Source organism: Helianthus annuus, chromosome 15, assembly GCF_002127325.2.
Source record: "Helianthus annuus cultivar XRQ/B chromosome 15, HanXRQr2.0-SUNRISE, whole genome shotgun sequence".
In the NCBI taxonomy this organism is placed as follows: domain Eukaryota; kingdom Viridiplantae; phylum Streptophyta; class Magnoliopsida; order Asterales; family Asteraceae; genus Helianthus; species Helianthus annuus.
The window spans coordinates 14,417,124-14,535,404 of NC_035447.2; the positions used below are offsets into that span (position 1 = coordinate 14,417,124).

General features: G+C 35.3%; 7 protein-coding genes, 3 long non-coding RNA genes and 1 pseudogene across 25 annotated transcripts; 5 read left to right on the plus strand and 6 right to left on the minus strand.

Moving 5' to 3' along the window:
- Nucleotides 1–15,073: 15,073 nt before the first annotated feature.
- On the plus strand, nt 15,074–15,924 carry LOC110910801 (PLAT domain-containing protein 3). The gene is made up of 2 exons (XM_022155392.2): nt 15,074–15,233; nt 15,316–15,924. Exons 1-2 carry the CDS (start codon nt 15,159–15,161, stop codon nt 15,775–15,777), a joined length of 537 nt encoding a protein of 178 aa, XP_022011084.1. The 5' UTR covers nt 15,074–15,158; the 3' UTR covers nt 15,778–15,924.
- Nucleotides 15,925–17,950: 2,026 nt separating this feature from the next.
- LOC110910800 lies at nt 17,951–20,145 on the plus strand (annotated as a pseudogene).
- On the minus strand, nt 20,018–23,900 carry LOC110910799 (L-ascorbate oxidase homolog). The gene is made up of 7 exons (XM_022155391.2): nt 23,626–23,900; nt 23,422–23,531; nt 22,076–22,346; nt 21,738–21,840; nt 21,120–21,465; nt 20,516–20,960; nt 20,018–20,449 (listed from the first exon to the last, which is right to left on the minus strand). The coding sequence occupies exons 1-7, from the start codon at nt 23,761–23,763 to the stop codon at nt 20,237–20,239; spliced, it is 1,626 nt and encodes a 541-aa protein (XP_022011083.1). The 5' UTR covers nt 23,764–23,900; the 3' UTR covers nt 20,018–20,236.
- Nucleotides 23,901–34,241: 10,341 nt separating this feature from the next.
- On the minus strand, nt 34,242–36,803 carry LOC110910798 (5'-adenylylsulfate reductase 3, chloroplastic). Its single transcript, XM_022155390.2, has 4 exons — nt 36,645–36,803; nt 36,117–36,275; nt 35,876–36,005; nt 34,242–35,542 (listed from the first exon to the last, which is right to left on the minus strand). The coding sequence occupies exons 1-4, from the start codon at nt 36,709–36,711 to the stop codon at nt 34,513–34,515; spliced, it is 1,386 nt and encodes a 461-aa protein (XP_022011082.1). The 5' UTR covers nt 36,712–36,803; the 3' UTR covers nt 34,242–34,512.
- Nucleotides 36,804–53,506: 16,703 nt separating this feature from the next.
- Nucleotides 53,507–55,011, minus strand: LOC110914821. 4 transcript variants are annotated; one of them, XM_035984186.1, is made up of 6 exons: nt 54,651–55,011; nt 54,436–54,516; nt 54,270–54,316; nt 54,070–54,123; nt 53,795–53,941; nt 53,507–53,706 (listed from the first exon to the last, which is right to left on the minus strand). In XM_035984186.1, the coding sequence occupies exons 1-5, from the start codon at nt 54,695–54,697 to the stop codon at nt 53,874–53,876; spliced, it is 297 nt and encodes a 98-aa protein (XP_035840079.1). In that variant the 5' UTR covers nt 54,698–55,011; the 3' UTR covers nt 53,507–53,706; nt 53,795–53,873. The 4 variants fall into 4 exon arrangements, 3 of the variants coding, with proteins under 3 accessions (XP_035840079.1, XP_035840080.1, XP_035840078.1); XM_035984187.1 differs by having other exon boundaries at nt 54,080–54,123; nt 54,270–54,352; XM_035984185.1 differs by having other exon boundaries at nt 54,270–54,352.
- Nucleotides 55,012–55,155: 144 nt separating this feature from the next.
- Nucleotides 55,156–58,395, plus strand: LOC110914820. 2 transcript variants are annotated; one of them, XR_002578623.2, is made up of 7 exons: nt 55,156–55,565; nt 55,631–55,779; nt 55,866–55,962; nt 56,426–56,512; nt 56,771–56,853; nt 58,020–58,098; nt 58,173–58,395. It is a non-coding gene; the product is annotated as an uncharacterized LOC110914820 (long non-coding RNA). The 2 variants fall into 2 exon arrangements; XR_002578622.2 differs by having other exon boundaries at nt 55,156–55,422.
- Nucleotides 58,396–58,776: 381 nt separating this feature from the next.
- Nucleotides 58,777–65,174, plus strand: LOC110910795. Of its 8 annotated transcripts, none has more exons than XR_002576474.2 (15): nt 58,796–59,151; nt 59,356–59,506; nt 59,753–59,890; nt 60,541–60,737; nt 61,228–61,329; nt 61,436–62,237; nt 62,335–62,485; nt 62,575–62,602; nt 62,701–62,884; nt 62,964–63,027; nt 63,136–63,149; nt 63,234–63,318; nt 63,652–63,829; nt 64,689–64,851; nt 65,015–65,174. It is a non-coding gene; the product is annotated as an uncharacterized LOC110910795 (long non-coding RNA). The 8 variants fall into 8 exon arrangements; XR_002576475.2 differs by having other exon boundaries at nt 59,366–59,506; XR_004881700.1 differs by having other exon boundaries at nt 58,777–59,506; nt 60,634–60,737.
- A 9,558-nt stretch (nt 65,175–74,732) lies between these two features.
- Nucleotides 74,733–76,287, minus strand: LOC110914819. Its single transcript, XM_022159518.2, has 2 exons — nt 75,577–76,287; nt 74,733–75,403 (listed from the first exon to the last, which is right to left on the minus strand). The coding sequence occupies exon 2, from the start codon at nt 75,392–75,394 to the stop codon at nt 74,918–74,920; it is 477 nt and encodes a 158-aa protein (XP_022015210.1). The 5' UTR covers nt 75,395–75,403; nt 75,577–76,287; the 3' UTR covers nt 74,733–74,917.
- Nucleotides 76,288–81,473: 5,186 nt separating this feature from the next.
- LOC110914818 (probable inactive receptor kinase At5g67200) lies at nt 81,474–97,146 on the plus strand. Of its 5 annotated transcripts, XR_004881707.1 has the most exons (4): nt 87,354–87,475; nt 88,030–88,111; nt 95,732–96,010; nt 96,910–97,146. XR_004881707.1 is itself a non-coding variant. In XM_035984190.1 (2 exons), exons 1-2 carry the CDS (start codon nt 81,479–81,481, stop codon nt 88,595–88,597), a joined length of 717 nt encoding a protein of 238 aa, XP_035840083.1. In that variant the 5' UTR covers nt 81,474–81,478; the 3' UTR covers nt 88,598–88,706. The 5 variants fall into 5 exon arrangements, 3 of the variants coding, with proteins under 3 accessions (XP_035840083.1, XP_035840082.1, XP_035840081.1); XR_004881706.1 differs by lacking the exons at nt 87,354–87,475; nt 95,732–96,010; nt 96,910–97,146 and adding exons at nt 81,474–82,190; nt 88,593–88,708; XM_035984190.1 differs by lacking the exons at nt 87,354–87,475; nt 88,030–88,111; nt 95,732–96,010; nt 96,910–97,146 and adding exons at nt 81,474–82,190; nt 88,593–88,706.
- Nucleotides 97,147–102,987: 5,841 nt separating this feature from the next.
- Nucleotides 102,988–104,916, minus strand: LOC110914815. Its single transcript, XR_002578619.2, has 3 exons — nt 104,815–104,916; nt 103,328–103,394; nt 102,988–103,167 (listed from the first exon to the last, which is right to left on the minus strand). It is a non-coding gene; the product is annotated as an uncharacterized LOC110914815 (long non-coding RNA).
- Nucleotides 104,917–110,019: 5,103 nt separating this feature from the next.
- Nucleotides 110,020–114,804, minus strand: LOC110913330. Its single transcript, XM_022158167.1, has 2 exons — nt 114,410–114,804; nt 110,020–110,137 (listed from the first exon to the last, which is right to left on the minus strand). Exons 1-2 carry the CDS (start codon nt 114,802–114,804, stop codon nt 110,020–110,022), a joined length of 513 nt encoding a protein of 170 aa, XP_022013859.1.
- Between the last annotated feature and the right edge of the window lie 3,477 nt (nt 114,805–118,281).

Sequence of the window (118,281 nt, forward strand, 5' to 3'; positions counted from 1 at the left end):
TGTAGGGTGATAGTATTATATCGTGTTTTTTAAATTTAGAACTTGAATTCGCGAGTAAAAAGAGCTAAAATATATCTAAAAAAATATATACACACCGCACCACGTCAGTCGTTTTCCCATAGCCTTCTTTCAGTAACCTTATTTCAACAAAATATCAATAATGTATGCCCAATGCAAGAAGTCAAATATATAAGATCAGGGGCTATTTCAACTCATTTGTGTAAAAATTCAGGTTTTGTTGTCTTGCTAAGAGCATTTAGGGTTTAGGTCAAATGGGACAATTTTATCTCAAACTGGTCAAATATAAAACATTAGCTATAATCAGACAGGTCAAATGGGTCCAATGGGATTGAAGTTTACCAAAGCCTATTTTAGACCTCCTAAATCAAATTATTCAAAGATTTATATTGTTGTAATACTTTTGCTTTTATAATCACCGTGCCTACCTTACCACCTTTATGTTAAAAGACTGAACAAAAAAGTGTTTGCCCCACCTGTTTTGAGCCGACTTCATTTTGACATGTAACCCAACATGCCCAACCATCTTGTCATCACAGCATTAAATAATCTTAGAAGAGGAACAAAAAAGTGTTTGCTGGTCAACTCAACCCATTTTAACCTGTTACCCAAATGACCCGACCTATCCATCTTGTCAACTCCATATTAAATGATCTTACCAAGGCCTTCTTCTTAGGAAAAACATGACATTGTATTACAAAAGCACATCTAACTGCTAAGTTTAAAAATTGATGCTTCAAATCTTCCTCCAAAGTATAGGTTAAAGTCTTCTCATCGATGATCAACGCCAATGCATCATGCAGATCCCTTTTAACTTTTATCATTTGATATGAACTCATTCGTTGAATTTTAACAACTTTTATCATTTGATATGAAACAAGCAATTGTAGTTTATGCTTTGTAACTAGTACTTATGTTTTATTATACATATAACAAATCTTGAATGATGCTATGAATAATGTTCTTTTTATTTCTTTTCCTTTTTTGTTGTCTTTATATGGTTTTTTTGACCTTAGTGGCTTTTTTATTTTGTTTTTCTAAATGGAATAAGAAGTGTTATTAGTAAATTTGATTTTATTTGTTAGAATAACGTTCGGGATTTGGTTGAATTACCTAAGGGTGTTCATCACTAAACAAAATCTGAATGCAAACGTTAAGACGCTAAAAGTATGACTGATTGTTAAAGGTTATGCTTAGAAGAGAATTATTTATCAAAGAATCATCTTACCATTTTTACAAAATGTTTCTTTGAGGATCATTGTTGTTCTAGTGGCTTATAATCATTTAGAGCTTCCTTAAATAAAGACTTGCATGTTCATAAAACAACCTGAACGTTCTAAACTGAAGGTCAAGAACACTTACTTTGTATGTCAGTAACTTTCATCTATGGGTTGAAGCAAGTATCAAAATATGATGAAATATTAGTGCAATTCTTTTCATCAAGAGTTAAATGTATTTATGTACCTACCTCAAGATGTGTGGGAGCAACTAATGTAAACTTGTCCTTATATAGATGGCACTCTTTGGATAAGTATATATTACACAAGTCAAATAATTTCTCACACATATTTTGATATAATGAATCTCGGAGATACCACTTACGTGAGAGATATCAAAATATATCGAGATGGACCCAACGGGACATTAGTTTCGTCCCATAAGCTTTACTATAAAGCGGGCTTTTACATGTGTAACAAACAATATTGCTCTTATTTAGAGGATAAAATGATAAATGAGATTACTTCATTATGCTTCGTTAATTAGAAGCCTTACGAAGGTTCAAGTCTATACTCGTTTAGATATTGCTCACATTGATGAACATTAGACCACTCTAGATTATTGTGAAGCATCTTACAATATCTTTAAGAAACGATAAAGACTATAAGAAGAAGTTGATTACTCTTTCCTCGATTTTGTAATATTTAAAAGAAGCTAAAAATCAATTTGGGATAATCCTTATGTCTGCGGACAAATCTTACTCATGGAGGAGTCATAAGAAACTGTTAACAACAACCTAAATTATAATGACATAATATGTTGTTAACTAACAACGCAATTGTCACTAAATGTTGTTGAAAACTTATCAGTGGATTCAAAAACTTATTAACTCCATATATATACTATATTGAAGACCTAGTGTGAAAAGTCAGCTACCTTGTTTCCTCAAACAGTAACAGTTCGATAGATGCTCCATTAAACTTCGATACAAAATTATTGTTCGCTTATGAACAAGAAGAGGAAACTAAATATTTGTATCGAATACATTTACATTCATGATATGATTGTGGATCCGATAACTACGGTCTACACCCAAAGTCTTTTTAAGAGCTCATAATAAAAACGGGTTTTACTAAAGGCCTTACATAATAGCATATCGTACATATGAATGATTTGTTTTTACTTCCTCAATTATACAATTTGGTTGTCGATAAATACGTATGTGCACGTAATGACGTATAGACAAGAATTATACAAATTATTTTTAAAGGGCTTACCTCTGTCATTTTGGTCTTAAATTTAAGTATGTTTTGATTTGGGGTTGTAACATGATTAATGGTGGTCTTGAGTTGAGAATAACTCAATGACTGTATTTTTCTGTTACAGTTTCAATTTGAAACATTGATTAATGTTTTAACTTGGCCAAACTTATTTACGCTATCACAAATGATCACTCAGCCAAGTGGGAGAATGTTAGAAATAACATGTTGATGTGGCCTTACAGATCATTTTAGTAATGTTATCAATATGACATAACTGGTCCCCGACAGTTACTTGATGGTAGTAATTGTAAATACTGAATAGTTTAAGGGGGTAATTAAGATTTCCCTTTAGGTACCTTTTAATAAGAGAATATATAGAGTTTTCCATAACCTACCATCACTTATGATCATTATATTTTGATCATTGGTATTGATAAAAATGTATGAAAAATTCCTTAAGAACACCTTGATCAATTCTCTCTAATATCATATTCATGATTGAATAAACATGATTAGGTTTTTATATTTGACCCATGTATAAGGATATAATCAACAAAAAACTACACCTGCACAAAGTCTGCCATTTCTGTCATCACGACGTCAATTTAATTATCGAATTTTCTTGCAGATCACAAAATGAGGAAAACCAAAATTGTGAATTATATATACATGACGGATAAACTCGCAGTATAAAAGTCTAACAGATGATAAATTAGCTATTTCATGGGGCAGGTCAACTTGCTACGATGGACATTGGAAGCGGTGACAATTTCAAATAGTGACGGCTATTTTGGTTCAATGGTGGCAATTGAAATTGTAACGATAAAGAGCGACATTAACGATGAACAAAGGGGAAAGAAAGGGGTGAGGTATTAAAATAAATTTGCCAAAACATAATCATATCAGGATTATGACCCGTATACATGTTAAACTCACTTTTAACATGGCGATCCTTTGGTGGATGTTCGGCATGATTCGTAGCTTTAACAATGGCAATGTCCAAATGTTTCGGTTGAATCATGTTACCACAAAAAAAAAAGATCTATAAATACTACAATCAAGTAATGAAAATTCAGTATATATATTATATTAGCATTAGAACAAACCTTGAATTCTCAAAATATTCATACCTGTTATGAATATATTTATTATTAATGTGGTTATCAACACCTAAAATAGATTAGGCTTGTTACACAACTTTTCCTCAATTATATATAGTCTTTTGTATCTCTTGTAATATACATCTCAATCAATGAAATATCAGTCTCTTTCTCCCTACATCTATTTCTCTTATTGTTTGCTATTAGGCTATTAGGTCGTTGTTTCACAACACGTTATCAGCACGACCACTGGAATCATGAGCACGACTATCTGTTGATCACGGTGGGATTATAAGGGATGAGATCAAAACTGATCATCTGATCTAACTCCAATCGCAAATCAGGTAATTAATACATGCCTTTTTCTTTATGATCATATATCCATAAAATACAAAGAACAATGTGAAGGTATGCTTACATAATCTCCGTAAATCCTTAACTTTAATTTTATTTTATTCTTTCATTCAAAACCCAACTTGGTTCATTTGCATAACTGGGTTATGTTATAAGTTTATTATAGCTATTATCGATAATCATCGATCAAATCTTTAGGAGTATAATACTTAATATATTATATTATATTGTTTATGATCATAACAAAATATATGAGATTAAAATTGTTACATGCATGACTAGTAATCTAATAAATATGAATTAGATTTGATTTATAAGTTTTGTAATGAATATTATATTTTAATTGAAAATTTATTACAAACATTTATACTCTCCTCGAAACTTTCGGTATACCAAATTCGATTTCCTCCTTATATTAATTCTTTGTATTTAATTTATAGTTTATTTATTTCACAGAATACAAATATTAATTTACATAAACAGAATTTTTGTGTTAGTGACTATCATTGTAATTATTTATTATATTATTAAATAAATTAATATAGTACTATGCATTTACGGGATAAATCAAGATGTGTAATTAAGGATACCAATTTGACGATCATATACCGGATTCATCATACTCTATCTTGTAATAATTTATGTTTAAGTAATAGGTTTCTTTATTTCGTATTGAATATATTTTATAGATGTTTCTATTTTTCATGTGAGAACAACAAATATTTTATATAAGATATGCATGTGATTGGTTATGACATGATAGGTTAATACATAATTTATATATTTTGCTTGAATGTGATGACATATTATTATTTTATAAGGTTTTATTATAACCTTGTTTTATTTGATAACATGTTATAATGTTATGTATTGCTTGATTTAACTTTGTAGTATATGTCATCTATATGTTATATATTGTTTGATAAATTAAGCAAATGAAAAACCAAAATTGTGGTTTATCATTACTCTCATAAAATATTATAAATATGTTCAGGTGTGACATTCAATGTGTGTCATACTCTCTAAAAGGTCATCATATATTGACCAATAAATCTTATACGAGTCGGTCATGTAAGGTTTTTCTCAAATTATATTTTAATGAGAAGAGAAGATTATTTTTAAGGAAAAACAAGATAAAGTTTTCCGTTGGTCAAACATGAGATATACTCTTGAAGTAGCAACATCAAATGAAAAGTTTGAAATGATTTCATATAATGAAAAGCTGTGAAGCATTTTTTGGCTTTCCTTCATTCTTCGAAGTGAATGTGACTATATATTGATTATTATGATCATGCACATAACTAAAAAATTGGTATGATGATCAGATTAATAATGAAATCGATTATAAAAAAGTGTAATTATGGTCATGTTAATAACGAGATAGACCACCAAAAGAGGCGAATAAAGAGAGTGATCATATGAGAATAAAGTATTGAAAGTTTGAGTTGCTAATACGACGTTGTCTCGTATTTTATATGTTTAGTATACAAACAATGTGCACATAAAACATAGTGCAAGTGATACATATTTGATCATATGCTCATAAAGTAGCAATATTATTAAAGAATATTCAGGGTTATTACTAGAATAAAAGTTGTGCGCAGATATCCAGTTCCTAAAGTGAATATAATGATATAACGATTAGTGAAAGGTCACAATCATGTAATAACTAAGGAAATTGTAATGATGCCACCATGAATGTTGTATGATTATTCCTTGAACAAAATGTGATGATATAATAATTAGTACAAAGATCGTGATCATGGTAATTGAGAAAATGATGCTCATGTAATTAGACCAACCATGTTTATATTGAAATCGACCACAAGAAGTGGCAATATAAGGGAGTGATTATACGAGAATAAAACATGGGAAGCATGTTATAATATGAATGATTGAAATAATAATTGTTATTCTCTTGTATTTTCTATTTATGTATTGAACAAACATGAGTGCAACTAAAAGCATATATGATGATCACAAACCCGAAGTTTATGGTTCATAATCATTTAATGATTGACATGACCGGTTAGACCATACCGAGTCTAGATGATGTGAAAAATATCAAAGAACTAGAAGATTTTTCATGGTACTTACACATGCAATATCTGCTCTAAAGGGAAGTTAATGATATACCAACTAAAGTATGGTTTAGATCTCTAAATATTTTGGAAATAATAAGGGAATATGTGTATCCCGACATGATACCATTTAGTGTTCTGAAATCGATGCATCGTCTAAATGGTTATCAAATCCACAACCTGAAGTTTGTGTGATTGTGGGTTAGCTAATGTGATAGCAAGCATATTAATCTAGATTGGTATATTTATTTTGGTAATAATGGTGAATTCAATTCCCAAGTTATTATGATATTGGAATAAATGTTGAACTTCATATAGCTTATGTTTATACAAGAATTGTTTTGTTGAGACGATCACTAAATGTTCATAATTGATTGCAAAGCCAATGATCATAAGAGCAAGAGTTCATATTTGTATTTGGGTACATATGATTTTACATGTACACCATTAATTCACATCAAGTCAATATGTCATCATACTTCCCCCGTTATAGTTGGTTTTTGGTCAGGAACCAAATACATCCCTTCTAAGAATTTAGTTGTGCGGTATATATAATATTGATCCACCACTAGCACAATGTTGTGACCTCTAAAAGGGTTGAGAATATATGTTGGGTAAAAAATTAATTGTCTATAATTAAATACTTTAAGCCGTTGGTGAGAGACTTGCTTACGGCTCATTCCTTTTCACTTTAGTGAATGAATGTTCCCAACATTAGGGGGAGATAACAAGCAGTTGGAAAGTGAAAAGTGGAATGAATTATCATGCCATCTTGATACTCAGACTATAAACGGTAAACCGGAAGTGTAAAGGATAATTCATTTACCAATATTAAAGAATAAATTACCAGACAAGCTCACTGACCTAAATACAGTGACTAAGTAAGTCACATAATCAACTCCTTATGCACCAGTTATATATGTGTCCCGAGAGGACAACCACATATTTCGTAATGAGTCAATTGCACGCCTAAAGCATGGTAGACTAGTTGATTCCAATAATAAAGTTCCTCGAAAATTGGAGCAACTAATTAAGATGGTAAAGTCGAGATTATATTAAAAAGTTCTCTTGAAGAGACATTAGACATGATGGTTCCAGAAGAACCTCAGGTACTTGAAATTAAAGAGATCTCATTAATTTGTATCATGTCTAAATATATATGGAATCGAATTGAAATCGACGTCGTTATACATTTGTATATAAAATAGCGCTTGAAATGATAAAATGATAAGGATCAAAATTTAATATATGCCTATGAGAAATGATTGGCCAAAAGTGAAAAGACGCGAATAAGGCAGAGTTGAATTCTCTAATGAAATAGAAAGTTTTCAGACAACAGTCCATACAACTAAAGTTGTGAAATATGTTGGATATAAACGGGTCTTTTATGCGAATTATGTGAAAATCAAATTGAGTGATACAAGGAAAAATTGATGGCATAAGAATTTTCGCAAAGACCTATGATTGATTATGAGGAGACGTATTCTCCAGTGGTGGATGCATTGACTTTCTAATATTTTATTAGTCTGGTAATATAAAGAGAGAATTGATATGCGTCTTATGAATGTTATGTATCACTTGATACTAAAAGTTTACATGAAAGTCCCTCAACGATTTGAATTATCAAAAATCATGTAAAATGAGTTCTCAAGAACGATATGATCGTTGTCTACATATTCATATTTGAATACGTTGAATATAACTGGAACTCCTGATGAGTATCGTAAAGCATTCAAGTGCTTATAAGGTTAGTTGAAACATCTTAAGGATGTAATTCTTGTGCACTAATAACTATACATAGAAAACTTGTACCTGGTTATTATGGCATCTTAATGTACAATGTATAAGCATGGTACAATATGGATTAAATATTCAAGACATCCTTGCATATGATATAGAAATCAATGAGGAGGTATACGTAATAGAACTCCTAAAGAGTGAATGCACCATACATTGTTTTTCAAAGTTGAAAGAAGTATGTATATGATTGCAAATGCCTGAAGCATTGATTTCAAGTCCTTACGAATGTATCTTTATAAAGTTAAAGATAGTATGAACTAAAATAGTCAAGTTGAGTGGTGTACAACTCATGATATATTCTGATAAAGAGCAATATAAGTTTGATAATATTATCCATCTTTATCAAATGTTCTTTATTAAAAGTTCACTATAATCGCAATTTACAGTGATGATGTCTGAGCATCATCAAGAGAAACTGGCGAGCTTTTAGAAGGGGAATTTTTATTGACCCTAGCACAGTCTAATTATTACTCGACTTGCAGTTCGAGTATATTTGTAATCATACTTTTATTCATCTATCAAACTACAGCTAGAAGATGTTGGTGAGACATTTTAGTATGTAGAGAGCTCAACCTTATAGTATGTTAAAGGTTGTTCAGACACTTTTTATAAGAAATGATTATTATCATCTCCTACCAAAGTAGAGATTCTCATTTCAAAAGTACCATGGCTAAAGTGCAATTGTGCATTAACTTGACTTTCTAGCTATGCATGATAATATATATTTTTTATTTGAATTTATCAACATGATATAGCATATGTCCAATGAGGAGACATTTGAATGGTAAAGCAGATATGTCGATACCCTAAAGGTAAGAATGATATGTGTCTATAGTTTACTAACCCATGAAAGCTAGTTCTGTTAGTCTTGTAGATATAAAGAATGTAACACAAATAGTCTTGAATCTTATGGTATTTGTTCGCAAGAGGAAGCACTAGAAGTCTCACAAGAAGATTTTACAACATTACTCAATATAAAGGATTGCACTTCAAGGCATCAAACGATAAATCATTCTACAAAAGTTTTGAGCAACTTTCGAGGATGATGGACACACTTTACTTAAAGGATACATATTATAATGAGGGGGGGATTTATTCAAGTTGCACTCTTTTTCCCTTAACTAAGTTTTATCTCAATGGGTTTTCTTAGTAAGGTTTTTAATGAGGCAACATACCTGATCCAGAAGTATCAGGGGGAGATAATGCGCATTACACGCTGCACTCTTTTTCCCTTAGCTATAGTTTTGTCCCACCGGGTTTTCCTAGCAAGGTTTTTAACGAGGCAGCATCAAGCGTATTATGTTGATAACCAAGAGGGAGTGTTATGAATATATTTATTATTAATGTTGTTATCAACACCTAAAATAGATTAGGCTTGTTACACAACTTTTCCTCAATTATATATAGTCTTTGTATCTCTTGTAATATACATCTCAATCAATAAAATATCAGTCTCTTTCTCCCTACATCTATTTCTCTTATTGTTTGCTATTAGGCTATTAGGTCGTTGTTTCACAACAATACCTTCAATTATAGATTACTTGGCATGATTGGGACTTTCACGTTAGAAACAATATATATAAACCGTTTTTATTTCCAATGGGTATAAACTGTTTTTTTTTTTTCAACTCCAATCCCGAACTGGTTCAGGTTTGCTATGCGATATCATAACTCTATCATAAACTGGTTACAAACCGTCATGCTGGGTTGGCCCAAACCGGTTTTTTGGGCCTTTTTTACACTTCTGCTTGGCTCATGCTGATTGTTTTATATGTACTTTTTAAGTTATTGGGCTTACGAGCCAAACATCATATTGGGCTAACAACTATAATATAAATCACATCTGCCCTAGAGCTGGAAAATATAAATCACATCTACCCAAAAGGAAAAATTACAAGTTTTGTCTTTTATCTTTATATCACTTTTCACACAGTGTCATTTTTAACAAATGTTGACAGGCGGTGTCCTTTACTAGGTATTTTGTTGCAAGTTTAGTCCTTTACACCAAACCCAGTTAAAAAAACCCTGCTAATTGTTGGGTGTAAAGGACTAAACTTGCAACAAAATACCTAGTAAAGGACACCGCCTGTCAACAATTAACAAGGTTTTTTAACTGAATTGGGTGTAAAGGACTAAACTTGCAACAAAATACCTAGTAAAAGACACCGCCTGTCAACAGGGCCGGATTTGGGCCTGTGCGAGAGGTGCAACCGCACAGGGCCCAAAAGATCAAGAGGCCCAAAGTTGTTTTAAAGATGTAGAGTTTTATATATAAAGGTATCGTAGAAAAATTTATTCAGATTCCCCCTCTGCCTCAATGGGTGTTGAACTTATTATGTAACTGATTGTTCCATGTTCGACTCTCACATCCGGTTGTTTTGTTTTTGGTATCCTCTCTGTTTTGTATTGGGCCTATGGACTTATTCACTATTCGGTTGTTGTTTTTTTTTTTTGTTCGGTATCCTCTTTTTTATTCTTTAAAGAGTTAATTACACAAATGGGTCCTGTGGTTTATACATAATTTCGCCTTTGGGTACTAACTTATTTTTTTAACAGGTTTAGGTTCTATGGTTTCAATTTTGTAACACCTTTGGGTACTAACACCAAAATTAGTTAATTAATCACTAAAATACCTTGCATTTTTTTAAGTTTATCAATGTAACACATTTGGGTACTAACACCTAATTTTATTTAAGTTTAAATCAATTTTACAAAATCTATTTATTTTTTTATTTTCATTATTTTATTATATCTCTTAATTAACATAAACTCTATTTATTTTTTTTATTTTCATATTTTTATTAAATTTCTTATTTAACATAAAATCTACTTGTTACACCAGTATTTTTTTTAAATAGATTTTTTAAATAAAATCTACTAGCTATATAGTTTTATGTAAATTAAACTTTAATTTTCAGTTTTGGATTGAAATGATTGATAATAATAAATATCTTTCATGTAAAAAAAATTAAGCCATTTTAACTCGTTTTTTGTTCATTTACATTTTACTATTTTAGAAAATATTTAATTACATAAAATCTACTAGTTGCATCAGTAAAATTTACTAGCTATATAGTTTTATGTAAATTAGAAATCTATTTTACAAAAAAAACGTGTTAAAAAAAGGCTTAAATTTTTTTAGTTTTATCTAAAATACCTAGCTATATAGTTTTATCTAAAATACATAGCTATATAGTTTTATCTAAAATACCTAGCTATATAGTTTTATGTAAATTAAATATCTTTCTAAAATAGTAAAATGTAAATGAACAAAAAAACGAGTTAAAAAAAGGCTTAATTTTTTTTACATGAAAGATATTTATTATTATCAATCATTTCAATCCAAAATTGAAAATGAAAATTTAATTTACATAAAACTATATAGCTAGTAGATTTTATTTAAAAAATCTATTTAAAAAAATACTGGTGTAACAAGTAGATTTTATGTTAAATAAGAAATTTAATAAAAATACGAAAATAAAAAAAATAAATAGAGTTTATGTTAATTAAGAGATATAATAAAATAATGAAAATAAAAAAATAAATAGATTTTGTAAAATTGATTTAAACTTAAATAAAATTAGGTGTTAGTACCCAAATGTGTTACATTGATAAACTTAAAAAAAATGCAAGGGTATTTTAGTCATTAATTAACTAATTTTGGTGTTAGTACCCAAAGGTGTTACAAAATTGAAACCATAGAACCTAAACCTATTAAAAAAAATAAGTTAGTACCCTAAGGCGAAATTATGTATAAACCACAGGACCCATTTGTGTAATTAACTCTTCTTTAAATTTAATTTTTCACATTTTAGTCTTTAAATTTATTTTTTCACATTTTAGTCTTTAAATTTGATTTTTCACATATAAATTTAGGCATCCATGTATTTGTAAGTTATTTTTTTTTCTCATTTAACTATTTACATAAAAAACTTTATATTTTCTTGCTTTAATTTGTAAGTTTTTGTTTATTATTTCTTATTTAACCATTTACAATATAAATCTAGTAGAACTCAATTTCTAGTTCTATTTATTTTATTTGTATAAAAATGTTCGTGTTGCGAAACCAATTTGGATATGCTTACATATATTTAGAGTTCTTTTTACCGAAAGGATTTAAGTGTTAGTTATTTTTGTTTGTTTGAAGGGTGTTGAAACTAATGCTAGATGTATTAATTTATTTGTACCATAAAACTAGGATTTATTATTTTTAATAGCTACTTATTTGAGTTGTGTAGTCACTTTATATATGAAATGGATAATTGTGATATATTGAAATATAGAGAAGAATATGTATGGACTATAAATACTTGAACGAGAGCATTACTTCCAAATTTTTTAGTGCGAATAGGGCCCAAGTTTTTTATCTCGCACGGGGCCAAATTTTTTTTTGTGATTTTCAGAGACGGCCCTGCCTGTCAACATTCGTTAAAAAGGACACCGCCTGAAATGGTATAAAGATAAAGCACAAAACTTGTAATTTAAAAAAAAAAAAAAAAAAAGGCGTGAGTGATCTTTCGTCATCATCCGGTGAGTGACTTTTGTTCATCGTTTATATGATTGACTGATTTATTTATTCAAATTCACTGTTTACATTTACTTTTTCAAGTATTGGTAGCCTTAGTTTATATACTCTTCTATCTGGTATGGGTAAGATGGTTTTTTTAGAACATGAAGGAGAAATCATTAATTATAATTTGGTTGTTATGTTATTCATTTAGGTTTGAATTAGAGAATCACATACATAATGTTGTGCGATCTATGCGAAGAGCTGATAATTGAAATCTTCACGAGACTCCCGGTTAAATCCCTTCTCCGATTTAGATCAGTCTCCAAATCATTATGTGCTTGTATCGGTAGCCCCGATTTCATACTCTTCTATCTCGGGAAAAAGTTATGATTGTACAGTACACCGGGTTTGTAGTAAAGGACCACGCTATATGTATACATTACATTCGAGAGGCTAACTGTCACGTGATCCTTACATCGGTGATCCTTATATAGGTGTAAGAGCTCCCGAATATCCGTTTAGAGAATTTAGCATTGTTGGTTCATCTAATGGAATTATCTGTCTTCATGAATATGGAAACGGGATTAATCTATGGAACCCATCAATTAGACGCAAAGTGACCGTGCATGATCGCCCTTTTTGAGTGATTGTGACCGCGATCGGATTCCTTTTGGGTTTGGTTTTGACCCAGTCGTTGATGATTACAAGATTCTGGCAAGTAGCGGTCGCATAACTGAAAAGGGATTTGTATCAAGTACATTTGTTTACACGATGAAGACAGACACTTGGCGCCAGTGGCGGATCTAGAAAATCCGTCAAGCCGTAACGTTTTATAAATAAGCGGTAACGAAATCGAAAAAACGTCAAATTTTTCAAAAATTTACACTGATTTTACACTACCGCCGGAGCGCCAAGCCGTAACGGAGGTTGCCCCTACTTACACTGTATGTCCGCCACTGCTTGGCGCGAGATTGCTTCCCCTAATACTCCTTATTCTCATACTCTGTCATATCAGTGTCATTCCAGCGGAGCATTGCATTGGGTAGTAAAAAGGTATTCAACTGATGTTAGATATGGGGACTTCATGTGAACAAGGGACCAGCAACAATAAAAGACTCGGAACAAGTAAGATTTGATTATTCTACTTTGAGTTATTAATTTTGGTTGGTTGAAAGTTGGTTATGTATATGTTCCTCACTCTTGCGTGAACCGAACTGAAATCATGTTTTTGTTTCATAGATTGTTGGTTAATTTACCACAATTTTTTTCTTGTAATGTAGGGCTGATCAAAAAGCTCGTGGTTTGAGGCTCGCTCGAAAAAAAGCTCGACATGGCTCAGTTATAAAGCGAGTCTAGCTCAGCTTAGTTCGTAACGACCCAGTTTGGCTCAGATTATTTTACTTTTAATATATTCTATCTTTATTATAAAAAATAGTTATTATTTGCGGGTATTTAGGTGTATCTATGGCATATTTGGGAGTTGATTAGTATGCTAATGAACTTATATTGTATTTCCTTGGAAATTTGAAACTTTTTTTGTATTTAGTTGAACTTGGTTATGTTTTGTAATGTATAGGTCGAACGTGTTATAGATGTGTTATTTTGAAGTATTAAATGAAATTTTAGATCACCGATTTAGGCAAATAGTACTGCAACCTACAAATTAGTTAGACAACTAAAATGTCTCAGCCACAATTTTATAAACTGGATGAAATGTATAACAATTTGAAACCCAAAATTGAACTTTAAATAAACTAATAACTTGGTCTGCTATGAGCTATCAACAATGTATATTTAAGATTTTACATTAATCGTAACAATTGTTGGTCAAAAGTTCAGGCCTTGACAAAAGCCAATATGTCTCTTCCTGCTTTTCTTTGCACCATTGTAAACATGGGAATTTTGTAAAATGTTGTTATTGGTGTTTACATAAGACATTCAATACTTTTTCAGCGGTTTTAAGGTTGCAACATGTGTGGTCAAGTTTTAAGTAATCGAACCGGCACTGAGCGAGTGTCCTTTGTGGCTGTTTATGAGCCGAGCCGAACCAAATGGACCTTTGCTCGTGCTTGGCTCGTTTACAACCGAACGTAATCTGAACGAGCATATTCGAGCGTGCAATTTTTCGAGCGAGAAGCGAGCGACGAGTGATTTGGACGGTCATAGATTTAGAACGTTTCCTTCGAGGTTTCCGTTATCAGGCCACGACTAAAGTCCAACTGTCTGAGGATGACACTAAGATTGAGGTCGAACCATTCAAGGACGAGGCTCTGATCGAGGCAGGTGCGGCGCTGATAAACATATAGCAAAGAACAATTGTCGGCATATGGTGAGAGCGAGAGATGATTGACGACTGTGATTGATGAGAGAAAGAAGTCAAATACTTACGCTTTATGACTTAGAGTTTTAGTTTTAAATTTAAGTGTTAAAATTTTATTGGTTTGATGAGGCTAGTATGTATAAATTATATATTTGCATAATGTGGGCCAAAATCTAATAGAGTGGTATCTATAAAAATGGAATATGAACATACATGTAATTTGCGTGTGCATATATAATATATAATTATATATATACTAAATTAATAAAAATTAATTCAACCCGAACCGAGCCGAGCGAACCTTTCCTCATGCGAGGCTGATTTGCAAACTGAACCAAACCAAACGAACATATCCAAGCATTTTCCGAGTGAGGGACAAGCGTTTTGAACAGAAAATATCACGTGACTCTCACGGACCCTCAATTATGAATCATATCCTCATCTTCATCTATATATCCTCTTCTTCACAGTCATCACAGATCTACAATCATCACCATGGCCCCAAAAGTCAACCATCTCCTGTTGACTCTCCTCTCCGTCATCGTCTTCATCGCCGCCGGCGTCAGATCCGTAAGCTCTTCTTCACCTTCCTTCCATCATTTCAATCAAATTTACTGTTAACATAAATATAATATAAAATAAAATAATGCAGGCTGATCCAGATTGTGTATACACCGTATATGTTCGAACAGGATCCATCATAAAAGCCGGAACCGATTCCAATATGACGTTGACACTGTACGACGCCGGCGGTTACGGCATAAGGATCAATAATCTAGAGGCATGGGGCGGTCTGATGGGCCCCGGGTACAACTATTTCGAGAGGGGTAATTTGGACATTTTCAGTGGCAGAGGTCCTTGTTTGACCGGACCACCGTGTGAGATGAACATCACCTCCGATGGCACCGGAGCTCACCACGGTTGGTACTGCAACTACATCGAGGTCACCACTACCGGTGCTCACATTCCTTGCGCACAACAGACGTTTACTGTGGAACAGTGGCTTGCTACCGATACGTCGCCTTATGAGCTTACTGCCATCAGGAACTACTGTGGATCATCCGATGCTGCTGTCTCCGGTCACCGGATTTCTTCATCGGTTTCTGATGTGTGAGGGAGATATGGTTTGGTTCATTCAGGGTCTGTTTTGTAATTTTTGAGCATGTGCGTGTTTGTTTGGTTCAAAGGCATAACATTGAGGGTCTGTTTTGTAATTTTTGAGCGCGTGATTCCCACAATAAAATCATTTACTTTGCATGTGCGTGTTGGGTGAAAATTTATTAATAAAATGTTATTGCTAAAAATGCTTCTACTTGTAACAAATAGTGGAACCCCTCGACCCCTTCCAAATCGATTTGGTTCGAGCCCCAAACCAGTTCCAAAACCATTTTTTTAAATTAAACCATATAATTTAAAACAAATACAAATAATTAAAAATACTTGCTCAAAAATTTGTACCGAATTTATCCCTTGTACCCTCTGCGTGTAAGTCTAAGGTCCTAACATGTACAAAAACAAGACCGAAGACGTACTCCTCGTCTTCATTCCAAACGGATCCCCTTCGATTAAAAAAAATCATTTTTTTTTTCAATACCAGGCCCAAACCAGCTCTAAAATTTAAATAGATTCCCTCACGCCCCACCATCAAGCGGCAAACTTAAACGTCATAGACTATTCGACTTCGAGCGTTGATAGATACAGGTAGACCTGGCAAACGGGTCGGTTCGGGTCATGGGTCAAAATGGGTTCGGGTCAAAACGGGTTAGGGTCAAAATGGGTTAATTACAAAAAAGGGTTGTTTTGGTTCGGGTCGGAACGGGTTCGGGTCAGGACGGGTTCGGGTCAGAACGGGTTTCGGGTCGGGTTGGTTAAAAATTGATTTCTTTAAAAAAAGAGAGATTGAAACCAATCCGTAACAAAACCGAAAACTGAAAGGATTGAAACGAAACAAAAAAACTGAAAGGATTGAAACGAAACAAAAAAACTGAAAGGATTGAAACCGATCCGAAACGAAACCGAAAAAAACCATCAAAACGAAACAAAAAACCAAAACCGAACTAAAACGGAACCGAATAAACGACCAAACAGAAACCAAAAAACCGAAACGAAACGAAACACAAAACAACTGAAAAGATCGAAACCGAAACGCTTCATGTCCTGGCATGCTATCTAAGCGTTAGTGTTCAGTTCTTATGTTTCAAGTACAATTATCGAAAATAATATGAAACAATCCAACGAAGAAGCATTTGATTAATGTAACTAATAACAACATCAACAGTAGTTAATGAAACATGCAACTGGCATTAAAAAAAGCAGCAATGACTCAGATTAAGTGTCAATACAGATTAAAGAAGCCCTACTAATTCAAAATTCAAAGAAAACTTTTACCATTCAATGAAGTAATTTCAGTAAAAGAAGAGCTCATATTCTAGATTCAAAATCAAAGAAAACGTCTACTAATCCGTCAAGTAATTTCAAAAGTAAAGCAAATGAACACATATAATTTGCATACACATAAAGCAGAGCAATGCAATGGCTCTGCTACATGAAATACAAAATTCAAAAAAAAACTTAGCTTTACAAGACTTGGAAAATTAAAAAATTCTACTAATTCGTGAAGTAATTAAAAGAACACCAAACAAGATAATCTGATTACAGAGAATCGTTGATAAACAACTCACATTGCACTAAACGAGATTATCTGATTACAGAGAATCGTTGATAAACAAGTTGGCGTTTTTATTATAACCCGTTGAAGAAAACCTCAAGTGATTTCAATAGATGATGAACGAGAATCGAACTTAGTGATTTCAACAGATGATGAACCTCAATAACCCGTTGAAGAAAACCTCAAGTGATTACAGAGAAATCAGAGAATCCTTTGAAGAAAACCTCAAGTGATTTCAACAGATGATGAACGAGAGAAATCAGAGAATGAACTCAGAGAATGAAATCAGAGAATCCTTTGAAGAAAACCCTAAACGCAACCCGCCTCTTTTCTATTATAACCCGTTCTGACCCGTTTCTTTTTACATCCCAAACCCAGCTAACCCGTAAAAACATTTCAAAATTTATGGAATGACCCAACTAGACCCGCTAATCACTAAAAGGAAGCCCAAACTAACCCAATGAAATTTAGAAAAGACCCAAAATGACCCAAATATAATAGTTTGGGTCAGAATTGCCCCCCCTAGATACAGGTGTTGACAACTTGACATTCGTTCCAGATTCCACCCTATACATACAATTGATCTCAGTTTAGTTGAAGCAAGCTTGTGATTTTTGAGATGGGTGTGGTTGGTTTTGATATTGGGAATGAGACTTGTGTCATTGCCGCTGCAAAGCTTGGTGGGGTTGATGTATTTTTGAATGATGAAGAATCAAGGCGTGAGACACCTGCAGTGGTGTCATTTGGTAAGAAGCAAAGGTTTTTGGGTTCTGCAGGGGCTGCATTTGCTAATGCTTATCCAAAATCAACGATTTCTCAGATTAAGAGATTGATCGGAAAGGTGTATAAGGAGGTTGAGGATGAGCTTAAGCTGCTACCTTTTGTTACTAGTGAGGGCCCTCGCGATGGTATTTTGATCGAGTTAGACTACTTGAAAAACAAATGGAGTTTTACACCAGTGGAGATTTTGGGGATGTTTAAACATTTGAAACAAATAGCCGAGAAGAATCTTGATTCCGGTGTGGTTGACTGTGTGATTGGGATCCCGTCGTATTTTACAGACTTGCAAAGGCGTCTGTACCTCGATGCTGCACATATTGCCGGTTTAATACCTTTGAGTTTGTTGCATGATGGTACGGCCATTGCGTTAGGTTATGGTATGTACAAGACTGATTTCTCTAACTCCGGACCAACTAATGTCATGTTTGTCGACATTGGGCACTCAGGTGACAGTTGCCGCTTTTGAACAAGGGGAGATGAAAGTACTGTGCCATTCTTTTGTTCAGAACTTGGGAGGTAGAGATTTCGACGAAGTTTTATTCAAACATTTTGCAGCACACTTTAATGAAAAATACAAAATCGATGTTTATTCCAATGCGTCTGCTTTCGTAAGGCTTAGGATATCATGTGAGAAGGTGAAGAAAGTTCTCAGTGCAAATGCAGAAGCACCACTTAGTATCGAGTGTCTGATTGGGGACACGGATGTGAGAGGAATCATAACAAGAGACGAGTTTGAGAATCTGTCATCCAAGCTGTTAGAAAGGGTTACTGTTCCTTGCAGTATGGCTTTAAAGGACTCTGGCTTAACTGTTGATGAGTTATATACTATTGAGCTCGTTGGGTCTGGGTCCCATATACCAGCTCTAACGAGAAAGTTAACTTCGTTTTTGAAGAAAGAACCGACAAGAACACTAACAGCTATAACGATGAGCTACATGAAGCCAGAGAGAGAAAATATGTTGGCAGAACAAGATATAAAGGGCCAAAGAAACGCCCTCGTGTTTTTCGTCCATGACACTCGTTTCAAGGTATCTGTTTTATTGGAATAACCGTATAAAGTTTCCATTTGATTCCTTAGATCGCATTGCAATATTTGACAGAATTTGTGTATTTTAGCTTTGTGGCACCTACAAGAGCTTTGTCACAGATACTGAGAAGGAGGAAATCACCAACAATCTGCAAATAACCGAAAATTGGCTAAATGAAGACAGTGATAACGAATCTGAACAAGACTATACCGGAACACTCAAAGATCTTAAAAGGGTGTCTGGAATATGCTACTTTTAATATGTTAAATCTTCTTGTGTAAATCATGTATGCACACTTCTAATCATGTTTGTTTTCGTAGTTATTAGAACCAATTGAAAATAGATACATGGAAGAAAATGCTATCGCAAAAGCAACAAAAGCTTTGCAAACTTGTATAGCAAAACATCATGCGCGTGCAGATTCACTGCCATCTGACAAGAAACAGAAGGTATAGTCTCGCTCTTTTGTTCTTACGTTACTAAATGTATATAATCATCGTTCATTGCCACTAGTCGTAACTGTTGTGAAAACTTCTGTGAACCTTCTCTAAGAAAACGTCTGCATACCAACAGTATATCACCAACCTGTGGACTCTAAGAAATGCTAGGACAAAAGCAACAAAACGTCTGCATACCCAGTGGCGAAGCTTGACGTTTTCGACGGGGGGGTCGGAAAACGTATGTACCCAAAATTTCTATAGAATCGGGGGGTCGAAAACGTATATACCCAAAAATTTTCGGGGGGTCGGGCGCCCCTCCCGGCCCCTTCAAAGCTTCGCCAATGTGCATACCAACAGTATATCACCAACGTATGCGAGCTCACACAAACTCATCTTGTGAACCTCCTCTTGATCAAAATTTGAAGAAAACGATACACATTAGTCAAATATTTTTTTTCATTTATTCATGATCAGGTTCATTCTGTTGGCCATCAACTGCCATTCAAGACTAACTCAGACTGTTATTTTACAACATGACCATCTTCAAACGGCAAGCAACTTTCAAGAAAAATGAACTCAACAAGTGGAACAAGAAGTTCCAAAACAAGACTCCAATTGTCACAATCGGGGTAAATCCAAACCAGTCGCTATCTCCGCTTATAGCGGCCTCGTGTGCCGCCCTCTAGCCCGGCCACAAAGCAGCGCGTTCTTTGGGATTGGCAACTCATCCCTCCACGAATGCGTTGGTGAGTACACCCGAAGATAAAACTGCTGCCCCAAATACTGCCTCACCCAATTCTCCGACCGTATGTTCCACATCCCCATGTTGTCCAAGGCTATATAGATTGCGGTCCACGCCTTGGGGTACACCTGTAAAGCACCATCTCGGTTTTAGTGTCAAATAACTACATTCCTTTGATTGGACAAAAGTTTTACCTGAACAGTACTACGAGCAACCGTATCTCTCAAATTGTAGCGCGATCTACTAGCCGAGGTCCATTGGCCGCCATCCATCCCAACTACAAAGAACGAGTAGCCGTCAATATGCCACGATTGAACGCTATCCTCCCAGTTTTGAAACACGATCTCAGCGAAAGACCGAAAATCAGCATGCATAACGGAGGTTGCTAGATACGCGTTGCCGTTGGACGATTTGTCCGGAATGCTTCCAACGCTAAAGACTCCACCAATATTGAAGTAATCAGCTAGTTTCAAAGGAGTGTCTCCGGGAACAAACGACACGCCGTTGACCGCATATCTTTGTTTTCCGTTGATCCAAGGAGCCGAGTTGGATAGAATAATCATGCGGCTCGGCTTGATCAGCCCGTAATGGTACGAGCCTTGTGGGTTCGGCCTGGGTCCACTCGCGGTCAGGTTCCATCTGGTACGAACCAAAACCTTTTAGTAGGTGGTAATTATAAGGTTCTCCCTCTACTTGTAACAAATAGCGGGTCCAACTCATGTTTTTTTCTTTTTAAAGAAACTCAGATTTTATATATAAAAATTAAAAATCAAACAAATTCTGGTGACAATGAATTACCTAATGCTTCGGGCCTGCATGACGGACCAAGCAATTTGGGTGGTTGGGCCGCCAGGGGGAGGCCCAGAGACCCCGATCCTCGAGTTCTTATAGTGGAGGACAGCTGTGGTCGTGAGCACACGACGAGTGAACCGTGAAGACACGACAACATAGTAATCTCTCGCGGGCTTGTTGGCGGTGACCAATACCGAAGCTGACTGTCCGAGATGTAGGTCTAGCGACTCGTAGGTGTTCTGGAGTGTGTGTGATCCTTCAACCTCTACAAGTTTCATGGTATGATCTTGAATTCTGAAGTTGATAGATGTTGTCAACCCCACATTTGATATTCTGAATCTGTATGTTTTCCCTGTAGATAAATGTACAATCATTAATGCACTAGGTATAGTACACCGGTGACATTATCGGTCAACTGGTCAAACTGGTTTCAAAAACCGGCTAGGTGATAATTTTTTTTTAAATACGTATATAACTAATTTAAAATAAAATAAAATATGAAATTATTTTATCTTTTGGTGTGATTTTACGGGTTAACATGATATTGAGCCTTATGAACAATTCAAATAGATTCAACCAGACTGGTTATGTGGCTGATTCCCGAAAACTCATTAAGGAACACACCTTGTTCGACTTCGAATGTGTAACCATTCCAGCCACGCCCGTTGATGACAAGTCCGTCAGGAGAAGAAATGCTTCGACCCATGTCCAATATGTGTCTTAGTCTCTACAAATACCAAACAAATGTTTACATACTTTGACTTTCCAAGTCAAACTCACTAATTTCAATTTCAAATTCATCCTACAAATTTGATCAACAACTTTCATTTCTATATACACATAAAAAAGATCCACATGTTTAGTTCATTTTAAAGGACATTACCTTATGTTTTGAGTTTAAAAAGCAATATATAAGGTTGACTATAAAAGTCAACGCATAAGGTTTTGACTTCTGAGCTAACCTGGTGGCCTTTTTTGTACCAATCACCAGCAAGAACAGTGTGATCTCCAGCAGGGAAAGGAAATGGGACCGGAATCCGAGGGCGGCTGTAGATTTTGATGCCGCCATAGCCACCGGCGGCCTTTTGAAGACCAAGTGATGGGAAGTAGAAGAAGCTACCGATTTGATCCTTGGCTTGAAGCATGTATGTGAAATTCTTGCCTGGTGGGATCGGACAAGTTGTACCATAAGTACCATCTTGCCATGAGTTTCTTCTGTGTTGTAACCCGTTCCTGAAAATAATAAGTTTCAGGCCAGGTCAGGTTACCTTTTTTAAACCAGATAACTCATACACCCTCTAAAGTCTAAATCTGTCTTTAAATCTATACAAATGTACATCAACACTTAAGAATAAACATCTTAATACATACTTTGATCCTGCTGGACTACAAGCCCTTCGGTGGTCCGGAATATGTATTGGTGGATTCTACATTCTTGATAAGAAAATTAAGTTTTGGTTGTAAATTAATGACTTGTACATTCTAAATACACTTGGTGAGAAAGTTGAGTTTTGGTCCTTAGTGATGCATGGTGACTTGTACATTCCTAAACTATAACATGACATATAGAGAAACACAATGTCACACATTTTTTAATATTCCCAAGATCTAAGATGCAAAGCACTATGAAATATTGCATGGGACCATCCATTTACTACACACAACAACTGCCAGCTTTTTACTAATAAATTTTACCAAATGATTGCATTTAACATACCATGTTCATAAAAGTAATAAAATATATATAAAAAAATTAAAATTGTCAGAGATCCAATAAACAATATCAATTGACAGAAAATAACAAAATAACATGAATTTATTATTTTTAAATCGATTTAAACCGAATATATTCGATTTCAAATTATATTGGACGAACTTTGAAGTTACAGTAAGGTTATTGTCATGTGACTTGAAGGTTACAGATTTGGGTCGTGGAAATAGTCTCTTGCAGAAATGCAAAGAATGCATGCATTATGCCTAAATTGACCAGACTACACTGGACCCCGCGCATGCGAGAAAGCCTTGTTATTGGGTTACCCGTAATTCGTATGTATTTGAGTTAACTTGAATTTGAATCAGTTTTTCAAATTCAAATTCACTTAAAAAAATAAAAATTCGAATAACCCGAATTACTAGAAAACCGATTCAATTACACCAAAGAACATATTAAACAAATCCTCATGAACTCAAAATATTAATCAATAGAACACTAAAAGTTCAACTTTTGAAATCAAATCTTGAATTTCAAACACATTCAAAACAAATAAACAAATAAATAAATAAATAAATATATAAACAAGAACTTTACCAAGAAAGAAGAAATGGCTCATTCAAGTAATTATAGACACTAATAATCAAGTTATCATTAGTGACACAATTAATTTGAGGTCCTGGAAACTGCCCATTTATCAATATCCCCTGCAAAATAACACAAATATTCATAAAATGAATAAAAAACATAGCATATGATATGATTTGTATCATTTATAAAGAAAATAGATAAAAGTTATACCTGTTGCTTAACACCCATTGGATAAATGTCACCATAAGTGACTTTCCAAGTGAAAAACCTATAAGGGTCTTCACCATTGATGCTACTTATGACCAAAAACAGAGCACAAATGAGAACTAGAATTCTTTTTTCCACCATTGTTAGAAGATCTGTTAGAAAACCTCTAGATACACTATTTTTGTATGTATATGTGTAGCATCTACAAATACTGGAGGGAAGAATAAGAGAGATGAAGGGGGATGGGGGAGTTAACAGAGGCTCGTGAGTTGTCAGTAGTTGAAAATATATAGAGAAATATTGACGAATCTGAGATGGTGTTTTATTTGTTTTAACAAAAGTATTTTGCTTTATGCTATAAATAAGTTATTTTTTTAACAAGATTTAGAGTTAAATGATCTGGGACAAGTAATGAAGGTGCTAGAAGTGTCAAAGTGTCTATAAATTAGGGCTGTTTAAAAAGCTTGTGGTTCGAAACTCGCTCGTAACTCGTTCAGATTTAGCTCGGAAAAAGCTCGGTTTAAAAGTTAAAACTAAGCCAAGCCGGCTCGGCTTAGTTAGAAAGTGAGTCTAGCTCGACTCGGCTCGTAGCGAGCCAGATAGGCTCGGTTTGGCTCGCTTGATAACTTGGCTCGGCTTAGCTCGTTTTATTATACTTATAATATATTTTATTTTTATATACATTATAATATATTGTAATATTGCAGAAAATTGATTATTAATTACATGTATTTAAAAGTGCAATTTGATGTCTATGACATATTTAAAGGTTTATTACCATGCTAATAAACTAGTTTTTCGTTGAAATTTAAAAACTTATTTAGTATTCTTAAACTTGATTTTGGCTTGTAAAATGTATTAGACTGAACTTATTTTAGATATGTTCTTTTGAACTATTGAATAACATTTTAGACTTGTGAATTTTGAGAGCAATGTATTAGATTTTTTTTTAAATCGAGCTGAACCGAGCCAGTTCTGTTTAAAACCAAGCTGAGCTCGAGCTTAGATTTTCAACTCGGTTTATAATCGAGCCCTATCTTGGCTCAGCTTGGCTCGTGAAAAACCCTACTATAAGCTATGAAATCGTTTAAATTGAAGCAAGTCAATAGGTTTGATTGGTTTGAGGTCAAAAGGGTTTGGTTAATGGTTTAATTTTAATAATTTATCAGTTTTAAAGATTTTGCCAGGCTTGAAACCGGTTGTGTAATCAGACTTTTAACTTCCATAATATATATATATTTTTTTTCAGTTTTAAGAGGTAGTTATATTAGGGGGAAGGGGTGGTCATCACTTGCAAAAATTCTATCATTCACAACACCCAATCAAGTTCTGCATGTCATCAACTATTTTTCCATCACTTACAACATTTTTTAGTGGCAATGGTCATCACTCACAACACACAACAATAAACCCTCACACTCCCTCATATCCATTTATCACTCACAAGCCCATAACGCGTTGATTTTATCACGGAATGGATTCCATCACTCGTTGTTATAATCAAACACCAAAGAAATCTCAATCGCACAAAGAATAAACTCACAATTCAACTCAAATCTTACTGATTACTTTATTGAATACAAAATCAACATACAAACGAATTGAAAGAAAGAAATTGAAAGTGAAAATACAGAGGAATCGAACTAACTAAATGAGATCAGTAGATCTGCTTATAAAGCCCCAAATCTTCTAACCCTAACCGCCATTAACAACCACTGTTTGTTTTTAGCAACTTCAGTCCCTGACTTTCCACCACTTATTCACTTGTAAACAAAAGACTTATTTAACTTTAGAGAAATGACCAGAAGGCCCCTCTAACTTCCCTGCACCAGCTTATAAGACACTTATGACTTTATATTTCAACAATCTCCACCTTAAAGTCATATGTGACTTTAAAGTAAGCCCAGCATCTTTATAAAGCTATCAAATTTAACCCCTGCAATTGGCTTTGTCATCATATCAGCAGGATTTTCTTGTGTTTCAATCCACTTGACCATAACTTCTTTTGAGTTGATTATTTCTCTAATAAAGAACAATTTTACCCTTATGTGTTTGGTCCTTTCATGGAATACACTGTTTTTAGACAGTTGTATAGCTCCAGTGTTATCACAAAACACTTCAACCTCATCCAAATTAACTCCCAAATCAGACACCAGCCCTTTCAGCCACAATGACTCTTTTACCCCTTCAGTCAATGCAATAAACTCTGCCTCTGTGGATGATAAAGCAACTACATGTTGCAGCTGAGCTTTCCAACTCACTAAATTCCCCAACACAAGAAATGAATAACCTGTTATGGACCTTCCTTTATCCAGATCTTTAGCATGATCTGCATCAACATAACCAGTGACCCTTTTGCCCTTTTCACTTATTTTATCCCCAAACATCAGACCAATACCTTGTGTACCTTTCAAATATCTGAGAATCCACTTCACAGCAGCCCAATGCTCTTTTCCAGGATTAGCCATGAATCTGCTTACTACACTGACAGCATAAGCAAGATCTGGCCTTGTGCATATCATCAAATACATCAAACTGCCAACTGTATTAGCATATGGCACCTTCTCCATATAGAATTTTTCTTCTTCTGTTTTAGGAGAGTCTTCATTTGATAACTTGAAATGTGCAGCAAGAGGAACTTTAACTGCTTTGCAACTATCCATACAGAAATTACTTAAGACTTTCTTCACATATGAACTTTGACTTAACTTGAGCTGTTTCAACTTTCTATCTCTTTTAATCTCCATACCAAGTATCTTCTTTGCTTCTCTCAGCTCTTTCATGTCAAATTCCTTCATAAGTAACCTCTTTGTAGCTTCTATTTCCTCTTTATCTTTACAGGCCAGCAGCATATCATCAACATACAGCAGTAAATAGACATAATTACCCCTGCTGTATTCCCTATGATAAACACAACTATCATAGCTGCTTCTGTTAAATCCACTGCTGATCATATAGTCATCAAACCGTTTATACCATTGCCTGGGTGACTGTTTCAACCCATACAATGACCTTTTCAACAAACAGACCTTCTCTTCTTGACCCTTTAATTCATAACCCTTTGGTTGGGCCATATAGATCTGCTCTTCTAAGTTTCCATGCAGGAAAGCTGTTTTAACATCAAGCTGTTCCAACTCCAGATCAAGAGCAGCTACTAAAGACAAAATTACCCTTATGGAAGTGTGTTTGACTACAGGTGAGAAAATCTCATTGTAGTCAATGCCAGCCTTCTGTGTAAAGCCTTTAGCCACTAGCCTGGCTTTATATCTTGGATTTTCACCCTCTTTGATACCCTCTTTGAGCTTATAAATCCATTTACAGGACACTAGCTTCTTATCCTTTGGCTTGTCAGTCAGCTGCCAGGTCTCATTCTTGTATAAAGAGTTCATCTCTTCATCCATAGCCTTCTTCCATTTATCACTTTCTTTTGTCTTGATAGCCTCCTCATAAGTGAGAGGTTCATTAATACTCTCATTTTCTGCAGCAAGAAACACCACAGCAGAGATATTTTCATTCTCTCTGAACTTCAAAGGTTTTACAATCTGTCTTCTGGTTCTATCTCTGGCCAAACAATAGTCTTGTTGACTTGAACTTTGATCACCTTCATTTCCAGAGGTGTTACCCTCATCTTCAACAGATTGTGGACTTTCTTGTTGGTCATGTTGGTCTTCCATAGGCTCCACCTCAATTAGAATACTATGATCAACATATTTAGTTTTTACAGCTCTTTCACCAACCAAGTCTTTATACACTATATCCTCTTTGAATGCAACAATATCTCTGCTTACAAACACTTTTGGACCATCACCATCCATTTTCCATACTCTATACCCTTTTGTGCCATCGGGATACCCCAAAACAACACATTTTATAGCCCTTGGTTCTAATTTACCTTGACTTATATGAGCATAAGCCAATGAACCAAATATTTTTAGATTTCCATAGTCTGACTTCTCACCTGTCCAGACTTCCATAGGTGCTTTATTCCCTGTGGCAACTGAGGGTGATCTGTTTATCAAATAAGCTGCTGTAGTCACAGCTTCTGCCCAAAATTTCTTTGGCATTCCAGCACTGATCAGCATACACCTCACCTTGTTTAACAAGGTTCTATTCATCCTCTCAACCAACCCATTTTGTTGAGGTGTTCCTGGTACAGTTAAATGCCTACCAATACCATTCTTTCTGCAGTATTCATTGAATTCTTTTGAACAAAATTCAAGCCCATTGTCTGTTCTTAGTCTTTTAATTTTCTTCCCAGCATGATTTTCAACCAGACTCTTCCAATCTTGAAAACTTTTAAATGCTTCATGTTTATGCTTCAATACATAGACCCACACCCTTCTTGAAAAATCATCTACCAAAGAGAGAAAATACCTTGCACCACCAAGCGATTGATTTTTAGTTGGACCCCACAAATCTGCATGAACATAGTCAAGAATACCCTTTGTCTTGTGTTTGCCTTTAGTGAACTTAACCCTGTGAGCCTTTCCCATTATGCAATTTTCACAAAAAACTGCTCCCTTGTCATTGAAACTAATGACCTGTTATTTTTTCAATTCTTGCAGCCCTTGATCACTAATGTGACCAAGTCTTCTGTGCCATAATGTTGCTTCACTCAGTTCATTATGTTCAATACTGCAATTATCACCTCTTATGACAGTTCCATCCAGAATATAGATGTTATTATCCTTTCTTGAACCAGATAATACCACCATAGATCCCATCACTACTCTTGCTTTGCCATTCTTTAGACTAACATGATAACCTTCTTTCTCAAAAGTTCCCAAAGACAACAAGCTTATTTTCAACTCAGGAATATACCTTACCCCTTTGAGTTCAAACTCCATTCCATTTGCCATCTTGAACACTACTGTCCCAATACCTTTAATGACACATGGCCTGTCATCTCCCAACTTTACAGAACCATATTCACCATAATCAATGGTCTTGAAGAATTGCTTAACAGGAGTCATATGGAATGATCCACCAGAGTCCATGACCCATTTTCCCGTGATTCCATCACATGACATGACTGTCAAGACATCTGCACTGTCATAGCCATCTGATGAATAAGCCTCTTCTTGAGCAATATTACTGTTTTGCCCTTTTGTGCCATTAAACTCTTGTTTCTTTTTCTTCCATTCAGGACAGTCCCTTTTAAAATGACTTTCAGAATTACATACAAAACACCTTCTCTTGAACCTGGACTTTGATCTTGATGAGCTTCTTGATTGCTTCTTGAATCTTTTTTCTGATCTTCCTCTTACTATTAACCCTTCTCTACCTTCTTCCTTATGATCAGATCTCTTCTTCAACTCTTTAGAGTTTAAGGCAGCTAACACTTCTTCCATAGACAATGTATCTCTACCATACATTAAAGTGCCTACAAAGTGTTCAAAGGATGGAGGTAGAGACGTCAAGAAAATGATGGCCTGGTCTTCATCATCAACCTTCACTTCAATGTTCTCAAGATCCAGAATGAGTTTATTGAACTCATCTGTATGATCTGCAATCATGCTTCCTGAACCCATCTGGAATGTATACAACTTCTTCTTCAAGTATAGCCTGTTGGCTAGGGACTTAGTCATATACAGACTTTCCAGTTTTGACCACACACCTGCAGCAGTTGTTTCTTTTGAGACTTCTCTCAGCACTCGATCACCAAGGCTTAGAATGATAGCACTATGTGCTTTCTCCATCATCTCCTTCTTTTCTTTATCTGTAAGACCAGTAGGAAGATTCTCTTCCCCCTTCAAAGCATCCACCACTCCATTGTGAACCAACAGAGCTCTCATCTTCAGCCTCCATAGACTAAAATCATTCTTTCCATCAAACTTTTCCAATTCGAATTTTGTTAACACCATGATTGTCTTCCTTCTTGAATCACGATCTTGATTGAATCAACCGACTTCTTTGAATCGAGCCAGAACCAGGCTCTGATACCAATTGTTATAATCAAACACCAAAGAAATCTCAATCGCACAAAGAATAAACTCACAATTCAACTCAAATCTTACTGATTACTTTATTGAATACAAAATCAACATACAAACGAATTGAAAGAAAGAAATTGAAAGTGAAAATACAGAGGAATCGAACTAACTAAATGAGATCAGTAGATCTGCTTATAAAGCCCCAAATCTTCTAACCCTAACCGCCATTAACAACCACTGTTTGTTTTTAGCAACTTCAGTCCCTGACTTTCCACCACTTATTCACTTGTAAACAAAAGACTTATTTAACTTTAGAGAAATGACCAGAAGGCCCTTCTAACTTCCCTGCACCAGCTTATAAGACACTTATGACTTTATATTTCAACAATCGTTAAATAGTTGGTGGCGGTGGGCATTTCAGCAAGTTCCACGCGTGGAACTTTTTATCACGCACAAAAAATTTAACCACCCCGCCTCCCCTTATAATCATGAATCTTTTTATCATTTTAATAGCTTGAATGCAAGGAAATGATTTTTTAATGAGTTTAAGCCCTAAAAAAGTTCAAATACTTCTTTCTGTAACGGAAATCTCAATACTAGAATGATGATTAACATTACCCTACTTTCGAAAGTGGAATGTAGAATCAATCAGTAGATACGATTACGACTATATTTTATAGAAATATATTGTACACCACTCAAAAAGGGTATGAGATACCATGTTTTTTTAGTCAATATATTTAGCATTAAAAAAAAAGCTTTTTATTCATCTATGTAAAGTACAAAAATTATCACTTGGTTTTCTTGTATTTACTTCAATCACATGGTGATTTATGGAAAATGGGATATCATTTCAATCCATGAATTAGTAAAAGAAACATGACCCAGGCTTATCCTTAATAACAAAATGTATACAATGATGTTGAAATTATATTATATAATACATAATATTATAAGTTGTGAAAAACAAAAGTATATGTTAATTAAAATGAGAAAAAATAAATAAAGAACAATAGTATTATGTCATGGTCACTTGATGGATCAAAAAGATGTATTAGTGCTTTTCAAAAAGAAAAAAATATATATTAGTAATTATTTGGTCACTTCATGTGATGGTGTTGATAGTCGAAAGACAAGGGAGTACATGCACTAATTGGTCTTTGTCTTAATTGCCGAGTATATGTTAATTGGTCTATATGTCTATAGACTGTAGTGAATGATATACAGTATATTTAATAAGAAAACCTTTTAAAAAAGTGTTTGTTTGGTAGAATTTTTTTGGATTTAGTCAAAAATCAAAGTGAATTAACATGAGCCATGACGACAAACTAAGGGAAAATAGCATGGTTGCAAAAGTCGTTAGGCGCTCCCTAGTCGGATTCGGGAGTACTCGGGAAGTACTCGGCTTAGGCGGAGATTACTCGGGGAGTAATTGGTCTGGGAGAACAGTACTCGTGCCTCGGAAGCCTGCTACAAGACCCGGGGAATACTCGAAGCCTAGGCGAGACTTTTACAACCATGGAAAATAGTAGTCGTATAGACACAATAATATCTCAAAGAATGTGTTACTATTACAAAACCAAGATAGAGGGACTATAAGTGTTAATAAAGAATAATTTATGGCTATATATGAAATTTTACTAAGTCAACTATATCTTGGAATCCTAGCATGTTTTGGATCAATTCCACCAGGTTATTGTAGGCTTGTTGCCTCACTGATCACTTTCAAGTTTCAAGTTTCAACCAAAGTGCATGTGATACTTTGAATTTGACCATATTGCCCTTAGCAATAAAAATAATTTTAATATCATAATTAAAATAAAACCATCCATATGTTATAATTCAACTTTGAATTAAACCAAATTGTGCTGACCATTCAAGGGAGGACATAATATGTATGTATTATAAAATTAAAACTTGTATTTATAACGGTATTAGGTTTTATTACATAAAATTTATCCTATCTAACCAAAAGACAAAATCATGACATTCTCTAAAAGAATATTAATATGTATTTTACATCGATCAAAAATCATATAACGGATATCGATACCGATGTTATTCGGTCCGTATATGTACGGTTCAAATGTTCGGTATAGTTTACTATACCAAAAAAATACTTGGATAGAGTTAACGCCAGAGAGCTTACTGGAAAAAAAATAACTAACAACATGACGCAAAAGATTATTTTTAAACTACTGAAATAAATGATTTTTTTAGCAAAAATAATGTAAAGTTTGAAAGTATAGAAGGATATTAACATGTGATTATTTCCTAAATTTAATACCTAATTTTTAAAGTTAAAATCACTTTAGGTTGTTCGGTTCCGTTCAGTTCAGTTTGTAACCATAACCAAATTAGGTTTTCGATTATTCAGTTCCAACCTTCCGTTTTGGTTCTAGTCAGTGGCTGATCTATAGCCCAAAAATTCAGGGGCACCCCAAAAAGTTAGTGATATCCTTTGTATAAAACAAAAAAAAAAAAAAAAAATTAGACTACTAGACAGAGTTGATGGGTATTTTTACACTACGGAGACAAAGTTGAAGGGATAGCAGGGGCTACCCCTGCTTATACACTATCTCCGCCCCATGGTTCCAATAGTTTCGGTTCAGTTAAAAACGAAGAACCTGGGTTACACCCCATGTCTGATTGGCCCATGGTAATGTTTTATATGTAAGTCCAGTACCCATCAACCCATGTGTCATGTTAGCGAGTCCTTTATTTGCGGCCCAATTCTTAACCCTTGACAAAAATTGTATTATGAACATGATTAACATATTGAATGTAATTCATGCTCTAGGAAAATAAATGTTAGTTATATTTATGTCTTTTGTGTATAACGCTTGATTTGTAGCAAACAGAGAATTGATTTGTGGGATTGAATTCGGTTTATTCTTGTTCAAACCTGAAACCAAACCGAATTCTGTTATTCAGTTTGAAGCTTGAACCATATTGAATTCAGTTTGGTTGGGTTCGATTTTCAGTTCCCACTCAATAAAATCTCTAACTAAATAACGGGAAAACTTAACCAATGAACACCTGGTTTTCAGCGTACCCGGGTTAACATAAACCCGTACCCGGGTTTTCGTAATACCGGTAACCAGGCTTTCGTAATACCTGGACCCGGGTTTTCGTAATACCTGGACCCGTTGTTATGTATAAATAAAGGTTTTCATTATATTTCTATGTTTTATGCCAAAAAAAATGAATCGAAAAACCCGATCTATACCCAAACCCAAACCATGCCCGACCAATACCTGAACCATACTTGACCAATACCCGAACCCTCCCCGGACCGGGAAATAGGGTATTCTAATACCCGGGTATTGAAAACCCGAACTTGAACCCTACCCGAACTCGGGTACACAGGGTATAGATTTTCTGGCCAATACCCGGACCCGAACCTGACCCAGGTATACGAAAAGTGAAAACCCGGTCATACCCGTACCCGGGTATATACCCGAACCCGATATTAAAAAAACTCGGTTTGTGCACCTCTACCTCACGTTACCTTCCTTAAGTTGATTGATGAAGTTCTTGAAAAAGTTGAAATTGCCGTCCATTTACGCAAAGAAATTATAGATCATATTAGACAAATATATAATTGGTTATAATAACTTCACGTTGAAGATCAAAGTCATATTTTGACTGACACATTGTAACCATCCGGACCGGTAGATAATACTAGAACCCGTTTAAAGTTAAAGCCCAATAGTGTGAAGGTTTATGTCATAAATCGAAACCTCTAGGTCTTGTACAAATCTTGTGTTGCTGTAGAAGAATATAAATATTTTACAAATGGATCCAATTTTATTTTGTTCCAAATGATGTTTCTTAAACTATAACCGTGGTTTTTACTATCAAAAATTACTTTTTATATTTTTTTTAATATATCTTTCAAAACAAATAACGAACATCTTAATCTTATTAACCAGGCCGGCTTTGGGCCTGTGCGGGAGGTGCCACTGCACAGGGCCCAAAATATCTAGAGGCCCAAAATTGCTTAAAATATTTAAATATATATATAAAAAGTGTAGCAGATTATTAACAAATTCACGTTGTGTTTCAATGGATGCGCAATTGTTTAGTGGATGGGCTATTCCGGGTTCGAATCCCATGGTAGTCATTTTTCCGTTCTTATTTTTATTATGTAATGTCATGTTTTTCTTATGCCTTAAGGGGCTGTTATAAAACAAGGGGAAAGCTCCACATAATTTGGCCTAACAAAATTGTAACCTCTAGTTTTTTTTTTTCCTTATTTAACCATTTACATAATAAATTTTATATGTTTTCTTGTTTAATTTTGTAGGTTTTTAATTTCTCATTTAACCATCTATAATGTAAACTTAGAAGAACCTAATATCTAGCTTGAATTAAATTTTTTTTTTGTATGAAAAGGTTCATGTTCCCAAGTTAGTTTGGATATGTTTACATACATTACAGTTCATTTTGCTCAAATGATTTAAGTGTTAGTTATTTTTGCTTATCCGGAGAGAGTTGAAACTAATGTTATGCGTATTAATTTATTTGTAACATAAAACTAGGATTTATTGTTTTTAATCAATGCTAGCATTCACTCTATGAACATGGATAATTATGATACATTGAAATATAGAGAAGAATCGGCATGGATTATAAATACTTGATCTAGAACTTTACTTTCAAAATTGCTAAAAAACCTCACGATTCGCTTAAGTATTGTGGTTTTTTTTATATACGATTAATGAGTTTATATTATAGCAAGAGGGCCCAAAGTTTTTGTCTCGCACGGGGCCCAAAAGTTTTTTATCATTTTCGGAATAACCACTTAATTAATATCTGGAAACGATCATTCCCCAGGAGGTGACTGACTATACGAATATTATACAATGACCAAAACCAAAATCATCACTCGATTGTACATTCGCGTACAAGTTATCAATGCACAAACACGACACCATCTTCTTCCTCGTCATCATCATCTAAGAGCGTTAATGAAAGCGATCAACGAGTCGACGTCTCTCTTCTCAGACGGGTACTTAATAGGCCTTGACGAGTGCTTAGGGAAGAAAAGGATCGTCGGGAAGCTCCCGAGCTGCAATTCTTGCTGCGCAAATGCCTTTTGATCACCATCGGCTCTAAACTTGCCAACCTTCACACCACTTCCAGCTAACTTATCAGCCAATTCAACATACGACGCTTCCATCGCTTGGCAAAACGGACACCACGGCGCGTAAAGAACAACCATCCACCCGTCTTTTCGCTCTTCCATTTTGAGAAGATTCTCGATACCGGGCCGGCTCAAGTTCACGATGTTTTCACTCTCAAAGATATCCGAGACCACAGCGCTCTGGCTACCATCAACCGAACCATTTCCGTTACCGTTTTCCTCTTTTAAGTTTCCTTTATGCAGCCCGCATTCTTTCACTTTGGCATCCTCCCACCACCATCTCCCTTCCCGCTCGTGCTGACCGGGCAACACCGACCTCGTGCATGGCTCACACCCTATCGAAATATACCCCTGAGCGTGCAACGAGTTAACCGGCACTTCCATGGTCCGAAGGAAGTTCCACACATCGTTACCGGCTACATTAGCCACAGGGTTCCACTTCACCAAGCTACCCGAGCCACCATCCAACCCTTCAAAAACCGGATCCACTTGAACAACCGGAACCTCAGATCTAGTCCCGGGAGACTGGTCTTTTCTTTGACCCGTGATCCAAGCCCGCAAACCCTTCAACGCCCGCCTCAACGGTCGCACCTTCCTCACACGGCAGCATTCTTGATGACCGTCTTCATAGAACGAAAACAGACCTTTCGTTCTAACCAAAGCCTGCACTTCAACAGCGTCGGGGAACATGTATTCGATCCGAATGCCGTAGTGTTTCTCAACTGTATCGAAAAACTTGTATGTTTCCGGGTTTAACCGCCCCGTGTCGAGGCTGAACACTCTGTATGGACGTCCGGTTAAGTGAGCATACTCGATTAAAGCAACATCCTCTGCACCACTGCAATCAAAACAATCAAAAACAGTTTTTAGAACGTCGTTACAACAGATAACTCACACACTCTTTAAACCTACCGTACTATAAAATACAGTTTCAGTTTGTATAGTGCCGTACTTAAAAGTACTATTCGGTACCGAGGTACCGACACTACTATTCGGTTGGTGTTGGTTAAGTACTCGGCGAAAAAAATGTTTATATCTAGAACAACTTTAATGGACACATTGATGCCGCTAGGTTAGAAGCCCTTTTCAGACAGTTGTAAGATGTTAAGATTTTTCAAACATGCATTAAACAGTTGTACACTATGCATTACAGCTTGTACTATTAAATTACCTGAAAGCTATGGCAATATCATTCCCATATTTTTCAAGTGCCTTATCCATAATCTCAAGTGGAGAAGCCTTCTCAAGATCTACAGCCAATTTCTCAATATCCTCAACCTCTGCTTGTTTATCCACTACATCTGCAGAATCCACAAACCCCCAATTATTCACACCGCTTCAATTACTTGTACATTACGCTCTATAATTTATACATCCCAAATAAACCCTAACTGTTAACAAATTACACATACCAGGAGCAAACACAGTGGCCGCAGACGGAACAATCGAATCATTCCTCTTAGGTTCCGCATTTACCGCCGCCAGAGATCGTCTCCGGGAGACGTTCAATGCCGCCGGTGCAGCAAAAGCCCGATCGGATGGTTGAAAATTACTCGAACCAAATTGAACACCTGCAATACATAACCAAATTCAAAAATCTACTCAAAATTGAAAAAAAAAATAAAGCAACAACCGTAACACTATAAAGTACTATACAGTTTAAACTGTAAACCCCACAAATAACAAAGCTATCAATAAAGCATACGGTTACTAGATGGGACGGGATGTAGGCAAATATTACCTCAATTCATGTACCTCAAATATAATAAATAATGGCAACAACCATAACACATAACAGTAAATCCCACCATCAGCAAAACTATTGGTAGAGTCCGGGATACTGGGATGCAGACAAACCTCACAGATAGAGAGGCTCTTTCCAGACCCCGGGCCCGAAAACTAGAACTAAAAACATAAACAAGGGGAATCAACGAACATACCTTGTTCGGTACGTGAATTCGAGGACGAAAAAGCGATTGAAGTTGAAGAAGTAACAGCAAGAGCCATTGTAATTAAAGGATTGAAATTGAAACACGAATAAAAACTGATTGAATCTATTTAACTTGTTGTTGATGATGAGATGGAAGTTGTGAAGAGGGCGGAAACTTATATATACAAACGGAGGAGAAAACGGATTATGAAAGGTGAGGGGCGGCCTATGAAGGTTCAATGAACCTGGACGTGTTTTGGTCGTGTGTTTTTACATAAAAATAGGATGACGTGGCAATTTTTGTTTGATGGAGGTTGAGGGTCAAAATTCTTGCCTTACATAACGGCTTACGTCCCAAAAAAAAATTTATAGTGGAATAAATAAATTGTTAATTTTTAAATGAGTAAACTGCCATTTTGGTCCTTGTGGTTTGGGCATTTTTGTCATTTTAGTCCAAATCTCAAACCTTTTAAATTTGGGTCCCTGTGGTTTCACTTTGATTGCCATTTTAGTCTAAAATTCAAAAAAAATGATATTTGACTGTTGAAAACTGGTTATTTTGTCTTTTTGTTCAACATGTATAATTAATTTAGTTTATTAATATGTTATAATACATTGAGATGGACAAAATTGCCCCTAAACAAAAAGACAAAATAACCAGCTTTCAACAGTCAACTATCAGGTTTTTTGAATTTTGGACTAAAATGGCAATAAAAGTAAAACCACAGGGACCCAGATTTAAAAGGTTCGAGATTTGGACTAAAATGGCAAAAATGCCCAAACCACAGGGACCAAAATGGCAGTTTACTCTTTTTAAATATAAAGGAAGGTTCAAATGTAAATCACACGAAGATTCATGATTCTTCCTTGCACCTTTCTAACTTTTGTATAATTGCTATTTGTATTTGAATCGCACTTGATTAGCTAAAAATTTGGTTTGAAACGAATTCAGATAACAATTTTGAATTCGAATTTCGGTTTATTCGAATCAAATAATAATTGAAGCGAATAAATAAGCTGGATTCTGACCTATTTGAATAAGTTGGATAAACCTGAATTAGATTCTAATTCGAATAAGCTTATTAGGATTGGTTTATTCAAATTTTAGTCGGATTTGAATTGAATTCGAATACGATTTCAGAGCTTCAAAGTCGTATAACCATATTTGAATGAGTTATTCAACTTGATAAACACCCTTAATCCTTAATTTTAGTTGTGATATTAAAAACGATAATGTTAGATGTTTAGTCTCAAAAAGTTTTAAACGACACATACCGTGAACAAATCCTAATATTAGCATACTTAACATTTGCCAAATACTTAGTTTTTTTTAGTTTAACTTGACTTTTTTGTTTTTAGTTTAATTTGATTTTTGTTTTTGTTTTTCAAGTTTTAATTTCATATATTCACTTTATCACAAAAGTTTAATTTCTTTTTTTTTTATAAATTTCGGTAGTTTTTATAAAAGATTAATACACGGTTGTATTTAACTTTTTTCTCGACACTACGTTTCTTTTATTTTCCTTATTTCATGTTTAGTGGTTAGTTAATTAAGAGTGTTAGTGGGTTAGTGGAGTATTATTTTCTTATGTAATTTCCTTTCTTGAACGCTATATAAAGCCAACTAGTTGTTTATTTTAATTATGAATGAAAAATATTAGTCTAAACTTCTCTCTAAATTGCTTTCTTGGTTTCTCTCTATTTTCTTGGCCAACAAAATTGTTGGAACCACATCAGTGGTATCAGAGCCACCGTGATCCACCCGTCAATCATGGATGCTCGTGAATGGAATGCTTCGATGGAGCGAATCGAGTCAATGCTAGTTGTTTTTATCACAATATTTGTGTGATAAAATCATTGTAAATAAACTTTTTTTAGTCATTGAAACCAAATCTTTCAAAATTTAACATCCCCGCCAACGTGTGGGTTTCATCCATTAAATACACGGCTTTTTTCCCGACATGCGATACAAGTTTATTGAAAACGGATTTGTATTCAAAATAGTTGTACGATGACAAACCAAGTCAATACTAATGGAACAACATCAATACCGGTATCAGTGTTATCGAAGCAGATATCGGTATTTGTTTTTATGGTTTTCGATCCACACAATACGATTCTGTTTTCAAGTTAAAATCACACAACTTTTATGTAATAAAACTATTGTAAATAAAATTTTTCTTTCTGGTTTTGTATACTACTTCAGTCAATTTCACTACATGAACAAAGATAAAAATATGCTGAGAATTATTTCCTTATCTCACTTTTTTTATTTCTTTATTCGAATGGTCCTAAGAATATTCTTAAGGTCGCAAATCATGTGGTTGTCACAAATCAAACATAAATTCTTGATATTTTATGTGGTCTAGTTTATTTAAAAATAATTATAGAAAGACAACCACCCATTGGCTATATTTTAGCATATGGATGTCACGCTCTCTTTAATTCAATTCTGTATACATATTGTGGTTGCAATGATTCCCGCATTTAAACATAAAATATTAGATAATTATTCTACTGAACATATATTGTTGAAAAATAGAATCTTAAAATTAATTCTGTGTGCACCATATATTCTATAAATCTATAAAAGTTTATTCTTTCCTGATAAGGAAATATAAATTTATAACTCTTTTTTATAAATTTACTAAATCAATTCTTATATTCTGCATTAATAACATGTTTCAACTTTATAGATCAAGATTCTGAATATGTATAATTTTTCTTTTATAAATTTACTAAATCAATTCTTATATTATGCATTAATAACATGTTTCAACTTTATAGATCACGAATTCTAAAAATGTATATCGTATTACACGACCACCTAATTATGTTTATACCATCAACCCTTATATCCCCTTTCGTAAACCAAATTCGATTTACAAAAGACCAACAATATATAAAACTCCGGTTTATACAAAACTTTAATGCAATTAAACTGGTTTAATTTGTGCTTATCGACTAATTTGATGATATTGTTAAATTAACAAATATATAGATTCATTTGACGGTGTCTCGTCCATGGACCCGTGGATTATGTAGAGCCGGCAAAACAAGTCTTACCGTGTTTAATAGGTCAGCGAGGACGCAATTAACACAAGTATCAAATATGAATATGACTCATTTAACTACTTTATGTCCCATGTCTTTAACACAGTTGTATGTTTTATGTATCAAAAAGGAAAAAATGATGGAGTCTAGCCTCCTAATTTTTAACTTAAAAGAAGTGAAAAAAAATAAAATATACATAGTGTACTTTTTCTTAAAAATGTTTTATCGTGTCTTAAACACGCTAGGAATTGTCATCACTAGGATTATGGGACATGTACATTTATGAGTAACTAAACCGAGTGGAGGGGGTGGTTTATCCGAAACGCACAAGTACTTAAAGTAGTATCCAATAAAATTTTGTCACATGTATTAACCCAAAACAACCGATAAGTACTCAAATAGGAGGGGGTGGTGTACCCACCGCCCAAAAGTACTCGACCACCAACTCCATCCATGTGCACCAACTCCCACACCCAACGTACTCCTTCCTCCTTGTCCGAGTTCCCTAGCTCGAAAAATATACTCGACCCAAGTACTCGGGGGGTTGCAACACTGTTACGTAGAAGTGCTAGGGATGAGTGAAGCGCCTCTACCACCCGTAAAAGAATAATGAATAACAAAACATAGAACGTAGAACAAGAAAATTAAATAACTAGCATGTGTATTCTATAGTTGTAGACTAGTATTTAGTTGCGAAAAAGTGAACACATGCAGGCTTTGGCCGCAAAGACATAACCTTATGAACTTATACTCAAAAGTTATGATCATACACGTGAATTGTGTACAGTGGCGAAGCTTGATCCGAATAATTGGGAGGGGGGGGGAGGGGGGTCGAAAACGTATGTACCAAAAATTTTCATAACGAAAACTACATATATAACACTACTGAGCGAAAAGTTCGGGGGGTGGACGCCCCTCTCCCCCTCCGGGCCCTTCTATACTTCGCCGCAGATTGTGTAGGTATATAGGTGGTGATTTGGATCCAAGGTGTGTCAAGTATGAGCTTTGGGTGTAAATTAAGATATGCAAACCTTTATCTTCTTAATGTTTACAAATCAACCGTATATTTTTAAAATTTTCATATAAATTCTAAACACACTCGTCATCGTGGCTACAAGTTTATTGACATATATTTTTTTAACAACAATTCCTAGATTTGTTAAGATAAATACATCACAACATGAGTTCTACAACATTGGAACTCCCAACCTTTTGATTACAAAGCATGCCATTTAACCACCATGATATCCCCTAAAGGACATATACATAAAATATGCAGTTGCCTTTTTTTCGTCTATGTGGTGTCCTTAAGGCTGCACGGTATGGAACCGTCGCCCAGCCCGTCGTGGATCGTCGCCGGCATCGAATCATCCCGCCCCCTCCCGTCACCGTCTAGGACGTCGAGTTGCGGACGGTCAAGACGGTCCAAGCTGGTGGGACCCCCTTCGTTTTTGACTGTTAAAAATAAAATAAGGAATCGGATTGAGTTGTGGGTTGAATCGGAGTTGCCGAAAATCCGCCGGATAAACCGAACGGAAAAACGAAGGTGATGAAGACAGGTTATTTCTTTATTCTTTTTTTTTTGAGTGGTGGGCCCCCCTGATTAAGACAGGTTCTTTCTTTATTCTTTCTAAATTACACATATGGCCCCTCTTATTTAGATCAAATTCTGGTTTGGTCCCTAAAGTTCTTTATTTTTGAATTTAGAAATTATTTAAGTCTATGTTTTTTTTATTAAGTCATTGTTTTTTTTTTAATATTAATGAAAATATTTTGTTAGTTTATTTATTAAATGTTAAAGAAAAAGTAGAAGATTAAAAAAATAAAAAAACATAAAAGTGGTGGGGAGGACTATGACTAGGACCATCCTCCATACCCTTTAGTTTTGTGGGATGGACCATCCTTGGGAGGACTATGACGTGGCGCCTACGTGACGGATCATCCTCCCTTGGAGGACCATCACCATACCCTCTAGCCTAAGGTTATGATCATCAGATTATTTAGGTAAAATAAGTTATACATACAAGTTTGGCTTACATTTATGAATTTGATTTGTTTAAATTAATTGTATTAATTAAGAGTAAAGAGAATTTATGAAAATTATTGGATGATAATTTCCTTGTCTTTCTCATTCCTTTACCAATCTTTATATAATTTACAATATGTGAGCTACAATTGGAAATAACTAATCATAGCTAATTACACGGGATACAACATAATTATCGGGATCTCTATTATACCCCCGCAGTCAAAGCGGGAGGAGACCGGATGCTGAGACTGGATCTGAAGTTTTCAAAAAGAACACGCGGTAGACCCTTCATGAAGATGCCTGTGATCTACTATCGAGAAGGGACATGGAGAATCCTGACTTGACCGTGTTGTACCTGTTCACGAACGAAGTGAATATCGAGCTCAATGTGCTTCGCTCGTTGGTGCTGAACCGGGTTACCTGAAAGATAGATGGCGCTGACATTGTCACAATAAACCAGCATGGCACATGTCAGAGGGTGATGGAGCTCAAGAAGTAAGTTGCGTAACGAACAAAGTTCGGCAACTACGTTTGCGACCCCACGGTACCCTGCTTCAGCACTAGATCTAGAAACTATAGACTGTCGTTTCGAGGACCAAGAGATGGGATTTTCACCGAAAAAATGCAGTAGCCACTGGTGGATATGCGTGTATCAGGGCAACCGACCCAATCGGCATCTATATAGGCACGTAGAGACGATGCCGAGGTGTGTCCAAGTGTGAGGCCATAGGTGGCTGTAACATCCGTCAATTTTAGCACTATAAGAGTAACTCACCGCCCTTGAGTCTTGGGGGTATTGTTAAGTTAAACACGTTAACCTCCATGAGTCTTGGGGATAGGCAAAATTGCGTTGGAAACTTGGGTTTGACATATAGTGACACCGTTTCAGCATATTAGTAACTTGTATCATGTTATTCGTGTTGGATATGAGTATTTAAACTTTTTATTCTACTTTATGCTATGTATTAAACTTGTATACTCGCCAACTTTTTGTTGATGTTATTTTAATACATGTTGCAGGTTGATAGACGAGATGATGAAGAATCAAGTTAGGACGAACTAGAAACACGCTTTAGAATAAACAATGTTATGAATTATGTTTGATACAATTTTGTTATGTTTGAATCTTGTATGAAATTTTAGCATTTTATGAAATTTGAATTAAACTATAATGTCACAATTAGCGTTATGATGCTTTGAGCGATCTGTTAGGCAAGTAGAGACAGGGCCGAGGTGTGTCCAAGTGTGAGGCCATAGGTGACTGTAACATCCGTCAATTTTAGCGTTATAGGAGTAACTGTAACATCCGTCAATTTTAGCGCTATAGGAGTAACGCACCACCCTAGAGTCTTGGGGGTATTGTTAAGTTAAACACGTTAACCTCCCTGAGTCTTGGGGGTAGGCAAAATTGCGTTGGAAACTTGGGTTTGACATATAGTGACACCGTTTCAGCATATTAGTAACTTGGATCATGTTATTCGTGTTGGATATGAGTATTTAAACTTTTTATTCTACTTTATGCTATGTATTAAACATGTATACTCGCCAACTATTTGTTGATGTTATTTTAGTACATGTTGCAGGTTGATAGACGAGATAATGAAGAATCAAGTTAGGACGAACTAGAAACACGCTTTAGAATAAACAATGTTATGACATATGTTTTATACAATTTTGTTATGTTTGAATCTTGTATGACATTTTAGCATTTTATGAAATTTGAATTAAACTATATTGTCACAATTAGCATTATGATGCTTTGAGCGATTTGTTCGTCTCATCCCGATGTTTCCACCATCGGTTGGGGTGTGACAGTGACGCTGCCCTTTATATATCTGATGATTCATTTAAGGGCGTTCCAGTGGCCGGTCCTTGGAGCGTGCATGTGCATACAGATCTGCTGCATAGCATAGGTGATATCCGGTCATGTGAATGTCAGATACTGAAGTGCTCATGCTAGGCTCCTGTATAGGGTAGGATCGTGAAAAGGTTCACTCGAGTTGTCGCTTAGTTTAGCATGAGTGTCAACTGGGGTGGACACTGGGTTACATTTCTACATACCGGCATGTGTGATAATGTTAGTGGCATAAGTCTATTGAGATAAGAACATAGTGTTCTTGTTCCTAGTGACCGAGATGCCCAAGAAGAAGTTGAGAGGCCTGAGGTCTTTCATGGAGAATTCAGAAGCAAGCTTGACCATGAGTTGGTTGCGAAGATGGTCAGAAGATGTCACAAGGAGAATGCCATCTACATAGAGGAGTAGGAAAGCTATGTCGTGGCCACTGTGGAGAGTGAAAAGAGAAGCATCACATTTGCTATGGTGAAAACCCAAAGATAAGACATAGTCCGTAAATCACTGGTACCAAGCACGTGGTGCTTGCTTAAGCCCATAAAGAGATTTTCGGAGTAAGCAAACATGGTTAGGACAATCTTGGTTTCGAAAACCCATAGGTTGGTGCACGTAGATCGTCTCGTGGAGATTCCCATGAAGAAAAGCGTTAATGACGTCCAACTGATGCACTGACCATGAATTTGCCAAGGCCAATGTTAAAAAAGTTCGGATCGTGGCTGGTTTTACCATCAGACTGAATGTGTCTCCGCAATCTATTCCCGCCTGTTGTGTACTGATGTGTGTAAAATGCAACATATAAATTACATCAAATGAGGCATAAAACTAACCCTTTTTTTAGTACTAATGTTGGAAAAAGTGTGCTTTTGTCTTCCTTTTGTATTTTCAGGATTAAATGAGCATAAATGAACAAAAGAAGCAAAAATGCAGCCAAATCTAACATAAATACAACAAAAGGAATAAATGTGGCATGCCCGACCCCTCGACAACATCTTCCCAAGCAAAATCAAGAGATCAGAAGGCTGAACACGGCCCCGTGCCCAGCGGACACGGGGGCGTGGTCAAGTGTCGGCAGAAAAGACAAAGTTGTAGAAGCTTCTATTACCCGACATGGGGGCGTGCCCAGCTCAACACGGCCGTGGTCAACGCTAAGATTCGCAGAATCCAAGCAAATCTTGATAGTACAGATACGCTTCTGCACACGGGGCCGTGCCCAGCGGACATGGGGGCGTGTGGGCTAATACAAACAAACTGCAATTAATGAAGAAAGAGAAAGTGGATGGAAATGGGGCCGTGCCCAATGGACACGGGGCCGTGCCCGGGCTTCTGTGCAGGCTATAAATAGAGGTGCTTGGTTCATTTCAAAGGCATCCCTTGGCAAACCACCTCTCTCCCACTTCACCCACACTCCACCACCACTACAACCCACATCCACCACCACCATCCATCATCCATCTTAGAGTGTGTGTAGTAGTCTCGGGATCGAAGATTGATAGTAAGAGTTCTTGACAATCAAAGGCCATGTTTGCCTAAGTCTCTTACATCACTTGGAGAAGACAAGCATTTAGTGTAATACTTTTGATTTTTAATCTTTTCGCACTTTTTATTTGGTTTTGTATTAATGACTTTAATAACTAGTTTCTTATGTTGAAGATGAAAATTCCTTATCGTTTGTCTGTGGTGTCTTGGCGTTATTTTACTGTCTATATAAAATAAAAGATTTACACTATTCATATCTCTACGGTCTATATAGAGATATGTTGGCTACGTGGTCGGGGGTTAAGGGAATGGTTTGGTAAGGTTCTTGCCTTGTTCAGTGTATAGATCCTGCAAGGACCTGGGCAAAGCTTACTAGGACCTCCTTCAATACCCACTTGTATTGGATGGCGGGGGTGCGAATGGCTTGATCCCCTCATATGTAAACTACTATTAATACATTAACCCGGCTACTTGAAATTGTATCCCTGCTGACTCAAACCACTTAGCCGAGGGTAACGTCACCTTCAAAAGAGGGGCCTACCACATTTCGCATTAGTAACTTAATTAATTATCTTTCAATATTCCGACCCTTTAGGATTGTATCCTTGCTGACTCAAACTACTGGGTTGAGGGTAACGTCACCTTCAAAAGAGGGGCATACTACTATAACTAAATAATCTCTAAAAAAGTGCAAAAGTGCGGAAATCATCAAAGGTTACACTAAAGGCGAGTCGGATCCAAATGATTCATCTTGTCTATCTATTTTATTTTTATTTTTCAGCATTTTTAGTTTTTATTTTCATGTTTAAAACTTTTTCTAAATTTTTGATTTGATTAGACGTTGAGAATAAACCGGTACTAAAAGCTCTTGTGTCCTTGGACGACCTCGGTATTTTACCAACGCTATACTACGCTCACGATGGGTGCACTTGCCCATATGTGTGTTTAGTGTTAGTAAAATATTGTGTTTTATAAATTTAAAACTTGACTAAAGTGTTAAAAATGATTTAGAATATACATATAAATATATTCACACCGACACACATCAAGTTTTTGGCGCCGCTGCCGGGGACACAAGGATTTTAAGAAAGTTAGGAATCAACGGCCTAATCGTTTTTCTTATTTTTTCTGTTTTTTCTTTTTAGGATTTTTCTTAAATTTTCAGCTTCTGCAGAGCTCAGTACGGGGTCGTGCCCGCTGAAAACGCCATGTGCCCAATCTTTGGTACTGGCAATCTTGTTTTAAGTCAGACAGTAGCTGAACACGGGGCCGTGCCCAATAAACACGCCTCGTGCCCAAGTATCAGATACTGAAAATAGAACCGTAAGATCCCGACGGTTGGTAATTTCTGACACAAACATGAGCGATACTGATTCTTTTTTACTTTCGCTCCTCTTATGGTACGTGGTGTCAAATATGTGGCGGAACTCATGAAGATTTAAAATGTTATTTTTTAAATTACACCCCCCACTATATAGACCCATCGTTTTCCTGTAGCCCTAAGATGGGCGAAGTAAAAACAATCCCTATCTCTCCCTAGAATGCTCTCAATCATCTCTTCTAAATGAAATGATTCTTGGAGAATGATTTCAAGTGGAAGATCTAATTCTCAAATGGATAAAAGTGCTTGAGATGGAAATAACTAATTCATCTCAAGACGACGACCAAGAAGAATTATTGAGATCGCATTCGGATAAAACAGCATCGTTGTTCCCGAAATCACCTCTAACTCTTGTGAAGACTCGAGCGATAGTCGTCCCTGTGTCGATTGTGCCGTGAAGACTCCCCATCGATTTCTGTTGATGCATACATAGACCTGAGCGATTCGACATACACCTTCTTTAACAAGAGCCCGGATAAGGGTTGGACTTGTCCACCTACATTTAGCATAGAAATCACCCTTTCCGATAACCTCTTGCGTTCTCGTCTAAAACTAGGGCAACTAAGGTATCTCAGGCACTTTGGTGTTGTTTCGTCTAGTAAGGAACCACCCGATCCGGATAAATTCCTTAAAAATAGACAAAACTTCATAAACAGCTTCTAGGCACGGGGCCGTGTCCAGGTCAGCACGCCCCCGTGTCCACCAAAAGATTCTCATCTGACTTTCAGTCAGAATACGGACAAAAAGTGTCAGAATCTCATCTGCACACGGGGCCGTGTCCAGCCGACACGGGGCCATGTCCAGCTGACACGGGGCCGTGTCCAGCGTGCTGTCGTTTTCTATAAACGCAGCAAGATTCCTGCACACTTGGACTCATTCCAAAGACAGAGATCTGGTGGGATCTTCACACATACCATACTAGGTATATTCTAAAGAAGGTTCTCAACAACCATCTTGTCTTTTCCACTTTTTTCCATTGCCTTCTTCTTCATTGTCTCCTCAAAACCTCCATTAAAGCTTAAAACCTCCATGTTCTCAAGCTTTATTGTGATATTTGTTAGGTTTTTATTCAAGGAATCTTGTCAAAAATAAGTTTTACAACATTGTTTTAAGTTATTTCTGCTAAAAAATGCTTCAAAAGTCAGAAAAATAACTTACAACTCCAAGATTCCTTGTTTCAAAAATCTACAGAAAGGTGGCCACGGGGCCGTGCTCAGCGAGCACGGGGCCGTGACCGAGGTACTGTTTCATTAATTTGAAATTTCTTTCGACTTGTTTTTCGTAGAATGTCAAGCCAAAATAGTGGAACCTCTTCAGCACATTCCAGGATCAGTCGTAGGGAATGAAGGCCTTCAATCGAAGCAACTCTTGTACGCTATGTGATGGCACTACGAGAAGCTCTCGACGAAATGACATCCGTAGAAGAAGTCCTAATCGACCGTATAAATTATCTGACGGTGGGGCTGGAAAACAGTTTTCAAGAAATTAACCTCTTGCACCAGAGGTTGAACATTCTTGTAACACCACCCATGGAACCAATCCTTCCCCAAGAGGATTGAAACTTAGCACTTGGAGTCATTAACCCCACCGGGTGGGATGACATCCCCGCGGAACCTCCTATTGACAATTTGCAAGAAGTTCCGGTGGAAATCACACCCCCTCAAAATGATGATGCCAATGAGCCCGCCTTTCTTCTCCCTCGGGAGATAGAAGAATGGCTCAACGACGTGTGAGAGACCATACCCAGAGAAGAAGTTCTTTAAGCCGCATTCAACCGAGAAAATTATCTTTGTCAGAAATTTTGCTCTTAAAATAAACTATAGGCTAGGACTTCTTTGTGGTTTTAGATTTCTTGTGTTTCTTGACCTACTTATCTAAGTTTTAGTTTATGCTTTTATTTTCTAGGAACTTATTGTAATTCTCTCTTTAATAAATGATGGTTTTTAATTATTGAATGGTGTTTGGATGATGTTGTAATGGGTAAAACACACTCGGGATGGTGAAGGATACTAAGGGAAGCTTGAACCCACCCCCCATGCACAAAAACAGAGCCACCCGACATTTATTCTTCATTACAGCATGTTCAGCACGGGGTCGTACCTCAGCCAACATGCCCCGTGCTCAAGGGTCTGCAGAAAAATGCCCAGTTCAGGTAACTGGACACGGGGCGTGTTCGCTAGACACGCCCCCGTGCCCAGCCTTCTGTTACATTACGATACTGGTAATCTGAACACGGGGTCGTGCCCCGATCAACACGGGTCCGTGTCCAGACGCCTAGTAACATAAATTTTTGTTTTTAAACACCTTTTTACACATTCAATCAACCTGAAAATTTATTTTTGGGACACATTGAGGACAATGTGTAATTTAAGTGTGGGGGGATGCTAAAACTTTGAATCTTGTAAGTCCTAATCACAAGCCTTACACAAAACTCTATTGGAATCGCTAATCACCCCAAATTTTTTGTTAAAACTTTTCATTTTTTTACTTGTCTTGGTTTAAATTGGGAATAACAAGTTCTAAAAAGGTTATATTTTTACAAATTTACAACCGATAGCGTCGTGATAAGAAGAACCAACATAAGAAAATTATGAAACGACATGACAAATCTAGTTAAAAATTGATTATATATACTTGATCACATTAATAAACCCATTCCCGCAAAAAAAGTGAGTTTTGAGCCTTTATTGAGCATACAAATACACATCTTTAAACTAAATGCTCATTTTCGTTTCTTGTGTGAATAGCCGCTTGGTTTCTTACAACTCTAGAATTTGCCATGACGATACATTCTCGGCCCTTACCAACTTAAACCCAAGTAAGTAAATGATGGAGGCATTAGGACTAACCCTTTTTCTTTTCAACACCATTATTTTTCTGTTTTTTTACAACCTACCCAAAATCCACATAGTTAACCCCTTTGAGCCTAAACCTTTTCGTTTCTAAACCCACAAAACAAACACCCTTTACCCACCAAAAACCCTTTTTTTTATTTTAAACCCTTTATTTTCGTAAAAAGCTCGGTCTTCATGTGACATTGCTTATAAAAAAATGAGGTCTAGCAATAAACAAACAAGTTCCTCAAAGAAACTTGGTTTGAAAATGTTTTGGTTTGAATAAAAGTCACAAAAACAAAAAGTTTTAAGACGACAGACGCTTTTTACGCTTTTAGCCATTTTCCACTAACCACTAACCCAAAACCACCTACCTTTAACCCAAGCCTAACCCTTCCCCAAGTCCTCTTGATATTTACAAAGGTTTATAGTTAAAAAGGAGGAGGATTGATTGCTTGGCAAGCATATGGAAGAATTAAGTTCCATGCCGGTCTCGAGTGTTTCACAAAAATACATCTTCGGCCGAGTGTTGAGTGATCTCCCGTGAGGTATGTGAACTTGTATATAAATGAATTGTAAAGAGGCATGTTATGCCCAAATAAGTAATTTCTCTTATGAAACGTTCTAAATAATCATAACGAATAGAATTGTAAATAGCATAAAAATAAAGCCTAATAAAGATCTTGGAATCCTGACACTCAAGACAAGGCCAAAACTTCTCTTCTACCCATTCCATTTGGGTGTGTAAGCCACATTATAAAGAGTTTTGCTTGACTAAAGTGTTAAAAAAGGGCTTAAAATATACATAAAAATATATTCACACCGACACACATCATGTACGCCCATCGCAAACTAAACGCGCCCTGTACCATTGCAAGGTACCATCCGATTTAAATTTGTGTTTGAATAGCCACATGCTTCGTATAACGTTCATGTGCGGTTCACGAGGTACTAATTCCCACGCACTGTTTTTTAATAAGTGCATTATACTCGTTAGTCATGGCAGAATACCATACCTGTGTAGACAAGGCATCAAATGGGTTTTTGGGAATTGGGGTAATTTTATCAGTGGAGGTAGAGGTTTAGAGATTTAGGTGTTGTTTCGGCTTGACGATGTCGCTCATGGAGCGGGTTCGCATTGTTCGAGTGGTCGGTGGTGGAGGGGGTGGTGGTGGTGTGGTGTCAGAGTGGGTAGGGTATGATTGCAGTGACGGGTGTGGGGGAATCTGAGGAGACCGAGAGACTGGGTGTAGTTGGCCGACCCAACAAAAGTTGTTGGGCTGTACGTAGAAGGAGGGGCGGTGGGTTTGAGAAAGGGAAGGGGGTTGGGTCGGGATCGGTAGAAGTTGTGGCAGCTGTGCTTGGTGAGGTGGAGGTGGAGGTGGAGGTGGAGGTGTATGTAGTTGAGTCACGTAGTGAGTGGGTGTTGGAAGTGGGGTGGATATGAGGCCAAAATAGAGGATTAAAGTGGTCATTGCGGAAGTCGTAAGATGGTGGTTTTGGGAGGGTTTGTTTGTAGGGAAATGTAGTTTCATCGAAGGCGACGTGACGACAAACGATGATTTGGTTGGTAATAAGGCTTAGGCATTTGTACCCCCGGTGCGCTGAAGGGTAGCCTAAAAAGATGCAAGGTTGAGAACGATTGTCAAGTTTATGTGTGGAGGTGGGCAGGGTGAGGGGATAACATAAGCATTTGAAGACGCGTAGATGGTCAAAAGTGGGGGTGGTGTGATAAAGGAGTTCGGTTGGGGACTTTGACTTGGTTGGTTTGTTAGGAAAGATGTTTAAAAGGTAAGTGACGATTTCGAGAGTATGATGCCAAAAATGGTTTGGTAAGGAGGCATGGGCTAGTAAAGTATGGCTCATGTTGTTTATGGTGCGGATTTTTCGTCCGGCTTTACCATTTTGTAAGGAGGTGTACGGGCATGAAAGACGGAAAACTATTCCATTTGCGTTGAAAAATTGTTGAAAGGAAGCATTTACATACTCCTTTCCATTGTCGCATTGGAATGTTTTTATGGTCCATTCAAATTGGGTTTTTATTTGTTTTGCGAACTGGTGAAAAATGGTAAACACTTGGGATTTTTTTAGCGAGAGGAAAGGTCCACATAAAATCGGTTAAGTCGTCAAAGAATAATATATAAAACCTATGTCCCCCTGAGCTAACATTGGGAGAAGTCCATAAGTCACTATGAATCATGTCAAACGGTTGTAAAGTGAAAGAATTAGAGCAATGGGATGGTGTGAAGGAGGTCGTTGGATATGGTATCGTATATCCACTGGAAGACGATGGCGTCGAGAAGATCCCAGTCGTCATCTATTTTGGTTACATCTTCTGTTTTTCCGTCAGCAGAAATGGTTGTTTTAGAGGCATCAGGCGGAGGGGAGAGGTGGTCGGCGACCAAACAGGTCCGACAGTGAATCCGAAAGAGTTCCGACCACGAGCCATATTGGTCGGATTCCATTTCGAGAGTAATGGGTATCACGACTTTGATGTTTGAGACAGTGGAAGCATAGTGGATGCTATTTTTGTGAGACATGATTGAATGAAACAAGGGAAGAAGCAGCGCCATTAAGAAGATGGTGGACGGCGGCAATAAGGTTACGGAAAAGATGGAAGGGAATTTTGGGGAGAAAATTATTCCTAGTCTCTTGATACCATATTGGATGATAATTTCCTTGCCTTTCTTATTCTTTTACCAATCTTTATATCTATACTATATTATAATACATGAGAGAGGAGCATTTTAAGATACTCAAAAAATAAGAAATTCTTCTCTTTATTTATAGATACACCCCTAAAATGAGGGTAAATTGGTCTTTTTTAACACCATTTGTATTTTAGTCCCTCCTCTTATTGCATTTAAATCTCTTTGTTTTAACAAAATTATGAATAATTAGTTACATTTTCCCCCTCTACAACAAACTTATAATTATTTTACGTATTTTTGCAATATCTTATAAACTATAATGTTTTAAAAAAAAATCCAAAGGTACCGTGACGACCTACTCATTTTTGTCAGCGTTTCGATAGTTGTCTTGGTCAGTATTGACGTGCGGATTAAAATGTACAAGTAGATGATGCCTTAATGTACAAGTGGTTAAATCTTTTAGTCATTATCATATATTTTATTAAAAGCTAGCAACCACTAAAACTATTGTTGAATAACTCAAAATTTCCTTTACGGTTTAGTTAAATATCAACAAAACTTCCTACTTTAAAGGGGTAACAAAATCTTATAGTTAAGCAAATTTTTTTTTTTTAATATTTAAACTCTAAAGACATGTTTGGCTAAGCTTTTCAAAACAACTTATTGGCTTATTGACTTATCAAAAAGCCAATAAGTTGTTTTTGTGTTTGGCTAAGCCAAAAGTCCTTTTAGAAATGGCTTTTTGCAAAGAAGAAAAAGGAGGTTTCAAGAAGTCACAATATTGTGACGTTTTGGCCAGCTTTTAACATTTCAAACTACAAATTACCAATATACCCCTTCTTTACCCCCTTATATCTAAAAGAATGCCCATTTTAGTCATTTTACATCAATAAGCTAATCCAAACACTTTTTTCAAAAACTCCTTTTTAACTATAACTAGAAATTACACCCGCGCGCGTTGCGGCACGAGCTACGAAGCCAGAAACGTTGCTAACACGTGTTATAACGTATGACATCAAACAAACATTTTAACTTCGTCGTGGGAAACACATAAAATTTATTTTTTTTACTTGAACTAATATATGTTTATTTAATCGAACCATTTGACCCAAACCTGTTTTGCCAGATCTACTTAAGAGTAATTAACATTCATTTTTGGTGGCAGGTTGGCTGAAAATGCAAACAGGACACGCTGCAATGTGCTATGAATCCTACAATACTTAATTCTTGACTTCAATTCCAAAAAATTGACTTCAAGGGCCTATAACTAACAATAATTTATCAAGCATCCAATTTATAACTATCAGGACTACCATTTCTTTTAAAAATACATTAGTCCAATATATCACATATAATCACTTTGTACTCTAAAGTAATGAACAAAGCTTCAAGAGTAAGTGGTCACAACATGACCCTTGAATAATCAAGTAGATATATGTTGTTTTCCAGTGAAGACAAATTTTGTGGAGACAAATAAATTGAAGGAAAAGGTACCTTGAAAAAGAGTTGTTGGCAAAGTTTTGGTGTTAATTTTAGTTGAAAAAAAGAGGGGCAGTAGCATCTGGTAATGTAAAGAAACAGAAATGAGTGATTTGTTTGAGATCTACAAACGCGTCTTAGACAAGTGTAGTATTAATGCCGTTATGAAACTATGAACAACACAGGCAATCGACGAAACTATACATGGATCTTGACTTCTGCAAACTCTTGCTAGTTAGGATTAGATTTTCACCATGTACATGATCCTCCAGTCTAGACCTTTTACTTTGTCCACAAAGCAGGGAAAAAAGTATAGCTGACATTTTAAAGAATAAAAACAAAATTTTAGTCAGTTTCAATAAACAACGAAGGTAAGTAAACGAAGTATTACAATGGCATCTTACATGCCATCACCAATTTCTTCATTAATAAACTCCTTAATGCTTTCACCAAATTCCTTGAACAATATATAAACCAAAGACCTCATAATTTTCTAGTGGAACTAATTCCAATTCCTTCTTTCACTAATTCCGATTCCCTAAAAAAAGCACCTGCAATTATGATGCCATTTTTTTTAGAAATACAATTTACAATTAGAACACCTCTTTTTTGTTTGCGAAAGGATTCATCTGAACTAACATCAACATTTTGAGCATAAAAAAGTTATTTAAAATATAACCTGTCCTTACCCCCATGGGTCGGCTGAATCCCCAAGAGCATGTACATTGTTTCCCTACAAAATACGATCCAAACAACACCCCAAACCGTACTCAACCAATCCAAAACCACGAACATTACAATAAAACATGCTTCAAACAAACTCAATTCATCGAACATTTGGTACTGAATAACAAAAACCCTTAATTTATCAAAACTTACATGATTGTCGGATAAAGAATGCATCAGGCATGTTAATTCTCCAATGCCTATCAAAGCCGAAACACAGAGACAAAAAAATAACCCTTAAAGTAAAATAGAGCAAGATAAGTTTCCCGTTACAAAATGTTTAATCGCAACAACACATTAGTGAAGTTCCGTATGTCACCTGTCAAGAGGTATAATTTCATGCTTCCTTTCAGTCAGTTCACGATTCAAGTATGTTGGGACTTTTTCAATCCCACCAAACCTATTGGAAAAAAACCATATTTGATTTCCAAAACACAAAATTCACTACCACTTTCAGTCACAATAAACAACCAAAAATCAAACAATTCACTCTCAATCAATGAGACAAGATTGTTAGGGTTCCAATTCACTCACCTGGGCAGAAGCAGTGGACGACGACCACAGCGAGAAAAAGGATTCATAACTTAGTGTCAGCTGTTGGTATGACTCGGTGCCAGTCATAATTGTCGGATTAGGGAGGCCAGCCGGAGATGGGTTGTCGACGATGATCTTGGATTTTTACTCAGTGAGAGTGATGAAGTCGATTGTGCATGTACTTGTGGCTGGGTGAGACGAAGAAGACATCACAGATGTGATATTTCTTCTAAAAGAAGGTTGTTTATGGTAGGGAAGATGAAAGAATGCTCAGAGACACAGGGTATATGATATTTTTGAAGAAAGAGGGTTTTGTGGTGGAGAACCTAGTAGATGTAATTTTTTTTTTTTTTGGGAAACACCCAAAGCTGAAGTTACAATCTACCTAAGCACAAAGTTGTTGCTTATTTATATGGTTTTAATAAGCTTAGCCAAACATGTCCTAATTCGCAGCTTTTTTAATATTTAAACTCAAAATCTTAAATAGTCCCACAACATACATTGCCGCTTTGGAGGAAACCGACGTTTTAAACCTTCATATTTGAATTTTGAAATTCATATCCCCTGCCCCTACTCCCACTCCCAGTTCTCTCTCATCATGTTTGAATTTTGAAATTCACATTCCCTACTTCAACTCCTAGTTCTCTCTTGATTCTTTCATCTTGTTCTTGTTCAGCAGCAACCTAAATCTCAAAGTCGGTCCGATATTGAAGGATTTCTTATCTTGAATCGTTGTTAGGGGGCTACAATTGAACGAACAAATGGTTGAGAGGTATATGTTCTATCATAATCGAAAGAAGGGTGAAGGGTTGTGCCAAACTGGGTTCCGATCTGAGTTTCAAGGGAAAGTTTTTGAGTTTTCTTTTGCTTATCAGCTCGATTGATGCCCTAATTTGTGCCTGACGTCTGTTACATGTACTGTTCCTTATTTGAGTTAGGGTTTATAATAATCATTTAGATTTATAATTATCTTGTTGCAGATTTATGACCTTTGACTGGGTTCTGATTTAAGCAAACCGAAGATACAACAATCAAGCTTGATCTGGACGGGCTTGTTGTTATTGGCGGAGATGATTCAACACAAATACTTGCCTTCATGAAAATCAACCTGTCAACATGAAAGTTTTAGGTATTTTATTTATCTTAATAAACTTTAGTACTTGTGAATTATTATTCTTCTCTCTGTGATTGGAGTTTTGAATATGTACCACACAGGATCAAGAATAGACTCGGGTCATTGGATGCCCAAAGGCCATTGATGGAGACTTGAAATGTAAAGAAGTTCTTATAAGCTTTGGTGTCGATACTGCATGTAAGGAAATTTCTTTTATGTCCATTTTCATATTATTGTTATATTCTGTTGCTTCTTATTTTGAGTTACAGGTGTTAATGAATTTGACAACCTGTGCTGAACATATTAGCAAATGTTATGATAGATTCCCGATCAACAGGAACCATTATCACTGAAGCCTAATTTTTGTATAGTTGTGTATGAAATTTAGGGGTGACGTATAAGAGAATGAAATTAGAATATCATGATGTGGTTCTTTTATCATCGCCATGCTCAGTATCTTGCATTATATGTTTTGTATTATTGTATGGACTGGTAAACGTAGAGCATGAGCTTTATTTGAGCTGATATAAACAAGCATGCTAATTTAACTAGAGCTTTAAGAGTTTGGAGATGGTAGATATGAACATCATGTTTTATTTGATGACTCTCAACAGTGTTTGGTTAATTTTGGTTGATATTTCTAAATTTTGATGATGGCAAGTCACTGGTTTTTGAGACGGGGAACACCAACTTCTTCGCAACAATTGGTGCGATCTTCTCCGCAACCGATTTTGTTTCCACTTTGAAGGTAACTAAAGCGTCATTAATTTTTTTTTAATCAAAACACACACCATTTAAGACTATTGTTTCAATTGGGGTCTCTTTAGATTTTGTTGCTTAGTAAGAACTTCAGAACAACTTCTGATTTCAAATCTTTTCTATTTATTTATTTATTTATTTTTTTACTTTTTAGATCATATTAATAGTGTGTGAACCTAGCATTTTTCACATTTCTGAACAACCTTTTATTTTCATTCTTGATTCTAATTTAAGTATTTTTATGTAGGTAAATCGTTTATCGGGTTGGGTTGTTGAAAATAGGCAAATGAGGAGTATATATCTTACATGAGCTCGAAGTCCGGTCAATAGGTGAGTGGTCTTGATGATGACATCTAATTAACTGGTGATGTTTCGGGTTTGGTCAATCTTGGTTTAAAAAAGTGCACCTAGGCGTGAGGCGACCTAAGACGCAAAGGATTGCACCTTGTGTGACATTAGGCGAGCAGTGTACAAAAGGCGCAAGTGAGGCACACTTTTAGGGGAAGTTTTTATTAAAAAATTGGGAATGGCCCTATGTTGCCTCTGCTTTGAAGATGTATGATTTGCTATGCTGCTCATTTAAAGTGAAATTTTGCAAGTTTTAGGCCAAACAAACATGGATTAGTAATATGCAATAAAATCTAATCTAATCTGATTTTTTTAACATTTTAAACCATGCCTATGTTGTAATAAAAGTTGCAAGTTGGCTCCCATTCCCACAAGTCCAATACTATTTCAATCAACTTCTATTTGTTATTTTTTCAGCTGGTTTCATTTAGTATTACTTTTATCTAACTTGTTAGTGTATATATAGTTTTCGTTATCTTGTCCGATGTCAATAATGTACTATTTGTTCTTATTCCGTCTACATAGCAATGATTAACTTTTTTTTATCTTGCAACCTCACGGTGAGAAGTATGGCACTAAGGGTAACCACACTATATGTGTGATAGCAATTTGGTGGGCTAATCTGATCTCCAAAATCAAAAGGGATAATACGTTTAAGTTTGATGCTAAATGGGCCCGGTTAGGTAACGGGTCGAATGGGTAATCACGGTAAATCTCGACTTAACCGTTAAATGTTTTTGTTACTATTTTTTTCTTAAATTTAGTGTGAAATTTGAGTATAAAAAAATAAATAGGACCTATAGTTTAAATTGAGCGTGTTATGCTTAACGGAAAAATTGTTGATTTATAAGTTAAAACATATATAAACCTTATTTATTGCTAGATTTTGGCTAGGGAGTGCTAAAACCTACGAATTATGAAAAACAATATATATAATCACTTTGCGCTTAGCATACAGAAAGCGCACTGCTTTTGCACTCCACGCATCACGCCTCGGTTTTAAACATTATTGCTTCGGTGAGATTCTCGCTTTTTTAAACCACGACTCTAACAAGTGCCATTTATATCCATTTTGTTATTATTATTATTGCTGTTGTTGTTTTGTATAGTAGAGCATTTCTTTAATTAATTTGTAACTAAATTCGCAGAAATGGGTTTGCTGCTGTTGGCACTAATAAGTAGGAATGTCTTGTGATTTGGATCCAAACTGCTCCTCGTGGCTTTTTGGTAATTCCTTCTATTTTTTAATATTCATGTAATAACTTCAATTTAATTTATGATATGATTTGAATTTGGTATAGGGAAGATGCACATTGAGAGCTTTGATAGGACTGGTGAAGCTGCAACCGTTAGTCTAAGGGTGGCATGTCATGAAACAAGTGGTATACACTCGTTCGGGTCTAACAAAGAGTCAGGGCTTGACGGTGTTGTAAATTGTCATTGTCGCCGTATTGCGCGGGTTTCTTACTATATATAGTATATATAAGAAAACTACTAGACACGAGTGTCGTAATGCAAAGTGTTGCCCCCGTCACATAGTGCGGGCATCCTACTAATAATTTACAATATGTGAACTATAATTGGAAATAACTAATCATAGCTAATTACACGGGATACAACATAATTATCAGGATCTCTATTAAAAATATATAATTATGATCTTTTTTAATTCATTAATTAAAGGTGACTCCGTTGAACCATAATCTATATATATATATAAACATGATAAATAAGGGCTTATGTGTCATGTTATAAGGACTTGTGAAATGATGTGGCATCACCATAGGGCTTCTAATTCTGAGTTTTGGCTCCAAAAAATTCGGGTCAATTTTTTCTTCATTTGGGTAAACACGGGATCCGGATTTTGACCCATGTATATATTGTTCTAAAATTCTAAATTTCCTTATTCTTTTCATTCAAGAACCCTGATAGAACTCTATTCTCTCGATCTTCCCTCTCAAAACCCTAGGGCCGCTTACGTATTTTGTTCAGTTGAAGGGTTTTTGGTTCAGATTTGTTCATCAGTTTGATGTTAAATTCGAATTTGATCTTACAACCATCTTCCTATTTGTCATTTTCTTTTGTTCTGATTACGATTTTCTTATGAATCCATTTACAATTACCACTATGGAGATTTACACCATTAAAGTTTCAAGGGTTTTTCATTTTTCCACAAGTTACACCATTAAAGCTTCCATCTTTTATCACTCTAGGGTTTTATGCTCATCGCTTCTTCCAATTTCTCACCTTTGTATTCAGAATTTGAGATCCAGTTCAATAGTATGTATATTCTTTCGATTCGTTCACTTTAGGGCTTAATTCAATTTCTTTGATTTTTTTATTGGTTTGAATTTGTTTTATGCATGAGGTTGTTTTTTGAGCTTTTAGTAATATTATTAGTATTAATATTAGTTGTTAAAGAAAGTCAGACTTGAGCTTTAATAGAGTTTTGGTGTTGATCTGAGTGGAAAATTGTGGGTTTAGGTTCATTTAGTTTAGAAGTGGGAAAGTGAATGTCTGGTTCAGGGATGGATTTTGGCCCGGAGAGCGGTGGCGCTGGCATAATTTTAACGCCGGCACGGTTTGTGTGGCCATATGGGTGAAGGAGTGTGTACTTAAGTGGCTCTTTTACAGGGTGAGTTTTAGTGATTATGTTTGTTTTTAAGGTTACACGCCAAGTGTTTGTGATATTGCCTGAATGAATGGATTGAAATATTGGTTGATTGGTGGTCAATTGCAGCAGTTTTGAGTTATTTATGTTTGAATTTGTTTGAAATAAATCTCAGGTTCAATAATAAGAAACTGAATAACCCAATTCAAGTAGAATTATATGCTCTTTACTTTTGTGAGTATGATTTTAAACATTCTTACACATTTACAGGATAAGTAAGAGAACGCTTCCAACAAGGTTTGGGAAGCATAGAGGATTTGCTTTTGTCGAGTATGTAAACCAAACAAGAGACGAAAAACGCCCTTCAAGCTCTCTCTATCAAACACTAATTTTTATGGACACAATCCGGTACGTTGTTTTCGTGAAAATATTTAATTAAATTACCAATTTGGGTTCTTAGGTGTCCATCTAACGGGTTTAACAACTTTTTTTTGTCAATAGAATACTAATGTGGGCTTGGAAGGTCTCATTTCAATCTTTTTTAGGCCTTTTTTATACACATATTATGGCAAATATCAATTGGGTATCAAAATATATTTGTTCGAGGGTTATCAAAAAAAATTTTAAAAGACCATTTAAATATAATCCATCATGCTTGATTACATATTTGCGCGGGCTATTTTAAAATTTGTTTACACATGTTACTATTTGAAACATGATGAAGTACAAGTGTATGGGTTAGGGACTCTACCAGTTTTTATTTTTTGAATTAAGGGTTTATTAGTTGTGTCATGATTGTTTTGTTTAAGGTCCCCAGATTTAAGTCGTTTTGCTAATCTATATATATATATATAAACATGATAAATAAGGGCTGATGTATCATGGAAAATGATGTGGCATCATCATAGGCACTCTAGAAATTGGTTTTGGCTCCAAAATATTCGGGTCCTTTTTTTCTTGATACGGGCAGACACGGGATCCAGGTTTTAACCCGGTTTTTAAAAACACGCTTTTTTATAATCCCACTACACAAACCCTAATTTCATTCTTCAATTCAGCTTCATTCATCTCTCATTGCCGTCATCCCTTTGATTTGTTCCACACCATTTGATTTCAAAGTCGTATAGATTATTTGTATTGTGCCTACGAAGGTAACGGAGAAGATGTTCAAACCTTCGCCGCTGGAGATTCTTCACCACCGGCCGCTGCTAACGGCGGCGGTGCCACGGAAGAGTTCAGTGATTCCAAGTCACAGGTATCTCTAATTTTGTTTAATTTTTCTCAATTACCGCTAGGTTATTAGCAGCTCATGTTTTAGGATTGTAGATAAACGTTCATGAATAAATTGCCGACACTAGGTTTTCTGATGATTTTAAAATTGTAATACGTGTCTGAATTAGGTTAATGTGGAATTGTTGACCGTGGTGTTGTATGTATATAACGGTATTTTATTGGATTTTGGTAAAACCCTATCTTTTCGTAGTTTTTTAATTACTTCTTCGTAAGTGATTGTTTGTTTCGATTTAGTAAGTGATTTGGGGATGAGTCTGAGTATGGTCCAAGAAAATGGTACGATTTATGCACACCTATATGTACAACCTAAAAAAAGTATATGTACAACGTCTTGATGCACAAAACGTTCCCCGTAAAAGAGGTAGCTCAAGCTGCATGCGCCCCGCTCGCCTTTTACTATAAAGATATATGTAAAATTACCAAAACTACCCCTGAAATTTGTTTTGTTTCAGCAACTTCGAGTGTGGTGTCGGCTCCCGATGGGGCAGTGGGAACTGGGAAATATACAATCAGCTGTTAACGGAAAAGCATCTGTTACACTGTTGGACGGAACGGTGAGTTCTGTTGAATCGAAAAATTGCTTCGTTTCAAGCTAACATCTGTTGAAATTTGAATACGCGTATATAATAATATAAGTAATATTACTGTTTGTAATTGCAGGTCATGACAGTGTCTACAGGAGAGCTGGTACCTGCAAATTCTGAAATCCTTGATGGTGTGGATAATCTTGTCGCGCTCATGGTTTAAAAAAACGGCCGAGGCGGTCGTATTGAGGCGCGCCTCAGTTCGAAACGGAGAAAAAACGTATATGAGGCGGCGCCTCAGGGTCAGAAATTATACGCACGCCTCAGTGGAGTGAGGCGTAAGTTTCAGATCTGAGGCGGAACGATTTTGGAGAGGCGTACGTATATATTTTGGGTTGGATAAAGACGTAGACGCTTGTGGCTATGCGCAATCAAGAAAAAATAGGGTATAATAGAGATGGAGACATACCTTACAGCGATGGATTACCAAGAAAATTAGGGTAAAAGTAGAACAGAGGAGTTGATGTTGATGACGGCGATAAAAGAATAAAAGAGTGATGTAACTTATTAGGGTTACTGAAGAAAATAACTAGAGCTTTATTTATTTCATTTACAAAAACTTACATAAACACCCTTAAACATTAAACTTTTATCATAGTCAACCCAAAACTATCTCACAAGTCTATTTACATTAGGAAAGTTATGTATTTTATGTTTAGTATTTTATTTTTTAAAAGATATATAATTTTTATATTAATTTTTTAATTCCGCCTCGGGCTTACGCCTCGGTTCGTCTCGAGGCTTACGCCTCGTGAGGCGAAGGGAAAACGCCTCGAAACTCATTTCCGTTTTTTTAAACCTTGGTCGCGCTTGGTTATGTAAACGAGCCGTCAGTTCTATGTAATCTCCAGTATAGATATAACCGCGATGTAATTTATGTATGTATATCTTCCATGTCTTAACTCTTAATCCATGTCTATATAATATAATAATATTCGTTTCCCGGATTATTTTTACCTGTAAGCTTGCCTACAGACTATGGCGGGGCCCGTTCTGTTAGTGATCAACCCCTTTAAAGATGCCTTGATTATTGGAAGTGACGTTATCACAGCTTACAAAAAGAAGATTTTGGATAGCCCGCACGTATATTAGGTCGCTGACACTGCCTATAGTGATATGATGAGAGGTGAGGTATATGTATATGTTTGGAAAATATCTATATCTATTTTTAGTCATTCAACCAAAGTTTGATCACTTTCATGATGATACTTACAGACGGTCTAAATCGGTCTATTATTATCAGGTTAGTTAACTTCAATGCAGCCATAAGCTCATTCGTTGCTTCTTCGTAAATACACCACATCAATTTTTTCGTCTTTTAAACTTTTTCTTTTGATTTAGTGGGGAAAGTGGATCGGGAAAGTGGATCGGGAAAGAGTGTAACGGCAAAATTAGCGATAGAGTATTTGGTAGAAGTTGGCAGTGACAATAGTGAGATAGCATGCAGAATACGTGAATCAGGATATTTATACTGGAAGCTTTCGGGAATGCAAAAACGTCAAGAAACAAAAATTCTAGCCGATATGTGCGTTCGGAATTTTTTTAGCAGATAACGAGTTCGATGTTCATGCAAGATGTCTAACTTGGATTAAAATGTGGTGCAGGGAAAATTAATTGATTTTAATTACAATGCAAAGGGTATGCTTCACGGGGCTTGTATCCATACACGTAAGAATTTTTACTTTTGAAATAGATTATTTATATTGGGAAAATATTATTTGCTTACTGACTTGATTTGTTCATGGTAAATGTCAACTTCTGTGGGATTGGGAACAGTTCTTCTTGAAAAGGTACTTCATTTTCGTATTAGTGTATTTTATTTGTCGCATTTTACGAGTGACACAAATTGAAGTGATTTTTGATGTTCTGAGCAGTCGAGGATATCGCAACTCAGTCGCAGTGAAAGGTCATACCATGTCTTTTATCAATTGTGTGCTGGGGCGTCCTCTGATATGAGAGGTTTGTTTTACACAATTCACACACATACATATACATATAAATTCTATTTATATATATTTTTATATTTAGAACTCCTAATAAACAATCATTATATTTATATATTTTTATATTCAGGGCACTTTTATCATTTATTATATGTATTTTTATGATTACATACACGCTAAGAGTAGTTTACATATGTGGAATAATCTATTATATATAATAAACATGTTAAATAAGGGCTTATGTGTCAATTGATAAGAGCATGTAAAATGATGTGTCATTAGCTTAGAGCTCCTCAATTCCATTTTCCCGCTCAAAATTCCGGGTTAAAATTAGTTTCTATGGATACAGAGCAATGTCGGTTGCAGAGCATGTAAAATGACGTGTCATCCGACGTGGCAGAGCAATGCCGGTTGCAGAGTCTTGAAAAAGCTATGTTCATTCAGTGGCTTTGCTTTACACCTCCCTCCACCATTAATGATGCTACCAGAGTTGGCTCAAAACTGCTGAACCGAGAATTGATGCACAGGTAACTGATTTTTTTGTAGTTCTGTTTTCTACTTAATTTAACCTTCATGAATGTATTACGTGATAAGATTTTGTTCAAAATTTGATGATCAACAAGGCTCTGCTCCAACATACATTATTAGTTTAGATTCATTCTCATTAGGCTTCTTTATAACCATAGTTTGAATCCCTCTTCTCCTGAGTAGCTTCAATAGTGCTGATAGACAGTTTATTATGTGTACATTTGTGTAAGGGGTATTATTGTCTTTTATGTATTTAGTTTGTTAGGGTTCATACATCTTGTATTGTTTTCCTTTCTTAGTTAACCTATATAGCTTGGCATCGTATCCTTATTCTCATTGAGATTGATAGTAGATTTGACATACCTCATATTCATATTGTTTTTCAAGTGCATTTAAAACTTTTGTGCTCTGTGCCACCATGGTCAAGTAAATAGAGCAATTAGTTGGTTTGCTTTGTTCAATCTTCAAAGGAAATCATGCTCAAGATTTTCAACATTTGGGCAATAAATTCAAATTAGTAGGCTTTACATCTTAATCTTGGATTGAAAGACGCGAGGCGCTCATGAAAATGCATCATGGGCAAAAATGCGCAGCTCATGTAGTTTTTTGTCATAATTGGTTAAACAGGGACTGTGTGACAATATGAGGCTTATATCTAATAAGTAAAAACAACTAAAGGGGTGAAAAGGTTGTGAAAGTTTACTTGACTAATAGGCTGATTTGTAAACATATTAGATAGACACAACTTCTGGTTGTTATAAAGCTTATTTTGGCTGTACATAGATGCACAAGGGTCTAATTGTTTTGAGAAAGTAAGTTTACTAATTACCAGTTCCTATTTAAATTTGGTAAGTGCAGTTAAAAGAAAGAGATGAGAAGCTTGAATATCACAAACAAAGAGAGCAGAAATTCACGGAGAAGAAGAATGAGAAGGAGCTACTGCGTCGCCAAAGTTCTGTATGGATTGATGAAAATGAACTCGAGAAAAAGATATTGAATGCCATTATGGATGAGTCTTAAGGTAACCATGCTTTCAACTCGCATTTTTTAAACTTTTTTTTTCCGCTTTTGTTAGAACTCAAGATGTAGACTTGAAGCACTCCGCTTATTAAACTGTTGTAACTTTAATAACTTATGCAATGTCACGTATATAACACTTATAATATGGTTGTTTTTTTTTGTAGAGAGAACTCAATTTACTAAGAGAAAGGCTTTGGTAACTCGAAGGATATGCATCTTCAAAAGGACTCGACTATCTTTAAATTGTATATCCACTCTATCACTAATTTATGCAACATCGGACTTTGTATTTTATTTTATTTATGCACTTGATATTTATTTTAATAGTTTTCTTCAACCCGGGTAGCACCCGGGTGATAACCTAGTACATACTATATTTGTTTTTTTTCCTTTCAGATAGTTATATTTACCTTTTTTAAAGTGTCAAAAATAATAAATCTAGTATTAAACCATCCCCGTTGCGGCGGGGCATAAAACCATGCCAAGTTGCACCAATGCTAAAACCACTGTCGGTGACCACCAACACCAGAAAAGCTCGTAAAAACAAAATAAATTAAAAAGAAAAAAATAACACCGAACGAAAAGCAAAGTAAAATCTTTGAACCACGTATGCCCGTTGCAGCGTGTTAATGTAAAGAAATTAGACTGAAACGTAAAAGATAGAAAATAACTAAGATGGTCTAGGACCCGCGCGTTGCGACGAACTTACCAAACAGGGGAAATAGACGTGTTGCGACGGGCCTGTCAAACGGGAAAAAATTGACGAAAAAACGTTGAACCCCACACGTACGTTGCGGTGTGTTAACTTGCAAAATAAAGAACGAAACGTAAATCAAAAAACTCGCAAAAAGATGAAAAGTATGAGGTATCAAAATGAAAAATCAAATATTTTAAAACTCTTCATGCTAAGGGCACTACTCTATAAAAAACAAAAGTGTTCCTTATTTATTATTTACTATGGTTTCTTAAAACCATCAAGGACACAACTCTATAAAAAACAAAAGTGTTGCTTAATTATTATTTACTATGGTTTCTTAAAACCATCATACAAACATCAACGCACATAGTACAAACAACAATGCCAAGAATTATTATAAATTTATAGTATATAATGTCAATGAATTTCCCATATGTTAATTCATCAAAACGTTTTGTGACTATTTAATTTTGTATAAGTTATGATAGCTAAACTGCTAAAGCACAATTTATTTTCCTCTTTGGTTCATGTATTCCTCCTTTTACCAACTTTTAGTTTCTTAATAATTTTACTAACTTTTAGTTTCTTAAATTTAGTTATAACTAGATTGTTGTCGTATGACGCGCGTTGCGTCGGCGACGCCTTAGTTATTTATAGCTTGCGACGCATTATGTAATGTATTAATCATATGAAAATGTGTGTCCCGACGTATCTACTCTAAAGCTTTGTAGTTATAAAAGAAACGAGATCGAATTAGTACGTATTCCACCTAGCCACTACACCACCTTTACCTTTGCATCTAGACTTGGCGTTGTCAAAACATACAATAACTCAAATTTAGAACGTCGAATGAAAACGTATTATATTTGACCCGACTCATTTCCGAACACAGTTTACGTCAAAGCGTAGAGCATAAAATCGTATTATATTTGACCAGATTCGTTTCCGAAAAAAACTTATGTCGAAACTTGAATCTATATCGTTTACGATGAAAAGTGAATTGATGTCGACACGTATATTTAAATGTCACAACGTAGAACAACTGAAAACATATAAAAAAAATAAGAGTGAAAACGCATTACATTTGACCATGTTCGTTTTCGAAAAAGTTGAAGTCCAAGTCGAAACATAAATTTACACCGACACGTACATGAAAATAACGACGTGAGAAAATCGTTTTTTGTCTTTTTAAGCTAAAGAATGAATATTATGGGGGTGAATTTGAAAAGTTAGAGCTTAAGGGGGTGAAAACAAACACTTTATAAAGTTTTAGTGGACGTATGAGGTATAAATGTCAATTTTAAAAGTTTATGGGTTGTTTTTGTTAAGTTCAAAACTTTAAGAGCCGTTTTGTCTTTTTCTCAGGGGCTATTTTAGTCAAGTTAAAAAGTTGAGGGGCTGTTTTGATCAAGTTGAAAACTTGAAAGGCTGTTTGTATTTTGGTCCCACCCTTTTGTTTTAAGAATATAGTAATTCACTTTTTAAACTCTTCACCCCTATAGTTTTCTCTTTTACAACTTTAACAAAAGATTTTATATTTTGTAGTCCAACACTTTTACACCTTCAACTTTAGCCCTATATACTTTTCACCTTTTACAAATTTGTTGTTTTATGTTTCGTCTAAATTTTGCAAGTTAACAATGTGTGTGTGGTTCAAAGCTTTTACTTTATTTTGTTTTGCGGTATAACGGCTCTGTCGCATTGTGCGGGTCTCAAGTCGACTCAGTAAATATGTTATATGTCTTACGTTTCAGTCTAATTTTTGCAGGTTAACACACTAAAACATACATGTGTGATTTAACATTTTTACGTTTACTTTTGGTTTGGTTTAACAGTCCCGTCGCAAAGTGCGAGTCTTATATAACATTTTATTAAAACGACTAAATATGGACTGCTTCGAGTCTTCTACGTATTTAACTACATCCAAATATATTATTATGGTCTTACAAACTTCAGTTAGTTAAGGATATTTTCTGTATAGATTGCTTTTTGACTACTTTAACTAAATATAAGGTGGTTTTTGACTACTTTAACTAATTACCTTTTTAAAAGTGCCATAAATCAATAATATGTCTAAGAATTAATAAAAAGGACAAAATATGGACTACATCGACGTGTTTGAGTAAATTCAAAGATATTAAAATGGTCTTACAACTAGTGTGAACAACTTTAACAGCTAAAGATATTTCTGATATAAATTTCTTATTGGACTACTTCCGAAGTATTTGAGTATACTAAGATCAAATGGATATTGGTTAAGTATTTGAGTATACTAAAATGGATATTGGTTATGTATGTTTGAGAATGGGCTAAAGCCTGCCAAATTATAACGATAGGCATGCTGGGCCCAACCCGTATGAGGAAAGCCCATTTGCCTTTGAAGAAAACCCTTTGACATCTCACCATTTGCCCATTTGTCCAACACGAAGTAACAACAAATACTCTTAAGTGATTTCTAAAGTGTTCTAATATTTAAATGACGTTAATTAAAACTTTTGAACACCACATATGCATTTCTCAACCATTCATCAATGATTCAATGTATATAGTAGTAGTTCTCTAATTAATAGGTTATCACACCCAAATAATACATTTCTTTGAGTGGCTGTGTTTTAGTGATTTTAACCATTTGAATTCAAAATCAAAAAGATGCATTGAGTCCCGAACCGCTTATTTTATAACGTTTTGAGTCCAATTTTTAACACTTGTACTTTTGATTTTGGACTTAAGTGGTTAAAACCACTAAAAAACAGGGGCTCAAAACGTTATAAAATGAGCGGTTAGGGACTCAGAACGTTAAACTTTTTTATTTTGGACTGAAATTGTTAAACAACTAAAGCACAGGGACTAAAAAGTAATTTACTCTCCTTTTTAATACCTCTATCAACTATCATTACATTTTCTTTCTTTTCCACTCACAACCACTTTCAAAATATATTAAAGAGTTAACTGCCATTTTCGTCCCTGTGGTTTGGTCACTTTGGCCATTTCAGACCATTTTTCAAAAATGCGCCATTTTCCTCCCCGACGTTCTGGAAAGGTGCCATTTCAGTCCAAAAATCATAACCCAGTTAAGTTAGTTAGTAAACAAGGACTGATTGTGTAAATTTGTAACATAAAGGACTGATTGTGTAAATTTGTAACACCACCACCACTAGCCCTGCCACCACCACCACTCCGCTGCCACCACCGCCACCACCGCCAACACCGCCACCACAGCCACACCGCCACCACAGCCACACCGCCACCACAGCCACTGCCACCACCACCACCACCGCCACCGCCACCACCGCCACCACAGCCACACCGACACCACAGCCACTGCCACCACCACCACCACCGCCACCACAGCCACACCGACGTTCTCGTTTTATACATTTTCTGGAACGTTTACGTGCAAAACGAAATGGAGGATGCAGACGATGGAAGTGGTCGATTTGCCTGAATTCGGATGAAGTTGCAGGTTCCGGTGAAGTTGCAGGTTCCGGTGATCACAGCTCGGCTCCGTTCATCACCACCATTCGAAAGCTTCCGAAACAAGATCATCTTCAACGTTCATCTCCTGCAACTTCTGTTCGAAACATAACTTCCCGAAAAACCGATTCTAATTCCGCTCACCGCAATCTCCATTCATCACTGTTGTTTCGACATAAGGCAACTGTCCGTTCATCACCATTCATCATCGCTCAAACCTGCAACATCACCATCTTCTCCGGTCATCACTCCGAACATCATTGTTTTTCACCCCTCACTCCGGCGACCACCATCGTTCCGCATAACCCGACAACCTTTATATCTCCATCGCACACCTCGCCGTCGATCACTTTCACCACCGTAGCACCATTCTCCGACCACCCTTCTCATCTCTGGCTAACCTGCAACTCCGGTCACCATTGTTGTCATCATCGGACATCATTCCCGTCATTCATCATAATTACCATCATACCATCTCCACTGTTGTCACCTTTGTCACTGTTTGAAGCAGCGTGAAACGGGTTTTGGTTTTGGACACACAATCTTTCATACAAGTTCAAATCTTTCATACACACAAAAACCAAAATGACGTTGATGGTGGTGGTTCCGGCGGCTGTGGTGGCGGTGTGGCTGTGGTGGCGGTGGTGGCAGCGGAGTGGTGGTGGTGGCAGGGCTAGTGGTGGTGGTGTTACAAATTTACACAATCAGTCCTTTATGTTACAAATTTACACAATTAGTCCTTGTTTACTAACTGACTTAACTGGGTTATGATTTTTGGACTGAAATGGCACCTTTCCAGAACGTCGGGGAGGAAAATGGCGCATTTTTGAAAAATGGACTGAAATGGCCAAAATGACCAAACCACAGGGACGAAAATGGCAGTTAACTCTATATTAAAAGAATTATAAATGGTGAACAATATCCCCCTCAAATTTACAAATTAATAGTAACATTTTATCTTTTTTTTACTCACAACCACCTAGAAGTTTTGAGGGAAGGAATGTGAATGTTCTTAGTAATAAAATGTAGCCGATCATATTTTTGTTACACTGTGTAACAAGTAATCTTTTTTTTTTTTTTTTTTTATCGGCAAACAAACATATCCATTCCATAATCACCAAAAATTACAAGGCAAAATAAAGTAGTTATATCAAATAGTAAAGATGATGATGATACAAGGATATAGAAGTAATTGTTGCCTTTCAAGTAATAAACATAATTATGATAGTTTTTGTATATTTTCTCTACAATAATGGATTACCTTTCTTTATATTGACAAAGGCACATTATACACATGATGTTTTTTATGGTTATTAAGCAATCTTGCTTGAAACCGAATTTGCAAAATATCTATGAAATTTGACTAATTCAAACCTCAATGGCCAAAGATTGTGATCAGTTAAAACACTTCAGGAATCTGTTACCAACGTTGATCTTGATTTAAACAAAGTTAGTTTTTAATTAGACTTCTAGCAACTGGAACCAATAAAACAACAATCATAAAATGGTGAATAATTATCAAATTTGGGTACGTCTATTTCAAAACCAATGTTATATTAAGAACCATGTGAATTACATAAGCACATGCATACAAAACTTCAAAAAAAAAAAGGATAAAATTGAATTAAAAGAAAAGATGACTTTATTTGAGTTTATCTTCTGTCGTTTTTTTTAAATATTCATATACATGCGCATATTATATGCACACATACATTTAAAGTTTAAACAATAGACTACTAATATCATAATTCTTAAACATGTTAAAATTGATATATTATTCTAAGGAATTCATTATTATTTATAGTGTTTAGAGTTGTTCTTGGGGGGGGGGGGGGGGGGTATTCCACGGTCCTCCCAACCGCCGAGGTGATCCCACCTCGCAGACCGCCACCCAGCAAGCCTGAGTCTGGGGGTAAATCCGCTACTGTAGGGGCATTGGGAACGAGCAAGACTCGAACCCGCCACCTCCGGATTAGAATGCGGGCTGGTGGCCATTGGGCTGACACCCAATGGTTGTGTTTAGAGTTGTTCTGATCATATTGTTGATTATGAAATCAAGGCCCTCTTCGTTTCTTACCAAAATACCAGATACCAAATATTGCTTGTTGAGAACCCTCGTGATTGAGAGCATGTGCATCTACACATTTGGACCAAAAAGCCCAACCAATACAAAAAGCCCATATAATTTGACCAATAAGCTCAACCCATACATTTTTACAATTCCAATTAAACAAAAGCCCATTTCCCGAACTAAACATATTTGGATGAATCAGGAACGGCCACGCCACGTGTTGAAATTGCCCATAATATATACGTAATCCACTTTTATAATTTTTTTGGAACGGCAAATTATTACGGTGAACTCAGTGGCTGACCTACGATTTTTTTTCAATGAGAATCAATTTTTTCGGTGTTTAAATTTTCATAACAAAACGTTAAAATTTTTGGGTCGGTCCTCGTTCGGGTTACAGCGAGGTTTGAACTAGATTTTAAAAAAAAAAACTGGAAAAACAAGCTATACAAGGATTAAACTCATGACCTCTTATTGGTAAAAAGATTTACCACCACACCAGGTCTCCTTTTCTTTCTATGGAGTCCACCTAATTGTATTTATAGAGTACTTATACAATTTAATATATCGAATCTACTAATTTTTTTTAAAAATATTAGGGTCTGTGGACCTCGACCCACTCTATGTGAGTCCGCCTCTGGGTGAACCCTTTTCTAAATATACAAATTTATGAATAAAATAGATACTCAATTAAATTAAAATTAAATTAATTAAAATTAAGATAAATACATAGTGCTTTGAGCAGATTGGTCCACATGTAAACCACTAAATGTTTTTCGGTTTATATAAACTTGCTTTCGGATCATATCGGATCACTTAAGGTTATTTTTGCTTCCTTTTCTTTTGCTTCCTTTTCTATTTTTATTTTGCTTTATTTTTTTTTTCTTTTTAAGGTTATTTTTGTATTAGCTTCTTTTTTCCTAAATGCGTTAGAATGTACCTTGAGACGTGATTGTTATCTTTATGTTATCACAAAAGATTTTATTCAAAATCAACAAACGAATAAACCGATAAACTTTTACGTGTTTATGTTTTTTTTTAATAACTAGAGTTGAACTTATTGGATGTTAATTAAGTTATCAAAAAGCTAACTAATTTAAACAATATATAACATAGAGAGAAACACATAAACTTACTTTAATATAATTTCTACACTATAAATTGCAACAATTTTGTGCATAAAGAGGTTGTATCTAAGGCTTTAGGAAGTTTTCAAAAAAAAAAAAAAACTATTACACTTTTAACCTAAAACTATTTGATTTTTTTACTTTTAACCCAAAAGTTTTCATCTTTGCAAATTTAACCTCACAACTTTTTTACTTTCAACATTGGTCTCCAACTTTTCATATTTCGCAAATTTTTTGTTTTATGTTTTGCTCGAAATTTTGCGAGTTAACACGACATAACGTGCGTATATGGTTCAACGTTTTTACGTTTCGTTTTACGTTTTGTTCTAAATTTTGCGAGTTAACACGGTGCAACGTGCGTGTGTGCTTCAACTTTTTTACATTGTCTGTTTTTTTTCGTGTGATAGGTTCGTCGCAATGTGCAAGTTCTAAATAGACTTACTTATTATTTTCTATGTTTTACGTTTCGGTCAAATTTCTCTATATTAACATGACGCAACTTCAACGTTGGTGGTCACTTACGGTACTATGTTATTGGTGCAATTTATCATAGTTTGCGCGCCCGCCACAACGCGAGGATTAATACTAGTTACAAATAAGGGTGGAAAGAGTGCTTCTCAAATAGGGAGTGGTAAACTTTTCTTCTAACCAATAATATCATATCATGTCATGTCAACTTCCCCGTTCACTCTTCATTTTGCACTCAAACGCTAGGAGTGCTCAAACACATGGAGAGTGGTAAACATTTAAAAAAATTGTGATTTGTTGAAAAAGAGTGAGACCCACCATTAACCCCCTCTCTCTCTCCCATCTTTTCTCTTCCCGCATCGATGACTATTAATCACCTACATCCCTCTCCGCTCACCGATTGAAGGCCTGCATCCCCTTCCCGATCGGTAGACCCCACTCCCCGAATGGTTCCCCAAACCCACTACTTCCACCCTAAATAACATATACCAATATTTTATTTTATTGAATTGAGTAGAAATTGCATGGGACAAGTTCCAAGAATTTTAAGGGGACAATGATGACATGATGCTCAACAAAACCACTCAAACAACACCGTAAACAAAATGAGAGATTCGAAAACAATTATTATTTCTTTATTTATACTTTATTAACATATTTTATCATAAAATATTTTACATATTTATATTAAATTTATATGTCATCGAAAATATCATAGAATTCACAAATATAACCCACTTACTTACTTTTGATGTATCATATCTACTTTCTTCTTATAAGTCTATACATTTATTTAGTTTTATGATTATAGAGGTTAAGCCTTATTATAATTATCGATGATATTAAAGAACAACTTGACTTTCATCGTAGAGCTACAGTAAATTATTAAACTTTTTTTTGAAGTATTTATTTCATCCCTAATTAATATATGATTTTAACCCAGTACTTTTATTTTCCTTCTATAACTTGTGTTCGTTACTTTTGTTTTTATATAAATTAATTTCGCGATATAATTCTTTTTTAAAATGGACCAACTCAATGCCTACCGAAAATTTTATTAACTTTTCGAAAAGAAAAAAAAAGTAAATGCAATTTCAATTAAAGTTTATTAAAAATTTGGTCTCCCCGCCATGAAGCGTAAGTGTTACCCATTAGTTTGATATAAAACATTGACATATAAATATGCTTAAACCTATTAGTTTGATATAAAACATTGACATATAAATATGCTTAAATGTAATCATTTTATTAATCTTGCCTCAGAAAATATGTACACAAATCTTTTTTGTATTTATATAGATAAATCTTTTTTTAAAATATAAAACAATATAAGATATACTAGGTGCCATTATCATTAACTAAGACATGGTAAACCAACATAGTTAAATCTATATATTCTTTTTGTGTTGTAAAAAATCAGTACTTTCATGTCAAATACCATTAAGTCTTGTATTTTAATTGATTGTTGATATAAACGTAGTCGGAAAGAAAGGTTTTACATGGTATTGTGCTCTCGGCTTGTTGGGTTTTGTGGAAGGCCTGGAATAATCAAAGATTCAATGGTAAGAGATGCAGTGTCGACGAGATCTTTAGCGAAGTTAGGGTGGTTAGTTTCTTTTGGTTTCAACATAGGGCCAAGAAAGGTAAGTTAGATTGGAAGGATTAATATAAATTTGTGAATATGTATTTGTTTATTTTGCTCTTGCCGTCCCGATTTTCGGGTTCGGTGTTGTTTAATGAACTTTATGTTTCAAAAAAAAATATTCCACATGAAAAATCATAAAATATAAAGGGTGTTAATGAAATCCTACAACCATATTTGTCTTATTCAACCATACATGAAAAATCATAAAAATATATAAAGGTGTAAGTTCTCAATCTTAATGATTTAGTAGGTGGAAAACCTTATTGGTACATCTATTTGAATAAGACAAAATAAGTAGTTTAGTGACGTTATTAAAAACTAAAAAGAACTAGAGCACTTTTAACAAAGAACCCAACACATTTTAATATTTCCACAAAACTATTAAAATGGACACTCCCGCTAACATATAAGATATAACTAATCAATAAAAATAAACAAACTCTCATGTTTAAACAGGTTCTTAATTAAGCTCTAGCTAACTCTAAAAAGCAACCTAAAAATGATCAAAACAAGGTTGACGACGATGATGATAATAATGATAACGATAACGATAGCGACGATGATTTGATGGATGTGAATGGGAGATTATTCTAAGAAACCGGTTTTGGTCAAAATGGCATTTCTCAATTTGCTAAGGTCTCTTCCTTTAAGTGTCCTCCCAACACCTTCACACATAGAAGAAGAAGCAATGTGACTCCTAGCTAGCCTTCTAGCAATGTACTCATGTGGTGGCACCATATTCTCATCATCATCAACATCACCATCATCATCACCATAGCATCCATCACTTTGACCTTGACTTTTATAAATCTTTGACCAATCAGGGATACCCATTGGAGCTGAGGATTGTTGCTGCTGATGTGGCACCTTACCCTCATTACACCTTGGTATCATTCTTGCCCCATCATGGGATGTTGTCCAAGATGATCTTTTCTTCATCTTATAAGGCTTGTTGACTTTGGCCTTTGACTCTTCTCTTTCCTTCACCACACCCCCCCACACATCTTCTTCTTGAAAATCTTGATCTTCCATCATACTACTCTTCCCATGCCAATCTGCCATTGCTTCAATCTTTAACAAAATATAAACACACCCAAATGAAGTTAGCAACAAACCCACATAGCATTTTGTGTATATATCAAGAAAAATGACCAAAGATTAGTGCTTTACATGTGTGTTTGAGTGTATGCATTGTAAAGAAAATGTAAAGAAAACAAGAACAAAATGAATAATGTTAAATATACCTTTGCTTACTTGTGTCTTTTCAACAAGATAGATGAGAGCTCAAATGGTAAAAAGCATAGGAAGTATAAGTATATGAAAGTATATAAAGGCTAGGTAATAAACGTATAGAAAGTGAAAATGTTGATTTTGCAAAATTTCAAGAGAGCAAAAGAAGAAGCACTTTTTTCAAGAAACTAAAAACTGAGCTTTTGGGAAAATGAAATAATAAAAAAGAAGATGAGACAAAAAACCGTCTTTTAATTCTATATCTTAAATAAATGCTATAAAGTTCCAAATTTTACTTAAAATACGTCATTAAACAGATACCAAAGTGTGACGTTTAAAAACCATCACTTAAAAAGGAAATATTAAAGGGTAAAAATCAGAAGAGAATCTCAGTCACTCTTCACATGAATGAAGACATGATAAGAAACTGAAAGGTGTCTACTTTTTCTGAGTTCAAGAAAGTCCAAACCCACAATCTATACATACATATGTATGCATGTATATACATAGAGAGAGAGTGGGTGTGAGAGAGAGGGGGAAAAAGAAGGATCAAGACACCATTTTTAGCCTAACTATGGGGAAAAAAGGTATTGGGTGTAGTTAGAAATTTGCTTGAAATAGTTCTTGGAAATAAGGAAGTCTAAAAAGCCCATAGATTTTGCCACCTTTTCAGATGGAACAGAGAAGCAAGTAAAAGAAGAATCAAGAAATCTTTTTGTTTGTAAACTCGTAAAGGAAAAACTAAATTGGTCATGTGTTTCTTGTTATCTAAATCCCTTTATGATTGAGGTTGAGTTTGGATATACATTTCAACTCTCATCATTGATATGTTTTAAAAAATAATTAAAACTAGTGAAATTTGCGAAAATTCGGTCGGTTTCGGTATGGTTTGGCGCAATTGGTATCGCAACCAAGAGATAAGAGACAACAATATAATAAAGAATATTAGTAACGGCACGAGTGTTATTTCAGTTGAACACTATAATAAAGAATATTAGTAACGATAGATAGATATCAGTTGGCATCCACTATCCAATTTTATTTGTTCATTTGATATATCTTTACAAGCTCTATTTATAACTTTTTTGTTGCATGTGATATATTTTACTTTATGGTTTAGTTTGAATTCTTGTAATATTCAAAATTTCGTTTAAATACAAACATTAACCAAGTTACATGCGTGTCACAAAAGAAAGTTTTTACACGATGCAACGTAATAACGGAAGTTAATAAGCATTCAGGATTGTTCGGTTTTGATATGGCTTGATCCTCCATCCGGTGCCTTTATTATTTACAGTTTACCTGCCATAATATTTCATTTAAACCCTTAGTGATTTGGTTAGTCAGGTGAAAAAATAAAATAAAAAAATATATTATTTTTTACCAGCATCAGGTGCCCATACGCATCGTGGAGAACACATGTGTCACAGCCCCCGACCCCACCCTGGGCGGGAGCAGTGAACAGTCAGGTGGTTTGGTGTTTATTAAATTTGCAGCGAAAAATTTCATCAGGACCGTAGTTAGGAAAAATTCAGAGTTTGTAAAACACCCAAGGTTAATATTAAACAACTGGGATAAAACCCATATTACAAATAAAGGTTTTTATAGGGATAAACCCTATTTGACAAAACACAGTTTCTTTTCTTTATTCGGATAATCATAGTCACTTTATTTAAGTCTTCAGTGTTTCATAGCATGCTTCTTTTACTTTCACAGTAAGTTACATGAAACGCGTTTAAAAACATTTTATCAGCGAAAAATACTGGTGAGTTCATTCATTTGAATAAAAAGACCCATTGTTATAAGTTACAGTATTAAGAGTTTTTACATTTGTTTATATCTATCAATTACTCAAGTCAGTATTTGTCACTCTGTGGCAGCTCCAATGTGCGGTGGTCATATCACTCATTCAGCAGTCCCGATAGTGAAGATTATCAAGTAGTGTATACAAAACCCCACACACCGGCAGTAGTTTCAGAATACAAAGACTTAATCACTGTAAGTTTAACTGAAAAACGTTTAGGGTTTTGCAAAGCATTTGATAAATGTAGAATGACTCACATTGTAGATTTAGAGTTTAGATTACTATATCCTTCTGGTATTAAGCCTGGGTTCCTAATAAAAACACAATGCAACACGTATATTAGTGTATCAACCCAATTCAAAATTTAACGATAAATCACGAGATCAAAACCCCAACGTAGTTAACAAAGTATAGTCTTATCCAGGCAGCACTTTGACATCCGTTGATGGGTTTTAGATCGATCGGACAGGGCATCGTACCAGTGATCAGGGTTAAAACACTTACTACGTAGCAGAGTTTAGGGTTTCGGGGTATCGGGTATAATAACTGAGTAGAGACAGCGGGAGAGAAAGAAAATTTTGAGCAGATTGAAATGTCTGCTTCATGTCCTTTATATAGCTGATTTTCAAGTCTTTCGCGCCCCGCGACAGCCCAGGGCTGCCGAGTCGCGGCCCACGAGGCTACCTAGCTAGGGCATAGGTGGCATTAGTCAGTGGGGTAGGTCTGACACGTGGATGACACGTGTCCCAAACGTGTCTCGGGCGAATCTTAGGCATCTCGCGCCCCGTGGAGGTCCATTAAGAGTCTGTCTCAGCCCGCGATAGACATAAAAAGCTTACTTTTTTCATTTTTCATGCTGGTTTTCGTCGTGTAAGTCCATGGTTTCGATTACAGAGTGTTGTGGGACCTTTTTGAGGGTTATTACAACATGCAAGTCCCTCATGTAGTGCGGGGACAATCTTTGACCCATTTTGTTGACCTTGCTCCTTTGCACGTCGCGGAGGAGCCTGGTCTCTCCTCCGCGTAGCGCGGGGGAGACTGTTTTCTAGAGAGTTACCAGCATCAGTTGGCTTCTCTCTCACACTTAACTAATTTTTTGATTTTTTTACCAAGTTTGTACCAAAGTTAGCCCAAACTCAAACTGATTCACTTAGGACTTTTCTTTTCAAATTTTAAGTCCGAAATCCGCATCTCGGACTCTATAGTTTCTAGTTCCTTCCTTCGGTTAGGCGTTTTACCCAATATGACCCGTTAAGAGGCTTTAAGCATTCTAGCTCATGCCGCCTATATTCCTTATCAATGTTCTCTTATTTTCTCCCGACCACAACCACAATTATGGTTGGTATCATTGGACAATACCTTAGCTTCTACGACCCTGCGAGTCGTTTATACCTTGATTTTACATTTTTGTGGGCCTCCGGGGATTATCCAGATCTTTCAGAAGTCAACTTATATCTTGTAGTACAGAGACACGGGGTGTGCCTTCAGGGCGTGACTGGAGAGGCATGGGGCGTGTTAGGAAATTTTCTTCTATTTTCTTTAGTTTTTTGCCCGTTGTCACTTCCTTTGTTCATCTGGGTTAGTTTTGTCCTGAAAATTGATTATAAACCAAAATAAGCCTATTTTAAATATTTCTTTAACAAAACACAATAAAAAGTGGGTGTAAATTAGTATAAAAACACGTGCCCTTTTTCCACTACAAAGCTTGGAACACCTCTAGGAGTGTTTCCACAAGTTTACCATGGTAAACTAGGGTGGGTCCAAACTTTCTCTTTTGGAAGAACTTTGATTTAAATTTGATAAACATGTTAAAACTTATACAGTCTTGTACCTACCTAGCCTCTAATCGAGTCCATGGTTTGAGAGCTTGTATATGGTTGATTCTTACAAGTTTAGAGGTGCAAACACCCTCTAAACTTTCTGTTTTGATAGGGTTTAGACAACCCACAAGTGTTGAAACCATCCAAGTCTACCATAATTCATATGTCTAAGACTTGTGTTTTGGTGAAGGTGTGAACCTTGAAAGCCATGGCTATCCTAACTTGTTCCACCACCTCACTTTATGTTTTATTTGATATTCCAAGTAGTTTCCTAGTCCTAAAGTAACACAACCCCGCCGCAACTCCAATATTTTCCATAATAATTATTTAATATAGTTACTAATATGGTATTTAAGTTTCTAGAATAATTACATATACTGCATTTATATGAATTTCTTAAGAAATATATATAACATGGAATAAAGATTAAAATTTATGTAATCATTTATTTCCACTAAGAATTATATATTTTTAGACTTAATAATTATCACAAAATTTTATTTAAAATCAGTAATCTCATATAAATATTTACTTAAACTAATCATCTAATCCTTTGAAAATAAGATATTATCAAAAATTATGGAAAAATTTATAAAAATTTCAATACCTTTTTAATATCAGTAATAATTTATAAAAATATTTTTTAGAATTTTATTTGTGACAAAAACTATTTTTAATTGATTTTCTAAGAAAATATATCAAGATTAATTCATACAACTGTTAAAATTTCCTAAAATTTTCATGGAAAATCCTAATATAATATATGACAATAACACGGGATCAATTTCATCAAAACATAACCTAAGATCAAAAGCCTCAAATTTGCATAACTTAGAACCCTAAAATCATAAAGAATCTGGATTTACATGCTCTTTATCACAGAAATGGATAGAGGGGTTTTGTATAACACGAAAAATTAAATAGTTTGGGCTTTTGAATCACCTAATTTCGTTAAAGAACGAAGGAGAAATCAAGGCTTGAAGTTACAAGCCCTAGAATCTTCACAACTCAAATTTGTGATGCTCGGTTGATGAATTCTAGTGGGTTTTTGTTATGTTTTCGCAGAGGTTTGAAATGGTATAAGTTTTGTGCTGTAATTTTATGAAATGAAGAAAAACCCAAATGTTGTGTATGTTTGATAATATCGATAAAAAACAAAACAATACACCAATCAATCTTATAAACTGGATGCGATTTACCATATGGAACAATTCAGGAGGTATATACGAATATAATGATATATTTAATTGCACAATTAAATACGTATTAATGAGGAAATACGTATGCTTGTGTATACACACGTTTTAGCGCAAGGTAGAAGGAAAAAGAAAGTCTTAGGTTCTAAAACGCGTATTTGATTCATTTAATTTATCTTTCTTACACTAAAGGCCTGTTTCGTTCGAGGAATTCAAGGAATCGGTAATTAGAATTGGAAAACTTTCCTTCATTTATTGTGTTTGGTTGGTTTTTTATGAAGTTTGAAATGGGAAATATTTCATCAAATTCTAGCAATAAAAGGAATTTAACATTCCTTCAAATGTGTGATAGAATTCTAAACTTTCCAATGGAAAGTTCAAAGATTACCAAAATTACCCATACTTCTTTCCATCCAAATCCCAAGAATAAGATAAACTTTCAATCAAACAAAATTATAAAATGAAACTACTATGAAGAATCATCCTGATAGAAATCCAAAATTTAAAAATTTAACATTATGAATTAACTTTTTTTTGTAGAGTTCCAAAAATTAAAAACCAACATCTATGCATAAAATCCAAAATCAACACATAACCAAAGCTCCGATAAGAACACAAATCTGTAGAGTTTATACTAACATAAAAAATCGATGTTAATTTGAATAAACTCACCATTGAGTTATGCAAGGTTTTGTTCACAAAAATATTAATAACCAATAGCACTTGAAAAGATAGTAAAACAGACGTGTAGTGGTTTGAGCACTTTTGTGTATATGCACACTTTGTAAAGAGTAAACTGTCATTTTGGTCCCTGTAGTGGTTTGAGCACTTTTGTCATTTTAGTCCAAATCTTAAACCTTTTAAATTTGTGTCCATGTGGTTTCACTTTTATTGTCATTTTAGTCCAAAACTCAAAAAACCTCGTATTTGACTGTTGAAAGCTGGTTATTTTGTCTTTTTATTCAGGGGCAATTTTGTCCATCTCAATTTATTATAACATATTAATAAACTAAATTAATTATACATAATTCATTTAACCCCTATATAAACAGCAGGGTATATTACCCCATTTAATCATCATCTTCCCCAAATTGAGATGGACAAAATTGCCCTACCTAAACCCTTCCGCCACCACTACCACCACCACCACCGCTTCTTCACTCTCTTCCTCCTCCTCACCGTCTCCACCGTCGTCCCAAACCCAGTAGAATCACAAACACAACTCCCCTCCGACGTCGTTTCACTCCTCAAATTCAAACTCAAAGCTGATACTAACAACAAGCTACTCTACAACCTCAACGAGCGGTTCAACTACTGTCAATGGCAAGGTGTCAAGTGTGTCCAAGGTCGACTGGTTCGGTTCGTCCTCCAGAGCTGCACCTTGAGCAGAATCTTTGCTGATAACACATTGGCTCGTCTGGACCAGCTACGTGTCCTCAGCCTCCGCAACAACTCACTCACTGGTCCCATACCTGACCTTTCTACTCTCACCAACCTCAAAGCACTCTTCTTTGACCACAACACTTTTGCTGGAACCTTCCTGGTGTCACTCGTTTCGATTCACCGGCTCCAGTCACTCGATCTCGCTCGCAATAACCACTCTGATTCACTCCCGGTTCAGCTCAGTAACCTAGACCGGTTCAACAACCTCTACCTGGAATGGAACCGGTTCACCGGCTCGCTTCCGCCTCTCAACCAAACCACTCTCCAAGTGTTAAATGTCTCCGGCAATAACCTCACCGGACCGATAACAGCATTTCTCTCGAGATTCAATGCTTCAGCCTTCTTGTTAAACCCTAACCTCTGCGGTAAGGTTGTTAGCAGATTAATTATACATAATTTTGTCCATCTCAATTTGGGGAAGATGATGATTAAATAGGAGAATATAATCTGCTGTTTATATAGGGGTTAAATGAATTATGTATAATTAATTTAGTTTATTAATATGTTATAATAAATTGAGATGGACAAAATTGCTCCTGAACAAAAAGACAAAATAACCAGCTTTCAACAGTCAAATAAGAGGTTTTTTGAGTTTTGGACTAAAATGACAATAAAAGTGAAACCATAGGGACCCAGATTTAAAATGTTTGAAATTTGGACTAAAATGGCAAAAGTGCCCAAACCACAGGGACCAAAATGACAGTTTACTCCTTTGTAAATAAAGGGATAATTTTGTCCTTTTGGGATTTTTAAATCTCAATTCCTTTTTATAAATTTATCAATCAAACACCTTTATACAAATTCCAATTCCATCATAACATTCCAATTCCTTCCAAAACATTTTGCGAACCAGACGACCCCTAAAAAGTTGTTGGCCCAATGGTTAGTGTTGTGCGTTTCATCGAGCCGGTTGGATACCCGAGTTCGAATCCCGGGTTCCATTTTTTTACCCTTCTAATTTATAAAATCTATATATAAATTATTGGGTAAATTACTTTTTGAGTCCCTGTGTTTTATGTGTTTTAACCACTTGAGTCCAAAAGCAAAAAGTTTAACGACCTGAGTCCCTATAAGCATTTTCTTTAACCATTTGAGTCCAAATTTCTAACACTGTTAGAATTATTCTGTTAACTTTTGTTAAATGACCAAATTACCCTTTCTTAATTTCTCTCTCTACAAAACCCCATAATCTCGTCTTCTTTGATTTCTGTTGTGAGATTTGAGTTGGGTTTTTGATGAATTTCAAAACCCAGTAAGAGATTGTTCATACTTTCATTGTTGCAGAACCAACTGTTCATCACTAGAAACCCCAAAGTCGTTATCTTGTTCCAATTGAGATGCTTTTCATTTAGAAATTGCTCTTCTTTTTGTTGTTCATTTGTTGAGTTGAAATGTTTCAAGATGATGGATCATCATCAGTGACTTCAACACCAGCCCAATCTGGTATGGGATCAGGATCACCATATCCATGGCTCAAAGATCCCTCATCTGGGTATCCATGAAAATCACAAATTCCCTCCCCCCCAAAAAACCCACCAAGATCCACCTAAATTCACCCACTAACTTGTTTTCTTTTATGGGTATTTGTTGTTGGATTCTGTGCTGCTTCTTCAAGCTTTCAAGATGAGAAAAACATCTACCTTACTCCATACCTAGATGCTTCTCCTCCTCCCATTCGTATAAATTTTAACTGCTGAATGATGATGTTTTCTTCTTTGTGATTTTTTTATAGAATGTTATGCATCCTTTTGTTGATTCTTGATTTGTGGGATTTGTTTGTAACGTAGTTTCTTACCAAAATCCACCGCCAGCTGCAAATGATCCTCTTTTGGGTTGTTTAAGCCCTAATTTTATTTGGGGCGTTTTCATTTTGCGGTGGTGGAGGGAGTTGCAGCGGTGGTGGTGCTGCGTTGTTGGTGCGGCGGTGATGGTGGTGGTTGCGGTGGGGTGGTGATGGTGGTGGTTGTTTTGTTGAGAGAGAAGATAAGATAGAGAAAGTGATTAGGCGTAGAGAGAGAGAGAGAGAGAGTGTGAGTCTGAAGATGAAGATAAAGAGAGATATGATGGAATATGTTTATATATTTAATAATGGTTTTAATAATAATAAAATGGTTTTTTAAAGTACAAGGGTAATTTGGTCATTTAACAAAAGTTAACAGAATAATTCTAACAATGTTAGAAATTTGGACTCAAATGGTTAAAGAAAATGCTTATAGGGACTCAGGTCGTTAAACTTTTTGCTTTTGGACTCAAGTGGTTAAAACCCATAAAACACAGGGACTCAAAAAGTAATTTACCCTAAATTATTTGAACCTCATACCAACCGCAGCAAGTTGTGTAGCTTAGCGATTAGTGTGTTGGTTGTATTTCGTAGAGACTTGGGTTCAATCCCCACAAGCGACCGATTCAAACACCCCCCCCCACTATATAAAGTTATTTCCAACTTTTCACAAAAGACCCTTGGACTTAAGCTTTACTATAATGTCAGTTTTACCCCTTATAGTTTTTACTTTACTATTTAAATTAGTTATTTATTTCTTTTACCTAATCAACTAACAACTAACCTAGTTAGTTGTTTTAGGTTTTAATATATTTTCTATCAATTGCATATCTAACCCCTGAACTATTAATAACCATGCTAACTTGATTTTGGTTAAATAAACTTTTTTAACGACAAATTTGGATCACGGACAGACCACTATAGTATCATCGTGCCACCAGCGGAACCACCCGAATACCCGATCATATCCATCTCCACTAGGCATAATGCCTATACACCAATTCAGGATGAAACCTAATAAATATTGAAAAACCCCTTGTGGGAATCGAACCCATGACCTATTGATCCCAAAACTTTATCCCACCCTCAAGATGCCACTAGGCTATAAAGCCGTGGGCTTTTGTAAAATAAACTAACCCAATTACTTGGTTTAATTTAAAAAATAGTTTTCAATAACTACATAATTAACCCCTTGACTTATATCCAGCATATATAACGTCATTAATGCTTCCCCGTTATAAATTTAACCGAACTAGCCGAACTTCTTTATGTGTTTAACGTTTTTAGCCCGGTGTTCACCCAACGTGATATGTAACCAATTTTAATTTAATAAAATAAAAAAATAGTCAAAATTTCCATTTTTAATTATTTTCCAAAGGATCCGATTTTTGCAAATTCGGGTCGAGTTTCGGAGGTCCGTTTTATGCGGATGTTACAATGTTCTTAAGAAAAACTTTGATGATTTAACACTATTTTTTTTAGTTTTGATTCACCTTAGGTTTATAGTTACAACCTAAACATGTTAGTGAATCATAGATCTAAGCTAGTTATGCTTGAACTGTAGTAAAACAAATATAGAAATGTACGAACACGAAGAATTATAACTTACTTGCAATAACAAACTATGATAACTCTAGATAGACAATTTCTTTAACCTATAAAGGTCTTGGAACGTAGATTTTAGATGTGAAAAACAATGGAGAGACGACCCTTATTTATACTTCAGAATTGAGGTTAAAACAACTTGGAAAACAACTTAGAGATTAGGGTTTATAGAAACAATATTTTATTATTATTTTTGAAACCTCCGAAGAGAAAAATGCATAAAAATCTAGACCAACATTTAAATTGTAAAATATTATTATTATTATTTATATATATATAATTAATTCAGCTACTTAAATCGTTTTTCTCGTATAACTTCGAAAATATAACGTCTTATAAAAATAAGAACATACCGTTGGGACAGGCTTATTTTCCTCTATGATATGACCTAAGTTTCATAAAAATCGGAGTAAGGTCAAATATAACATATTCGTTTATAATTATTCAAACGGTCTACAAATGGTTCGGACCCGCTTTTCAAAACGGATTGGATTTTTCTTGTAGCATTTTTTTTGCGGAAGTTACATTTTGGTCATTTTCGGTCAGACTGGCGATGTGTGGAATGCAATAAACCCAAATCCATGAAAAATTACCAGAACATTCGGGATGTGTCTGATATTACTTTTAAATTCTTCTCTCTAGGTTTTGGGACATGTATGCTATTAGGTTATAGCTGCTTAATATCTTGAACCCATTTACCCACATCAAAGCTTAATACATTAATATGCTATATAATCATAGAAAATATAACAAATATTATGTTGAAGTTATTACAAACTAGAAATAAATAATGTTATAGGTGTATTAGATATGGAGTTGAGTAATTGATATATCAAGTGAGTTTTGTGGTGCATTTAAAATTAGATTTCACGTAATGGGCCTCCCAACAATATAAAAACAATAACCATAATCTCCTATAGCTAAACTATTAGTGGGATTTGTGAATGGTAAGATGTTTGCAAACCTTACCTTTATCATTTGAGATAAATGAGTATCACTAGGGATAAAGAGACCGCTTTCAAGAAGACCCTACTCCAAAATCCAAAACCAAACATGCCAACAATATGACTCTATGAAAAAATATTCTTGAGGGCCCGTGTCAAAATTCAAGTGGGTCATCACAAAATTATTTTTAAAATTTTAAAAAATCTTTAATTAATTTTCCTTGTGGGTTGGTGTCAAAATTTAATTGGGACACTTTAAATCACATATATACTAAAAAAATATTTAATGGGGTGCGAGAGTTATGTGACATGACAAACTCGGGTCGAGTTTTGCACATATACACATATCCGATTTTTGCAAATTCGGGTCGAGTTCAGAGGTCCGTTTTATGCGGATGTTACAATGTTCTTAAGAAAAACATTGATGATTTAACACTAATTTTTTTAGTTTTGATTCACCTTAGGTTTATAGTTACAACCTAAACATGTTAGTGAATCATAGATCTAAGCTAGTTATGCTTGAAGTGTAGTAAAACAAAAATAGAAATGTACGAACATGAAGAACTATAACTTACTTGCAATAACAAACTATGATGGCTCTAGAGAGACAATTTCTTTAACCTATAGAGGTCTTGGAACGTAGATTTTAGATGTGAAAACAATGGAGAGAGGACCCTTATGTATACTTAAGAATTGAGGTTAAAACAACTTAGAGATTAGGGTTTATAGAAACAATATTTTATTATTTTATTTTAAAACTTCCGAAAAGAAAAATGCATAAAATTCTAGACCAACATTTAAATTGTAAAATATTATTATTGTTATATATATATATATATAGGTAAAGAGTACTGTACAATATTGCTTATCGTACATTACGTACGCTTCAATCTCAGCCGTCAGATCATCTTCCCGCTTTTTAAAATCGCATGTTGTTTTTTTATAACAATTTCGCATGTGATAATTTTTGATGAATTCGCATGTTGTTTTTTTGTACCAATTTCGCATGTGATAATTTTGATGAAATAGCATGTTGTTTTTTTTTATAACAATTTCGCATGTGATAATTTTTGATGAATCCGCATGTTGTTTTTTGTACCAGTTTCGCATGTGATAATTTTGATGAAATAGCATGTTGTTTTTTATAACAATTTCGCATGTGGTAATTTTGATGAAATCGCATGTTAAAAAACCAACATGCGAAATTGTTACAAAAAAACAACATGCGAATTCAATGCGGGTGTCACACCCCAACCGATGGCGGAAACATCGGAGACACCGCCGGAGTTTGAAGATCTCGCCCGAGAACTCGTCTCGTTCAGTATGCTTCTATAACCTTTTGTTTTTCTACCGTTCGTTATATATTCATTCCTTTGTCTATCATTTGTTGAACTTTGATAACATACAAAGAACTAAACTGAAACTTGGAAACTTTTATAACAATTCACGTATGGTTTTTTTTTCAAAAATGAAAGAGATGAATGTGATGCTTTAAGGTGTTGAAAGTTTTAGGATTTCTACAAATATTTATTTACAAGGTTTCTTTACAACAAACAAAACCATAATCTAATAACATGTTTTAAAACAAGTTTAAAGATATATGTCTGTTTAAAAAAAAATCAAATATTATTAATAATTTTTTTTCTTAATTCTTTTTAATCATAAATAAGGATTAACAAACTTAATTCTTTCCTTTAAATAAAAACTTTAAAAACATAAATAGACACAATTACTATAATTCTTTTATGACGATTTAAGTGTAATAAGGAGATCAATTATAATATTTAAATAATCGTTGTGTAAACCATAAATAATAGAAGTATTATTTGACTTACAAATGATAATGAGATCGTTAAATGATATTTTCATATCTAGGTTAATCGCTCTCATTCGTCCTCTTGGATTATTCTCTATTTCTTACTCGTACGTTCTTACAAGAAAGCGCAACGCAATCAATGTGAGTATACATGACCCATTTTCGTTTTACACTTTTTGGGTGCAATATGTATTCCTTATCAAATTATACAATCACGTTAAACATTTTATGCACACTCTATCCATACGCTATGTGATACATTTTAATCATGTTAGACATGTTATGCTACTGCAAACATTCATGACTATGTGTTCATTAACTTTGCAAGCCTCCCCTAACAATGGTAGCGCTATAGGTTGAGAAACGCCTCTCCCGTTATATTAACGGGTATTGTTAGGTTAAACTATGTTAAAACCACCCATACTCTTTTGGGTAGGCACGTTAATTGCGTTAAACTTTGGTTTGGACACGTAGAGTAACATCGTTTCGAGTATACTGTCAATATGATATTGTATTTCACATTTGGATATGAGCAACATTTTAAACACGTAATATGCTATGTATGAAAACTTGTATACTCGCCAACATGCTTTTGTTGATTGTACTTTAATATATATTGCAGGTTGATGTTCAAGAAATAAAGCAATCAAGCTAGGATGGAACTAGAAACCCATTTTAGCATAGGATTCTATTATGTTTGAATTATGATGTACTTGAAAATAATGTATTTCCCATTTGATATTTATGAAATGAATTTAATTCATATTATCACAATAGTGTTATGTTGTTTTGAGCAATTTGTTCGTCTCATCCCGATGTTTCCGCCATCGGTTGGGGTGTGACAGGTTGGTATCAGAGCCATAACTATAGGGAATTAGGTAGGATTGCCTTACTTTTCCCTAGTCTATAGTAGGAATACTCTGATACCAGATTGGTATCAGAGCCATAACTATAGGGAATTAGGAATGCCTTGCCTAGTCTATAGTTTAAGAGCTTATTCACTATGTGTTGCTTAAAACAACTTCCTTTCTATCTTCTTTGCTTCCCTCTACTTTCTTGGACTCTTAATATACATGCCTTTCCTAAGGCTAACACAATACACACTTGGAGGCTTTGAAGACACTCTTATAACACAATCGAAACGACTCATCAAAATATGGGTGATTCCCACATTTGGTGATGACTTTTACTCAGCTATACTTTGAATTTTGCACGAAATATCCCCTCAAGTTAGGAGTGATATCCAAATCTTGGAGGGAATTTCCATTTCATATTCTAGTGGACCCTTATCTTTTGATAAGTACCAACCACGTTAGGGTACGATGTTATCAAGTTAGAGGTGAAACTCGCATCTTGTTTAACTAGTCTCATTCCTCGATTTTCATTCTCGCCAAAGTTTCGATTTTCCCCAATCGATTAGGGAGAACCCGAAGACGACGTCGGAGAATCCCAGACCTGCTGGAGACGTCAGAGTTCCCTCATCGCGTAACGTCGGTTCGGTATACTCTTTTCTCACCAAGTCCTTCGTTCTTTTATTCTTTCTTTCATCTGTGTCTAAGACACTACTGGAGTAACCATCCTATATTATTTTAATGATGAAGATGATGACCTTATTCGCAACACTTCTTCGCGTACCTTGGCAACCTTGCCGGAAAGATCGGAGACACCGCCGGAGTTTGAAGATCTCGCCCGAGAACTCGTCTCGTTCAGTATGCTTCTATAACCTTTTGTTTTTCTACTGTTCGTTATATATTCATTCCTTTGTCTATCATTTGTTGAACTTTGATAACATACAAAGAACTAAACTGAAACTTGGAAACTTTTATAACAATTCACGTATGGTTTTTTTTTTCAAAAATGAAAGAGATGAATGTGATGCTTTAATGTGTTGAAAGTTTTAGGATTTCTACAAATATTTATTTACAAGGTTTCTTTACAACAAACAAAACCATAATCTAATAACATGTTTTAAAACAAGTTTAAAGATATATGTCTGTTTAAAAAAATCAAATATTATTAATATTTTTTTAATATGAATTATAATAACCCTATTTTTCTCTAATTACATATATGACAAATTTAAAAACAAAATCTATAGTAATATTTTGTTAGTGGGATCTAATCACCTTTTCAACTTTTAGCATTGATATTTACCATCATTTAACATAAATTCCCGTTAACTTATCAACTAACTAGGTTAGTTTAAGAAACTTTTTTATTGTGAAAGATTAAATTAAAGAATAAAACCTTTCGCGGTTATTTATTTTACGAACGAAGAGTTACGAGTTTTTAAAGGTTAGGATCTAAAATCCAAAACGGGTCGGATTTTGGAAATCCAATTTGACGGATGTTACAGCGGGAAGAATATCGGACGGCTGAGATTGTAGCGTACGTAATGTACGATAAGGGCATTTGTACGTTAACCTAACCCTATATATATATATATACACATATAATTATTTAATTAATTCAGCTACTTAATTCGTTTTTCTCGTATAACTTCAAAAAATATAATGTTTTCTAAAAATACGAACATACCGTTGGGACAGGCTTATTTTCTTCTTTGATATGACCTAAGTTTCATAAAAATCGGAGTAAGTTCAAATATAACATATTTCATTTATAATTATTCGAACGGTCTTCAAATGGTTCGGACTTTCTTTTCAAAACGCATCAGATTTTTCTAGTAACATTTTTTTTGCGGATGTTACATTTTGGTCATTTTCGGTCAGATTGGCGATGTGTGGAATGAAATAAACTCAAATCCATGAAAAAATTACCAGAACATTTGGGATGTGTCTAATATTACTTTTAAATTCTTTTCTCTAGGTTTTGGGACATGTATGCTATTAGGTTATAGCTACTTAATATCTTGAACCCATTTACCCACATCAAAACTGAATACATTAATATGCTATATAATCTTAGAAAATATAACAAATACTATGTTGAAGTTATTACAAACTAGAAATAAATAATGTTATAGGTGTATTAGATATGTGGGTGGGGTTCGGCTACAAAGTCCATTTTTCCTACAAAGTGTACAAAGTCATAAAACACCACAATTTCAGCCATAAAACACACCCAAAACCCACAAATAACGGAGTGAAGCTCACTAAAACACAATATCCTAACTCTAAAAGTCCATAAAAACTTCAAACACACCATTGTAGAACTATAAATATAAAACACAACACAACATGATGATCAATATAAAACACACTAATATTAGTCATTCAATAATCAAAGCTTTATCGTCCAAAACACAACACAAAACCCACAAATATGACGTTTTAGTAATCTTCACTTTGTTATTTTTGGGTTTTGAGTGTATTTTATGGTTGACATTATAGTGTTTTATGACTTTTTACACTTTGTAGGAAAAATGGACTTTGTAGCCAACTCCCACCCTAGATATGTAGTTGAGTAATTGATATGTCAAGTGAGTTTTGAGGTGAATTTAAAATTAGATTTCACATAATGGGCCTCCCAACAATATAAAAACAATAACCATAATCTCCTATAGTTAAACAATTAGTGAGGTTTGTGGGTGATAAGATGTTCGCAAACCTTACTTCTATCATTTGAGATAAATGAGTATCACTAGGGATAAAAAGACTGCTTTTAAGAAGACCCCAACTCCAAAATCCAAAACCAAACATAGAAGGCCAACAATATGACTATGAAAAAAATATTCTTGAGGGCCCGTGTCAAAATTTACGTGGGGCATCACAAAATTATTTTTAAAATTTTAAAAAATCATTAATTAATTTTCCTTGTGGGTTGGTGTCAGAATTTTATTGGGACACTTTAAATCACATATATACTAAAAAAAATTAATGGGGTGCGAGAGTTCCCTGACATGACAAACTCGGGTCGAGTTTTGCACATATACACATATCCGATTTTTGCAAATTCGGGTCCAGTTTTGTAGGTCCGTTTTATGCTGATGTTACAATGTTCTTAAGATAAACTTTAATGATTTAAAACTAATTTTTTTTAGTTTTGATTCACCTTAGGTTTATAGTTACAACCCAAACATGTTAGTGAATCATAGATCTAAGCTAGTTATGCTTGAATTGTAGTACAACAAATATAGAAATGTACGAACACAAAGAACTATAACTAACTTGCAATAACAAACGATGATGACTCTAGACAGACAATTTCTTTAACCTATAGAGGTCTTGGAACGTAGATTTTAGATGTGAAAAACAATGGAGAAATGACTCTTATTTATACTTAAGAATTGAAGTTAAAACAACTTAGAGATTAGGGTTTATAGAAACAATATTTTTTTTTAAACTTCTGAATAGAAAAATGCATAAAAATCTAGACCAACATTTAAATTGTAAAATATTATATATATATATATATATATATATATATATATATATATATAGAGTAAGGTTAACATACAAAAAGCCTTATCATACATCACGTAGGAGACAATGGTAACCGTTGGATCAGGGATATAATCACGCATGGGACCACATATTCACGCATGGGACCACATAATCACGCATGGGACTATAATCACGCACGTTCTATGATAATAACGCACGTTGTATTTTTTGTCATGTATGTTAATGTAGGTTAAGCCTTGAAGTACATTATACTTTCTCTATATATATATATATAGGGTCAGGATTTAGAGAAAATGGTGGAAAGTGTGAGAACGGTGAGAACGCTTATGGATCGTCCGATCAAAACAATCTATGGACTAGATTGGCGCGGTGGCGTTTTCGTAAATAACACGAATTCTATTAGGTGGACGTGTTTCATTAAGGGTAAAAGGGTCTTTACACTTCTATACCTAAAACGCCAAACTAATGAATAAAACGCCATTACGGGCCAAAACACATCCCTATATAAACAAAACATCTCAGACATAAAAACACATCCCCAGAACCTGAAACGCCATATTTTCTACTATATACCATTCATATTACAAACGCCAAAATCCCCAAAACATCAAACACACCTACTCAAAACGTCATATTTTACTATATACCAATCATCTTAGAAAACGTCAAAACACTCAAAAATAAAATATTCCAAAAAATCGACGTTTCTTTCAGATACACTATTTCCTCAGTAAAACGCCAAAAAAGGCAAGTATCGTTTCTTGTATATTCAATATTGTTCTACGCCAAGTTTCGGAGAATGAATTCTTCCCTGAGGTGCTGTGACTCAAATAACATTTTGCTGCATGAGATGGACAAATCATAAACAAAAAGATGCTGGTGTCAGACTTGTTTTATTTTTTGTGTTTTTTTATTGATGAATATTATAATGGCATGAAGAGACGAATGACACTGATGAGTGGTTTGAAGATACATATTAAAAAAAAACTTATGTCATTTTGTCTTTCCAAACGGCCACAAAAACACAAGTATGACAAAGCCAAACCGCCAGTGAACATGTTTCGAAGAAGAAAGAGACTGACGACAGTGAAGATTTGGAAGATGAATTGTTTCTCTTTTTATGTTTTTAATTTTCTTTTTCTGTTGTTTGTTATGTATTTTTCAACTTAGTATAAAAAATACATTATATTAATAAAACGCCAAACAGTCATAATGCTTGTGAAACGCCATAATGCAATAAAACGCCAAAAACTCCCAAACTATAATAAAAGTAATTTGGAGAAAAATTATTAAAAGCTAAAAATGGCAAAAAAAAACGCCAAAAACTACTTAAAGCCATTAAAAAAACGCCAAACTTGGGAGATGGAAAGTCTATAACCCTAAAAACTCATAAAAAGCTGAACAAAAACAGTAAAAATACACAGAATAACTGAAAAGACGGCTATTTTATTAATATCATTTATTATAAATAAAATCCCGCCTAAACTACGCGCCAAAAACATCCTATAAGAGAGACGTCTCTGCACAATCAATTGATCAACAAACCAAAAACAACGTCATGTTTCCTAGAAACCATTCACTTTAAAACGCCAAAAAATAGTTAAAAAAGCCACAGATGCGGAACCTCGTTTCTTCTATATTAAGAATTGTTCTGAATGAAGTTTCACTGAATGGATTCTTCTCTGAGGTGGGTATCTCTATAAGCTTTTGCTGAATGAGATGGACATTTATTCATGAAAAAAAAGACTGATGACACTGATATGTCATCATGTCACTTTGTTCTTGATGGATATATTGATGGCATAAAGGGATCAATACATTCGAGCAGGCGTTGATCTTCAACATGTCACCAAACAAGTATATATCAAACCACAATAAAGGATGCCACAAAAAAATAAGCATCTTTTAAAGACGGGCGTTATCTAGGAAAATAAGAATCTACATAAGGTATTCAAAACAGGTTCAAAACGCCAAAAAATGTTAAAGTAGAAGAGACTGATGACAGTGAAGATTTGGATGAGAAATTAGATTATAATTTTTTTTTTCATTTTCTATTTTTTGTTATCTAATTCTCTCATGTTTATTATCTAATTCTCTACTAATAAAAAAATTGAGTATAAAACGCCAAAAACTACAAACACCAAAACGCCTGATAGTGTGAAAACTGTGAGAACGGATGCTAGCAAAGCACGATGTTGCTATATAAAACGCCAAAAGAGGCCAAACAAAGTATTACTGGAAAAATCAACACTAAATGACAGATGAAATTGAACGAAACAATAATTGCAAAACAGTAAAATAAAGAGACGGTAACATTATTGCAAAACATTTAATATATTAAAAGCCACTACATTGAAAATTGAATTTATTTATGTTTTCAAAACGCCATAATTCCCTGTCACATTATAGGCAATTATGATCAGAGTTGTTTTTTACTGATGTTTTTTACATTATAGGCATGCATCCTACTTGGCACAACAAATCAAAGCCATACGTAGTTAAAATGTCAAAATATTTACTATGTTCCTGATATAAAAACAAATAAAACGACGCGTATTTGTTAAACGCCAAAAAATGGAAAGGTGATGTGACACGCGTTTAAAAAAAAGAATATGAAAGGACAAAAAAGCCCCTCACCCCTTCTCTATGTCGCGTGACACGTGTTGGGCCAGGAAGCGTTCTCACCGTTCTCACACTTTTGGGCCAGAACTTTCAGAACTCCTAATAAACAATCATTTTATATATAACTTTTTGTATTTAGGATCTTTTTATCATCTATTATATGTATTTCTTTGATTACATACATGTTAAAAGTAGTTTACATATGTTTAATTGCCAAAATTATATATATGTGTCATAACTAATTACATATATGTAAAAAAACTAGTTTACATATGTGTAATTATAAAATTACATATAAAAAATGATAAAATTACTATTAACATGTATGTAATCGTGAAAATACACATAATAAATGATAAACTTATCCTAAACATAAAAATATATAAATAAAAAGATTGTTTATTAGGAGTTCTACGAGTTTTGTAAATATTTATGGTTCTGAAATGATCCTGACCCTATATATATATATATATATATATATATATATATATATATATATATATATATATATATATGCTAATTATAGTTAGAAAACTCACTCCAGATGAGAAAACCCAAGAAACCCACATGTGTGGCTAGGATTCAGCCACGTCACATGTGCATAAAGATGAAGTGAGGGGTATATACGCCATTTTACATGGTGACAGAAAGTGTAACAGTCTCTCTCTCTTTCTCTTTATATCATTACAACCCGTCTTTTCTTTCTCTTTATATATATCACAAACATCCTCTATCTCTCCCTTTATAACTTTATCTTCTAATTCATTTCCAGATTTTGAAGATCTTCATCCAGATCTAAAAGTGATCTGAATCCAAAAGATGATCCATTTCAAAAGATCATCATCCAGATGCTCCAGATCTAGAAGATCATCATCCAGATGTCCGATGTTTGAACATGATATTCCAAATCTAGAAGATCCTCCTCCAGATCCGGTTGAAGATGATCGATGTTGAAGATGATGTGATGGCGGTTCGATGTTGAAGATGACCCAAAAAATGTTCGATATTTGAACATGATGTTCCAGATCTAGAAGATCCTCCAGGTCCATAAGTATGTTTGTTTTCAGTTTTTTTTTTCAGATTTGCAATTTTTTGCGTTTTATAGTTCTTCATTTTTTTGTGTTTTGTAGATCTGCAACTTTTTTTTTGTTCAAAAAGATGAATGTTTTTAAGTTCTTGTTTTCTGAATATGTTGTTTTTTTTTTCAAGAAGATGAATGTTTTTAAGTTCTTGATTTATCAATTTTTTGGGTAAAATTTGTTCATGAAAAAATGCATGTTACATTTTTCCGTATCACATAAATAATGTACGTTTACATAAAATAAAGTGCATTGTTACACTTTTTAGATTATTGTAAAAATAAAGTGTGTTGTTACATTTTTTCCAGATTATTGTAAAAATAAAGTGACTGTTACAGAAACAAAGTGTGTTGTTACATTTTTTTTTGTGTTAGAAATGTAACAATCAAAGCAAAAATGCCTGTTACATTTTTTGTGTTACAGAAATAATGTCCGTTACATAAAATAAAGTGGATTGTTACACTTTTTTATATTATTGTAAAAATAAAGTGTGTTGTTACATTTTTCTAGATTATTGTAAAAATAAAGTGACTGTTACAGAAACAAAGTATGTTGTTATATTTTTGGTGTTAGAAATGTAACAATCAAAGCAAAAATGGATGTTACATTTTTTTTGTTACAGAAATAATGCCCTTTACAGAGAATAAAGTGCGTTGTTACACATTTTAGATTATTGTAAAAATAAAGTGCGTTGTTATTTTTTTTAGGTTATTGTTAAAATAAAGTGCTTGTTACAAATTAATAGTATACATTCTACAACATCCTTTTTTTTATGTTACAATATGATAATCAGTTTCAGAGTTAAAAAGTCATACATGTGTAACATGTTTTAATGTTTTGATTAATATTCCATTTTTGTCTTTTTTTACAGTTCAGTGGATGTCCGTTTATAAGGTGGGTCGACCAACCCATGTACCCCCGATTTGCTATGATTATTCTGGGACTATTGAGAACTATTAACAGGTTACAAGTTGAGGTTATAGCTCGTGAAGATGAGATTAGAAAGAAGAAAACCATTACATGATTTATGATTTTCGTTGTTGTAACTTCCACAATGTTTGTTTGTACTCCTGGATTGATTTCAAAGTTTTTATATTTTATGTGTAACTTTCCTTTGGCCCATTTTCCTTCATGTTTTACAAAGTACGTTAGACCTGCAAAATATGTAACACAATGCAACATCATTCGTAGCATTTAAAACGTATCATAAAAACAATTCAAAAGTATAAGACAGAAACATAAAAAATGAAAGAGTTAATTGCCAAAATCGTCCCTGAGGTTTGGGCACGTTTGCAATTTTCGTCCAAAATGACACTTTTGTACCAAATTGCCCCCAACGTTTATAACTTTTTGCCATTTTCATCCAAACCACTAACTTAGTTTATTTTTTCTGTTAAGTTGAGGATATTTTGATGAAACTGGCAAATATAAAACCATAGAGACGATTTTGACAATTTACTCAAACCCTTTTTAATTTCTTTTATTTAAATATTTTTGTTACCTACATAATAAAAAAGAATATACATGGAGTTTTTAGAAAAAAAATTAATAGTTTTGTCACATAATTTTTATAAATTTTCATCCAAATCACTAACTCAGTTTATTTTTTCTGTTAAGGTGAAGGATGTTTTAAACTTTATAAATTAAGACAGAAATTAATTTACAACTTCTTTATATAAATCAGTTTTATAAAGAGAAAACGTCATTGGTGTGCAACACATAACAATCATCGATTACAACTTTTAGTATTTATTAGTTGTAGAGATAGAAAAAAATTGCAAAACGTTACATATTTTTTAAATGTGTTGAGCACCTAGGAAATATGTTGGTAGAAATAAAACATTTATTTAATTAAGATTATGAGGGTCACTAACTAATACTTATTCTGAGTGGCTTGAGTAAAGAAACTTTTGGTTCATAGCATTATATAATTACAATTTGTTGGGTAATTTTAAGATTTGGTACGATACGTTGTTTGATAGGGGGGGCACTGGCTTCTACTTTTTCTTAGGAGCGAATTTAAAAGAGTAGAAGATGAATTACAAACTTGGTACATATGATAAGATTTTTTTATTTGACATTTTTCAATAAGTTCACTAGCATTTTAGTTTTAAAAAAATTTAGAGGTTTAAGTAGATTTTATTTCTATAAAACTGATCTATATAAAAAATTAAAAATTAATTTCTGTCTTAGTTTATAAACATCCTTCGCCTTAACAGAAAAATTAACTTAGTTAGTGGTTGGATGAAAATTTATAAAAATTATGTGACAAAGCTATTATTTTTTTCATATACAAATTGCATGTATATTCTTTTTTATTATATATGTAACACAATTAATTAAATAAAAGAAATTTAAAAGAGTTTTAGTAAATTGCCAAAATCGTCCCTGTGGTTTTTTATTTGTCAGTTTCATCCAAATATGCTCAACTTAACAGAAAAAATAAACTAAGTTAGTGGTTTGGATGGAAATGGCAAAAAGTTACAAACGTTGGGGGCAATTTGGTACAAAAGTGTCATTTTGGACGTAAATGCAAACCTGCCCAAATCTCAGGGACGATTTTAGAAATTAACTCAAAATGAAATTAAAACAATCTAAAAACCATCAGAGAGAGAGAGAGAGAGAAAACATAAAAAATGAAAGAAATGTACATTTGAGTTTCTAGAAAATTGATGAGTGACATAACTTTACTGCACTTTCCAAAAATACCCTTTCAGTACCTTTTTAATATTTTATTCACAAGTAATTAAATCAATATTCTCCAAAATATTGGCAACCGTAGATTTAATCAAATCAATGGCCAATATATAGTTTTCTGGGCTTTCTTAACTGAGATGGGTTTTCGATTTATCCTTGCCCTATATATATATATATATATATATATATAGAGAGAGAGAGAGAGAGAAAGTATATCGTACATTACGGCTTAACGTACAACAACGTGCGTGATTTGTTATATAATATGCGTGATTAATGTTTTCAATACGCGTGATTATTGTGTTTCAACATCCGTGATTTTGGATTTTTGAGTTATAACGTGCGTGATTTTAAAATGAACGTGCGTAATTACCTGTCGTACGTGATGTACGTTAAGCCGTAATGTACGTTAACCTTCCTCTCTCTCTCTCTCTATATATATATATATATATACACATAATTAATTCAGCTACTTAACTCGTTTTTCTCGTATAACTTCGAAAAATATAATGTTTTATAAAAATATGAACATACCGTTGGGACAAGCTTATTTTCCTCTATGATATGACCTAAGTTTCATAAAAATCGGAGTAAGGTCAAATATAACATATGTCGTTTATAATTATTCGAACGGTCTACAAATGGTTCGGACCCGCTTTTCAAAACGGATCAGATTTTTCTAGTGACATTTTTTTTGTGGATGTTACATTTTGGTCATTTTCGGTCAGACTGGCGATGTGTGAAATGAAATAAACCCAAATCAATGAAAAAATTACCAAAACATTTGGGATGTGTCTGATATTAATTTTAAATTATTCTCTCTAGGTTTTGGGACATGTATGCTATTAGATTATAGCTGCTTAATATCTTGAACCCATTTACCCACATCAAAACTGAATACATTAATATGCTATGTAATCTTAGAAAATATAACAAATATTATGTTGAAGTTATTACAAACTAGAAATAAATAATGTTATAGGTGTATTAGATATGTAGTTGAGTAACTGATATATCAAGTGAGTTTTGAGGTGAATTTAAAATTAGATTTCACGTAATGGGCCTCTCAACAATATAAAAACAATAACCATAATCTCCTATAGCTAAACTATTAGTCAGGTTTGTGGATGGTAAGATATTTGCAAACCTTACCTCTATCACCTGAGATAAATGAGTATCATTAGGGATAAAGAGTCTGCTTCTAAGAAGACCCCAACTCCAACTCCAAATCCAAAACCAGACATAGAAGGCCAACGATATGACTCTATGAAAAATTATTCTCAAGGGCCCGTGTCAAAATTCACGTGGGGCATCACAAAATTATTTTTAAAATTTAAAAAATCTTTAATTAATTTTTCTTATGGGTTGGTATCAAAATTTAATTGCGACACTTTAAATCACATATATAGTAAAAAAATATTTCATGGGGTGCGGAAGTTCCCTGACAAGTCAAAGCTCCCCCCCCCCCCCCCCCCTAATTTGCAAAGCGCTAAGTTAACCCAATAACGTGTTTACGGGGTTAGCCTCGGCTCCAATCATCTAGAATGCAACATCCATAACCAAGCAGATTTTGACACGAAACATTGATTACAACCTCTTGACAACAATGGTTGCATGAGCATCAATAATACACACAAAAAAACAAGAAACGAGACTGAATATATAAAACAATATCTAAATGGAGTAATGGACAGCTAATTTGTCCATAGTTACATAGTAATTAATTAAATCATTTAAACAAACAAGTACACCTTTTATATTGTATAAAACGAAAAATTATCTATTAAAACCATCAAAGTTAGGCCTATAAACGAACCGAACGTACACGAACATATGTATGTTTGTGTCGTTCATTTAACTTTAACCAAACACGAACACGAACACATTTTTTTTGTTTGTGTTCGTTCATTAAGAAATCGGGCATGTTCGTGTTCGTTTAAAGCCTAATGAACAGTTCACGAACACAAACAAACATAAATGTTAACATGATTGAACGAACATAAACGAACATAAATGAACGTAATGGAACAAATATAAACAAACACAATTTAACATTAGTGAACACAAACAAACAAGTATAATATATTACAGTTTATCTGAAAACACATCTAAGTTAGGGTTCATAATATTTTTTTATATAAATATTAAGTAAGTGATTAGTTACGATCTAAGAAAAATTTAAAAATTTCTTTTTTTACTAGAAAACTTAATTAATAATTAGTTATATTTATATAAGTAGTTAGAAAAACTAATATTCATATAAATATAACTATTTATGTATTTACTAAAATTTAAACGAACGTTCACGAACATAAATGAACAAATATAAACGAACGTTTACGAACATAAGGTGTGTTCATGTTTATTCACTTAATTAAAGGAACAAATTTTTTTGTTCTTATTCGTTCGTTTATTAAATAAACGAACATAAACGAACTTTCCGTCGAACAAGTTCACAAAACGTCGTTAATGAACCTAATCAAAGTTATATTCTGTTTTCCTTTGAACAAGTCATCGTTTACATAAAAATAACTTATCTTCTATCATTTATAATTGAGAGATCCATCCTTGAATATGGTTAAAATGTTGAAGGTAATTCATTGTGTGAAGTATGAATATAAAACACACATGTGTTTATGTGTGAAATAGTAAAATGGTAATATCAACGTATAATCATCTGGGAAACTCTGAAAAAGGCTCGATTTTGATTGGGAAATGTGGTGAAGATTGATTGGTTATGAGAATACAACCTTATCCAATGACAGAGAAAGACAACTAAGCAACATCTACATACACTTCAAAAAAGTTGTAGTACTTCAAAGGGGAAGTAAAAGATAAATTGTACATAGAGATTTGCACACATGACACACCCATATATATTACTGTCTCAATCTTATGAATTTTTTTTGTTTTCTTTTCTAACTACGTAATATAACATTTTAAAGTTTGGAGATTTTGGATTTGGTTTTGATTTAGGTACTTGAGGTATTTTGGGTTGAGGCACTCCTACTCTAACAAAGAAAAGTGTAACACCCTGAAAACGGGTTTGGTTATCAAATTACGTTAATATTAAAGAGCGGGTAAAGTACCGTTAGAGGTAAAAGTTAACCTATAAACAAAATAACTAGGAACTAATTAACTTAGTTAGTAACATGTAAATAGGTAATAAAACAATGAGTTGTAGCCTTATCTAATCAAAACTAAACTTGAGGGACCAAAGTTATAAAAAAGGAAACTTGTGTTTTATAAACAAAAATTTAGACATAACACACACATAGTGTGTGTGTGTATGTCGAACATCAGGAGGAGGAGACAAGGGGAAACCCTTGTTCATCCAAGATCATCAAAATTGAAGGGGAAATTGGAGCTCAAACTCGCGCATGATCATGAATTATCGATCACCTAAACTAGGGGATCATAGTATGTTTAAAAACCTAGATTTGATGAATTTTCTATGAAGAGAATGTTGAAGATGGTAACCTTGAGTTTGTTATTTTGATAGTATGATGAAAGTGATAATGAAATTATGTGTATGATCATCATACTTGCAAGTATGTGTGAAATACTTGAATAATTTAGATATTTAAGTATATGTTCATATATGACATGAAATGAGTTTTGATGATAGCATGAAATCACTGTTATATTGAACTTGAAATGTGTTTGAAATCATCATGTTTATAAGAATGTATGAAGAACTTGAATAATTTAGGTGTTCGGATGAATGTCTAATTCTTGGGTGAAATGGGTTTTTGCATAAGAGATGAAGACCCCAATTGTAATGTTATAAATTGACGAATTAGTTTATGAGGCTTGAAAGTTTATACTAACTTGATATTGTTAAGTATATCTTGTTGATTTGAAAGAAATAAGGTAAATTGGATGGCAAAGTTAGCTAAAAATGATAGCCTTAAAAATGATGCTTACCAAGTGATTGATAAAATGTCTAAGTGAGTTTTATCAAAGCGTTAGTACATTTATACATGTCATTTGGCAGTTTGACTTTTATAAGTCAAACTGACCTATAATAGAATCAAATGCGAAAAATGGTAAAGAAAATCCATAAGAATGATAGTCATGACATTGATGACTAATATAATCATCTTGTGGATGTGCATTATATGTCACACCCTCAAATTACCACATGCGGAATCCACCGCGAGGCGTGTGACGTACCAGGATCTAGCCACTAATCACATTGAACTAATAGTAAAATAATAACTCGAAATCTCATTCAACGTGAAACGTGCATTTCAAAATATCTTATTAAAACAAGTATATGTTCAGCGGAAACATAATTTATCGTTTAACCAATCCAACACCATTTTGTTAAGAAACATCAGTAAATATTAAATGTCTTCACAAACGACACGACCCATGACGACACCGGCTTCCCAGACTGTAAGTTCCATTTCGTGATGCATCTAACAACCTGCAAGCATGCAGAAAAAGTGTATCCGCATAAAGCTGACGGGTTCGCAGTTTTGTTTAACGAAAATCATGTAAGTGTTTAGTTTAAAAGTATTCCTCCCAGGAATATCAGTTTGTTTGTCCCCCCGGGACGCATGCTTGTGAAAGAGTAGTGAACTCACCTTAGTTTGCTTGGTATTGTAACGTACTTCTACGCATTAATGAAATGCCAGGTCCGTTACACGTGACCTAAGGTACGGTAGATATGAGTATGTGTATATAGGGTTATGCAATACCCTATTTGTCCAAACAACAAATGCTTTTTGATTACAAGTCAACAAGTATAGCATACAGTACATACAGTAACACACAATTGGATGTTAGCACGGATGCATTTACCGATAATAATTTTGGAACAAGTATAGTACTTATAAATTCAGACAAAGAGGCCCACCAACAACAATATACATATATAGGTTCTTATCTAAACACTATATATTAATATCCCATTTAATTAATATATGTAATCGGATCATGCTTTAACAAGCCGGCCCCCATATCCCTTTGTATGTCCGGCCCACATAGTTATTATGTACCTTTGATTGGTAGTTTTCTTATATCACTATTTTGAATATTATAAGAGTAATTCGGACACCCGGTCCACATAATAAATAATTTGTCGGCCCACTAACTGATGAAATCATGGAAAACAATTTAATATGGACTTTTATACTTCCTTGTTCACATTAAATCCTGAGGTATTAAAATTATAACCAAAGCTGGACAACAATTCTGAATTATCAATATATTCGGACCAACCTCCATTAATATGTGCGGACATAATAGTTTAAATAAATTTGGACCTTTTTTTGATACACAAGTTCGGACCCCTTGTGTTAAATATGTGCGGACCTTGTAATCTTTTAACACAAGTTCGGACATTTTAACTTAATATGTGCGGATGACTTTTAAACTTCAAATATGTGCGGACTTCAAAAATTTATTAAGTGTGGACAACCAGATGGAAGTCAAGTGCGGACTCATATATTTTCTAATCAGTGCGTACATTATATTGGTCCCTAAATGCGGACACCCACATATATTTATATGTGCGGATAGTATAAGAAACACTAAGTGCGGACATATGATCCTAAGGTTAAGTGTGGACATATGAAATCGTTCTAAGTGCGGACTGTGTTGAAACCTTAAATGCAGACCTCTTTTGAAACCTTATGTGCGAACTTAATAAAACCATTAAGTGCGGATCCTTAGATTTGTTGATAAAAGCGGACTATGTTCAATCATCACAAATACGGATATTGAACATTTTAACAAATGCGGACACTTGGTTGTTTAACAAATACGGACACTTGTGACTTCAAAAGGTCTGACAGTTTTCTTCCCAGTTCAGTAATCATACAGTTTTCAATTATGGAACCTACGAAAAAAACACTCTTTTTGCAGTAATCAATCACATCAAAAATCAAAATGATAGTTTATCATCCATACACATCAAACATCATTCAAAATGACTAATAACAATCATATAATTCGATCAATCTAGTAATTTTCACGCATTCATCAGTCATGAATAAAACACAAGTTGTTTGGATATCTAGGGTTTGTATGAATCAAAGAATCAACACCACAAGTGTAATATAAACCCTACCGTAAATTAATTTAGGGTTGGTTCTTGAAAGATTGATGGATGGAAATGCAAATGATTGTGTAGAACTTGTGTGATGCCCAAATGATTGGAGAGGAGGTTTCAACAAGTGGAATGATGGGGAGTGGCTAGGGTTTGTGTTATATAAGATTATAACTTTCCCTAAATGTCATGATACACCCATAATTATTAACTTTCACATAAATAGCACATACCATATTGTAATTCACACTTAAAGCACATAACTAAAGTATTTGCTAAGCAGCACATAAGTTTCGTATAAACCATTCGTTTATAATTATTGTTCACGTTAGTTGCCAATGTTCAAGAGTTATCATGTATGTGTTCCGGTAATTCCCCGAATTACCAACGTAGACTTATTTAACTAACCCTAGTTAAATGCAGTGCTATGAATGTATGATTTAATTAACCGTGGTTAGGTTAAAGTAGTAACATGAAGTTGCTGGTTGTCACATCATCCCCAACTTGAAAGAAATTTTGTCCCGAAATTTGATAACCTGTCTCAGAGAAATGAAACGGTAAGTCATGATGACTGTGGATTTTCCTCGGGTACCACATCATCCCTAACTTGAAAGGGAATTTCGTCCCGAAATTCACTAGTTGCATCAGGGTTAGGTTCAGCAGTTTTGAATAAGTGAGTATACTTGAGCATCATTTTATCCTCACGTTCCCACGTGAACTCCGGTCCACGTCTTGAGTTCCAATGAACTCTCACAATAGGTATACGAGTATACGACTGTGTTTACGGACCATAACTTCCCTGTCCATGATTTCGACGGGTTCCTCAATAAACTGCAACTTGTCATCGATTTTCAATTCTTGAAGAGGAACCACAAGTGTTTCATCGGATAAACACTTCTTTAGATTAGAGACGTGAAAAAGTCGTGAACGTTGCCAAGTTCATTAGGCAACTTAAGCCTGTAAGCCACCTTACCGATTCTTTCCAGAATCCTGAACGACCCAATATAACGCAGATTGAGCTTGCCGCATTTCCCAAAATGAACTACACCCTTCCAGGGTGATACTTTCAATAAAAACGATCGCCCACAGCGAATTCCAAGGGTTTCCTACGCTTGTCGGCGTAGCTTTTCTGGCGATCATGTGTTGCCGCCATACGATTTCTGATTTGAACAATCTTCTTAGAAGTTTCGAGTACAAGTTCTGGACCCGTGATTTGGCTGTCACCCACCTCAGCCCAACAAAGAGGAGATCGGCATTTCCGTCTATACAACGCCTTGAACAGAGCTGCCTGAATGCTAGAGTGGTAACTATTGTTGTAGGAAAACTCTACCAAAGGTAAATGTCTTTCCCAACCTTTACCAAAATCGATCACACATGCTCGCAGCATGTCTTTGAGTGTCTGGATGGTTCGTTCACTTTGATCATCCGCCTGATGGTGATAAGCGGAGCTCATGTCTAGACGTGAGGCGAATGATTTGTGCATCGCTTGCCACAAATCAGACGCAAAACGCGGATCGCAATCAGAAATGATAGAGGTCGGCATCCCGTGCTTACAAACTACTTCCTTGAAGTAAATACTAGCAAGCTGCGAAAACTTGTCAGTTTCCTTGATCGCAAGGAAGTGTGCAGATTTTGTCAGACGATCGACGATCTCCCAGATGGTTTCGTTTCCGCTTTGAGTTCTTGGTAAGCTAGTGATAAAATCCATGGAAATATGTTCCCATTTCTACATAGGCAGTTCTGGTTGCTGAAGCAAACTAGATGGTTTTTGGTATTCCACTTTGACTTTCGTGCAAGTCAGGCATTTGCTCACATATGTCGCTATGTCCGCTTGCATGTTTTGACACAAGTACAAGATTTTCAGATCCTGATACATCTTATCAGAACCCGGATAAACAGAATATCGAGACTCGTACCTTTCATCCATCACAAGATCTCTCAGATTACCATGCAACTGGACCCATATTCACTCCATGAAGTAGAAAATACCGTCAGATTTGGTTACGAGTTGTTTCTCCATGCCCCGTATGGACTCAGCTTGAAGGTTCTAGTCCTTCAACGCTTCGGTTTTGACAGAATGAATCTGGCCGGGAAGGTTAGAATGGATAGTGAGTTGTAAAGCTCGAACACGTTTAGGTTTAGTTTCCTTCCGACTAAGGGCATCAGCTACAACGCTAGCTTTGCCTGGATGATACTTAATGGCACAGTCGTAATCGTTTAAGAGTTCGACCCAGCGACGCTGTCGCATGTTCAACTCTTTCTGATCGAAAATGTGTTGAAGGCTCTTGTGATCGGTATAAATAGCGCATTTAATATCGTACAAGTAATGCCTCTAGATTTTAAGTGCAAAGACCACGGCTCCCAACTCCAAGTTGTGAGTTGTGTAATTCTTCTCGTGAACCTTCAACTGTCGAGAAGCGTAGGCTATCACTTTTTCTCGCGTTGCATCAAAACGCAACCGATACCTTGAATAGATGCATCATAGTACACCATGAAGTCATCCGTACCATCGGGTAAGGACAGTATCGGTGCACTGCAAAGTTTTTGTTTCAAAAGCTGAGAGGCCTTCTCCTGATTCGCTCCCCATGAATAAGTGACACCTTTCTGAGTTAGAGCGGTAAGAGGTTGAGCGATTTTTTAGAATCCCTCAATAAATCTACGATAGTACCCCGCGAGACCAAGAAATTGTCGCACCTCCGCAGGAGTCTTAGGTGTCGCCCAATTCCTTAAAAAATCGATCTTTGCTGGATTAACATGTATCCATGATTCGTTGATCACGTGACCAAGAAAGTGTACTTCTCGAATCCAGAAATCACACTTAGAGAATTTCGCGTAGAGTTGTTCCTTCCTCAAGAGTTCCAAGATAAGACGCAAGTGTCGCTCATGATCCTCCTTGCTCTTAAAATAGATCAGAATGTCATGATAAACACGATGATGAAATCATCATGATACAGTTTGCACACACGTTTCATAAGATCCATGAAGATAGCAGGTGCGTTAGTTAACCGAATGGCAAGACTAAAAACTCCTAATGGTCATACCGCGTTCGGAAAGCTGTTTTGGGAATATCTTCCTCTTGGACTCTCAACTGATGAAAGCCCGATCTTAAATCGATTTTTAAATAGAAGGTTGACCCTTGCAACTGGTCAAACGGATCGTCAATGTGAGGTAGGGTATAACGGTTCTTGACCGTCACCTTATTGAGTTCGCGGTAGTCGATACACATGCGGAAAGACCCGTCTTTCTTCTTCACAAATAGGACTAGGGCTCTCCACGGCGAAGAACTAGGTCAGATAAAACCTCTATCTAACAGTTCCTGGAGTTGATTTGACAGCTCTTGCAACTCTCCCGGTGCAAGACGATAAGGAGCACGGGCAATCAGAGCTACTCCTGACGTGAGTTCGATTTGGAATTCCACCTGTCAATGTGGAGGTAGTCCTGGAAGTTCCTCGGGAAACACATCAGAAAAGTCACGAACGACTTGAATGTCTTCGATATTCTTTTCCTCAGACTGAGTATCGGTAACGAGAGCTAGAATATCAAGGTAACCCTTCCGTATGCACTTCTGGGCTTTCATAGCTGAAATGATGTCAACCGTAGCACCACTCCGATGACCTTGAATAGACAGTGAGTCCCCAATAGGGAGAGGAATACGGACGATCTTCTCTTTGCAGAGAATTTCAGCTCGGTGTTTGGACAACCAGTGCATATCGGCGACTATGTCAAAACTACCAAGAGTGACGGGAAGAAGATCAATTTCAAACAGTTGACCTAGAAGGTCGAGTTTGCACCCAACGTGAACATGAGACGCTTCAATTGGCTTACCATCAGCCAATTCCACAATATGTTTGGTTTCAAGAGGTGTTTGGGTCGATCCTAACAGTCTACTGAATTTCAAGGACACGTAACTCCAATCGGCACCAGAATCGAATAAAACAGAGGCGAAAAGATTGTTCACAAAAAACGTACCGGTCACGACGTTGCCATCGTTCCTGGCGTCACAGGCGCCAATCGTGAATGCCCTCCCACGAGCACCATTTCTGTCGTTGTTACCATTGTTGTTGTTGTGGTTCCCAACGTAGTTGTTGTGGTTCCCAACATTGTTGTTGTTGGCGTTCTGGTTCAACTGTGGGCAATCCATCTTGAAATGACCCTCACTTCCACACTGGAAGCATCCCTTCCGATTACCCTGATTTTGCTGCGGTTGCTGTCTCTGTTGTTGCGGCGGTTGTTGCTGCTATTGATGTTGCTGTTGCTGTTGTTTTGGGAACGGAGTTATGCAGTCTTTCGTCATATAACCCACCTTGTCACACCTCTGTTTGGTTCGGGTGCACTGGCCGTAATGATGGTAGTTGCACTTATTGCACTTTGGCTACTTGCCTGTGTAAGAACCCTGATTCTGATTATTGCCATGGTTCTGATTTGCATAGGAAGCCTGGTTGAAGTTGCGGTTGTTGTTATCAGCCTTCTTCTGTTGTTGGTTGATGTTGGAGGCCATGTCTGAGTCATTCCACTTTCGTTTGTTGACGGTAGCAGGAGTAGTCACAACACCACGCTCTGGTAGTGAACAACGTTCGACTTCTTGATCAATAATCTTGTGGGCTAGATGGATAATCCGTGGTAAGATATCGAGATTCACCGCAGTAACCATACTTTTGATCTGTGGCGCCAACCCATTGATATACAACTCAATTCTCTTGTAGGGCGGGTTCGATAAATCAGGGCACATGTTGGCAAGCTCATAAGAACGCTTCGTATAGGCCTCAATCTCGGATCCCACCATCTTCAGATGATATTACTCGTTCTCCAGCTTTTGAATTTGATCACGAGGACAGTACTCCTCCCGAATCAATTCCTTGAAATCAATCCATGTAGTAGCATTCGCCATTTCAATCCCAAGCATCTAAACTTGGGCGTTCCACCAAGTTAAGGAAGCATCCTCTAGTGTGCCTGAAGCATACTTCAGCTTATCCCCAGCCGGACAGTTACACATAGCAAATGCCGATTCAGCCTTCTCAAACCAGTGGAGAAGTCACACCGCTCCTTCAGTTCCATTGAAAGTTTGTGGCTTGCAATCCATGAGCACCTTGAATTTACAGACAGGCGGATTGTTCTGGTTCTGGTTCACGTGTTGACCTGGAGGTGAAAGAACGTATAACGCACGAATGAGAGTTTAAGTATGTGAATAAAGAACAAGAATCGTCTTGTCGTAAGTCTCGTACCAGCTTACTGAGCTGCTAAAGCTTCAGCCACACGCGTATTGATGAGATCCGTTAACTCTGCCTGAGTCATGATGATATTGCCACGTCCACCGCCGTGTCCACCACAACGTCCACTCATGATTCTGCATCCACAAGAAGAGTGGAAAGAGTAAGGATCACGATTGAGTAGAAGTCAATCATCGCTGTGACTCCTATAGATTGTTGAATCCCCAATTATGTCGGATAATGGGCCAGAATCCTTTCACACTTGCTAAGCCTCACTAGGACTCACATGCACCCCACATTATTATTACGTGTGCACCCGTAATGATAACGTGATTTGCATGTTCATCTCAGTTCCTTTTAACTTGTGTCAAAAGATCCTCATATTCGAGTGTTAAAAGCTAAAGTGTTGTCAAAACGATAAAGATCACGAAGTTCTAGAGATGCTATGATACTGGGAAAGCAACTATATGCAATGAAATGTGTATGTGTATGCTAGATATGTAATGTATACAGTAAATAAAGACGAACCTTGCAAACTGGAGCGGAGTGTCAGGGTCGCTTTCGGAACTGATTCGGTTATAGTCTGGTTTTATAAAAAAATGTTTTAAAACCTAGTTCACTATAACCAGTGGCTCTGATACCAAACTGTCACACCCTCAAATTACCACATGCAGAATCCACCGTGAGGCGTGTGACGTACCAGGATCTGGCCACTAATCACATTGAACTAACAGTAAAATAATAACTCAAAATCTCATTCCACGTGAAAAGTGCATTTCAAAACATCTGACTAAAACAAGTATACGTTCAGCGGAAGCATAATTTATCGTTTAACCAATCCAACACCATTTTGTTTAGAAACATCAGTAAATATTAAATGTCTTCACAAACGACACGACCCATGACGACACCGGCTTCCCAGACTGCAAGTTCCATTTCGTGATGCATCTAACGACCTACAAGCATGCAGAAAAAGTGTATCCGCATAAAGCTGGCGAGTTCACAGTTTTGTTTAACGAAAATCATGTAAGTGTTTAGTTTAAAGTATTCCTCCCAGGAATATTAGTTTGTTTGCCCCCCTCGGGACGCATGCTTGTGAAAGAGTAGCGAACTCACCTTAGTTTGCTCGGTATTGTTACGTAGTTCTATGCGTTAATGGTATGCTAGGTCTGTTACACACGACCTAAGGTATGTTAGATATGAGTATGTGTATATAGGGTTATGCAATACCCTATTTGTCCAAACAACAAATGCTTTTTGATTACAAGTCAACAAGTATAGCATACAGTACATACAGTGACACACAGTTGGATGTTAGCACGGATGCATTACTGATAATAAATTTGGAACAAGTATAGTACTTATAAATTCAGACAAAAAGGCCCACCAACAACAATATATATATATATATATATATATATAGGCTAAATTGCACTTTTCGTCCTTTATGTTTCAGGGTTTCTACAGGCGCTGTCCTTTAAGTTTAAAAATTACACTCTATGTCCTTTATGTTTGCAACCTATAACAGGGGGTGTCCTTTCTCATAAACCCAGTTCCCTTTTAATGTTAAAATCCCTTGTCTCTCTCAACTTCAAACATGAGGGACCTTTTATGTAAATAGTTATAGTTAATCGAATTAAACAATAATTTGAGAAGTTTATAATTCAGTCTTTGATTAAATGGATCAAAATAAAGAATTTACCCTTCCCCTTTTCCATTTTCTTTCTTTTTCCAGAAAAATATACATCAAAGCAATGGCAATTTAGGCATAATACCCAACAATTGTACCAGTCCATCTTCTTCATTATAGCAAGCCGCACTCACTCCTTTTCTCCTTTCTCTTCCTATCACTGTTCACCAATAGCAGCCTATATATAACATCACATATATATATACACATAGATACACACTTTGATACACACATAGACAAATATGTGGCGGTGCGTATCACGTGGTCTTCGCATTCCGTCCCGGAGATCCACCTCCGGCGGTTCTTTTTCACACAGCTTCTTCTCATCTGAATCGGTAATCTATTACTACCTCCGTTTGTTTTCAGTTATATTTTTAATTACTTGAAATTTAGGGTTTATTGTGGAACTCACATGGATCTGCGAGATAAAGTTTAATTATTTAGGGTTTATGGTGGTGTATATATATGAAGAAGAAAAGGGTGTGAAAGTGAATTTCCAGGTTCCGGGTTCCAACTCAAAGACGAAGACGAAGTTCCTGCGCGAACCGATCTAGAACCAAGCTATTGGCTGGCCAGAATTTGTGATAAATCAGAGAGAGCGTGGTCTGCATCGTAAAGTTGGCTGTTGTTGGCTTGATTAGAACAGGGGTTTAACGGGATCTGGTTTGTGTGGCGAAGAAGAAGGTGGAACAGAGGAACGGTGCTTTACCAGATATATTAAGGAGAAGATGTGGGGTTTTAAAAATTACACATATGGTCCCTGTTGTTAAAGAGTTTTACAAAGAGGGGTTTTAACACCAAAAGTTAACTGGGTTGACAAGAAAGGACACCGCCTGTTATAGGTTGCAAACATAAAGGACATAGAGTGTAATTTTTAAACTTAAAGGACAGCGCCTGTAGAAACCCTAAAACATAAAGGACGAAAAGTGCAATTTTGCCTATATATATATATATATATATATATATATATAGGTTCTTATCTAAACACTATATATTAATATCCTATTTAATTAATATAGGTAATCGGATCATGCTTTAACAAGCGGGCCCCTATAATAAATAATTTGTCGGCCCACTAACCGATGAAATCATGGAAAACAATTTAATATGGACTTTTATACTTCCTTCATCACATTAAATCCTGAGGTATTAATATTATAACCAAAGCCGGACAACAATTCTGAATTATCAATATATTCGGACCAACCTCCATTAATATGTTCGGACATAATAGTTTAAATAAATTCGGACCTTTTTTTTGATACACAAGTTCGGACCCCTTGTGTTAAATATGTGCGGACCTTGTAATCTTTTAACACAAGTTCAGACATATTAACTTAATATGTGCGGATGACTTTTAAACTTCAAATATGTGCGGACTTCAAAAATTTATTAAGTGTGGACAACCGGATGGAAGTCAAGTGCGGACTCATATATTTTCTAATAAGTGCGGACACCCACATATATTTATATGTTAAAACACTATATGAAACATTAACTGCGGACATATGATCCTAAGGTTAAGTGCGGACACACGAAATCGTTCTAAGTGCGGACTGTGTTGAAACCTTAAATGCAGACCTCTTTTGAAACCTTATGTGCGAACGTAATAAAACCATTAAGTGCGGATCCTTATATTTGTTGACAAATGCGGACTATGTTCAATCATCACAAATACGGACATTGAACCTTTTAACAAATGCGGGCACTTGGTTGTTTAACAAATACGGACACTTGTGACTTCACAAGGTCTGACAGTTTTCTTCCCAATTCAGTAATCACACAGTTTTCAATTATAGAACCTACGACAAAAAACCCTCTTTTTACAGTAATCAATCACATAAAAAATCTAAATGATAGTTTATCATCCATACACATCAAACGGCATTCAAAATGACTAATAGCAATCATACAATTCGATCAATCTAGCAATTATTACGCATTCATCAGTTTTGAATAAAACCCAAGTTGTTTGTATATCTAGGGTTCATATGAATCAAAGAATCAACACCACAAGTGTAATATAAACCTTACCTTAAAATGATTTAAGGTTGGTTCTTGAAAGATTGATGGATGGAAATGCAAATGATTGTGTAGAACTTGTGTGATGCCCAAATAATTGGAGAGGAGGTTTCAACGAGTGGAATGATGGGGAGTGGCTAGGGTTTGTGTTATATAATATTATAACTTTCCCTAAATGTCATGATACACTCGTAATTATTACTTTTCACATAAATAGAACATACCATCTTGTAATTCACACTTAAAGCACATAATTCACGTATTTGCTAAGCAGCACATAAGTTTCGTATAAACCATCCGTTTATAATTATTATTCGCGTTAGTTACCAATGTTCGTGAGTTATCATGTATGTGTTCTGGTAATTCCCCAAATTACCAACGTAGACTCATTTAACTAACCCTAGTTAAAATGTAGTGCCATGAATGTATGATTTAATTAATTGTGGTTAGGTTAAAGTAGTAACCCGAAGTTGCGGGTTGTCACATCATCCCCAACTTGAAAGAAATTTCGTTCCGAAATTTGATAAGCAGACTTAGAGAAATGAAACGGTAAGTCACGATGACTATGGATTTTCCTTGGGTACCACATCATCCCCAACTTGAAAGGGAATTTCGTCCTGAAATTCACTAGTTGCATCAGGGTTAGGTTCGACAGTTTTGAATAAGTGAGGATACTTGAGCATCATTTTATCCTCACCTGAACTCCGGTCCACGTCTTGAGTTCCAACGAACTCTCACAATAGGTATACGACTGTGTTTACGGACCATAACTTCCCTGTCCATGATTTCGACGGGTTCCGCAATAAAATGCAGCTTGTCATCGATCTTTAGTTCTTGAAGAGGAACCACAAGTGTTTCATCGCACAAACACTTCTTTAGATTAAAGACGTGAAAAACGTCGTGAACATTGCCAACTTCATCAGGCAACTCAAGCCTGTAAGCCACCCTACCGATTCTTTCCAGAATCGTGAACGGCCCAACATAACGCTGATTGAGCTTGCTGCATTTCCCAAAATGAACTACACCCTTCCAGGGTGAGACTTTCAATAAAACACGATCGCCCACGATGAATTCCAAGGGTTTTCTACGCATGTTGGCTAGCTTTTCTGGCGATCACGTGCTACCGCCATACGATTTCTGTTTTGAACAATCTTCTTAGAAGTTTCGAGTACAAGTTCTGGACCCGTGATTTGGCTGTCACCCACCTCAGCCCAACAAAGAGGAGATCGGCATTTCCGTCTGTACAACACCTCGTACGTAGCTGCCTGAATGCTAGAGTGGTAACTATTGTTGTAGGAAAACTCTACCAAAGGTAAATGTCTTTCCCAACCTTTACCAAAATCGATCACACATGCTCGCAACATGTCTTCGAGTGTCTGGATGGTTTGTTCACTTTGACCATACGTCTGAGGGTGATAAGCGGTGCTCATGTCTAGACGTGAGCCGAAAGATTTGTGCATCACTTACTATAAATCGGATGCAAAACGCGGATCGTGATCAGAAATGATAGAGGTCGGCACCCTGTGCCTAGAAACTACTTCCTTCAAGTAAATACTAGCAGGCTGCGAAAAATTGTCAGTTTCCTTGATCGCAAGGAAGTGTGCAGATTTTGTCAGACAATCAACGATCACCCAGATGGTATCGTTTCTGCTTTGAGTTCTTGGTAAGCCGGTGACAAAATCCATGGAAATTTGTTCCCATTTCCACATAGGCATTTCTGGTTGCTGAAGCAAACCAGACGGTTTTGGGTATTCCACTTTGACTTTCGGGCAAGTCAGGCATTTGCTCACCTATGTCGCTATGTTCGCTTTCATGTTTGGCCACCAGTACAAGATTTTTATATCCTGATACATCTTATCAAAACTCGGATGAACAGAGTACCGAGACTTGTGCGCTTCATCCATTACAAGCTCTCTTAGATTACCATGCAACGGGACCCATATTCGCTCAATGAAGTAGCAATACCGTCAGATTTGGTTACGAGTTGTTTCTCCATGCCCCGCATGGACTCAGCTTGAAGGTTCTCGTCCTTCAACGCTTCGGATTGGGCAGAACGAATTTGGTCGGGAAGGTTAGAATGGATAGTGAGTTATAAAGCTCGAACACGTTTAGGTTTAGTTTCCTTCCGACTGAGGGCATCAGCTACAACATTAGCTTTGCCTGGATGATAATTAATGGCACAGTCGTAATCATTTAAGAGTTCGACCCAACGGCGTTGTCGCATGTTCAACTCTTTTTTATCGAAAAGGTGCTGAAGGCTCTTGCGATCGGTATAAATAGTGCATTTAGTACCATATAAGTAATGCCTCCATATTTTAAAAAAATAACCTTTATTTAAATAAGGATTTAAAAAGACTAAAATACTCTCACATGCTTTGCATGTGAGGTGACTTAACCAAGAAATCTAACAGTGTTAGTGTTAAAGGTTGACCCCTGTATCAAAACATGAACATAAATGTTGGTTTTTGCCAATTTTATAGTGAAAGGTACGAAGTGAAGTTTGAGTATAACATAAAGGTTGATTTCTGTAATTTTATTTAGAACTAGCGGCTAAATACGCAACCAAAAAACATATGCCACAATAATAAGAATGACAAAAAAATGCCACATGGCCAGAAAAAATGGATCAAAAACCCCTTATTCGGGATGGTCTTAGAAGTATAGGATATAAAGAGTACTGTTTAATGAGAAGCAAATAAATAAATTTATGAATAAATAAAACTAATATATCAGTCTTTAAGTCCTCTTTATTAAGAATTTCTAATTTTGATGTAAAGACAAATATTGGGAATTTCAATTTCACAACCTAGAGTGTACTTAAACGACGAAGTAAATGTGAGATGTTGCTGTTGTTGGTGCTGCTGTTGCTGCTGTTGCTGTTGTTGGCACTACTACTACTAACTATTAATTATTCTTTCGTTTTGAGAGCGGATCTTGACATGATCCCTACCTGCGCGGCTCTCATTCGACGAAGTATTTTGGTTCCTTCGGATGTCTGTGTTTTATGTGAAGACACCCCTGAGACGGTGGAGCATTTGTTTCCTTCCTGCTTGGTGAGACTGTGGAGCACCTATTTAGTATGCGGTGTAGAATTCCTATGGTTTAGGCATAATTAACTTCAAGTTTGGAGTTACATGAGACCTTGAGTTGGGAAGAAGCAAAAAGATATTATTCATGGATTGGTGATTACATCGTGTTGGCGTATTTGGAAGACTAGAAATGAAAAGGTTTTCTCTAACAATGCTCGGATGTAACAAAGATCATGGGTGAGATTAGATCTTTAGGTTTCTTATGGCTCAAAAATAGGTCTAGTTTTAAAGATCTAGATTGGAAGAGTTTGTGTAAACATGCCATGTATATGTTGTAAGTGTCTTTGTGTGACGGCCCTGCCATTTTGGTATGTGTTGGCCGGTTTAATGAAGTTTACAGTTTAAAAAAATATTAATTATTCATTCTGGTGGTCAATATGAACACTAAGGCCGCACGGTATGGGGTTCGTCCCCCTCACGTCCTGCTCCGGCGCCGCCGTCCCCCCTATTCCCCCCCCCCCAGCCGGCGTCCTTAACGTCGAGTTCCGGATGATGGAGCCGGTCCTCCCCCTTTCTCACACACCTATACATACAACTTATATATATACATATTAGGTTCATCCTCCCATTTCCTCACCTCCATCCTCTTTGCCCCATCCTCACACCCGATCTACGTGGCGCCTACGTGGCGGATCATCCTCCAAGGGAGGACCATCACCATACCGCATAGCCTAACATCACCCTCAATTTTTGCCATGTGTCGTTCTTTAGGCTACCAGTTACACTTTTGTTGAACCCTGGTCCCTAACTGTCACCTTAGCGCTACATCACCATCTCCTATCTCATCTCTCACCTAGTCACCTCAATCCCTAATTCCTCAACCTATGTTATACACATTCCTCATTCCCTGGTCTCGTGAAATCACGGTAGCCGGTAAGCCCATGGCTTCAATGTTTAGTACCATGTGTATTTACGTCTTTTGTTTCTAAATTCGCTTTTGTGTTCCATAACGTTCACTTGGCCAAAATTGCTACGTTTTTTTAATTTACGTTTTAATGTTTAAACATGTAACTCCAAAAGGAATTTTGTATTAGCATCGTCACATAGAAACTAACAAGTTATGCAAACACATTTCACACATTTATATTTATAATAAATTAATAACTTAAAAGTAATGCAGTAAACTTGTCGATTTTTCTTGAGTTTAAGTCTAGGACATGAAGGCTAGCCACCTTGGTAAGAAGACAAAGACATTGTTTAGTTTTATAAATAACTTCATCAAGTTGTTGGTATTGTTATAATGAGTTGCATGTTATGCATTACAACATATACATTGATGAGGTTGTCCTTACTTTAGACTTTAGAGGGATTGTGACCCAACACTGGGATTCGTGTGTGCCCAAAGTGTGTGGATGTGTGTGTGCAGATTGTGCCTTTGGCAGATGTAGAATCCTAGGTGGGTCATCTAGGTATCCCTGTTATATAGGGTTGTGACAATCACATAAAAAAGGTGTATATATATATTTCAAATTAAATATAA

Coding starts and splice junctions, on each gene's coding strand:
- LOC110910801 (XM_022155392.2), top strand. CDS start 15,159: ATGGCCCCAAAAGTCAACCATCTCCTGTTGACTCTCCTCTCCGTCATC. Junction 15,234..15,315: donor TCGCCGCCGGCGTCAGATCC/GTAAGCTCTTCT, acceptor AAAATAATGCAG/GCTGATCCAGATTGTGTATA.
- LOC110910799 (XM_022155391.2), bottom strand. CDS start 23,763: ATGGTGGAAAAAAGAATTCTAGTTCTCATTTGTGCTCTGTTTTTGGTC. Junction 22,347..23,421: donor GAGCCATTTCTTCTTTCTTG/GTAAAGTTCTTG, acceptor TATTATTTTCAG/GAACGGGTTACAACACAGAA. Junction 21,841..22,075: donor GGTACAAAAAAGGCCACCAG/GTTAGCTCAGAA, acceptor TGGTATTTGTAG/AGACTAAGACACATATTGGA.
- LOC110910798 (XM_022155390.2), bottom strand. CDS start 36,711: ATGGCTCTTGCTGTTACTTCTTCAACTTCAATCGCTTTTTCGTCCTCG. Junction 36,276..36,644: donor GAATTCACGTACCGAACAAG/GTATGTTCGTTG, acceptor TATGTATTGCAG/GTGTTCAATTTGGTTCGAGT. Junction 35,543..35,875: donor GATATTGCCATAGCTTTCAG/GTAATTTAATAG, acceptor TTTTGATTGCAG/TGGTGCAGAGGATGTTGCTT.
- LOC110914821 (XM_035984185.1), bottom strand. CDS start 54,697: ATGAATCCTTTTTCTCGCTGTGGTCGTCGTCCACTGCTTCTGCCCAG. Junction 54,353..54,435: donor GAAATTATACCTCTTGACAG/GTGACATACGGA, acceptor TTTTACTTTAAG/GGTTATTTTTTTGTCTCTGT. Junction 54,124..54,269: donor ATTCTTTATCCGACAATCAT/GTAAGTTTTGAT, acceptor CGTATTTTGTAG/GGAAACAATGTACATGCTCT.
- LOC110914819 (XM_022159518.2), bottom strand. CDS start 75,394: ATGGCAGATTGGCATGGGAAGAGTAGTATGATGGAAGATCAAGATTTT.
- LOC110914818 (XM_035984188.1), top strand. CDS start 81,479: ATGGACAAAATTGCCCTACCTAAACCCTTCCGCCACCACTACCACCAC. Junction 82,191..83,612: donor GTTAAACCCTAACCTCTGCG/GTAAGGTTGTTA, acceptor TTTGTAACGTAG/TTTCTTACCAAAATCCACCG.
- LOC110913330 (XM_022158167.1), bottom strand. CDS start 114,804: ATGCGTAGAAAACCCTTGGAATTCATCGTGGGCGATCGTGTTTTATTG. Junction 110,138..114,409: donor AGACGTGGACCGGAGTTCAG/GTGAGGATAAAA, acceptor TTGTGGATGCAG/AATCATGAGTGGACGTTGTG.